The sequence below is a fragment of the Chlorocebus sabaeus genome, chromosome 14 (assembly GCF_047675955.1).
Source record: "Chlorocebus sabaeus isolate Y175 chromosome 14, mChlSab1.0.hap1, whole genome shotgun sequence".
Taxonomy (NCBI): domain Eukaryota; kingdom Metazoa; phylum Chordata; class Mammalia; order Primates; family Cercopithecidae; genus Chlorocebus; species Chlorocebus sabaeus.
In genome coordinates, this window is record NC_132917.1 from 68,271,485 (window position 1) to 68,415,663 (window position 144,179).

The window sequence follows — 144,179 nt, forward strand, 5'->3', positions numbered from 1 at the left end:
AGCTTGTGCAGGGCAGCTCCCGTTTTTAAAACCATCAGCTCTCCTAAGACCCATTCACTATCATGACAACAGCATGGGAAAGACCTGCCCCCATAAATCAGTCATCTGTCACTGGATCCCTCCGACAACATGTGGGAATTATGGGAGCTACAAGATGAGATTTGGATGGGGACACAGAGCCAAACCAGATCAGCACATGACCTCTCAAGTATCCCTTTAAAGCCAACAGCAAGCCTGCTGGTCAACAGCGAGCAGAACTCACATCTGCTCTGTCAACAGCAATTCCAAGGGAGGGAATTCCTCCAAAGGTTGTTGGCAGGATAGTTTCTGTATAGTAAGCACTCAACTATTATTGTTATCTATGGACATTAATCCTGAGTGTTGACTTTTGAATAAAAAATACATTGTACTTTGGGCAGGGTCAGGAAAGTAGAATCCAAAAGTAAGTCATATTGAGATAAAACAATACACCATACTTGGGCACATTTTACTTTCCATTTTGAGGTGTGGATACTGTGTGTGTTTGTGTACTAAACACATAATCCAGGAGATGAATTTCAAAATTTCCATGTGATAGGTTTATTTTTAAATGAAATGGAATTTTGCATGTGAATTTTGGTGACTTTGCTCAACTCCCCAAGGCCTCTGGCTCATTCTTTCTGCCTATGTGAGTTTTCAGAGGGAAAGAATAAAAATATAATCTTAGAAATGTTCTCATCCCCAGGTGAACTCGTTTTATAGTCTTTTCACACAAGAGACTAGAATTTATTCACAATGTTAGTAAAAGGGTGAGAAATTTCTTGACACCTAACCCAGCCTCAGAGCTCATATCTGCTATGTCAACAGAATGTATTCACACCTACAGCTTGGTTTCACAGAGCTACAGAGTCAGCGGAAAGGCCAGACTGAAGCTTTGGAGAATAAATCCGTACGAAAGAATATCCCTGTGGCAAAACATCGACACAGAATAATGACTTGGACCTTTGTGGATAAAATATGCAAAAGCTGAATTTAAATGTTCTTAATTGGGTCTTTGGAGGTTGAGAGAGAAACCTAGGGGGTGACTTGTAGGCTCGGGTCTGAAGGGTGGAGTGGGAAGAGAAGTCTCTTCATCGGAGTATTATGTTCCCTGATGTCTTATATTTCTAGCAGAAGAGGCTTTTTGCCATTTTGGGGCTATACTCTATGTTCTCTTTGGGGAAACACACTATTCCACTTTCGGTCCAACCCTCCCACCTGGTTTGGGCAGGACTAGTTTCAGTTCTGTCATTTGCAACTAAAAGGGTACAGACAAATTTCTGACTTTTGAGGTTCTGCAATCAGCAAACAGGGCTGCAAGGGGAAACTAGCTGCTCCCACTCAAGCGCTTTGACTGGGCTTTAATAGAAATGTTGCGCCCTCTGCTGGCAGAGGATTAGCATTGACCAGATCTCAAGGACGATGTGACAGAAAGCATTTTAGAGCCAGTCCTGGAGTCAAGGTCTTTCTCTTCCATATGCAAGCTGTTTTGCTTTGTTCGAGTAATGTTACTTCTATAAGTCTGCATTTTTGTATCTTAAAAATATTAATGTTAGAAACTACCTTTCAAGACTCTTTGATGAGTACGTAAATGGCCATGTGAAAGGTACTTAATCATTGAAAAATACTATTATAAGACCGTTTTGGTGAAGAAAGCCAGCCTGTTGTATCAAGTTTTCTCATGGTTATAAAATACGATATTCAATGCTATTGGTTCTCTGGAGCTGAGAAAACATCTATACATTGTATCAGCTTAAGAAACTATTGTTGAAGAATGTAGACTACTGATACTAGTAAAATTCTTAGAAATTTTCAGATGAGAAATGTATAATAAATCACACATGCCAAAAAGTCCCTTTATAAAATTTAATGTACATTTCCAGTAGAAGTATTAGATAAAGTAGACGTTAATGGATTTTCCTTTAACATGATTTTATATATGCATGAGAGACAGAGAGACGGGGCGGGGAAGGGAGAGAGAGAGAGAGAATATTATAATGGAGTAATACTAGAACACTAGAAACATTCCCACTAAGGTAAGAAACAAGGTAAAAATGTCCACCATCTCCATTACTGTTTAACATCATATTGAAGACAGTAGTCAGTATACTAATTTAAAAATTGCAGCTTAAGACTTGGAAAAGAAGTAAAATTCTCTACATTTGTAGTTGATATGACAGTGTATCTGGAAAACCCAATAGAATAATTGATGACACTAAATGAACAAAAGAACTCAGTAAGTTAGCAGGCTACAAAATGAGCGTACAAAAATCACGTGTGTGTGTGAGGGTAAACTTGTGTGTACAGAAATGATAACTAGTTAGAAGATAAAAGAAAAAATTCCATTTGCAATAACAACAAAAATATAAAATACTTGGAAATAAACTTAAGAGGTAATGTGTAAAATCCATATGAGGAAAAATTTAAAACATTCCTAAAAGACAAATGGAAATATTTCTTGGTCTTGGATAAGATAACTTGACATCATAATGATATAAATTATTCCTAATTTCACACCACCCTAATAAAATTGCGATATGTAGTTTTCCTGGGACTACAGAAATTGATTCCAAAGTTCACGTGGATAAACAAACATATATGCATAAATAGGAAAACCAGAAAAAAAAATCAATGAAGAGAGGGAACCCTATTAAATATCAATGCATGATAAATCTTTTGTATAATTAAAATAGTGTGGTATGAAAGGATAGACAGATCTGGAACATAATGGAAAGTTCAGAAATAGAACCAACTAAAAATAAAATTTTCATATAAATAAGGTGGCATCTCAAATTACAGACAGACTTATTGATAAATGGTGTTAGGAAAACTGAACAGTCATTTGAAAACAGATAGCTTTGAATCCTTAACAGGCATTATACAGCAGGAAAAACTCATATGGAAAGAATGAGCCATATAAGTACTTGAAGAAAACATAAGTGGATTTGTTTATAATCTTGTGGTGGGAAAAATTTTAAACCGTGTTCATCATCCAGATATCATGGCAGAAAAAAAGCAATAATTTTAACATCAATAAAAAGGACTGGTCGGGCATGGTTCCAGCACATTGGGACACTGAGACAGGGAGATCTCTTGAGCCCAGAAGTTTGAGACCAGTCTGGGCAACATGGGGAGGCTGTCTCCACATACACACACACACACACACAAACACACACACACACACACATAAACACACACACACCCACACAATTATTTGGGTATGGTGGTGCATGTCTGTAGTCCCAGCAACCTGGAAAGCTGAGGTGGGAGGATCACTTGAGCCTAGGAGGTCAAAGCTGCAGGGAGTCATGATTGCACCACTGCACTTCAGTCTGGGCAACAGAGCAAGATATAAATAAAATAAAATGTGAAGAACCTTTGTAAAAAAAAAAAAAAAAAAAAAAAGCAAGCACCACAAGCAAAGTCAAAAGACAAGTGACAAACTGGGAGAAATATAATTGCAACACATATCATAGATAAAGAACTAAACTCTCCAATTTACAAAACACTCAGAAATTGAGAAACACAAAAATTCATATACACCAAAACCCACAAGTGCCCTTAAACATATAAACTTCATGTTTATGACAGAGAAATTCGAATTAAATCTACAATGAGGAAGTTCTTTCACCTTTAGTGTGTGTTTGGAAAAGTTCATAATAAATTACTGAGAAAAAATTAATTTATTTCTCATTTTCAGGTTGGCACACATTCAGAAGCTTGAAAACACATTTTTGTGTAATCAACTAAGGGAAATTTCAATCTGAGCTGGGTATTAGATGATGTCATTATTGGATGAAAATTAAATTTCTTGGGTGTGATTATGGTTATGCAGGCATGTGTGCATGTCCTTAACAAATACATGCTGTGGCTGGGTGCGGTGGCTCATGCCTCTCATCACAGTATTCTGGGAGGCTGAGGCGGGCGGATCACGAAGCCAGGATATTGAGACCATCCTGACCAATATGGTGAAATCCTGTCTCCACTAAAAATACAAAAGTTAGCTGGGTGTGGTGGCGCATGCCTTAATCCCAGCTACTCAGGAAGAGTAGAGAATCACTTGAACTATGGAGTAGGAGGATTGTACCACTGCACTCCAGCCTGGTGACAGAGCGAGACTCCATCTCAAAAAAAAAAAAAAAAAAAAAAAGGAAAAGAAAGAAAAAGAAATACATGCTATGATATTTTGGGGCAAAATGTCATGAAGTACGCAAACTTACTTTCAAATACATCAGCTCAACAAAAGTATGTGTGTGTTTTTTTATTTATTTCTTTTATTTCTTTTTTTATTGTGTCAATAAAAGTTCATTCACAGACATTGAAATCTGAATTTCATTATTTTCATGTCATGAAATATATTTTTAATTTGTTTTCAACAATTTTTAAAATGTAAAAACCATTCACAGGCCATATGTCAGGCAGTGGGCAGGATTCGGTCCACAGGCCAGTTTGCCAGCCCTATCTTAAGTGAAGATACCAACAAGACCAACCTTAACTTCTCCTAAAACCAAGATTTTCAAAGCAGACTATTAACAAGAGCATGCCCTGCGCCAGATGCCCCAGAATTGTGAAGGAGGTCAGGCTGCTGGTACAGGAGGACAATGGTCTGGCACTAACCCTCTGTTCTGAAACCCCTGGTCCCCAGCACAGGGGAGTGGGCCTCAGCTTTGCAGTCAGCACTGTTTCCAGATCACTGTTAAAAGGAAAACAAGGCCCTTATGAAAAACGTGAAGCATTCCAACTTTTGATACACAAAAGGATTCTATGTTCTAAGTTTCAACAGCCTCTTATGGCGAGCAGCCATTGCGGGGCAGTGCATCACCTGGACCGTGAGACAGTGGGAACAACAGGAAAGCATCCACAGCATCGGCGATAGATCCTCCTAGAGGAAGCAGGCCAGGCTCCAGAATAGCAGAAAACCCACACCTGCCACCGCTGCAGGTTCACACGCTGCCTCCAATGTGAAGCTTCAAGCGCTTCCACTCCACCCGTCTGTCTGGCTTCCCTTGAACCAGAAAGGGTGCACAGGCACCAGGCAAGAGCCTTGTGCCCAGCGACACAGAATGTTCTAGAGCCCAGGAGACAGTCCCGTTCTCTGGGCTGAACTGGTCGCACCTGATGTCACCTTTTCCTTTTTGAAGGGAGATGCCAGGATGCAGGGGGAACAAGTGAAAACCACTTTTCCTGACAGCCAAGATCCAAAACCCCAGGCTGACTTCCCTGGCCTATCTTCTTGGCCTGCCCATTGGCCCAGGTGGGGGACTCCACCGCCACTGCTCCTTCTTTAGCTGCTGCTGCAGTCTTTCCTCTTTCTTCTTCAGGTAGAAGGTTATGTTGTCAAAGGTGGCCTTGTAGAGACTGCTGAAGCTGGCGTTCGCGCAGGCAGAGCCTTCCAGCATGGCCCCGTTCCCACGAAGAACAACGGAAACTTTCTTTAACGTGGCACTTTCAGGAACAGACTGCCACTGGCCACCCACAGGCCTGCAGAGCACCGGGGGAGGGGAGTTTCCCGGCAGTCCTGGAGCACCCACAGTCCCTGGGTTTCCTCAAACCCACATCCCACACTCGGTGCTGGAATGACGGCTGCTGTGGGTACACCAACTGCTGTCTACAGGCGTGAAGCTGGAAGATGTAGACCACAGCAATGCAGTTGCACAGAAGCGCCACCTGGTTCTCCTGACACCAGAACGCGATCCTGGACGCGGCAAACCTCTAGGGGACCTGGAGGTCCGCGGGCTCTCGGAGACTGTGCAGGTGACAGCAATGCAGTTGGCGGCCGTTTCTGTACTCCCGGAGCCTCAGGGTGCAGTCCCCGGAAGAGGATGGAAGCGGTTCAGACTGAGTGGGCACCATAGAGATATAGCTCACAAACTCTGTGTGCCCGAGGCAGAAGGACTCAGTGCTGCGGGGCGTGGCGGCCCAGCTGACCTGGATCTTCTCGTCCCGGTCCGCAGTGAGGACAAAGTGGTCATCAGGATGCACAACCACTTCTAACAGCATGGACAGACAGGTGCCCCAGCTCCAGTCGGCCGCATCCCTGTGGCTCAGCACCGAAAAGGAATAGACGTCTCCAGACTTGTCAGCCACCAAGACCTTCTCCTCAGAGGCTGTGAAGGTCAGGTCCGTACACCTCCTTGTCATGGTCCTGACACTCAGACACTGCCATGGTTTTGTACAGAAAAGAATCAGACACTTACTGTCATCGGTTATAGCAAAACAGCTGCCAGACTTGGAGAAGGTGGACGGAGAATTGCACCGCTCCGCTGGACCAAGGGCGGCTCGTCCTCCCCTTTATTTTCTTGTGACTTGTTTTCTGCAGCACTGCAGTCATAGATGAAGAGGCTGTCATCGTCACTGCTTGCAGTGGAGGTGGTCAGGAACCGGCTGCCCTGCACCACCAGCTTCTGCCCGCACAACGCCAGCCCTGCAGAGCCTGCCATGGGCCTGCCGCCTCGCCACCATGCACTTTTCCCCACCCAGCCCGTTTTTAATTTATTTCAATAGTTTTGGGGGAACAGGTGGGTTTTGGTTACATGGATAAGTTCTTTAGTGGTAATTACTGAGATTTTGGAGCACCCAATCATCTGAGCAGTGTATGGTGAACCCAATGTGTAGCCTTTTATCCCTTGCCCCCACTTTCCCATTCCCCTGGAGTCCCCAGAGTCCATTATATTATTCTTTGTGTCCTCATAGCTTAGCTGCCACTCATAAGTGAGAACATACAATGTTTGATTTTCCATTCTTGAGTTATTTCACCCAGAATAATGGTCTCCAACTCCATCCAGGATCCCGGTTGCTCTGAATGCCATTATTTTGTTCCTCTGTATGGCTGAGTAGTATTCTATGGTGTTTGTGTGTGTGTGTGTGTGTGTGTGTGTGTATATATATATATAAAAAATGTAATATATATACTATGTAATACATATACCCCAGTTATATATATATATTCTTTATATATATATAATATATATAATATTTATATATATATTCCTTATCCACTCATCCTTGGTTGATGGATATTTAGGCTGGTTTTTTAAAAATGTAGTATAAACCCGTAGTTCCTAACAAGAGGGATTTTCCCCCAGGAGACATTTGGCAATGTCTGGAGACATTTTTGGTTGCTAGCACTTGGGAAGTGGTGCTACTGGCATCTAATGAATAGAGGCCAGGGATGCTGCTAAACATTCTACAATGTATAGGACAGCACCCCTGCCCCTCCCCCAAACAAAGAATTATCCAGCCCAGAAAGTTAATAGTGACAAGGTTTAGGGACCTGGTATAGACAGAGATAAAGCAAACGTGGTTACAGTTAACGATTGCTTAATCTGGGTGATAGTGCCATATTCTATTCTTTGAAAATTTCTGTAAGGGTGAAAACTTTCAAAATAAAACATTTAGGGAGAAAGCACATTTAAAAATATATAAAAGAGTCTGAGAGAGGAAAAAAAAAAGTTGAACTGGTGAAACAATGGGCCAAACATGGGAAACAATGGTAAAAGCAGTCCTTTTTATTTTCTTCACTAACCAGTGAGAATAAAGACAGAAAATTGTACTCAAGCTACTTGTTAGACAACAAAAGACACAACCACAGTAATAAGTGGAGAGATTTTCACGAGTGATTTTGAGAAAGCTTCTTTTATGGTTTTACGTATTTTCTATCAGGCTTTCTTTGTGTGACGACTGGACTGTATCATTTTGTCACATTAAAAGTAAATCAAAATGAGCAAACTGGGAAACCAGCAGCTGGGGCTTTTTTCCCCTACAAGGCACAGAAGACCCATAGCAGGAAAGCAGATCTCAGAAAATGATTATTAAAAATTTCTTTTGTGCCAGAACAGTGGTTCATGCTTGTAATCCCAGCACTTTGGGAGGTTGAGGTGAGAGGATTGCCTGAGCTCAGGAGTTCAAGGCCAGCCTGGGCAACACAGTGAGACCCAGTCTCTAAAAATAAATAACTAAATTAATTAATTAATTAAGAAATTTTTTTTTCTTGACCCGTTAATGTTTAGGATAATACAGTATAATTGGTGTGGTTTGTAAAACTGCAGTTTCATCTTGTTTTATTGCCATCCGGCCCTGACTGGGTAAGGACAAGGAGGTATTGGAAAATGCAAAAGGGGTTCATGAAAAGAGTCACTTTTACTTGTGGTAGAACCGAATATAAGGATGTCAAGCTTTTGTTAGAAACCCAATCCGCATGCCTTGTTTGTTTTATTACCTTCTTCTGTCTCTGCTGTTCATTATAGTTTTTACTCTTTCTTCCTTTTCCAGCATTATTTTATTGTGTACAGTAATACTAGAATGGGTTTTTTTTTGTAATACTTTCCACTGTATTTTCCATCCCCAGTAATTCTTATTTCTCTGCAGCTCTCTATCTGGAAAGACAGGCATCTAGGGCTTCGTAGGTCTGCTAGGTACAGCTGAGAATAAAGAAGTCAGAGCTCAGCTTTGAATTTCAAAAGACTGTTTTCAAGCATAGAAGACTCAGAAGTCTTCACAGCTAGGCTTTCAACTGAAAAATGAAAATAAAATCCAAAGGTCCCCCCTGAAACTGACTAAAAGGAACCCCCTCTTGGCTAAGGAGACCCCAGAGAAACCTTAAAAACTGAGTTCCTGGCCATGACAGACTGGGAGGTCAGACATAACCTGTTACACTCCCTCCCTTGCTACTTGCCATTAGATTTCCATTCCTAAGCGTTAAACAGAAACAGGCCCATTCTGAAGATTTGCTGGACTCCTCTTCCTTTTTGCAGTTTGACACAACAACTGACCATCATTCCTTCCTGATAAGAGGCCACTAACCATGGACTGGTTCTGGCTGGTTTACAGAGGCTGCACACAGGATGCTTCTGTGTCCTCTGTTTCACCTTTTGACATATAGAGCCTAATTTTAATACATTTAAATGTTAAGATTGCACCCTAAAGTGAACATGGGACATAGGTAACATACATGTTAGCTTACCATGCGTGAGTGCACCCCCCTTTTGTGAATATTCATAGCTTCTCCTATAGCCTGTTAAATGTATATACTTAGTTGACCCCTTCAGCCTAAATTCCTGTCTACCCTTCCCTCCCTAGAAGTACCTGCTTCTGGTTTCTGCCAGAAGCTACCCTTCCCAGGCTGTGGGATGGCCAGCCTGCAGGCTGCAACCATTTATAAGAAACAAAGCTCTCCTTTCCACATTTATGAACCTGGTGATTCTTCAGTTGGCACAAGGCAATGATAGAGGTACTTGAGGAAGAAAAAGGTTTTTTTAATTCCAAATTATTCCCTTTAGAGAATCTAGAACGGTGTTTATTAAATGAACTACCAGACACAGGAAGGAAGAAAAAGATAGGATATGAATGAAGTGCAGTACAGCATTCCCACCCCAAAAGGGATTGAGAAGTTTGCCGGTTGGCAGGAAGAAGACAATCCAAGAAGAGTAAAGGAGGGTTACATGAGGCATCTCCAAGAGGTCTTACCTCCACCTTCCTCCAGTGTTGAAAGCCACAAATATGTTTGATGATTTCATGACAGAACGTACTTCTGCTGTATGTTCCACCTGGAAACAGTGGGACAAATAGCACATGCTACTTGTTTTAGGTATGTGTCAATCACAGTGGAGTGGAAATGGGGTGTGCTGTAGGGTGTTTAGGCAGAGTGGGCCTGAGAGGAGATTGAGTTACCCTACAATATCACCATTTGGTCAACTCCTATTTTCTGTTCCATGAGCAGTGTGGAGTTGGGAGGGGAATGAGACATCCTGTAAAATTTAATCTTGCCCATTAAAAGTACAGTCATCCCTTGGTATCTGCCGAAATTTGCAGATGCTCAAGTCCCTTATATAAAATTGTGCAATATTTGCACACAACATGTGCACATCTTTCCATATACTTTAAACCATTTCTAAATTACTTATAATACTAATGCAATGTAAATGCTATGAAAATAGTTATTATACTGTATTACTTTTTATATTATTTTTTATTGGTGTATTTCCATTTGTTTTTATTTTTCCTAATATTTTTGACTGTGGTTGCATCTGTGGATGCAGAACACATGGGTTCAGAGGGGTAACGGTACTCTAGTCATTTCCACATTAACTCAGGCTCAGCACATTACTCAGTCTTTCAGGGTTAGAGCTGCCAGAGAAAATACAAGATGCTCAGTTAAATTTAAATTCCAGATAAAAATGAATATTGCTTTAGCATAAGTGTGTTCTTTGCAACATTGGGGACATATACCAAAAAATGATTTGCTATTTAACTGAAACTCATGTATTTTATTTGCTAAATCTGGCACCTCTACTTGGAGTTCCTCCCTCTTTTTTCCCTTCTTCCTTTTTCCTGACATCCATGCAGAGAGGCGGCTGAAGTAGCAGCAGGGCATCAGGGCAAGGTCCCAGGCCTGCGTGCTTCCTTCCATTCCTAACAACCTTCCACTTTCCACTAATCCTCTCCTCTCACTGCACTCTTGGTTACTGTAATTTGCAGTCAGTTTTCTTAGTACAATCAGGGATTGAGGTATAGGAGTCTTCCTTCAGCTGCCTCTGGCCCATCTCAATTTGCACTGTGACTACTGTTACTCTAAAGACTCTGCAGCAAATGTCTATTTGGCTCCTCATTTAGGTTGTCAATCCCACGGCTTCTGCTTTGTGGCTCCTTTGCTGTGTTCTCAGCTACTTCTACAGTTATCTCATGGGGTGGGGGGAACTCACTCCGATATCCCTAAGCTGAGGGAAATTTGAGAGCTACCTTTCTCTCTCCATCCCTTTTGGACATCCAATATGAACATGTTGAACCTTTGTATTCTGTTTCAATCTCTAAATCCTTTTTTGTTTTTTTCTTTATGTGCTTCAACGTTGGCATTGTTCTATTGTCATATTTCCCAGTACATAAATACTCTTTTTCCGTGTTATAATCTGCTATTAAGCCTATGCATAAATTTCTATTATTGTATTTTTCAGTTCTAGAATTTCCATTTAGTTCTCTACTTTTCTGGTAAACGTCTTCATATTAATCTATTTTCTTCATCTTTTCATCCATCTGCCTGGATTTTGAAATCATAGCTATTTAAAAATTCTTGCCTGCAAACTCCAGTAACTAAATCCCTGTGACTTTGCTTCTATGTTCTTCCACCCCACCCAACCCATGACTTCCAATCATTTAGTTCTGTCTTTTAGGATGCTTGATAATGTTTTGAGTGCAGACACTGTATATGAAAAACTGTAGAGGCTCCAGATGATGTCATCTTCCTCTAGAGTGAATTCACCTTATCCTCTGTTAGGCAGTGGGGTTTGCTCACCTTAATCAAATCGGAGATTTATCTGAATTGAGGCTGCAGTCCTTTGTACAGAGCCCACCGAAGATTTCAACTGAGAACCTGAGTTGTTTACCTTCCCTCTACTGGGTCCTCAACTGTAATCATTGTGTCCTCAGTAGTGTGAGACTGGGCAAAAACTCCTTTGCTTCTAAGAGGCTCTCTGCTTAGCTTCATAGCCTTCAATCCCTCAGAGCTTCAGAATTTGGTAAATGTCTTGATGACAAAACTAGCCATATGTCAGATATCCATACAACACTTAGCATAGAATTGGCCTTAGGGGAGTACTCTAGAAACGGGTTGTTGAAGAAAACAAACATTGGCTATATGGAAAAATGTGTTTTTCAGTGAAGAGACTTCGTGATTACCACCTCAACCAAATGATCAGACTTAACCATCTTGTACAGTAGAACAATCAGACATTACGTGCTTCTTATGTGATGCAATGAGAAGTATATTTCATCACTTACAGTATAATTGCTATGTAGTATAATTGCTAAATATGCTTTACTGAATCTTTTTTTTTTTTTTTGAGATAGGGCCTCACTCTGCCTTGCAGGCTAGAGTGCAGCGTTGTAATCACAGCTCACGGCAACCTTGGCCTCCTGGGCTCAAGCAATCCTCCCACCTCAGCCTCTCAGGTAGCTGGTACTACAGGCGCCCACCACCATGCCCAGTCAATTTATTTTTAAAATTTTTTGTAGAAATGGCATCTTACTACATTGCCTGGGCTGGTCTTAAACTCCTGGGCTCAAGTGATCCTCCCACCTTGGCCTCCCAAAGTATTGGGATTACAGGTGTGAGTCACCACTCCTGCCCTCTGAATCAAATTATGAAGAGAGAATCAGATAAATCAACTACAGAATATTCTATAAGATAACCAGTCTCAAGCCTGTAATCCCAGAACTTTGGGAGGCCGAAGTGGGTGGATCGTGAGGTCAGGAGTTTGAGACCAGCCTGGCCAACATGGTGAAACCCCGTCTCTACCAAAAACACAAAAATTAGTCGGGCGTGGTGGTGCATGCCTGTAGTCCCAGCTACTCGGAAGGCTAAGACAGGAAAATTGCTTGAACCCAGGAGGTGGAGGTTGCAGTAAGTCGAGATTGTGCTACTGCACTCCAGCCTGGGTGACAGAATGAGACTCTGCCTCAAAAGAAAAAAAAAAAAGTCAATATCCTGCAAAATAAAACCAAAGCCACGGGACACTTCTCGTTAAAAGAGATTAAAGAGACAAAAAACTCAGATGCATGTATAAATATTTTTTTGCAGCCTGAACTGAAAAAAAGAATCTATAAAAGATATTTTGGGGGCCACTGAGGAATTTACATATGGATTGTAAATTACATATTATTGAATTAATATAAGATTTTTTAGATGTGATAATGATATTGCATGTAGGAGTGTATTCTTAGGAGATACATGCTGAAGTATTTAGGGGTGAAGTATCATCATGTCTGCCACTTCTTTTCAATGTTTCAGCAAAGATGAATAATAAATAAATAAAACAAACATAGAAACATGTTAACAACTTGTATTTCTAGGTGGATGGTGTACAAAATAGTGGTTTGTCATATAGTTTTACTTTACTGTTGGTTTGAAATTTTTCAAATGAAAAACTTGGAGGAACATTCTTGGCTCTTTCATCTAAGTTATTCATTCTAAGTTTCTGAATTCATTTGACATTTATTGAGTACCTACTATGTATGACATATTCTTGTAAGTGCTGGGAAGTGGTGATGAAATAGATGGAAAAGATCATTCTCTTTTGGTTTCCTCATCCATAAAATGGATATAGAGTAAGCATACACCATATAAGCACAATGCTTGGTACAAGAATGCATTTAATGACTGTCGGCTGTTATAATTAATCAGCTTCATCCATTGTTGATTTGATTTCATCAATTTGATGTTTTCGGTCTTAAACTACAAATAAAAAATGTGTGATCTTCCATCTTATGTATTCTTCCCAATCCATTTCCTGAAGTTACTACTCATCTTACTTTTTGTTAATATTATTAGGGCATTTGAAGTCTTGGAGAGAAGACATGATATAAAGTCAAAGCAAAGATGAAGTTAAAGTGGTCAGGGGTATGTTACATTTTTCTTTTCTTTTGACATAGGGTCTCACTCTGTCACCCAGGCTGGAGTGCAGTGGTGCGATCATGACTCACTGCAGTCTCAGTCTCCCAAGTTCAAGCAATCCTCACGCCTTAGCCTCCCGAGTAGCTTGGATTACAGGCATGCGCCACCACACCTGGCTGATTTTTAAAATTTTTAGTACAGACAAGGTCTCACTATGTTGCCCAGGCTGGTCTTGAACTCCTGAGCTAAAGCAATCCGTCTGCCTCAGCCTCCCAAAGTGTTAAGATTACAGGTGTGAGCCATCGCACCCAGCCATAGTTTTACAATTAGGTTTGTACATATGCAAGTGTCCTCAGGTTGAAAGTTTATATTCATAGAGATTTTAATGATGATTATGTTCTGGTCTAAGATTGGGTTATAAACCAGAAGAAACTAAAAAAAGGTTTCTAAATTTATTTTTCTAAATACTAGATCTTAAAATGATTAAAAACACTCAAAGTTCCTTAATACTCTTCCCCAAGAATCTTGCTTCTTGTACACAGGGTGCACACTTAACATGTTATTTTATCTATGAGTGAGAACATTCCTTCCTTCCATGCTGCTCCACCTACTCATGTTTTCAGATGCCAATGGCTTGGCCTGATAAATGCATGGTTCATTCTAAGCCCATACCATAAATTTATCACCAAGTTCCAAAGGTTTCCTTTCAGTGTAGACCGTGATCATAGCACATAATTTGTTAGAGTTATTTTAGTGCAGTAGTACTAAAAAAATAGAAGCTAATGTTCATTCACATAATTTGCAAAGCTAATACTTAAAACTGATGGGAGTGATTCAATAATTCAAAATAATAAGTGATATTTCTGAGGTTAAGTTTATTTTCAAGAGTTCAAAAAAATAAAACAAAACATTTTTATTTTTCTATTTCCCTCTTACAGGTTTCGAGAAGACTGGAACAATTATTCATATATTTGCATTACTATCAAGCATCCCACATACCTTAAAGATTGTACATTGCATTTTGATACAATCTTCTTCACTAACAATATAGTAAATTATTTTTATACATTCTGGGTGGGATTAAAATAAATAACCATAGAAATAATTTAACAAATCTTTATAGAGCACCTAGTGTGTGCCAGGTTTTGAAGACACAAAAATAAATAAAAAATGGTCCCTGCCATTAAGAAGCTCACAGTGTAAAGGGGCAAACACACAAATAAAATAGACAACTTAATGTTATATGACAGCTTTGAGAGAGGTCTATACAAAGAACTACAGGAACATTTAAAAAGTCACTTAATCCAGAACAGTAGTAGTCATGGATTGTTTCCAGGCCAAGATGATAAGTTTTACAATAGATATTGCCAAGAAAAGAATCAATGGTGGGGATTAGTCCAGGCATATTAAACAGCCTGCGCAAAGGCAGAGAAGTGAGAAAATTTTTATGAAATAGTTTTGTAAGACTGAACTAGAAGATACAGGGTGGGACAGTGGTGAGAGAAGAGGCTGGAGAGGTAGGCCAGACCACATCATTAAAGGCCCTATGGACTCTAGTGGGGAATTTTGATTTCTATCTAAATGCAGTCAGGAATTTAAGTTAGGGGTGATGTGCTAAATTTGGGGTTTAAAAAAGATTATACTGCTAACAGTAAAAGGAAGGAACTGGAGGCAGGAACATCAGTAAGAGGATATTTTAGAAAGCCTAACTTCAAATAAGGACAAGAATTAAGCAATGAGGCAGAGATAAAGATGGAGAAGAGGTGAATTACTTAGATATTTGGATGATAAAATCAGTAAGAATTGACTTGACTGGACATGGAGAATGATGGAGACAAGTAAAATATGGTGATTTTCTAACAGGACATGTCATTCACTGAGATATGAACTGAAGAAGAAATTTCATGAGATGGTAAGTTTTGATTCAGGTGTTTATATATAAACTATCTTTGGATATATTATATAAAATCCAAAAAAAATTTATGTATATATATAAAGATCCAAAAGATAGTAGCATATGTATTTCTGAAGCATCTCAGGGAGATCTGGTGTTGGGACACAGACACGGATGCCATCAGCACCAAACATGGTAGCGGACACAGGAGTAGTAGATGGGATCACCAAGGATGTTAGAGTATAAAGATGACAGGACAACAGGCGGAACCTCGGGGAACACTAACATGTAATGAGTAGATGAAGGAAAGTGAGTCTTTGGAGGAAACTGAGAAGACGGGTTAGAGTAGGAAAAGAAAAGTCCAAGAGGCTATAGTTCCAACCCATGGAGGAGAGAGTTTTAAGAAGTATTTATGTGTGTCAGTGTGAATGTTTATGTGTGTCAAATATATTAACAAGTAGAATGCATCCAGTGGATTTAGACATTAAGTCACTTGTAATTTGGATACCAACAGTTTCAACTATATAGAGTGATGGCCATATTATAGCAGATTAAGACTGACTGGTGAGGAAGTCAGAGTGAAATCTAAGATGCTAATGTAAGCCACAAATAATACATATTTGAAAAATGGGCAAAGAAACCACATCAGGTGGGGGTCCCAGTATGATGGTAAAACTGAATTTGAATTAACTTAGGGAAGCAGATGAGGAATGGCTGGGACCAGAGTCTGGAATATAATCAGGCCTTATAGCTTTCCCGTACTTGGAAAATTTCCAAGTGCTTTCTTATCTTTTATGAAATAAAATTAATAGTATACCTTTCTTTCTTTCTTTTTTTTTTTGAGACGAAGTTTCACTCTTGTTGCTCAGGCTGGAGCACAATGGCTCACTGCAACCTCTGCCTCCCAGGTTCAAGCGATTCTCCTGCCTCAGCCTCCCAAGTAGCTGGGATTACAGGCGCCCACCACCACGCCAGGCTAATTTTTGTATATTTAGTAGAGACGGGGTTTCACTGTGTTGACCAGGCTGGTCTTGAACTTCTGACCTCGGGTGATCCACCCACCTTGGCCTCCCAAAGTGATTGGACATCAGGCGTGAGCCATGGCGCACAGCCCCTTTCTTTTGTTAAGAGTAAATGGGCAGAACAGAATGTTGTTGGGTCTAGAAATTATACTCTATAATCATCAGTGGAATTGGAGAGAAGACGTAGGAAGAGACAGGCTAGCAGTCTTCAAATATCAGGCAATCATAGAGAGGAAGGACTGAATCAGCCTGGTTCTAGAGGGTGGAAGTGGGACTAGAAGGCAAACATTACAGAGAGGTGGTCTTCAGTTCAAGCCTAGACTACAACTGGTTCTGTGACATAACATATACGCTATTAGTAGAAGTACAGGATTTGAGCTTGGGCTGGCTGACTGACAGTGTTCCTATTGAGAAAATTACTGAATAGTCCTGGAGACTTGACTGCCTGATTTTCAAGGAATCTTCCAACTCTAAGAAGATAGTAGGAGACAATTAATTATCTACTGCTCTATTCAACATAGGGAATTTGCATATAATGGGGCATCTTTCTAATATTTGCCTATTTGTTAAATATTGGTTTCCTGGATTCTTATATTTAATGCTATAGAGAACAGTTTTTAAGAAGAAAACCCCACACTAACTAAAACATTTTGTAGACACTTTTTACTACGGTGGTAACCACAGACTCAGAATAAACAATTTGTTATAGTGAGTAGTATATCATCTGTTTTATGAAAAAACAGAAACAAAAGTTTTAAAAAATTAAAATAAAGGTTCCTAAAAAGTTACAAACTTTAACAAAGACAAGTGTTAAGGATTCTTTAGAATAATAGTTTTTAATATGGAGAAAACAAAAAGGAGCTGTAAGCCCTTTGTCTTGGTATCTAAGAATAGCACACTAGATGGTGCTATAAGGCTGTCAGAAAGAGTTTTACCAGGCTAGTGTGGCATTCTGATGGTAGTTAAGTGTTCTGGAAACTTTCCACATACTTTCAGCTCCTGAGAGCCATTCCAGGTTTATATAAAAGTAATGGGAATCTCAATTGGACAGGCTTTAGCCCTAAGATGACATTAACTTAAAACTAAACCACAGGCTTAACACATTTAACATAGTTTCACTATTTGATATTTCAATCTGATTCCACTGAAATAGAAATGTTAAAGTCATTAAAATGCCAATGTATTAATTTAAATGTATTGCTATTAATTTCACTTAGCTAGTCTTCCCATGAGCCTAGTTATATCCACCACTTAATGAATCTTTAAGTCAGTTTCAAGTGGCTTCCTGAAATTTTGAATTATCATTAAGCTGAACATACAAATCACTCTTTCATTTAGTATTGTGAATATATTAACACAAATACTTGAAACATTGTATTTGGAAATCACTCTATCAGTATATTATTTCTTATAAAAATAACATTTCATGATTTTTCCACATTACAATAAAAGCAGAAAAATTTTACTAAAGTGCAAAACAAAAATAAAGCTTTACTTTTATAATATTTCCATTTCACTTTCTTTTAAAAAGGTCAACAACAACAAAATGAATGGATAAAGATATAGCTTTTGCAACCTAAGACTCATTTGAGTTTTAAATTTTCAAAGACCTGAGATTTATTTGTGATTTTTTTTCCTCCTTATCTTTCCAGTTCTGCTTCTAGAATTTCCCCCCATGTATCTGCATCCATTGGGTACATGGTTTTTTCTGGTAGGCTAATGGGAGAACAAATGTTGCTGTATCTGCCACTTAGCCATTCGTGTTTCACTTTACTCTTCTGGTAATTCCTCAGCAGTATTACCTGAAAGAGGTAAATCACCATTAAAAAAGACTGTAGTAGGTGGTTGATTAGTGAATGTGTTTAAAGCAAGAGAAACAGATTGACAGGGCTGGAAAAAAGAGTAAGTATTTACATTGATACACACATATTTTAATAAATTTATGTGTCTGTGTACGTGTGTGCATGTATATGTGTATTTATACAGAGTGCGCCATACAGTTTACTGGGGGTTTGGGATAAGGTGAAGTGAAAAGAAGGAGCTAATTCCCTTCTGGTTAATATGGGAAAATTCTCTAATTTAGAATTTAAAAAATGCAAAAGGATAAATGAAAGATAGTGTGGAAAGAGTGTGGTTAGCAGGAAAAGGCTCAACTCATTTTCAAAAGTCAACACACTATGTTATTCTGCATATGCAATTCTGTCTCCTCCAAGCATAAGTTAGAACTGACTCAAACCTGCTATCATAACACCGTCAACAACACTGCAGATCGCAAAGATTAAACTTACCCTCCAGGAATAACCACTTTCTAGATCATCATCTATTTCTCTTCGGCACACAGCTCTTACAGTCATGCAGTGAGGTTTCCATAAAGAGTCACAGTTTCTTATGGTGTAATTCCAGCTCCTGCATGTCAATGAAGCCCTGCATAAACTCCGAATGTCCAGCTGACTGAAAATTTTAAAAGTGAGTTCTTGAGGCAGCAGTTCAACAAAGTTGTTTTCACTCTCGTTTTTTTCCTTCTCAGCATCCACAGAGTTCACTTCTGTGTGAGAAACTCTTGAATTACTGTTTCTCTTGGAGTTTTTATGCATAGCTTAATGTTTTAGTAAATTATCCTCATATGTAACCTAAAAGGCAAGATTTAAACATGCTCAGTCTCCAAAAAGGAGTAGAAATCCTACTTTGAGTCAGATGCTTTTTGGGTATAATTTAAGAACTCTTTCTTGACTTTTGCTTCTCAGTCTGTAAAATGGACCAATGCTGCCCCTTTCCTGAAAGTTCTTGCAAGGATTAACAGCGATAGTGTTTAAAACACCTAGTCTTCCTACATCTGAAATGCACCTGGGAGGCACCTCAACATATTAGCTTCACTCTTACCCAGGCTGGAGTGCAGCTGTGTCATCATAGCTCACTGCAGCCTCAAACTCCAGCCTCAAGAGATTCTCTTGACTCAGCATCCCCTCATTTTTTTTTAAACAAACAAACAAACACAAAACCAAAAACTTTTTTCTGGAGAAATGGTTTTTGCTATGTTGCCCAGGCTGGTCTCGAACTCTTGTCCTCAACCAATCCTTCTGCCTCAGCCTCCCAGAGTGCTAGGATGATGGGTAGGAGCCACCACACCCGGTACTTTCGTACCTTTGAAAATATGTATGAGTCAATCCTATTAAACTCCTGAATACTTGTTGTATATAGGAACTGATGCCTCATCATTAATTTGCAATTTGTGACTTAATCACAAACTAGATGGACTTCTAGTTGCATAAGAATTTTATTACTTGTATCTAATGGGTAGGTAGGTGCTTACATTTGGCACAAATACTATCTGAAATGGACAAGAAGATGAGATCTGGATTATGAAACAAAGTCTTAAATATTCAACTCAGTCATAAGAGTGGTGTTTTAAGAAATGGCCCCTTGAAGCTATCCTATATGCATAGTTAATTACGAGCTAAAGGTAACAGTCACTGAAGACATCAAGCAACAGTGAGTGACAACTATAAACAATGTTGAGAACTCAGCTAGGTATAGTATGTGACTATTTGAAGCCCAGATATAAAGCTCAGTTTCAGCTAATTTACCTAAGGTGAATTTACCTAAGGCTTCCCAAATTAGTTGAAAGCATGACTGGGTACATCACCACCCTTGAGTTACTTTTGTATATAAAGACAGCTGGTATTCACTTAAAATCAGTTTATTCCATTTTGCACTTCCTTTTATAATGGGGGTTGGATGTGCAAGAGGAGGGGTTTGAGATACAGCTAAATACTTCTTTTAACTCAGCTGAACACAAATCTCTTTTCTAGACGAGCTACTCAGCTATGTTTCTGGACTTCACAAGACCACGGTGGTTCCCATTCATGATCCAGATTAGCTGTGGTGGCTGGAACTGTAGTCTGTGTTCAACAGAGGTCTTCCTCTTGAGGGTTTGGGGAAGTAAGAAAGCAAACTGGTAAAAACGAGTGAGTCAAGAGCAAGTTTTTGCCATGCACCTTGGCCCCTCCCACCACCAATACAAACCAAAGCCAAACCACAAGGTTCTTGAAAAGAATCTCACATTAGGAAAACGTTACAGTGTATTTAAACGTTACGGTTTGTTTATCCACTTCTCCCAGGATCTTACAGGGAGAATAAAATGCCTCTCCTTGTGGAATTCCTGCAACGGGAATGAAGGTTTTTGAATTTTACAGCAGGGGATGCCTTGGCGAGGTTCTAAAATCCCACTAGGAATCTTTCTTCTACGTCCAGGTTCGCCTGGATGCCTGGAAACGACCCCTCTTCTGCCCTTTCTCCTTTATGAATCGAGCTTTGCTGAATTCTCTCTCAAGTGAGGTAAAAGCTCGTCTCCCTTTCAACTATCACTCGGAGGGATAGATCGGCGGCAGCGCAGAAGGAGGGGCGGGGAGCCCCACTCCACCCACATCCCGCGGGTCAGGGCTAATCACCCCACGTCCCATCTGAGCCACCCTCCTTGTGTCCTGCGCGGGTTGCAGCTGCTGGAAGCCAAGAACACGGAGCACTGACAAGTGACAACAACAACCGTCAGCGCTGTCACTGCGGCTCCAGGCCGCGGAGGGAAGGCTGAGCTTGCGTCAGGGCCGCGTCCCCGGGAGCGTAGACATCTAAGCCAACGGGAATGGAAGATCCTCCTACCTACTGGGCCGCGATGGCTTCTCCTCCCGCGATTTAAATCCTCCGGAATTCGAATCTTTCCCCATAGCTCTTCTCTTCCCGCCCACCTAAGCCCCACCCTGCTGACTCGGAACTCGCGCAGGCGCCGAGAGGGGCGCGCAGTGCCTTTGGGGATTGGTAGTTTTTTCCAGGGCGTCTTAGCTCGGGAAAGGAAGTGAAGAAAGTCGCTAGGACTACAAGGCCCGGCGTCCTCTAAGAAGGGAGGGAGGTGAAAAGGGTGGTGAGGAATAAGCCGGGGTTTTTAAACAATAATTTTGAGGCGGCGTGACTGGGGAATCCCCGATTGCGTCATCAGTAGGCGTGGAGGGACGGGACTCGGGAAACTGCGCTGGGGCTGGGCTCTGACAGGACCGGCGCAGGCGCGGGGAGCCTTTGCGGACCTCCCCCGCTGTTTTTCCCAAGTCCTGGGCTTTCCCCGCGGAAACAGCGGAGGGGCCAGTCTCCTGGCGAAGGGGCCTAATCCTTGCCCGCCATGCCCGCGGGCTTCGAGCTGCAGCCGCGGGACGGCGGTCCCCGGGTGGCCCTGGCGCCCGGGGAGACTGTGATCGGCCGCGGGCCGCTGCTGGGAGTAAGTGTGGGCGGGGGCTCGGCAGACCCCGAGAGCCGTGGAGGTCCACTCCGGCTCCTGAAGACCGGCCCTAGTCCTAGCCCTATTCCCCACCGCGCTGGTCCGCCGGTCTGGATTTTATAAGTTTGGGGCCCCAAGTTTTTCAGTTACCTTTAAGCAATTCACAAACATTTCTTTATGTTGCTTTAAAAACACTGTGTTACCATTATTATTTTTTCCAGGGGTTGGCAAACTAGAGTCTGGGGACCAAATCCAGCCTATGTTTGTATGGCCCCGTGAACTAAGAATGATTCTTAAATTCTAAAATGTAAAATGTAAACAAAAAACCTACCAATTTTTCCAGGAGAATATTGCTGCAAGGGTTGAGGGTATTGTGGCTTGTCCTTTAAGGCCTAAAATATTTACGGTAGTCTCTGGCCCTTTACAGAAAAGTTTGCCAAACCGTGATATTATTTCTTCTAGGCTAATTTCTTTTAAGCTTTGGTCTCCTTTGCAGAGCTGTGTGGACCTTATTTATTTATTTGTATTATTTATTATTTCCAGTACAATGAATAGCCTATCCTTAATAAGGAATGTGTATAGCGTTCGAGTCATTGGTCTAAGGAGAGATTACCTATACCAACATCTTTAACTGTCAGGTATTTTTATTATCCTCATTGTTCAGATGAGAAAATTGAGCCATACATACGTTATTTAAAGTCCATGCATAAGCTTTTGGACACATAATGCCACAAAACTAAATATTCTCTACCTTCTTTGGGAGGTTTAGGAATGAGAACATTTGCATGTTGCATTCCAGAATTCTATAGAGCTCTTCTTAAGTACATCTAGTTTTAAATTTTTTTCTTTAATATTCAACATTTCTTGTTTAGTGCTCACTGTGTAGAACATTTTGCAGATTCTAGCACTGTGATGAATGGAACATGGGGCCCTGCCCTCTAGGAGTTTTCTCTTGGGACTGGGGAGACACCTGTGTCAGTGAGCTAACACCAAGGAGTAAGGAGTGTTTACTGTTATCCTGGTTAACTTCCAGAGTCTAAATGGAACCTTTGGTACTTGCCTTAGGTCCCTTCTGGGAGCAGGGAAAGGAGTGGTAGTTTAAGATTGTGTTATGGAAATTGGTCCTAAAGGGGTGTGTGTGTGTGTGTGTGTGTGTTGTGTGTTGTGTCCATACACATGTGCATGTAGTACGGTTATTGAGAAAGTAGATATTCAATTGCTGTTCTTTTTTTTTTAACTGGACAAGTGATTATTTAAATGTTTAACATCATTTCAATTTTTTTTTCATCGTTTGTTAGCCGTACAAACACTGGAAGGAACTGTCTGGAGGCTTTATTTTTCTGTTTTTCTTTTAAATTCGTAGGTTAGAAACTTAGAGTATGTGTTTCATCTAGTAATCATATGTCTGGTGACTAATGAGTTTTGACTTGCTTAAGAAATTGTCACCAGTAGAGTACCTGGGTCTGGTTAAAAGATGGATGAATTTGGAGGCTGGAGGCTTTATTTTTCTGTTTTTCTTTTAAATTCGTAGGTTAGAAACTTAGAGTATGTGTTTCATCTAGTAATCATATGTCTGGTGACTAATGAGTTTTGACTTGCTTAAGAAATTGTCACCAGTAGAGTACCTGGGTCTGGTTAAAAGATGGATGAATTTTAGGGCTGTGTTTTAGCAACTTGGCAACAGATTGCATACCCTTTCATTATTTGTAGCTTGTTCTTTGTGTTGTCGACTTGCTAATGTGAGATGAGCCTATTTGGCATCTGTTTTTTAAAATGATAGGGAGTGAAAGCTGGGCAATTATCTGGTCAAGATCTTGCTTTTCCTTTTAAAATAACATTCAGGGATGAGATTCTGTTGCCAAGGTTGGCAGGTATTGGAAGTGGTTATGAATGACATCCTAAGTGTGTTAAAGGAAAAATTTGGAGAACAAACAAATCACCTTGTAGTTTTTTCGATTTTGGAGCTGGCAGATGCACTCGATTCTTCCCCGCAGTGGTTAAAACACAACATAAGGGCTCCTGTTTCCAACAACAGGAATTCCAGTGAGACTTATTTTTGTATTGTGAGAGAGCGAAGACTGAGTTCTAAGTGGAAAACTCGGTAAGTTCATTGTAAATTGGTATACATCGGAAACGATTAATATAAATAAGGATGATTTTGAACTTTCTTAATTGGGCACGTTTTTCTGAGACAAGCTTCACAAACCTTGATGGCCACACAAACATAAAAGTTTATAATCCCTGTGTAAAATAGTCTTGGTAGTAAAACAGTTTGACAATGAGAATATTTTTATATTTTAACGGTGGTAGGAAAACACAGAGAAATCTGTCACAAACAAAGGATAATGAAATTTAATCTTTCTTGTGCCCTTTGCTTTCACGTGAGTCATCAGAGAACCCCAGCTCTTTGTTTACTAGATTTTGATTCTGCTCCATGATTGGCATCAGTTAGATGGTTTTACAGCAGGATTTATCTTCAGAGAACTTAAGTTAAAACAGCCAATCCAAAAGATTACATATTGTGTGATTCTATTTATATAACATTATTGAAATTGCAGATTGCAAAATTTCAAAAATGGAGAACAGATTAGTGGTTGCGAAAGGCTAAAAAATTAGGCAGGAGGGCAGAAGGGAATGGATATGGCTATAAAATAGCAACATGAGGGATATTTGTGGTGACAGAAATGTGCTTTGTCTGGACTGTGTCAGTATCAATATCTTAGGTTGATGTATTGTACTGTAGTTTTGTAAGATGTTACCATTGGGGGAAACTGGGTAAATGGTACAAGAGATATTTCTATATTATATCTTTCAACTACATGTGAATCTACCATTATCTTAAGAAATTTTATTTTAAAGGGTTTTATAGAACAACATGTCAAGCACTGTTAGGCCAAAGTATTTGCTTTATGATTTTTAATTCAAGCTGTTACACTCTTAAATGAAATCTACTATTTTTGATTTCAGATTTTTCTTCTTTTGTTTTGACAGCAGGGATTATATGACACATTTCCTTATGATCGATTTCCCTTCTAGGGATATCTAGTGAGACTTTCTCAATGTAGATGTAATTAAGTTGACTGCTTTGATTAAAAAGAGAAGAGTCCCCAGTTGGGGGAACAGGGAAGGTCATAGGCTTCAGTATAGACTCTTCAGGTGGCATCAGTTCACCACTTCTAAGAATGTTGTAAATGTTCTACAAAGTTTACACAAAGTAACCATCCCCTGACCTGGCAGCTCTGTACTTGAACTGCGTGTTGCAGAATCCTCCTGGCTGTCTTGGAATGCTGTTCCTACCCGCTCCAACGTAGGTTTCTTCCCTAACACTTCCTTTATTTCTAGATTTGCCCTTCCCTCATTTTATTATTTAGCCTACAACCAGTACCTAGCACATAGTAGGCCTTCAACACATGATTTCTTCTTCCTTCCGTTTCTGCATCTCAGCCTCTCATTCACTCTACCCTCAAAAAGAGCCTATTTGTGACTTAGATATGAAAAAGGGTTATCATTGAGTTTTGAAGTGAATTTAAATATAGTAAAGATGCAGTCCTACCAACTGCTAGATCTTAAGGAGTAACATTCACAATGAATTAAGTTTTAACATTTTTCCTATTTTGTTGATGGATAATTCGCTAAATTCAGGAAATAGTTGATAAATAAGTACTATGGTTGGATGGGAGGGAGTATAGGAGAAATAAAGATGAATGAGAAACAAGTCCTTGCTCTCAAGAAACTTACAGTTTTGTAGGTTTGAGAGACAAATAAACAAGTATTAATAACTAAACAAGGTTACAGCCTCACACGGGGACTGGAGCCAGGCTGACACTTGGAGTGAGCAAAGTGGGAGGGAAGAAGAAACAACATAGGGACAGTGATAAATGACAACAGTTCTGCCTCAGTGTTGGGAAGGCCACAAGGAGAGGGTCTCTGTGCAATCCCTGCTACTTTCCCCTATTCCTACTTGATAACAGTGTCATATTTTTTTTTAAGAATAGTAAGAAATTTGAATTTTTAGATATAATCCTTGATTTTTAAAAGGTCACATTTTATTAAAAGTTTTGTTTAAATACTATGAGTCTGTTGATGAAGAGTTAAATTCTATAAAATATTTCCAGAGATTTATTCTGAGCCAAATATGAGTGACCATGGCCCATGACACAGCCCTCAGGAGGTCCTGAGAACATGTTCCCAAGGTGGTCAGGGTACAGCTTGGTTTTTATATATTTTAGGGAGGCATGAGCCATTAATCAAATACATTTAAGAAATACATTGGTTTGGTTCAGAAAGGTGGGCCAACCCAAAGCAGGGGCTTCCAGGCTATAGGTAAATTTAAACATTTTCTGGTTGACAATTGGTTGAGTTTATCTGAAGACCTGAGATCAAAGGAAATGTGCAGGTTAAGGTAAAGGCTTATGGAGACCAAGTTTTATTGTGCAGAGCTCTCAGATCGCAGACTTTAGAGATAGCAGGTTGCAAAATGTTTCTTATCAGACAGGAAAGGGTTCCTGGCTCTTAATTGATTATCTCCTGGATCTGGAAAGGAAGGAAGGGAAACAAGGGGGAAAAGGGATTCCCTGTAGAATGTGGATTTTTCCCACAAGAGACTTTGCAGGGCAATTCCAAGGTATGGCAAAGGAATATATTTTAGGGTAAAACATTTTGATTTTCTTCCTTGTTATGCCTGAGTCAGACTGGAAAGTAAGTCACGTTATACAGGGTTAAATAAAACTCATCTGATGATAATCTATAGTTTGTAGGGCATGACTTCCCAGACCCCTTAGAAAGGAATTTAGGCAAGATTAAAAAAAAAAAAATCAGAGCTTAGTCCTCAAGCTAGACAGAATGATGTCACAGGGTACAGAGAAGTATAAGAAGGAACCTGAAGTTAAGAGGTGGGATCAGGGAAAGAAAGCTTCATGAACTTGGTTGCATGTTGAGTTTGACTGTGGTGTGTTGGGACAGTTAGAATTTTGGTAGGTGAAGAGTGGGTGGGGTAAGGAAGGGCTTGTGTGGTTTCAGGCTCTAAGATGTGGCGTGTTGGATAATTGGGTAAGTGTTGACAAGGCTTGTGGGATGATCACATTACGCCAATGATCCCGTTTAACTTTTACAAACATTGTTTTTTAATATATTAGTTTTTAAAGTAGACTTTATTTTATGGAGCAGTTTTAGGTTCACAACAAAACTGAGTGGAAAGTACAAAGAGTTCCCATATACTCTCTGCCCTCTTACATTTACAGCTTCCCCCACCATCAACATTCTGCACAGTGTGGTATGTTTGTTGCAATTGATGAATCCACATTGACATGTCATTATCACCCAAAGTTCATAGTTTACACTAGAGTTAACTCTTGGTATTGCACATCCTGTGGGTTTTGACGAATGTGTAATGCCATGTATCTACCATTGCAGTATAACACAGAATTGTTCCACTGCCCTAAAATTTTCTGTGCTCTGCCTATTCATCCCCCAGAGGCTCCCTGGGACTCCTGGCAACTACTGGACTCTTACTTTCTCCATAGTTTTGCCTTTTTCAGAATGTCATAGAGTTCTAGTCATATAGTACATAACCTTTTCAGGTTTCACTTAGTAATATGTATTTAAGGTTCCTCCAAGTCTTTTCATGGCTTCATAGCTCATTTCTTTTTAGTGATGAATAATATTCCATTGTCGGTTTATCCATTCACCTACTAAAGGTCATCTTGGTTGCTTTCAAGTTTTAGTGGTCGTGGATAATACAACTACAAACATTTGGGTGCAGATTTTTGTGTGGACAGAGGTTTTCAGCTCATTTAGGTAAATACTAAGGAGCACAGTTGCTGGATTGGATAGTAAAGTTGTATAGTAATAGTATGTTTAGTGTTGTAAGAAGCTGCCGAACTGTCTTCCAGAGCAGCTGTACTATTTGCATTCCCACCAACAATGAATGACAGTTCTTGTCGCTGGACATCCTTATCAACATTTGGTGTTATCAGTGTTTTAAATTTTGATCATTCTAATAGATGTGAGATAAATAACTTTTCATATATATATTCTGAGTGGACAAAAATACAACAGTCAACACAGATGACTCCTGTGTCATTGAATATGTGGTGATTTCCCCCTACCAATGAGCAAGCAGTCACTTTTGCAGCAGACATAAACTGGGTGTCCTCTAATTCAATTTAATTCTGACACCATCTATCTGGAGATAGCATCAGCTCCTACAGGTTGAGGGCTCAGTTCCCAAGATTTCCCCCCACTTCTGATGCCAATTACAAGCCCCAAGTTGTTTTACCTGTGCTTCTGAACCACTGGCTGTAAACTGGGGATCCCATGGCCCTTTCCTTGGACTCTATTAATTTGCTAGAGCAACTCCTAGAACTGGTTTGTTATAAAGGATATGACAAAGGATACAGATGAGGAGATGCATAGGGCAAGCTATGGAAAGGGGTACTGAGCTTCCATGCCCTCAACAAGTGTGTCACCCTCCAGAAACCTCTACATGTTCACCTGTTTGGAAGCTTTCCTAACCCTGTCCCCTTTGGGTTTTTATGGAGTCATCATTATTTAGTCTTGATTGATTAAACCATTGGCCATTAGTGATCAGCTAACCCTTCAGCACCTCTCATCTCCCTAGAGGAGGCTGGGGCTTGGGGCTGAAAGTCCCAATTCTCTAATCATACCTTGGTCTTTCCAGTGACTGGCCCCCACTCTGAAGCTATCTAGGGGCTGCTGGCTGTCACTTAACTCATTAGTATACAAAAAGACATCACTGGGGAGATTCTGAGGATTTTAGTGGTTATGCCAGGCAACAGGGACAAAGACTATATTTTACAATTATATATATCTTCCCCTGAATTAATGGCTTCAAATTTTCATCCCCCATTTACTACTTATCATGAATAAGCTATCTTCTCACATGTCTTCATACTTTTGTATGAGTTCCTTTCTTTGGTAATTTGATTCTGTAGGTAGTGTCTGGGTATATGTGTTTTTTTGAGATGGAGTTTTTTTCTCGTTGCCCAGGCTGGAGTTCAATGGTGTGATCTTTGCTCACCACAACCTCTGCCTTCTGGGTTCAAGAGATTCTCCTACCTCAGCCTCCCAAGTAGCTGAGATTACAGGCATGTGCCACCGTGTCTGGCTGATTTTGTATTTTTAGTAGAGACAGGGTTTCTCCATGTTGATCAGGCTGGTCTTGAACTCCTGACCTTAGGTGATCTCCCCACTTCAGCCTCCCAAAGTGCTGAGATTACACACGTGAGCCTCTGCTCCCGGGTGGGTATCTGTATTTTTAAAAGCTCTGAAGATGATTCTACTGCAAAGCCAGAGTTAAAAACCACTTCTAGACACACTAAGTAGAGTACTTGGCACACAATGGGTCTTTAAGAAATGTCTGCTGAACCGAACTTAATAAGCAAAATAACTACTTAGACACATTAATTTTCCAAAGTCCCAAGTGGTGCTTTAAACCCACTTTTGTCTTCTTAAACTCTCTTTATGTCTTTACTTACTGCGTTGCCTCTGTCATCATCTATTAATGATGATGTTTTCACACTTGTGCAGCATTCACTGTGTAAGCAGCATTGCAAGCCAAACAGGTAGGATGAGTTGAAATTTCAGTGACATCTTGATAGTCAGCACAATTTCATCATATTGGCTAACAATTCAGCAGCCTTGAATTCGAGCTCAAAAACCATTGGATTTACTTTTTAAAATCTGAATGATCCATATTAATCAGTATTGTGAATTAGACAGGTGTCTGTGAGGTTGCCTGATAACCTACCATTTATACCATTATTCTTATGGGAAAGCATATTCACAACTTCCAAAGAACATTTCACATCAAATATATTAACCTTTTGAAGAGAACTTGATTTCTGAATTGAAGTGTATATGGAGAGTCTCTGGGCAAAATCAAGTCTATTTCTTCATACTTGCACCTTCTTAACATCAGAAGTTGTACTTTGGTACATTCCAGATACAATAATGTTAAACATCTTATATCAACTACTTTTGCTCTATTGAGGAATAAGACTGACCTCTCATCAAATATTATGGCAGAGTCTCAGCATAGATGACTGAGCTGTGGAATGCATGCTGGACTTGGCACTGGGAAGATCTCTAGATAAGAAAATTTTATGATTTGTAGACTTCTTTATAGTAACCAGTCTAGATTCAGTTTGAGTCTTTCTATATATATATATATATAATTTTTTTTTAACTTACCCTCTGCTCCACAAAAGTGGGAGGAAATAATCTAATGAAATTATGTATAAAATAGATCCCATGCTTTTTTTTTTTTTTTTTTTTTTTTTTTTTTTTTTTTTAGGTTTGTGCATTTCACCATAATACTGGCTCAAACCCTATACTAGATGACTTTCTGTTTTTCTCTACCATGAAAATTTGAATTTGTCTTTTTTTGTCTGTTGTTGATACAGCAAACTAGATAGTCTTTTGGGAAAGTACTGTAAATTGTGAAGTATTGTGTAAAGTAATTTTTTTGTATGTATTATGCTCTTTCCCAATTTTGCAAGATTATATAGTCAGTGTAGAAAATGTAGGACTTTCGCCTGTAATCCCAGCACTTTGGGAGGCCGAGGCGGGCGGATCACCTGAGGTCAGGAGTTTGAGACCAGCCCGATCAACATGATGAAAGCCCATCTCTACTAAAAATACGGAAATTAGCTGGGTGTGGTGGTGCACACCTGTAATCCCAGCTACTTGGGAGGCAGAGGCAGGAAAATCGTTTGAACCCGGGAGGCAGAGGTTGCAGTGAGCTGAGATTGTGCCATTGCACTGCAGCCTGGGCAACAGAGTGAAATCGTTTGAACCCGGGAGGCAGAGGTTGCAGTGAGCTGAGATTGTGCCATTGCACTCCAGCCTGGGCAACAGAGTGAGACTCAAAAAAAGAAAAAAAAAAAAAGTAGGAATTTCACCAAAATCAAGTAAGCAGGAAGACAAAATAAGCACTTCGAAGTCAATTACCAAGACATAAGCACTGTAAACATTCAATGTAGTTCTTTCATGTATTGAATCTGTGTACATAGGTATATATATTTTACTCAGTATATGTATTGTGCAATAGTTACCACTGATTTTTCATTAATATTATAACATAAATTTTGTTATTAATATTCTAAATAGTATTTTCAGTGCAACCTTCCAGTGGCTTACTGTCACACTTAAAACCCAAAGTCCTAATGGGTATGAGGTTTCCTTTTGGAGTGATGAATACATCCTGGAAATAGAAGTGATGGTTGCACAATTTTGTGAATACAGTTAATCCTGAACAATGTGGGTTTTGAACTGTATAGGTCCACTTCTATGCAGATTCAACAAATATATTGGAAAAGTTTTTGGAGATTTGTGACAATTTGAAAAAACTCACAAACTCTATATTTAAAAAACATTGAAAAATTAAGAAGATATGTAATGAATAAATGAAATATATGTAGGTAGTAGTCTAGCTTATCATTTACTACCATAAAATATATTCAAATTTATTGTAAAAAGGTAAAATTTATCAAAACATACACACACAAACAGAGTGTACATAGTGCCATTTGCAGTTGAGAGAAATGTAGACAAATGTAAAGCATAAAATTCACTGTAGTACGTACTGTACTTCTGTAATAATTTCTAGCCACTTCTTGTTGCTGTTTTGGTGAGCTCTACTGTTGCAGGTATCTGCTTACAACAACATGTGATGTGAATCATCTCAGCATAAGCAGTTCAACTCTCCAGTAAATTGTGTATCATAATAAAAACGGATCTCAGCTGGGTGTAGTGGTTCATGCCTGTAATCCTAGCACTTTGGGAGGCTGAAGGACTCCCAAAGGACTGCTTGAGCCTGGAGTTCAAGATCAGCCTGGACAACATAATGGGGCTCCATCTCTACAAAAAGTAAATTAAAAAAAACAAAAAATTAGCTGAGCATGGTGGTGCATGCCTGTAATCCCAGCTACTTGGAGACTGAGATGGGAACCTCACTTGAGCCTGTGAGATTGAGGCAGCAGTGAGCCATGATTGCACCATTATACTCCAGCCTGAGTGACAGAGTGAGACCCTGTCTGTATTAGTCTGTTCTCACACTGCTAATAAAGACATACCCAAAACTGGGTAATTTGTAAAGGAAAGAAGCTTAATTGACTCACAGTTCTATATGGCTGGGGAGGCCTCATAATCTTGGCGGAAGGTGAATGGGGAGCAAAGTCAGACATCTTACATGGCATCAGGCAAGAGAGCTTGTGCAGGGGTGAGACTTATTTACTACTCTGAGAACCGTATGGGAGAAACCACCCCCTGATTCAGTTATCTCCACCTGGTCCTACCCTTGACATGTGGGATTATTACAGTACAAGGTGTGATTTGGGTGGGGACACAGCCAAACCATACTATATCAATGTCTTTAGAAAAAAAAAGGAGGGGGATCTCTCGTGAGTCTTCTATTTTTCTATTGTGTTTAGTGCAATATCGTAAACCTTGATTAACACACCATGGGACCGTGGGACCTATATGAAATAATACCACTAGTGATGCTGGAAGTTCTCCCAAAAAGCGGAGAAAAATAATGGCAGAAAAAAAAAAAAAGCAGAGAAAAATTACAAGAAGTTGAATTCCTTGATACATATAATAGATTAAGGTCTGCAGCTGTGTTGCCTGCCATTCCAAAATAAATGAATACAGCGTATGGATGACTGTAAAAAAAAGAAAAGGAAATTCATGAAGCTTTCACTGCAGCTATGCCAGCAGGTGGGAAAACCTTGCACTTTTTGTAAAACACCTTTTTATCTTGTACTGAAAATGCAATTTTTATGTGGATACAGGCTTGCTATAAGAAAAACATACCTATAGACTCTAATATGATTCAAGAAAAAGCAAAGTCATTATATGACAACTTAAAGCAAAAGGAAGGTAAAAGATCTAAAGCCAGAGAATTTAATGCCAGCAAAGAATGGTTTAATAATTTTAAAAAGATGTTTGGCTTTTAAAATGTCAAGGTAACAGAAAATGCAGTTTCTGCTGCCTAGGCAGCAGCAGTTATATTCCCAGATGTCATTAAGATAATCATTGAGGAGAAAGGATGTCTGTCTGAACAGGTTTTTTAATGTGGATCAAAGTGCCCTACTCTGGAAAAAAAAAAAAAAAAAAAAGCCACAAAGGACAGTTATTAGTAAGGAAGAGAAGTGAGCACTGAGATTTAAGGCAGGAAAGGATAGGCAGTTCTACTGTTTTGTGCAAATGCAGCTGGGTTTATGATTAGTACTGCCCTTATCTGCAAAGGTGCTAACCCCTGAGCCTTGGAGGGAAAAGATAACCACCAGCTGCCATTCTTTTGGTTGTACAAAGAGAAAGTCTAGGCATGAAAATCCTTTTTCTGAATTGGTTCTTTCAATGCTTTGTCCTTGAAGTCAGGAAGTACCTTGCCAGTAAGAGACCGCCTTTTATAATTCTTTTGAACAATGCTTCTGGCCACCCAGAGCCCCATGAGTTCAGTAACGAAGGTGCTGAGGTGGTCTACTTTCCCCCAAACACAGTATCTCTAATTCAGCCACTAGATGAAGGAGTCATAAGGACTTTTAAGGCTCATTATACACAGTACTCTATGGAAAAGATTGTCAGGGTTATGGAAGAGAACCTCCCTAGAGAGAACATCACAAGTCCAGAAGGATTGCACCATTGAAGATACCATTGTTGTTACAGAAAAAGTCATGAAAGCCATCAAGCCTGAAGCAGTGAATTCTTGCTGAAGAAAACCGTCCAGATGATGTGCATGACTTCACAGGGTTTACGACAAAGCCAATCAAATAAATTATGAAAGAGATTGTGGATATAGCCAAAAAGTCGGGGGTGAAGGATTTCAAGGTATAGATATTGGAGAAATTCAAGAGCTAATAAACACTAATTAACAGAAGACAACTTGATGGAGACAAATGCTTCTGAGCCAGTGCCAGAAATGAGGAAGATGATGTAGAAGCAGCAGTGCCAGTAAACAAACCGACACTAAACACTCTGGCAGAAGGGTTATGTTTATTCAACACTGCTTTTCTTTTACAACATGGACCTTTCTATGATACAGACCCTGAAACTAAACAAATGGTAGAATAGGATTGGAAATGTATAAAAACTTTTTTTTTAAAGAAATGGAAAGCAAAAAAGTTAGGCAAGTTATCATGTATTTTCATAATGTTACACCAAGTATGTCTGCCTTTCTTGCCTTTCCTTCTACCTCCTTTACCTTTTACACCTTTGCCACCCTGAGACAGCATGAGCAGCTCCTCCTATTCCTCCTCCTCCTCCTCCTCAGCCTACTCAAGGTGAAGAAAATGATGAAGACCTGTATGATGATCCACTTCCACTTAATGAATAGTACATATATTTTCTCTCCCTTATATTTTCTTAAAACATTCTCTTTTCTCTAGCTTACTTTATTATAAGAATACACTGTAAAATACATATAACATGCAAAATATGTGTTAAGCAATTATTTATAATTGATTAAGGCTTCCAGTCAACAGTAGGCTATTGGTAGTTAAGTTTTGGGGGAGTCAAGGTTGGTTCCCCTAAGCCCCATATTGTTTTAAGTTAAAGTATCCTGTAAGTTTATTGAATTTGTTTATCGGTTTTAAGAGTTCTTTTGGTGGAGTCTTTAGGTTTTTCTAGATGTGAGATCACGTTATCTACAAGCAGGGACGATTCTGCTTCCTCCTTTCCATTTAGATGCTCTTGTTCTGTTTTGTTTTGTTTTGTTTTGTTTTCTTTTTTTTTTTTTTGAGACAGAGTGCTGGAGTGCAGTGGCATGATCTCGGCTCACTGCAACCTCCATCTCCCGGATTCAAGCAATTCTCTGCCTCAGCCTCCCCAGTAGCTGGGATTACAGGCACCCACCACCATGCCCAGCTAATTTTTGTATTTTTAGTAGAGATGGGGTTTCACCATCTTGGCCAGGCTGGTCTTGAACTCCTGACCTTGTGATTCACCCGCCTTGGCCTCCCAAAGTGCTGGAATTACAGGTGTGAGCCACCATGCCTGGCTGATTTTTTTTTTTCTTACCTACTTGCTCTGGCTAGAACTAATAGTACTATATTTAATAAGAGTGGTAGTAGTGGGGCATCCTTAGCTTGTTCCAGTTCTTAGAAGAAAAGGTTTCATCTTTTCCCTTTTCCATATGATGTTAGCTGTGGGTTTGTCGTATATACCCTTTATTGTGTTGAGGTATATTTCTTCTATACCTGATTTGTTGAGTGTTTATCATGAAGGGATGTTGAATTATATCGAATACTTTTTCTGAATCTCTTGAGATCATATGGTTTTTGTCCTTACTTCTGTTGATGTGATATATCACATTTATTGATTTGTGTATGTTTGAACCATCATTGTATCCCTGGGATAAATTTCACTTGATCATGCTGTATAATCTTTTTAATGTGTTCTTGGATTCAGTGTGCTAGTATTTTTTTGAGGATTTTTGAATCTATATGTTCATCAGGGATGTTGGCTTGTAATTTTCTTTTTTTGTGTGTTTGTGTGTCCTTGTCTGGTTTTGGTTTCAGGGTCATACTGGCGTTATGTAATGAACTTGTAATAGTTCCTTTCCCTTTAATTTTTTGGAATAGGTTGAGAAGAATTGGTGTTAGTCTTTTGTAAAAATTTGGTAGAATTCAGCATGAAGCCATGTAATAATTCCTTTAAATATTTCTTGTAGGGCTTGTTGAGTGGTGATGGAATTCCCTTAATTTTTGCTTGCTTGGGAAAACTTCATTTCTAAAGGATAGCTTTACTGGGTATCCTACATCCTGGCTGGCAGGTTTTTTTTTGTTTGTTTGTTTTTTTCCTTTCAGCACTAAATATATCATCCCATTTTCTCAGCCTGTTAAAGTTTCTGCTGAGAAATCTGCTGTTAGTCTAATGGCCATTCCCTTTTATGTGACTTGATGATTTTTTCTTGTTGTTTGTAGAATTTTCTTGTTGTCTTTGACTTGAAAATTTGACTATAAGTGCCTTGGAGAGGACCTTTTTGGGCTGAATTTCTTTGAGAACTTCTGTGCTTCCTGCATCTGGATGTCCTTCTGTCTCTCAAGACTTGGGGGGTTTTCAGCTATTATTTCATTAAGTAGGTTTTCTATGCCTTTTCCATATTTTCTTTTCTTGGAATTCTCATAATGTGAATATTTGTTCGCTTAATGGTGTCCCATAAATTCAATCGGTTTTCTTCATTCTTTTAAATACTTTTTTCTTTGCTTTGGGTTATTTCAGAAGACTTAGTCTTTAAGTTCAGAAGTTCTTCTGCTTGATATAGTCTGGGGAAGGCTTGATTTTATTTTTTCTTATTCTCTGAATTCCTCAACTGTAAGATTTCTGTTTGGTTTTTTTTAATGATGTTTCTCTCTGTTGACTTTCTCATTTAGATAATGAATTATTGGGTTATCTGCATTGTCTTCTATCTTGTTGACTTTCTTAAGGTTATTTTGAATTCTTTTTCTGGCATTTTATAAATTTCTTTTTTTTGTGTGTGGAGTCTGCTATTGGAGAATTAATGTGTTCCTTTGAGGGTGTCGTGTTTTTTTTTTCCATGTTTTTTGTGTCCCTATATTGATATCTGCTCATCTGGTGGAATAGTTGCCTCTTCTAATTTGATGAAGTAGCTTTCACAGGGAAAGACCTATTCCTTTAGATGGGTCTTATGGTGTCTGATGGGTAGAGTGCATTGGCTTTGGTTCTGAGTGAGCACAGTAGTGTGGTCTCTGTACAGTTTCCTCAGCTGTAACCCATATTAGTAATGTTTGCAAGTTCCTCAATGGCCTAGGCTGTGGAAGTGTGCGGTGGTGGTGGTGGTATGACTTTGCCAGAGATGGGCTCGCCAGGCTGGTTGTTGGGCCGGGGTATGCATGTACACATAGTCAGCTGGCTTGGAGATTGGGTCACTGAGAGCAGGTCTGCTAGGCTACTTCTCAGGCTGTGGGTGCTGGTGTGCAGCTGGTTGGTCAGCTCAGGGACTGGCTCTCTGGGCTGTTTATCAGACTTAGGGTGCAGACATGTTGTGGTTTGGCTGCTCAGGGTCTGGCTCACTGAGGAAAGAGCCACCAGGCTGTTTATCCAGCTAGGGCTGCAGGGGTGGGGCAGTTTGGCTGGTTTGTGGAGTATGTCCGCCTAGGGTGGTTCTACCAGACTGTGTCCTCAGTTGGGGGTATGGACACACAATGATTAGGCCAGTTTGGTGGCATGCCCCCTGGGGGTGGTCTGCTGTTTCTCTGGCTGGGATGTGAGCTCACAATGGTTTGGCTAGCTTGGGGAAGGGCGTACCGGGGGTGGCTGCTATGCTGTTTCTGCAGCTGGGGGCACAGGCATGTGGTGGTTTGGCCAGCCTGGGCTTGGCTTCCCCATTATGCAGTACCAGAGTCATGACTGTCCCTGGGCCCAGGCTCTCAGTAACTGGAGACATTGTATTGCAGTCCTTCATGTGGTCTTTATGGAATGATGGTAGAACCTCAAAGCTAGAGAGACACAGTGGCTACTGGCCCCCAGAGCAGGACACCCTCCAGCAGTGTCTCTGGTTTCAAGAAGGTGCTATGCTGTAGCAGCTTAGGTTATGCAAGGGTGGGGAGTGCATAACACGAGCTCCTACTGTGGAGTAATGTAGCTTTGTAAATTCCAGGTAGCTCTCCAAACAGCTCAAGGCTTGTAAGGACTGTGGGATTCTCCTGCAGTAAGGACTGCAAGTTTCTGTGGTTGGGGCCCTATGCTTACCATTACCCTGTAAGAAGTCCCTCCTGGCTCCCAGCCAGTCTCATTGGGGAGATGGGACAGCAGAGGCAGGGTGCCTTGCACCTCTTTTCATCCTGCTTTTGTGCTCCACAGGGATCTTGCCACTCCCTTGCAGCACTTCAGTGCTCTCCTTCAGACACTCCAGTTGAATTGTAGTTGTTAATTCTGTGTTTGGGTCCCTTTTTAGGGGGCAAGGGCACGCATCGGGCACCTCTAGTCAGCCATCTTTCTGATTTTATTCATACAAGATAATTTTTATAAAATTAAAGTATAAAGTATCATATAATTATCTTAACCTTTCCTGTGTAATATAGTTTATACTGAAAACCAATTTGTACTATAATATACATCCTGTGTACTATATTTGTACTATAATAATATCCTGTGTAATATAGTTTATACTAAAAAACAATTTGTAATATAGTTTATACTGAAAAACGAACTATTTTCTGTTCTTATATTTACAGGAACCAAGTTACATGAGAACATTGAATTAATGTGATATATTATAACTCTCTATGGTGTTCAGAAACTTCTCTAGAAAAGCACTTTACAAAAAATTAACTTGGGTTGTCTATATTGTATATAGACAAAAAATGAAATGAAAGGTACCACCCTATTCTATTTCAAGATCCAGTAGCTTTTCTGCTTTTACTTTATTCAGGGTTGTTTCTTTAGTTTTTAGAATTTTGAGAATTGCAGTTAAACAAAGAGATCACAGACTTTGATTCAAAATAGCTAAATATTTCTGCTCGTCACATCATAAGATAATTTCCGTTTTATTTGACTTCAATAAATACCAAAAATACGTATTTGGTAACAAACAGATCATAAACAGTTCTTTTATGTTTTCATGTGTTTATCTTTTCTTCTGGTATAATCTTCGTATCTTAAAACTAGAGAAGGGACCTGTATGTATATTATAGTGGATGAAGTAGTCTATTAATATTTAAAACCAGAAAGTCAAATATAAAGGATCCTCATGGTATCACTACAAAAGTGATATAAGAATAGACAGACCTGTTCACATTCAAGAAACAATATTAAGAATTCAGTTTAGGGCTGGGCACGGTGGCTCACACCTGTAATCCCAGCACTTTGGGAGGCCGAGGTGGGTGGATCATTCAAGGTCAGGAGTTCGAGACCAGCCTGACCAACACGTTGAAACCCTGTTTCTACTAAATGTAAAAAAAAAAAATTTACCGGGCATGGTGGCACATGCATGTAATCCCAGCTACCTGGGAGACGGAGGCAGGAGAATCGCTTGAACCCGGGAGGCAGAGTTTACAGTGAGCTTAGATTGTGCCATTGCACTCCAACCTGGGCAACAGAGCGAAGCTTAGTCTGAAAAAAAAAAAAGGCAGTTTAAGACCAGGCACAGTGACTCATGCCTGTAATCCTAGCACCTTGAGAGGCCCAGGTGGGCAGATCACTTGGAGCCAGGAGTTTGAGACCAGCCTGGCCAAAATGGGAAAATCCCATCTCTAAAAAAAAATAAATATAACAATGGTTAGAGGAATGTGTATTAATCACAGTTACTTTTGACTACAAGTAACAGAAATTTGACAAACAGCAATTTAATCAAATAAGGCATTGATTTTTCTTCTTCTGTAATATGCCTGTGTGTGTGTGTGTGTGTGTGTATGTGCGCGCATGCATTTTTTCTTTCTCCTGAACACAGTTGAAAGTACATACATGCATTATGGCAGTTCATCACTAAATATGTCAACATGTGTCACCTAAGAACGAGGACATTTCTATATAGCTATATTCTGTTATTATATTCTAGAAATGTGTAACTGTGCCATAAATTTTAATGTTCCATACTCAGTTTTGTACGTTTTCAGTAATGTGCTTTTTGCATTTTTTTTAAAAAAATCATGATCCAGTTAAATTTTTTTTCATTTAATCTAGAATGATTTTCTTGCCTTTTGTCTTTAATGACATCGGTGCTTCTGTGGGTCCAGGCCAATTATTCCTAGAGTGTCCCACAATTTTTGTTTGATTGTTTGCACAGAATTTGATTCACATTAAACATTTTTGGTGAAAATATTAAGTAGGTGATGTTTATTCAGAGTACCGCATTAGGAAGCACATCTATCAGTTTGTCCTGTTGTGGTGATGTGGTAAGTGTAATCACCTTGATAAGGTGGTATCTGCCGGATTTCACAGTTCATCTGCCATTTCCTTTGTCAGTAATCTATGGAGTGATACTGAGACTTCATAAGTATTTTTTCCCAACAAACCTTTTTATTGTTAGGAAATAAACATCCTTTTATCCTTTCCTAACTTAATTTTTACATTGATAGTTAAAAAATAGTGATTTTTTTGGTTCTACCATTTTTTCTACTTTAGCTGGCATTCTTTTATAAAGAAAAGCATCTCTCCCAGCCTTACCCTCTGATAACACTCGAATACAGCACATTGAATCAAAAAATAATCCATGATTCATATGGAATCTTTTTTATTATCTTTTTTTTTCTTTTTTTGAGACAGGGTCTCACCCTGTCCCCCAGGCTGGAGTGCAGTGGCGTGATCATGGCTCACGGCAACCTTGACCTCCTGGGCTCAAGCAGTCTTCCTACCTCAGCCTCCTAAGTATTAATATTTGAGACTATAGGCACATGCCACCCTGTCCAACTAATTTTTTACTTTATGTGGATTGGTACGGAATCATGGATTATTTTGCGATTCAATTTCCTGTATTCCAGTATTATCACTATTTTGGTGCTCAAATCATTCTAAATTTGGTCAGTGAGAGTTTTTTCGCACTGGTTTCTCTGTCCTTCTGACATGCACCCATCAATTTTTGAGCATTTCTTTGTCCTCTGGCACAAGAAGATATCCTAGGTCCATGTTATACTTTTTGTGCCTCAGACCTGGAATATGACATTTCTCAAAAGAGCTCTGGTTTCTTTTAGTGGGGAATGGTATTTTGAAGCCAAAATCTATACTACTGGATTTATTTTTTTCTTCCAAGTATCCTCCTTCTTTCTGAGAAGTGGTGCCTTTACTGCGCTTGCTATACCTGGTTCCACATATTTTTATGCCTCTCTTTTGGATTCTCTATTAGCTTAGCCTCTGTAATGTTGGATCTGAAATATGTTTTTAGTATTTCCCACTAAAAGTGTGACTTAATTTTTCTGGGAGTGATACTTGTGCTTCAGCACCCCTAGATTCCCACTCCCTCTCTCCTCTTTTTCTGTCATTTGCCACCTGATTTTCTCTGCTCCAGCATAAGTTCTGGGGCTTGATCTTCTGAAATTGGCATTTCTCATCTCTCTTACATGTAAGTTAAAGTTTTTAGTAATCTCTATCTCCTAGTTTTGCATTAGATATGGGATGAGATATGGGTAGTTTTGTTTGCTCTATTTGTTGATTTCTTTGAAGAATGTGTGTTGTGATTAGAATTTAGGTGACTATAACTATTCTATAAAAATTGGAATTCCTCAATTTAACTATTTTTATGGCTTTCTAAGATGTGAAATGTCTGACTTTCAGTTGAAGTTTTAATTTAAACTTGGTGACTCTAGTAATAAGTAAGTAAACTTGGGCAAGCCTTCAGTATATTTTGAAGTAATTTATGCCATTTGTCCTACCCTAAATGGCCTCTAACCAGTGTATTCTTTTTGAGTCCTTGGGTTTCTTTGCTTTTTAGTAGCCTTTCTCTTTCCACTTGTAGACTAACATCAGTCATTTTCTCCTATTGTCAGTATGCTGTCTACTAAATCCTATCCACTTTACGAATAGAGAATTAAGAATTTGGATGACATATCTTGTTAGACTTAGGTATGCCATTAGATAAGCAGGACCAAATGAAAGTCTGAGGGCCTCTTGGAGCTTTATTTAGGATCTGAATCTCTTCTGAATGTCTATTTGATTATTAAATAGCCATTTCTGCCTTATTTTCAGTTCTTTACTATGTTCTAGTTTGACAGTTAAACTGGGTAAATCATCTTAAAAACTGAGGTTTTGCTTTAGGTTTCATGTAATGATATTGAGGGATGAGATACAACATTTAGAGCATGAATGGTTCTGGAATCTGATTCCTTAGGTTCAGATCCTGGCCCCACTACTTATTGGTTGTGTAACTGAGTAGTTACTTAAACTCTCTGTACTTCCATTTTCTCACCTATGAAGTGAAGTATAATAATAGCATCTTCTTCACAGGTTTTGTGAAGACTGAAAAAGATGATACATGACAAGTCTAGAATGGTGCTTTGCTGTTGATAATTGATTGTTATTACAGTTGATATATTAATTAATTAATAATAAAAATGTGTTGGATATTCACTCTGTATAAGGAGCAGTGATAGGCTGTTAAAGCAGATAATCAGATCTTTAGGATAATCTGTTTGTCACTTGCTCCCCACCCCTCTCTGTATATCAATCCTGAAATTAAAATGTTTTAATGATAATTTATTAAACCTTTACGCTTCCCATTGAGAAAATGCAAATGGTTATTTTATCACGTGTTCACTGTTTAGGGGTTTACTTTAAAAGGAACACTATAAATGTCTGAGTGATGTTAATTTCAAAGACCGTTTATAGCATTCTTTTTGTATTCTATAAAAGACACATAGCTTGTAATGAAATTACACTGTTGTGGAGTTATATGTCCACTAGAGGTCACATTATACTTTTATATTACTTAAAATGTCTTTTATCTTCGTAGTGTCAGTGAAGCCTACTTCAAAGAAAGACAGAGATAGGAAAAGTTCATTTATTGCTTCCTGAAAAAATACAGTTTAAAAGAGGAAAGAAGAAAGAGGAAAGAAAGATGGTGGACTGTTAAAGGAACCATCTTTATATGCCATAGTTTTATATTTGATAGCTTATTACTCTGTTGGTTAGAAAATTGGTTTGTATTGAAGTAATGAGATTTTGGTATCCAAGTCAGAAATAGGAATTGCTTACTCTCAGTCACAGAATAATGTGCATATTTTGAAATTACTTTTGAATGATTGCATGTAGGTATAGTCATGTATAAATGTGTTCTCACATTTATTACCTTTTTTTGTTTTTTTTTTTTTTTGAGACAGGGTCTCATCCTTTCACCTAGGCTGGAGTGCAGTGGTACCGATCATGGCTTTACAACCTTGACCTCCTGGGTTCAAGCAGTCTTCCTACCTCAGCCTCCCAAGTATTAATATTTGGGACTGTAGGTACATGCCACCCTGTCCAACTAATTTTTTACTTTATGTGGAGATGGGGATCTCACTGTGTTGCCCAGGCTAGTCTTAAATTCCTGAGCTCAAGCGGTCCTTCCACTTCAGCCTACCAAAGTGCTGGGATTGCAGCCACCGCACCCTCCCTGTTACCTATTTTTATTAAAAAGAGTGTGGCTTTGGAGTACTGCCTACTTGGAGAGTGACCTACCCAAGTTACCTAAATTCTCTGGACTTTGAATTTCTATGTAAAGTGTGAATAATAGCTATGGCAATGTTATGTTGAATCACAACATTTAAGCGAAAGTTCTGTGCAAAATGATGCAATAAGTCATCAGATAACTGCTGTTGTTTTTAGCCGGCTAAGGTACGTTCTGGGAAGAAAAAAGGAATCTTCAAATTTTTAGCCTCTTTTTTTCTGAAAGAATAGATATTAGTTTGTACTTCTTGGATGGCCATTGTGGCTAACAATAGATTATAAAAAATTCATTCATGTGATACTCATTGTGATGTTTGATATTACTGTCTGTATGTCACAGCCTTAAGTGTGGAACTGATCTCTGGTTAAAAAAATGAGTACTGACTCCTGGCAGTTTCACATTTTGTGTGGAACTAATAGGTTTAATTGAGTTTATGTATTGGCATGGTCTATTTTTTACTGATAATTTTGGTCCTCATTCGGATAATGCCAGCATTCAAGTGCTACATACCAAGGTTACCAAGAGATGGGGTCGGTAGTTACGGCGTTAGTGAAATTGGTGCTTAACATGTTTTCATTATCTATCAATCAACCACAAATAAAAAAGGCAATCTTAACTATTGCGTTTACAGTGAAAAGGGAAAGCTTTGATTGGCACTGTCAGCATTTAAAATGCAAACAATTTCTGAACTTTGGTATGCAGGAATTATTGTGAGCATAAGCAGAACACTGTTGGCTCAAAACAGGAAGCAAATAGATATTTTTTAAAAATGCTAATTTATTTCTTACTGCCAATGTTTGGTTTTCACCATTCCGCTTCTTGCCTTCCTGAACTCGTAAGTGCTGCTGGTGCCCCCCGAGTTTGCATGCAGTTCTGCCTGATCTGGGTCTTTTTGACCCCAAAGCCTACAGTCAGACCCTTTTACACTTACCAGATCCTTGAGCATGGGATCTCTCCCTTTGAAAACCTTTATCATTGTTACATACTATATGTTTCTTGTATTTGAAATGTTTTCTGGTAAGTACATATTATATAGGTACTTTTCCTATTTTTGAATTTTCTTGGTAATAATCTCCAGTAGATGTCTGTCATGAATGGAAACTATCATACAAGGTTTTGGGATCCATTGGATTCTAGGCTTGAGGCTCTGTTGTTGACTCTTCCATGACTTTGGGCAGGTTTTTTAATCTCTGAGTTTCATTATTTGTTAAATGAGGACAATCATTTCAACATATAGATGTTGAATGAATGATGTATTTCATAGCTAGTCTACTGATTTCAGAAACATTGCCAGGGGTTTTGTTTGCCTTTTTGTTTTGTTGCTTTTTAAGAAGGTGGCTGTTCTTAATCTTTTAATTTTTTTACTGTATAGATAACAGACAAGAGAGTATCCAGAAGACATGCCATTCTTGAGGTGGCAGGTGGTCAGCTGCGAATCAAACCGGTAAATATGTTATTAATGATTCATTTTAACTTTTATCTCTTACCCTTTCAGTTCCCAAGCAGAGGTGCCTATTTTCTAAGGTTATGGGAATAGGGAATTAATGTCAGAACATATCCTTCTCATTGCCAGAAAATAATTAGGAGATAAAGATCTAAACTATGAGTAAAACTGTATATTTTCTCATAGGACAATGCCACATTTACATAATTAGAATTTGAATGAAAGGTGACTGCCAGTTCATGTGTACATTACGATTTGGTTTAAAATTGAATATGCCAAATAATATCCAATAAGAAAGCCCATAACTATGTAATGGTTGTTTTTTTGAGCTGGGGTAGTGACCAAAGTAACTTAAATGTTATAGGGATATTTTAACACATTCTGTATCACTGTGTGTAGAGTTGAATAGTTCTAAAATTTAGACCTTGTTCAACTTTGAGGTTTGAAAAATGATTTTAATTTGAAAGTTTTTGTTGAGGGCTAGAATTTTAATTGTTTGCTTTATAGTTTCCTGCTGCAAAATCACTGATGATATGCGGGGACAGCCAGTTTCTAAGAATATACAATGTGATTATTCCTTTTCTTTTGCAGAGTCTATTGTGTAAGAGAATGAAATATGTGCATGAGGGTCCATTTATTTTAGACTAGATCATATGGTGGTAAAATTTCGTGGAATTAAATGCATTAATTTATAACCTTTTTAAACCAATTTGTATTTTCATATTTTATATACAACCGCCTGTTATAGCGTTAGTTCCTTCTTTTACACAGATAGTACTTGCTTTTTTATCCTATGTTTAACTGTTTCCAAATTTGGAAAGCATCTTTTAAATTTTAGTACTTGGAAATTTTTTGAATAAAAAATTATTCAATGTATTCACCTTATCTCAACCTTGAATAAATAATCTTTAAAAGGGTTTATGTCTCATCATCATTCTGCATTATCTTAGTGTCTTGAAAAAGTGTTAGTATCTGGAGTCAATACTCCTGTAGGAGCCACTGTATTTACCATTAGTTATTCATCTCTGTATCCTCTCCAGATAACTTATTCTTCTGAGATGACATACTGGATCATAAGGTCCTTGAATATAGGAACTCTGACTAATCTCTGTATCCCTAGTGTTTATCATAGTGCCTAAAACATAGTAGGTATTTAACTAATATTTGCTGAATGCATGAGTAAACGCTGTGGTGAGAACTATCTATGGCACATATAGGAGTGGAAACATGATAGATTTTTACAAAAGTATGTTATTCTCTAGTGCCCAATTTCTAATACCCTGCCAATGGACTACCATGGCTTAAAATAAGTTTTTTTGTTGTTGTTGTTACTAAAGCATATTAAAGGAAAGAATAGAGAGATCTTGAAATTCTTATCCTACCTTTTCTAATAGAACATGTTTATTAGATTTACTTTTTTCAAAATAGCCATTCTGGCTTAGTATTACCCTTGCCTCCTCAAGTGAAGGAACCATTACTTACCACTGATTTTCTACATGATTTAGATTTACTGCTCTATAATTCATGTTAACAAAAAGAGGAACTTTATAGTGAGTACTTAATTTTTTGTAAGTAGATCATTTAAATAGTCCTTAATAAGTGGATTTCTAGTTATTTTTTATACCAAACCAGAAAGTATCAGCTCCTGCAGTAGATGAATAGACTTTTCTGGTTTGTGTTGTTAATATTCAAATCCTGCTGATAACTATGCAGATGTTATAGAAAAACAAATCAATAAACTAGTAGTACTTTTCACTCTGTTATGAAGGCAAGCTCTTGGTTAATACCTGTTAACTCCTGTTATAGCTTTTTTTTTTACCTCTGCTTTTGCTCCAGTGATATCTGAAAAATTTATAGTAGCACAATATTTGTAAATAGTGAGTGATTCATTTTAGGAACTTAACATATATAGAAATGATTATTTTTTATTTATATAGATTTAGGGAGTACAATGCAGTTTTGTTACATGGTTATATTGTGAAATGGTGAAGTCTGGGCTTTTAGTGTAACCATTACCTGAATAGTGTACATTGTACCCATTAGGTAATTTCTCAACCCTGTCCCACCTCTCACACTACCACCCTTCTGAGTCTCCAGTGTCTGCTGTGCCACTGTGTCCATTTATTTTGTGAGCAAATTAACCAGTGGAATTGTCGACAAAAATCAGGTTTTCTCTTTACACTCTTTATTTACTCAGTGATAAGAAGAAACCCTTCTTATAACAAAATTGACATGGCATTAAAGTTTTTTATATCAAAAATAGGTCATTAGAAAACTGTCATATTTACTAATGCATGAATATTTTAAACATTTACATTTTTTCTCAGTGTTAATCAAGGACATTTATATTTTAAAATGTTTTATAAATTGGCTTTAATAAAGGTGCTTAATTGGAGTTGTGTCTACACTTGGTTGAAAATTATTCAGTTATATTTTGTACTTCTGTGGCTATTCAAAAGAATACTAATTATGTAAAATAAGTATGCCCACATTAAAGGTGATTTTATTAGTCGAAAGTCTTATCTTGAGTTAAATTTTATCCAGTATGTAGTGAGCCAAATTTCCATGTGGGATTTTAGCAGTGTTCAGTTATAAAAAGGCTCCTTTTTGAAAATACTCTTCACTTTTACTGAGTCTTTAATTAGATGGTACTCAGATCATAAAACCACTATGTATTACATTAACAGGTGTCTTTTGAGTACAAAACTGTAGTAGAAATAATGCTAGAAGCTAGAGCAAAAATTCCTCATGAGACTAGATATAAAACTAAAATTTGGAATGATTTATTTACGTTTTACCTCTGTTTATGATCATTTAAATATTATTTAGTGTAATTTTCTAAACTTTCCCATAAGTGTGATGTTTAGACATGGGAGAAGGTAGATCTTTTTTATCCTTTTTTGAGTACCTTTTTTTTGACAACTTAGAATGTCACAGCCTTCTGGAGAATGTCTGATCTTAAATACTCAGCAAATTCTAGAATGGGAATGAGAGCCCAGGTTCTTTGAACTCTGTGTAGTATTTTCTTGTTGTTATATTTCTGAAGTCAGGATTCTCTTGGTATTGGGTGTCTCTTCTTCAAAAATATTTCTTTAAGTTACAACTGATTGATGTTCTGTCTTGACAAGAAGTTTTAGTGCCTTCAGTTGAATAAAATTTTGGAACTGAAAGCAACCTTAGATTTGGACTTATGTGTGTGGAAATTTGATTGGGCCAGGGCTAGCATTGTGTGTCAGTGGGGAAGAGGAATTTTTATCAGTAAATGGTATTGGGACAGTTATCTGTTTGGAAAAAAAAAAAAAACAGACCCCTACTGCAGACCCAACAATCTACTCCAGGTAGATTAAATGTGAGAGTCCAACTGTAAAACTCTTAAAATATAATATAGGGAAACACCCTTATGACTTTAGAGTAGGGAAGGGTTTTTAAACAAGATATAAAAAGCATGAACCATAAAAACAGTTGGAAAAAGCCAATGAAATTAAAATAAGAAACTTCATTTATCAAAAGACACTATAATGAAAATGATAACTACAACAGGGAGAAGATGTTTAAAATACATGTAATTGGCACATGTAATTAGGCCATTCATGCATTGACATAAAGAAATACCTGAGACTGGGTAATTTATAAAGAAGAGAGATTTAGGCTGGGTGCAGTGGCTCACACTTGCAATCCCAACAATTTGGGAGGTGAAGGTGGGCAGATCACTTAAGGTCAGAAGTTCAAGACTAGCCTGGCCAACATGGTGAAACCCTGTCTCTACTTAAAATACAAAAATTAGCCAGGCTTGGCCAGGCACAGTGGGGTCACGCCTGTAATCCCAGCACTTTGGGAGGCCGAGACGGGCGGATCACGAGGTCAGGAAATCGAGACCACCCTGGCTGACACGGTGAAACCCCGTCTCTACTAAAAATATAAAAAATTAGCTGGGCATGGTGGCAGGCGCCTATAGTCCTAGCTACTCGGGATGCTGAGACAGGAGAATGGCGTGAACCCGGGAGGTGGAGCTTGCAGTGAGCCGAGACCATGCCACTGCACTCCAGCCTGGGTAACAGAGTGAGACTGTGTCTCAAAAAAAAAAAAAAAAAAAATTAGCCTGGCGTGGTGGTAGGTGCCTGTAATCTCAGGTGCTGGGGAGGCCAAGGCAGGAGAATTGCTTGAACTCCAGGAGGACAGAGATTGCAGTGAGCTGAGATTGCACCACTGTACTCCAGCCTAGGAGACGGAGTGAGACCCTGTCTCAAAAAAAAAAAAAAAAAAAAGAAAAAAGGTTTAATTGGCTCATGGGTAGGCTTTACAGGAAGCATGGTGCCATCATCTGCTAGGTTTTTGGTGAAGCCTCAGGGAGCTTTCAATCATGGCAGAAGGCAAAGGGGAAATAGGCACGTCACATGTCGAAAGCAGGAGCGAGGGAGAGAGAGGGAGGGAAAGGTGCTACTCACTTTTTTTTTTCTTCGACTTTTACGTTCAGGGATACATGTGCGGGGTGTGCAGGTTTATTACATAAGTAAACGTGTGCCATGGTGGTTTACTGCACAGATCATTCCATTATCCAGCTATTAAGCCCAGCATCCATTAGCTATTCTTCCTGATGTTCTTCCTCCTCCCACCCTCCACTCTTCAGTAGACCCCACTGTGTATTATTTCCCACCCTGTGTCCATGTGTTCTCATCATTCAGCTCTCACTTGTAAGTGAGAACATGCAATATTTGGTTTTCTGTTCCTGCATTAGTTTGCTGAGGATAATGGCTTCCAACTCCATCCATGTCCCTTCAAAGGACATGATCTTACTCCTTTTTATGGCCGTATAGTATTCCATGGTGTGTGTGTGTGTATATACATACACACACACATAGATATCACATTTTCTTTTTCCAGTCCATCATTGATGGACATTTAGGTTAACTCCATGTCTTTGCTATTGTGAACAAGCCACACACTTTTAAATTACAAGATCTCACGAGAACTCATGCACTGTTCAGAAGATAGCATGAGGTATTCCCACCCCCGTGATTCAAATACTTCCCACCAGGCCCTACCTTCAGCATTTATGGATTACAATTCAGCATGAGTTTCAGGTGGGGACAAATACCCAAACTATATCATTCTTCCCCTGACCTCTCCCAAATCTCATATCCTTCTCACATTGCAAGATACAATCATACCTTCCCAATAATTCTCCAAAGTCTTAACTCATTCCAGCATTACCTCCGAGGTCCAAAGTCTCACCTGAGACAAGGCAAATCTCTTATATTTATGAGCCTGTAAAATCAAAAGTTATTTACTTCTAAGAAACAATGGGAGTATAGGCATTGAGTAAACATCCCTGTTTCAAAACAAAGGGTCTGTAGGCCCAACACAAGTTCAGAACCCTTCAGGGCAGTCAGTAAATCTCAAAGCTCCAAAGTAATCTTTAACTCTGTGTCCATATCCTGGGCACACTGATGCAAAGGGTGGGCTCCCAAGACCTTTGGCAGCTCCACCCCTCTGACTTTACAGGGTACATCCCCTGAGGCTGCTCTCACAGGCTGGAGTTGGTAGATATACTATGTTTGGGTCTGGAGGATGGTGGCTCTCTTCTCACAGCTCTACTAGGCAGCGTCCCAAGTGAGGACTCTGTGTGGGACCTGCCACCCCACATTTATTCTCTGCACTGCCCTAGTAGAAGTTCTCTTGTAAGGGATTTGCCCCTGCAGCAGGCTTCTGCCTGGATACCCAGGCTTTTCCATACATCCTCTGAAATCTAGGTGGAGGCTGCCAAGAATCCACCACTCTTGTACTCTGTGCACCCACAGGCTTAACACCATGTGAGAGCTGTCAAGGCTTATGGCTTGCATCCTCCAAAGTGGCAGCTCAAGCTGCATGTGGGTCCTTTGAGCCATGGCCAGAGCCAAAGCAGTGGGAATGTGGATAGAACTGTCCCAAGGACATGCAGGGCAGCCGGGCCCTGGTACTGTCCCATGAGATCATTCTTCTCTTGTAGGCCTCTGGGCCTGTCATAAGAGGGGCTGCCATGAAGGTCTCTGAAATGCATTTGAGGCCTTTTCTCCATTTTCTTGCATATTATAACTTGTTTGTTTGTTTTTTGAGATGGAGTCTTGCTCTGTCGCCCAAGCTGGAGTGTAGTTGCATGATCTCAGCTCACTGCAACCTCCGCCTCCTGGGTTCAAGCAGTTCTCCTGCCTCAGCCTCCCAAGTAGCTAGGATTACAGTCACATGCCACCATGCCCAGCTAATTTTTTTGTAGTTTTAGTGGAGATGGGGTTTCGCCATGTTAACCAGCCTGGTCTTGAACTCCTGACCTCAGGTAATCCACCCGCCTCGGCCTCCCAAAGTACTGGGATTACAGGTGTGAGCCACCGTGCCTAGCCTGACTTTTTTTTTAGTTGTGCACATATCTCTAGCAAGTGGTTGCTTCACAGCCTCCTTGAATCCTTCTCCTGAAAAAGCTTTTTATTTCTCTGCCACATGGCTAGGCTACAAATTTATCAAGCTTTTGCACTCTGCTTCCTATTTAAATATGTGTTGCAACTTTAAGTCATTTCTTTGCTTATGCATTTGAGTGCAGATTGTTAGAAGCAACCAGGCAACTTCTTGAACACTTTGCTGCTTAGAGGTTTCCTCTACTAGATTCCCTAAATCATCTTTCTGTAGGTAAGACTTCCACAGATCCCTAGGACATGAACCAAATGCAGCCAAGGTCTCTGTTAAGGCATAACGTACTTGACCTTTGTTCTAGTTCCCAATAAGTTCCTCATTTCCATCTGAGACCTCCTTAGCCTGGACTTCATTGTCCATATCACTATCAGCATTTTGGTCACAAATTTGCTGATCATTTGGTCATTTAACCAATCTCTAAGAAATTCCAAACTTTCTCTCATCTTCCTGTCTTCTTCTCAGCCTTCCAAACTCTTCTAACTGCTGCCTGTTAGGCAGTTCTGAAGTCACTTCCACACTTTTAGGTATCTTTGTAGCAATGCCCCAATTTCAGTCCCAATTTTCTGTATTAGGCCATTCTTGTGTTGCTATAAACTGAGACTGGGTAATTTTTTTTTTTTTTTTTTTGAGGCAGAGTCTCGCTCTGTCGCCCAGGCTGGAGTGCAGTGGCCAGATCTCAGCTCACTGCAAGCTCCACCTTCCGGGTTCACGCCATTCTCCTGCCTCAGCCTCCCCAGTAGTTGGGACTACAGGCGCCCGCCATCACGCCTGGCTAGTTTTTTGTATTTTTTAGTGGAGACGGGGTTTCACCGTGTTAACCAGGATGGTCTCGATCTCTTGACCTCGTGATCCGCCCGTCTCGGCCTCCCAAAGTGCTGGGATTACAGGCTTGAGCCACCGCGCCCGGCCGAGACTGGGTAATTTATAAAAAGAGGTTTAACTGGCTCACAGTTTTGCAGGCTTTACATGAAATGAAGCATGGTGCCAGCATCTGTTCGGATTCTAGGGAGGCCTCAGGAAGGTTACAATCACGGAAAAAGGCAAAGGGGGAACCAGCACATCACATGTGAAAGCAGGAGCAAGCAAGAGAGAGTGGGAGGGTGATATGGTTTGGATTTGTGTTCCTGCCCAAATCTTGCGTCGAATTGTAATCTCCAGTGTTGGAGGAGTGGCCTGGTGGGAGGTGATTAGATCATGGTGGCATTGGATTTCCCCCTTGCTGTTCTCATGATAGTGAGTGAGTTCTCACAAGATCTGGTTGTTTAAAAGTTTGTAGCACCTCTCCCTTCTCTCTCTTTCTCCTGCTCCAGCAATATAGTATTTGCCTGCTTCCCCTTTGCCTTCCACCTTGATTGAAAGTTTCCTGAGGCCTCCCCAGCCATGCTGTCTGTACAGGCTATAGAACTGTGGGTCAATTAAACCTCTTGTTATTGTTGTTTTTAGTAAATTACAATAACAAGTCTTAGGTGAAAACAGACTAATATAGAGTGGGAGTTGCCCGCTCTGTATTAGTTAAATGACCAGATCTCATGAGAACTCATTATCTTTAAGACAGCACCAAGCCATGAGGCATCTGCCCCTATAATCCAAGCACCTCCTGCCAGGCTCCACTTCCAGCATTGTGGATTGCAGTTCACCATGAGATTTGGCCAGTGACACATATCCGAGCTATATCAGGAGTGCTATCCAAAACATATGACAGATGCCTTTAATCAATGAGAAAAAAATAAAGAATCCAGTAGAAAAATGGGCTAAAGACTTGAGTTGCACATTAGAAACCTGACTAGCTAATAACCTTGTTTATATTAATATAGTTTCAATAAAATGCCCATTATCTTGAAATAGATTGATGTATTTATTTAGCAGCTTATTGTAGCTGCACTGTCTACAAGGTGCAATTTAAAGACATTTAGAGAATTTCTAACACTGATTTTAATTGTTAGTGGAAGTTTAAAGATCTTGAAAATCAGAATGAGATGGACAAGTGACTTCTGGTTCATTCATTTTATCTTAATGTTTATTAAATATCACTTATTCTCTGTTCCCTCATCAGTCACAAATTCTTTGATCTACTAAAGCAAGGTATTTATACAAGTGTAATGAAATGTCAAGAGGGAAATTTTAGTTAAAAATATTTGTAAAATTACATAAATGAATATAGCAAATGTTTTGTTATGATGATCCCATCTGTATACTGCATACCTCAAATTATATTTAAGCGATTAAATGTTTTTCTGCTTTTCTTTAACTTGGAAATCTAAACTTACTACCAAATAAAAAAATAGCTTTGACAAGGAGAGTTGAATGCAATTAGGGCAATTACTAATTTGTACTTTTACATTGGATGACTTTCTGCCTTTTTCCCTCTGATATGTCTCCTACAAAAAATGCTATAGCTCTCCAGCAGTTCTTGGAAATGGTGCATGAGGAGATGATGCTAGCTCATGAGGAGAGGATGTTAGCTTTTTTATATGTCATTTAAATTTAATCTACAGCCTAGTATCAGCAGAGAGAAAAGACATTACAAAGGCAAACTGATGATGATGTTCTTTGTAAATGACTGTATCACCAGTGATTGGTTATGCCCTCAGGGTAAATTCATAGCTGTCAGTGCTTTTATTTCATTTTAATAAAATCTTACTTGGGGTCTTGGATGATTGAGGCAGTAGCTCTATAACTACATATAAGTTGTAGTTTTTCTTTTTTGCCTTTTGTTATTGACCCTCAAAATATACGTCTTTGGGTGCTTGTGGTTTTTTTTATTGCACAAAGTTCTTGAATTGAGATTGTTTTTCTTCTCTTGAAATTAAAAGTGTACTTGTGAAATATCTGGAAAATCCTATAATAATAGCCTTCCTCAACTTATTTTGTTAAAAAAAAGCTATCCAAATTAAAAATTAAAAAAAAAACACTGAAAAAATTAAGGTGCTTTTGGGGGGTATACATCTATCATTCTTTAATATTTAATGATAACTCTAAGAGAAAGCTGTAGGAAATTGATTTGTATTTTAGTTCCATTTTTTGCAGGGATAATGCATCCTTTGCACCACTTCTAAAGTTATAGCATAACCTATTGAAGCTTGAATTTATAATCTCATGAATTTGTTAAAAGGCACACACCAACATTACGTCTCTCGTGTAGGTAGTTGTATCTTTTAATCACAGTGAGGTTGGGTTTGCCAATATTTTTCTGCCCTTGTTTGCTTTTAGAATCAAAGTTAAACTTGTCTCATGAAGCAGTTGGGGATCCTTAACACTTTTGTGGTATGAAGAAAAGTTTGAATATTCAGAAAAAGGGGTTTTGGCAGGGATTGAAAAGATTTTTAATTATTGATTGTACTTTTGAAATATTACAAGTCCAATTCAATCTCCTTTCTGTAATAATTAAATACTCTCAAGCCAGGTGCAGTGGCTCATGCTTGTATTCCCAGCACTTTGGGAGGCCAAGGCAGGTAGATCACTTGAGGCAGGAGTTTGAGACCAGCCTGGCCAAGGTGGTGAAACCCCATCTCTACTAAAAATACAAAAATTAGCCAGTTGTGGTGGCGGGCGCCTGTAGTCCCAGCTGCTCAGGGGGCTGTGGCACGAGAATTGCTTGAACCTGGAATCAGAGGTTGCAGTGAGTAGAGATCACGCCACTGCGCTCCAGCCTGGGTAACAGAGTAAGACTCTGTCTCAAAAAAAGAAAAAAAAATTAAATACTTTCAAACAGGCTGCACATACATACACATAAACATACTTTAAAAAAATCTATTTGGTGTTATTAGATAATTGTCTATTTTGGCCATATTTACAAATGTATTGCTATAAAGTATTTACAGTATTCTGTTATTTTTCAAAACTTTTATTTTTTATGTAATTATGTCATTGTTTTCATTCCTAATTTTTTGGTGTGTAATCTTCCTTTTTGTTTATTAATATTGTTAGATTTTTGTATACTTTGTAACTTTTTAAAAACTACCTTTTGGACTTCATGTATGTGTAGCATTTTAGTTGGAGCGTATCGTAGTTTGACATTGATTTTTTTAACTTATTCAGTGAGTAATGTGAATTTAGGTTTACGTTAGAGGATCAAACATTAGACTTTAATGTCATTTTTATTCTTCATTTTGGAATCTCCTGTATGAACAGTTTTAGGAAAAGGAAAAGATGATCATGGACCATACTCATGGGTTCACTTTCTTTGTGGCTGGATTTGCTGACTATCAATGTTTAACCAACTATAATTTAAATATTAAGTTCTTTCCACTGAGGAAAATATACTCAAACAGAATATTGCGTTATCTTTAGGTTTGTGATACCTTTGTAAAGAAATGTAGTTTCCTTAAGCATTTTACCTTTTCCACTCTTACAATTTTATGCCATTGTATTTAACATCCTAGCCTTTGTAAGTTTGGGACTATGTCAGTATTTAACGTTTAGAGACTCATCTGAATTTTTTTAATGCTCATGAATAAAAACATGGCCTTAGCCTATAATCAGAAGCAAGCCTCACTTAAAGAATATTCAGAGTTCAGACCAAAGCTATGTGGATTCCTGTTCTGACTCTTGCTTCTCTTGTTAGTTCAACATTCCTGACTCTGATGACCATGACATACTCAAGGAAAGGGAGCCTTTGCCCAAAAGGATGAGGAATACAGGGCATGATTCCCAAGTTCAGCAGTGGACACAAGCTCAGAGCCTGTGGATTTGTCATGTGCTTGTTGCACTCAAAAGCTTAACCTGCCAAGAGCCAGAGGACAGCTTTGAGAGAGAGAAATTAGGAGTGGCTGTTAGCATGGTGAAAGATTTGTAAACATTGTTAAAATTATAACTTGAATTTAAAAATCAAACATTCACTACTCTTTTTAGGAATATAATATTGCATAAATCACACTGCATCTCCATTCTTATGCAATCTTGTGTATAGTTTGACTAATAAAATAATGGCCGACCAAATTTGTGTTGTCTCTGTTTTAAATTTCTACCTCTGCTCTTTATCTCCAAGTTTTATTTTACTGCTTTCTTGTAACACAGATTTAAAGGATAGAAATATGATGTATGTATGGCCAGATTCTCATGAAATTGAATGGTCAGAACCAGGTGGATTATATTCATTCTAGCTTCAAAGATGTGTCTTTTTTGTTGTTGTTATTGCTCAGCATATGTCCATTCCCAGGGTGGTAATTACTTTGCTGTGATATCTCCAGAAAAAGTCTCATTTAAACTGATGAAATAGATAGAAGGAAGGGTAATAGAGATAGGTGCTCTATATAAGATTGTGCTTTAAAACACACACACACACACACACACACACACAAAGATCTGCACTATGTAGATTACCTTGTCATATCCTAAAGCTTATTTATTTAAAAACCCAGTGATATTGATGACAAAAAGACTATTTGACTTATGGAAATGGCCAATTTTAGCTTGAATCTGGTTAGAATTTTTAAGGCACCTCATAATAGGTATTTTTTGTTTTTTGAAGCAACTCGTTATCTTTGCTAACATGGAAATAGTGGCAAACATAATTTAAAATAGTGGATATTGCAATAGTTCTAACTTTGAGATCTGTTTACTACTTTGATTTGAATGTGGATGATCTTCATAGTGGGAGTTTCGTTTAAACAAATAAGACGATTCCTCTTTCAGGAGGTAGAAAGAAAGCCATGTTGTTTGTTTGAGAGATTTGATTAGAATCTTCCTTCCCATATGTCTTAGTTCATTTTGTGCTACAATAACAGAATACCCGAGGCTGGGTAATTTATAATGAACAGACATTTATTTGGCTCACCGTTCTGGAACCTGCGAAGTCTAAAATGCCGGGGCCGCATCTGGTGAGAGCCTTTTTGCTGCATCATAACGTGGTGGAAGGCATTACATGGAGAGAGAGCATGCATGAGAGTAAGCAAGAGAGGGCCAAACTTGCATTTATGACAGACACGCTCTTGAGATAGCAAACTTGCTCCCGAGATCATGAATCCACTCTTGTGATAATGTCATTAATCCATCCATTCATGAGGACATTTCCCTTATGACCTGTATGTTAAAGGTCCTACTTGTCAGCACTGTTGCCTTAGGGTTGGAGTTTCCAACAAATGGACTTTGGGGGACACATTCAAACCATAGCATTGTAGTTTCTTATTTTTTAATTGTAGTAAGAAATTAGTAGGAGAAAATAAATGGTAAGGAAACTAGCCATTGTCAGGAAATTAGTGCGTTTTGGATATGGAAGTTGGGGGACTCAGTTTTTCCATACTAAGAATTATTTTTCATGTTTCTTCTTGTGATGTCCAGTTGTCTCTATTAAGCAAAATAGAAGACTCTTTTAACCAGTTAGTTGATAACTTTGCTTTTTTTCTTTGATTCCTGGAGAAATGGGAGGTATACCATAGCTTCTTTTCTCTTTTATATATAAATAATAATTATGGTACTCATAAGAGTTAGATTTATTAAACTTTTAAGTCTAAGTTTATGCTTAAATTGTTTTGATACCAAAGTTGTGAATTCATATTTAATTGTATTTTTGTCATAATTTTGAGTTACAACATTATTGTATTATCTTCTTTTTAACATTTAATTATATTCTTTTTTAATTTGTTAGATACACACAAATCCGTGTTTTTATCAGTCTTCAGAGAAGAGTCAGCTCTTACCATTGAAGACAAATCTATGGTGCTATTTGAATCCTGGAGATAGTTTTTCTTTGTTAGTTGACAAATACATTTTCCGCGTTCTTTCTATACCCTCTGAAGTGGAAATGGAATGTACCTTAAGGTAAGTCTTGATGAAATGAGAGTGAGAATGTTATTTTTAATCTGATTCCTCAGCCATCACAAATCCTTCGGTAGGAACCAGTAGAAACCATTAAACTGGAGATAGAGTAGGTATGTAATGTGTGTGTACGTGTGTGTGTGCAGGCATGTGCATGTATGTGTGTTTTGTGCACACGCACATATGTATCTATTTCTAGAAAACTTTTGACTTTGGAAACTTACTATGCCTTGATAGCAGTTGCTCCCATAGGTGGTGTCATCATATTCAGAATGTATTTTCCATCTAACAGTATTCAATATAGTTAATTTGAAATTGACTACCTTTTCCTCATTTTTTTACCTTTTTGGATTTTATTAAGGTATTAACTTCCAACTTACACTTGTCTAACTCCTCTTTCTTATAAAAATAGCAGAAACTATATAACAGAGAAACTGAGGAAATGAGGTATTAGAATAAATATACTGATGTCTGACTTACAGTTAAAATTCATACAGTGGGTTTTTTAGTTTCATTAGAAGATCGCTTGGCTTCATTTCAGCTTTTAAATTATAGAATGCATAAACTAGACTTATAGAAGTAGATGGACAGAATTATGCGGAGTATGTTCTCTGATAGCAATGGTATTAATTCAGAAATCATTAAAAATAGCTACACAAATATACAAATATTTTGAAATTAAATAACACATTTCTAAATTACCCTTGGGTCAAAGAGAAGTCATAGGGAAATTGAAAACATTTTGAACAGAGTGATATTGAAAACAGCATAAAAATTTGTGAGATGCAGCTAAATTGGCCCTTAGGGGGAAGTTTATAGTCGAATGCCTGTATTAGAAGAGAAGAAATCTATAAAACCAGTGATCTGTGCTTCTACTTTGGGAGGATAGACAAAAAGCAAATTAATCCCAAAGAAAATAGAAAAAAAGTAAGAACTAGAAGTCAGTGAAATAGAAAATGAACAAAAAGAAAATCAGTAAAGCTATGGGCTGGTTTGGTGAAAAGATTAATAAAATTGATGAAACTGTAGTAAGGCTTACCGAGAAAAAAGTGAGAAAACACAAATTATCAATATCAACAGTAGAAGAGAGGATATCATTACTGATACTACAGACCTTAGAAGAGTAATGAGGAAATATTATGTAAAACTTTATGCCAATGAATTTGGCAGTTGAAATGAATGGGTACATTTCTTAAAAAACAAAACGGATTCAGGAAAAATAGAAATCTGATGAATTTTCTATATTTATTTAAAAAATTGAATTCATAATTTAAGTATTTCCCATAAGGATCTTCACTAATGAATTCTGTTAAACTTACAAGGAAGAAATATTGCCAATATTATTCTTTTTTCTCAAAAAATAGAAGAGGATATACTTCCCAGCTCATTTTAGGAAGCTTCTATAATTTAGACACTAAAATCAGATAAGATTTTACAAAAAAACCCTCAAAACTACGGATCAATATTCCTCATAATAAAGTATTTACAAATCAAATCCAGCAATATGTAAAAAGGATAATACTCTATTACCAGGTGGGGCTTGTCCAAGGGATACAAGGTTAGTTTATCATATAAAAATCAAAGCAATTCACCATAACAGACTAAAGAACTGTCATTTTAATAGATGCTCAAAAATAATTTTGATAAAATTCAACACCTGTTCATGATTTTTAAAATTTTTGAGAAAACAAGGAAAAGAAGGAAACTTTTTTCCTACAAAAAACCTATTAGTGAAATGTTGAAAGTTCTCCCCCTAAGATTGGGAATACAACAAAGATAAAATATATCAGATTTCAAAGGAAGAAGTAAAACTGTGTTTATTTGCAGATGACATGATTGTGTATTTAGAAAATCCTGAGGAATCTACCAAAAAGAAAAGCAAGTCACAAAACAGTGTCTATTATATGATTACATTTATATTAAATTCTGTAATAAGTAAACTAATCTGTTAAAGAGAAATTTAATCAATCGTTGTTTCCAAGGGGATTGACTAGTAAGAAGCTACAAAGGAACTTTTTGTTTGACTTTGTTTCAGCTTTTAAACAAATATGGACATATTCTGTGTCTTGTTAAGGGTACAGATTATGTGGGTGTATGCATTTGTCAAAACTAATCAAATTTCACACTTCAGATATGTGCATTTCATATATAAATTATATCTAAAAATGCTTAAATGTAAGTGGAAAAAAATGTCAAGAAGTTGCTTTTTAGTTAAATGAAATTCATTAACCATTGCTTACTACATTAAAATACATGTCTTTTTCTCTTATCATACATGTATGAAGCATGCTATTTTAAACTAGCTGTTGAAATGAGACATGTAAAGAACTGATTTTTTTTGTTACAATAAACTTTCATAATAGAATTACATAATTTTTTCAAAAATTAGGAAAATGTGCATCCTTATGAAACACAGTATGGTCATTGCCTGATAACTTATTTAAACTATTATATGTCTATTTAAATTTCATTTATATTGATTCAAATTAGCTTATTCCCTTAGTATGAAAGACCAGTGTCTTTAAGGCCAGTGTCACACTTTAAATATATCAGGTTATGGGATTAGTGAATTTTGTATTTTTTCGTATTGATGAAACTGAAAATAAACCCACTTTCACAGCACTGTACTTTTCTCAGGCTATTTAAGCCTTGGGTTCTGTCATTTGCTAGAAGGGCTCACGGAACTCAGGAACAGTTTACTTACTAGATTACTGATTTATTACAAGTGCTATATTACAGGATCCAAATTAACAGCCAGATGAAGAGATACATAGGATGAGGTCTGGAAGGGTCCCCAGCACAAGAGCTTCTGTTCCAGTGGAGTGTTGGGGTACACCACTGTCCCAGCACATGGACACGTTCTTGTTCACCAACCTGGAAGTCCTCTGAACTTTGTCTTTTTGGGTTTTTATGGAGGCTTCATTACAATGAAGTAAATTGTATGATTGAGTAAATCATTGGCCAATGTGATTAAGTCAATCTCCAGCCCCTCTTCCCTCCCTGGTGGTGAGGCTGGGAGTTCCTACCCTCTAATCATGATTGGTTTTCCTAACAACTAGCCCTTCATCTTTAGAGGCTTTCCAAAAGTCACCTCATTAACATACATTCAGGTGTGGTTTAAAGGGGTATATTGTGACTAACAAAAGATGCTCCTTTCATTTGTTTCGGAGCTCTAGCCAGGAACCAGAAATGAAGACCAAAATATGCATTTCTTACTATATCACACCATCACAGGCACATTCTTGTGGTTTCTGCCAGTAGCTAGGTCCTGTAGCTTCTTAATGAGTATTTAGTTTCCTATTGAAGCAAGGACAGTACTTCTGTATTCAGGTAATGATGAGGTAACCCTGGTTATTAGACTAGAAGCCATGAGGGAAGGTGGGGGCAGATCTTGAATTTGAGTATCATCATGAGAGATGTCTACCCAGGGGAGGCAGCTGCCTGATTTCCAGAGAGGGAGAGTCCACTGTCTGCTAGCAAGGGGAAGTGGTATTAGATATGTATTAGATAGGAAGCATTGAAATACACTTTTAGACGTTTCTTGATATCGTTGGGATTTTCCCGTTTTTTGAACTAGCTCTGTTTTGCAGGGTCAACCACATAAAAACACTGCGTACTGTTGTACAAGCTTTACATGTATGAACTTTTTATTCTCCATAATAATGTCTATGAGGACTAGATATTGTTAATATCCCTATATGACAGATGGAGAAATTGGGACGCAGAAGGATTAAGACTTGCCCAAGGTCACAGCTTAATACATGACAGAGGTGGGATCCAAACTCAAGCCAGCTGTTTCCAGAGTTGATGCTCTTACCAGCTACCCCCTGCTGTATGAGAATGTTTACTATAGCACTCATTTGAATTGTGAAAACACCTGCAGAAAGGCTAAATAAATTTGGTATAGTCCTATAATTATATGAAAGAGAATGAACTAAGAGAGAGCTCAGGTTAAAACATGGATAAATCTCCCCACCATGTTGAGGTAAAAAAACCAAAAAGGTTATGAACATATAAAACATATGTAATTTCTATAAAGTAATGGATGCATACGTACAAATAATGAAAGTATAAAGACATGCATGGGAATAATAAACATCAAATTCAGGTTAATATTTACTTTTGGAGAAGGAATGGGAGGGAAAGGAGCAAGATTGAGGCTGGCATGGAGAGGGCTTGAATTGTATTTGTAATTAATCTGGAGCAAATATGAGAAAATGTTTCTATTGGGGTGGTGGATACACAAGTATTTATATTCATAGATATGTAGATAGACTACATATATTCTCTGTATTTTTGCGTGTTGAAATATTTAAGACATTAATAAAGAATAGAAAAAAAGTTTATATGCTTTGTAGAAATTGTTAGGACTCCCTTGCCATAATTCTTTTCTTCCAACCAGTGTGAATTTAAGAGAGGGATCTGAACCACAAACCAACCATAGAAAAGCTTGTCATTTCTTTAGTTTTTCCATTTACTCACATTAAAATATTTTTTATATAGTATTTAGATTCTGTATAATTAGTCCTACTCATTACCTATTTTGAAGGAACATTTAAGTCTATACATGTCAGTTCTAGTTTGTTCATTTTTCACTCTTTTCTCTACATATGTATCTGTGAAATTATTCTGCCAGGAGTACCAAAACCCATGCTTTTTTGAGAAGTCAAAGAGAAAACCAAATAAGAAAAAGAATAGTTGGTTTTATATTTTAGTAAATTAAATTATAGCACATTTCACTTAGAAGCACTAATATTAATTCTTCCTCGCCAATAGTGGGTGCTTAGTAAGTGTTGGTTTTTTGAATGCATTAATGAAATATCTGAGGATATTAAACTGAGTGATAATGTGGTAAGTATAGCATTGTGTTTTCATAGCTGAGTTTCATTGCTGATGAGGAAGTATAACATTTTCACTCTAGGGAGATTATTTATTTTAAGACACTTATGAGGAAAGTAAAGTAAATCCTTTGCTATACTTAATTACTTTTTTTTCAAATTGTTGAAAATCTAAGTACATAGATTCCACATAAATACTAATTTTAATCACTGATATTGAAGAAACAATAAAATGTTAATGAAAATGTCATGATAGTATGATAATATGCAAGTTTTGAATTCATTTATGATTATTTAAAATGTATTTTTAGATCCAGCTCATTCATAATAGTAGCATATTTTATATTAAAGATATGAAAATGCATAACATATTTAAACAAAATTTGGAATATATTTGAAAGACTTAAGAATAACTTAATTGCCAAAACAATCTTAGAAAAGAAGAAAAGAGTTGGAGGGTTCACATTTCTTGATTTCAAAACCTACTATGAATCTACAGTAATCAGGACAGTCCTGGTGTAAAGAAAGACGTATAGATCCAGGAAATAGAATTGAGGGTCCAGAATTAAACCCCCACATTTAGGGCCAGTTGATTTTTGACAAAGGTGTCAAGACAATTAAATGGGGGAAATAATAGTCTTTTCAACAAATGATGCTGGGACAATTGGATATCCACATGCAAAAGAATGAAGTTAGACTCTCGCCGCACACTGTATAAAAATTAACTTAAAATGGATCAGAGGCCTAAATATAAGTACTAAAACTATACAACTCTTAGAAAAAAACAGGTATAAATCTTTGTGACCTTGCATTAGGCAATGGTTATAACACCAGAAACACAAGCAAACAAAGAAAAAGTAGATAAATTGGACTTCATTACACTTAAAAGTTCTGTGCTTCTAAGGACACAAAGTGAAAAGACAACCACAGAATGAGAGAAAATATTTGTAAATCACATATAACAGACTTACATTCAGAATATCTAAAGAATTCTCAACAATGCAAAGGCAAACAACCCAATTTTAAAATGCATAACTGATTTGAATAGACATTTTTCCGAAGAAGGTATACAAATGGTCAATAGAACATGAAAAAATGTTCAATACCATTCGTCACAGGGAAATGCAAATTAAAACTGCAATGAGATACCACTTCACATCTACTAGGAAAGCTATAATCAAAAATACAATAACAAGTGTTGGTGAAGTTGTGAAGAAACTGAACTATTATACATTGTGGTGGGATTATAAAATGGTATAGCCTTTTTGGAACATATTCTGGCAGTTCCTCAAAAGTTTAAACATGGAATTACTATGTGGCTCAGCATTTCCACTCCTATGTATATACCCAAAAGAATTGAAAACCTATGCCCACATAAAAACTTGTACATCGATGTTCACAGCAGCATTATTCATAATAGCCAAAAAGTGGAAATAACTCAGCTGTCCAACAACTGTTGAGATAAACAAGTATAGTGTAGTCATACAGTAGAATATTATTTGACCATAAAGAGGAATGAAATATTTACATATGCTACAACACAGATGAATCTTGAAATGTTATGCTAAGTGAAAAAGCTAGACATGAAAGACTACATACTGTATTTCATTTATATGAAATATCTAGAAAATGCAAATCTATAGAGACAGAAGGTAGATTAATGGTTGCCAGGAGCAGGAGGAAGAGGCAATGGGAAGAAACTGCTAATGCATATGGAATTTCTTTTTGAGGTGATGAATATGTTCTAAAATTAGATACTGGTGATGGTTGCACAACTCTGTTAACATACTAATAACCACTGGATCGTACACTTTAACAGGATGAATCTTATGGCTATATGGATTATTTTTCAATAAAGTGATTGTAAAAAAGGATAACTCTATTACCTTTATTAGACTACATTTAACTTTCCAGGTTTTAATTTTTTATTTAAAATATTCTGTAATGATGCTTTATAAATCCTGTGATGGTTGATTACTCATACAAGTATTTGAAGATAAAATAAAAATATATATCACAGTGACAGTGTTCCATATTTAAATAAATGTGTAATAGAATAATTTGTGCTTGTACTTTTTTGAATGAAATGTTAAATAGAATTTTGTTTTGAGATTTTTTTGTTATTACATTTATTGTGGGTAACTATTAATACAAATTACATATGGACTATAGAGTGTGTATGAATTCATCTCAGACTTATGCCAGAATAGAAAATAAACTAGAAATGGAATTGATGATGTTACTTAATTCCTAATACTATAAATTGTGAAAAATCATCACTACTCTTGAATGTTTATTGATGTTTTTCATGTTAAATATTAAGAAAACTTGAAAAAAATTATAAGTTGGAAGTACATCTGTAACCTATGAGTAAAATGGGTCTGGGTATTGTAGTGGAGTGAACTTTCATAGATAGGACAATCAGACATTTCCAAGATATGTTTCCAGCACCTGGCACAGTGTCTGACACACAGTAGAAGTTTTAAAAATATTGACTGAATGAACAAAAAATGTGATGCTGCATAGTAATTCACTCTAAGTAAATTTGCTCTTTTGGCTGATTCTTGCCATTGAAATTGAAGGCTGCCTTTGAAGGATATTATTCCCGTATAAGAAATACTAAAATGAACAAATAAACAAGTGGTTAATTAGACTCTCCTCAGCTAGACACACTTCTAAAATCTTATGTCTTTAGTTTTTAAAAATTCACATTTAATGAGGACAATTTACACACAGTAGAATTCATCCCTTTTAAATGTGCAATTCAGTGCACTAAAAATGACAATATAGTCATTTAAAATACTGCTAGAGTGAGATATAGAACATTTTCATTTCCCCAGATGTTCTCTCATGGCTCTTGGTAGTCTGTCCCTTCACTCCACCGCTAATCCCTGGCAACCATTAATATGATTTCTGTCCCTGTAGCTTTACCTTTCATGATGTCATATAAATGGAGTAATACAATATACCTTTTGTGTCTGACTTCTTTCACTTAGCAAAATGCCTTTGGGATTCATCTATATTCTTGCACACATCAGTAGTTCACGCCTTGTTATTTCTGAGTAGTATTTCATCTGTAGTTTCAAATTTTCAAAAAGACAAATTTGTTGGATCATGTCTATGCATACGTAAGTAATAATAACCCAACAACTTTGGATAATCTTACTGCATATTGCAGGAGTATGAGGTAATTGGTTCTGCTGGCATGTCCCACGTGTGAACATGGATGTTCCTGTTCCAGAACATTTAGTTTGCAGCTATACTACAAGTTTGGGGATATTTCATAAGTAGCTCTTTAATACTTCCCTGAACTTCGGTAGCAGTTATGTGTCACTTAAACTCAGAATTTTATTTATTTTTTCTCCAAGCGTCTAACTAGCTTAGCTGATGCCCTTGCAGTTTACATTTTCTCTCTAGAGGCTGGGTGGTGATCTTAATTTTTGTGGACCATCTGGACAAGTATTAAATAAAGAGCTCTTATGCCTTAAGAAAGATGGCTGACACATATCTCAAAAATAATTGTGGTTTCTAGGCCCATGATTTGGAAAGATTGATGTATTTTATGGCAGTACAGCAGGTAGGAAATAAAGAACATATTCTAGTCTATATATTTTATTCTAATATACTATAATTTGCTTTTTTGTTTTTGCTAAGTCTGAGAAAAGGGACATAACTTAGATGTAGTTCTAAGGCAGCAGAAGAGTGTTAAAATTAAAGACAAGTTTCTATTTTATCTTATAGAAACAGTCAAATGCTTGATGAAGATAATATATTGAATGAAACACCAAAATCCCCCGTGATTAATTTACCTCATGAGACTACTGGTGCCTCACAACTGGAAGGAAGCACAGAAATAGCCAAGACCCAGATGACTCCCACAAATAGTGTGGTGAGAAATTTGAGATCTCATCCATTTATAACATGTTCTTCAAATTATGATGAAGGCAGAAAAGACAACTGAAATTAGGCCTGTTATGATAATATTGCTAGCATTTATCTACTTTTGCTGATTTTAAGTTAAGCTCTAGAGAATATGGCAGTAATCCAACACTTCAATAGAAATAATTTCTTTGTTCAAGAAATTTGATGAACTCAGTCTACAGTTGCATATGGGTATTTTAATGGTAGTATTCTGCAAAGCAAATATTTTGCAAATTTGTTAAAGACGTGATTATTTTTAGTAATTTATAGGTGCCTTTTTAGTCTTTGCTAGGTGAAAATAGAGACTTCAGTAAGCAGCAGCGAATCCTTGACGAGAGGAAAAGAATCCTTCCAGCTTGGATGTTAGCAGAACATTTAAGTGATGAAAACCTTTCAGTACCAGCAATCAGTGGAGGTAGGTTTTTATTTCTACTAATGCTGACTTTCAAGAAAACAGTAAACAGAATTTGAAAGTTTTTCTGAAGAAAAACTATAAACTATTTTTATGGAGATAGAGGTCGTATAAATGTATAGCTTAGCCTAGTTGTTTTTAGTTGTGAACATGAAGTCTAATTTAAAACAGAGGCTATTACTTTATGCCATTTATCAAATACCACCCTAATTTTTTTTCATTTAACAAGTGCTATTATGTGATATATATATATCACATATATATGTATATATCACACATATATATATCAGTTTCTTTATCCACTCATTGATTGATGGGCATTTGGGCTGGTTCCATGTTTTTGCAATTGCGAATTGTGCTGCTATAAAAGTGTATGTGCAGATGTCTTTTTCATATAATCACTTCTTTTCTTCTGGGTAGACACCCGGTAGTGGATTGCTAGATCAAATGGTAGATCTACTTTTAGTTGTTTAAGGAATTTCCACACTGTTTTCCATAGTGGTTGCACTAGTTTACATTCCCACCAGCAGTGTAAAAGTGTTCCCTTTTTACCACATCCACACCAACATCTATTATGTTTTTGATTTTTAAATTATGGCCATTCTTGCAGGAGTAAGGTGATATTGCACTCAGGTTTTGCTTTACATTTTCCTGATAATTAGTGATGTTGAGCATTTTTTCTTATGTTGTCCATTTGTGTATCTTCTTTTGAGAATTATTTATTTATATCCTTAGCCCACATTTTGATGGGATTATTTGTTTTTTTCTTGCTAATTTGTTTTTTCTTGTAGATTCTGGTTATTAGTCCTTTGTCAGATGCATAGTTTGCAAAGATTTTTTCCCACTCTGTGAGTTGTCTGTTTACTCTGCTGATTATTTCTTTTGCTGTGCAGAAGCTTTTTAGTTTAATTAAGTCCCATCTATTTATCTTTGTTTTTATTGCATTCACTTTTGGGTTCTTGGTCATGAAGTCTTTTCCTAAGCCAATGTCTAGAAGGGTTTTTCTGATGTTATCTTCTAGAATTTTTATAGTTTCAAGTCTTAAATTTAAGTCTTTAATCCATATTGAGTTGATTTTTGTATAAGGTGAGAGATGAGGATCCAGTTTCATTCTTTTACATGTGACTTGCAAATTATCCCAGCACTATTTGAATAGGGTGTCCTTTCCCTACTTTATATTTCTGTTTGCTGTGTCAAAGATCAGTTGAGTGTAATTATTTGGCTTTATTTCTGAGTTCTCTATTCTGTTCCATTGGTCTATGTGCCTGTTTTTATACCAGTACCATACTATTTTGCTGGCTGTAGCCTTGTAGTACAGTTTGAAGTCGGGTAATGTGATGCCTCCAGATTTGTTCTTTTTGCTTAGTATTGCTTTGGCTAGACTTGCTTTGGGCTGTCTTTTGGTTTCACATGAATTTTGGGATTGTTTTTTCTAGTCCTGTGAAGAATGATGGTGGTATTTTGGTGAGAATTTCATTGAATTTGTAGATTGCTTTTGGCAGTATGGTTGTTTTCACAATATTGATTCTACCAATCCATAAGCATGTGATATATTTCCATTTGTTTGTGTCGTCTATGATTTCTTTCAGCAGTGTTTTGTAGTTTTCCTTGTAGAGGTCCTTTAAATCCTTGGTTAGGTATATTCCTAAGTTTTGTTTTTGTTTTTGTTTTGTTTGTTTGTTTTTTGCAGCTATTATAAAAGGGGTTGAATTCTTGATTTGATTCTCAGCTTGGTCACTGTTAGTGTATAGCAGTACTACAGATTTGTGTACACTGGTTTTATATCCTGAAACTTTGCTGAATTCATTTGTCAGTTCTAGGAGCTGTTTGAATGCATCTCTAGGGTTTTCTACGTATATGATCATATCATTGGCAAACAGTGACAGTTTGACTCAGTGACAGTTTGACTTATTGACTCTTTACTGATTTGGATGCCCTTTACTTCTTCTCTTGTCTGATTGCTCTGGCTAGGACTTCCAGTGCTATGTTGAATAGAAGTGTTGAAAGTGGACAGCCAATATAGTTCTAATTTATTTTATTTTTTATGTCTCAGGTACTAGCTCTTGGATGTTGTCATGAGTTTCTTAGGCCTGGGCTGAATTTTTTTAAATGTCCATTAGTGATGGAGAAGTAAATATATTTAGGCAAAGGTTTTCAGAGTCTCCTCTTTCTTGATCTCCAGTTATCTCTGTTCCTTCAGCCTTCCAGGCCACAAGACTAATCTTAACTCTTAGGTTAGGATACTCCTGGTAGATTGAAAAAGGAACTTTTATATTTTCACTGGTATCATGCTATTCTATAGAGCTCCTCTTCCTGCATCTTCTAAGCTACCAACATGAAGCTGTAAAAAGTGGCACATGCTGATGAAGATTGAACTAGTCCCCCAACTGTTTGGTTTGCATTTAATTTTGTGCTGTGAATATTTTCACCATGGCAATTTGATGCATATTATAAATATTGAGCATTTATACATTATTTTAATTGGACTACAGTTCAAACTGTACTTACATTTACGTAAAGTGCTAGTTATTCTGTTTACTTTGTTTCCAGCAACTTGGCCAAGTTATTTAATTTTAGTAGTTTTTGAACCTTATATTTTCTAGCTGTAGAATCATATTATCTATAGAATTAGGGTAATTTTGGCTCTTCTGATCTATCTACTGCTTTCTTTTCTTATCTTATTAGCTGAACCCTATAAACTTTAAATAAAAATGGTTAAAATTGGTCTGTTCTTGTTCATGATTTTAATAGAAATTCTCTTAATATTTTAGCATTTTATATGGTTGGTATTAGATTCTGATAAACAGTTATATCATGTTTGGTATGGTTCACTTTATTTTTACATTTTATTTTCAGGAATAACTGTTGAATTATTTAAAAATGTATTGGTATAGAAATAGTTCTGCATTTTTGTGTGTTAATGTAAGTAATGATATTGGTAGATATCCTAATATACTATGCTTGTGTTCCTGGAATAAGTTCAGTCTTTTGATAACTTTTTATTTTTATACTCTGTTAGATTAAATTTGCTAATATTTGGTTTAGGACATCTCTTATCTATATTATGGTTAGTCCGTATTTTTCTTTATGTGTGCCTTCTGTCTCAGATTTTAATGTTAGAGCACCGAATTATTTGCATATATGGTCAGGGACAATTTGAATAATTGAAAAATTATGTTTCTTCATGGAACTCTCCTGATCTGGGCCTGATGCCTGCTTTCAGTAGTTGATAATTCCGGCAGAGGAATAGGTAATTTAGACCAGAAAAAAAGAAAAAAAAAGAATGAAACATGCAGAAACAGATAAAAAAAATGCATTTAATTTATAAACACATACCAGTTCAAACTGATGGAGAAAGGGTATATTATTCAATAAATGACGTTGAGAAAATTGGCTCTCCATTTTGAAGAAAATAATGTTAAAGTACTACTTTATACCATATTCAGAAACAAATTTCTATTGAATTAATAGTCTTAATATAAATATTAAAACAAGGCATTTGAAGAAAGTATGGGAAAAATATTTTGATTACTCCTGTACACTTTCTTAAGATGATAAGGAACCTGAAATCCTAAGGGAAAAATTGATAGATTTACCTAAATAAAAAGGAAAAATACTTCTATGCAAAAGACACTATAAATAAAGTCAGAGGCAAATAGTAGCCTGCCAAACAATATACTGAGATACATTATCTACCACACTTATAAAAGGTTTTTAGAAAATTGTCTACTTAGTAACAAAAAAGATAAAACTCAGTAGAAATTTTGGGCATTATGTGTGACATACTACAGAATAATAAATACACATAGTAAATGTTATGACTTTACTATCAAGTAGGAAAATGTAAATTGAAAACAACTAGTTACCATTTTTTTAACTTATCAACATTTAACTTATCATTAACTTATCATTAAGCATTAACTTATCAACATTTAAGCAATTGATAATATCCACTGTTGGCAGAAAGGAGTATTATCGAACATTACTTGTGGAGGTATAAATTAGTACAGCCTTTCAAAATCACTTGTATCTCTTAAATTTTTAAATATACAATACACTTTGATCCAGAAATTGCAATCCTAGGTATTTAAACCACGGAAATAATAACATTTGTACTTTTAGCCCTGTATATGTTTATGCATATGTATTTGTAGATATGTTTGCTTAAACACAGGAAAAAATTGAGAAGTATACACATGCAATAGTTAATATAGCTGTTTGGGAGTAGTTCCTCTAGAGGGTAAGATTGGATGAATGTATTTTTAATGATACATATATATATATATATAAAATTGAGCTCTCATTCATGTAGTAGTAGTGTAACAGCTCAAATAAGTGCCATTGGTAATAGTTAAAATCAAGCTGTTTTGTATTAATAGTTAATTTCTTTTATATTTCTATCATTTGACTGTACCTATTTTGGATTTCAGAAGAATATTTGCCATACCAGATATAAAGACTGTTGTTAGCCATTTTAAGCTATTCGTTTTTTATACACTCTTCGTGAAGAGCATTTTAATAATACCAAAATGGCTTCTCATGCAGGAAAAAAAAAAATTAGCTCTAGTCCCTAGAGGCGGTTTGTAGTAAAGAATTTGGAGTTTTGAAGAACTGAGTATTTTAAATATATATATTTTTTAATTTAGAATTTTGGGTACATGTGTGACACTTGGAATATATAAACTACCATTTGTGTAGAAGCTGTGTCTTGTTTAATTTACTATAGTTCTTAGCTTAATCAGCAATACCACTAGTTCAGTATGTCACTTGGTTTAATTCATAACTGTTACAGCATTTGGTCATTTGTTGTATCAAGCTACACAGTCCTATTAAGTCCTGTTTATGACAGTTTCCAAAAATGATATGAACTATTTTCTAATTTAGATTCTTGATGAATGTTTAAATAATTTAGTTAAAATTTAGTTATTATAATAGTTTATTCCTCAGTTTCATTTGATAAATGTATTATTTTTATATTGGTTCAATTGATATTCCTGTTTGATAATATGGACAGTATTCTATTGGCATTTCTTTCCTAAACTGAATGAGGGAATGTTATTTCAGGCTACTTGAATGTCCTTTAGAACTGGACTAAGCAAACTACAGTCCATGGGCCAAATTTGGCCCACAGCCTGTTTTTGTAAATAAAGTTTATTGAAACATGACCATGGTCAACCATATGTGCATTGTCTGTGACTGCTTTCATGTTACAAAGACAGAGTTGGGTAGTACTGACAGACACTGTATGGCCTACAGAGCTTAATCTGTTTACTTTCTGGCTTTTTACAGAAAAAGTTTGCTAATCCCTGCTTTAGAACATTAGAATAATGACTACAGATTGCTTTACATACCTATATCCTGGCTCTTAAGGGAATCTTTGGACAAATTGTTTATGTTCAAAATTCATTTAGTCAGAAATATTTATTGAGCATCAGTTTTGTGCTAGGCACAGTTGAAGGTGCTGGAGACAAGGGAGGTACAGTGAACAAGGCATGTAAAGTTTCTGCCTTCGTGAAGACATCATTCGCAAGTAGAGGAGAGGGGCAGTTTGCCATGGACAATTATGAATTTGTTAACAAAATGTGATAGTGACTTAGGTTTGCCAACTGCATTAAACTTTGGGTAAGTATTTTATGGGATACAATGTCCATTGTTACTGAGATTTATTTACTTCATCAGCAAAGTCTGTAGAAGTCACTTCCCTGTTTGGGTTATTTTGGGTTTGCCTGTAATCCCAGCACTTTGGGAGGCTGAGACAGGCGGATCACCTGAGGTGAGGAGTTCAAGACCAGCCTTGCCAACATGATGAAACCCCGTCTCTACTAAAAATACAAAATTTAGCCAGGTGTAGGGTAGTGCGCACCTGTAATCCCAGCTACTCGGGAGGCTGAGGCAGGAGAATTGCTTGAACCAGGGAGGCGTAGGTTGCAGTGAGCTGAGATCGTGCCACTGCACTCCAGCCTGGGTGATAGAGCAAGACTCTATTTCATTAAAAAAAAAAAAAAAAGAGCTTAAGTTTAATTCCTCACTGTGGATGTTAGGGTTTAATAAGTAGTATATGTACAATAGTAAAGACTTGGAATCAACCCAGATGTCCATCAGTGACAGACTGGATTAAGAAAATGTGGCACATATATACCATGGAATACTATGCAGCCATAAAAAAGGATGAGTTCGTGTCCTTTGTAGGGACATAGATGCAGCTGGAAACCATCATTCTCAGCAAACTATTGCAAGAACAGAAAACCAAATTCTGCATGTTCTCACTCATAGGTGGGAATTGAACAATGAGATCACTTGGACACAGGAAGGGGATCATCACACATCGGGTCCTATTTTGGGGGGGGGGCGGGGGGGATAGCATTAGGAGATATACCTAATGTAAATGACGAGTTAATGGGTGCAGCATACCAACATGGCACATGTATACATATGTAACAAACCTGCACGTTGTACACATGTACCCTAGAACTTTTAAGTATAATAAAAAAAAATAAGTAGTATATGTAAAGTTCATTGGATAGCTAGCTATAAGTCAGATTTTCTGTGAGATAAATTCAATTCTACAATTAAAAAAAATAACATGTATCAGGTACTCTGCTAGATAGTTTACATATCTTACTTCATTTACTTCTCCTAATAATTCCATGAATTATAATTCCCATTATCCAGATGATGAAACCAAAGTTCAGAAAGGTGAGATGAAATAGTTAAGGGATGGAGTCCCCATTGGCATCTCAGCCTGGTAGAATGCAGGCCTGGTGCTCTTAGCCATTTTGCTGCTTAATACTTTCTGAGATTTGCACATAAGTGTTTCCAAGTTAGCATTTTTTTTTTTTTTCTTTTAAGATGGAGGCTCACTCTGTCACCCAGACTGGAGTGCAGGGGTGTGATCTCGGCTCACTGCAACCTCCACCTCCTGAGTTCAACTGATTCTCATGCCTCTGCTTCCTAAGTAGCTGGGACTACAGGTGCACACCACATACCTGGCTATCTTTTGTATTTTCAGTAGAGACCGGGTTTCACCATGTTGGCCAGGCTGGTCTTGAATCCTTTTTCTTTTTTCTTTTTTTGGTATAGATTATTGACATTTGAAGGTACAGAAGATAATTTTCTTCTTTTTCTTTATGTGTGTTTAAGGTAATGTAATCCAGGGAAGTGGAAAAGAAGAAATCTGCAAAGGTAAAACCCAACTAAACACAACACAGCAAGGAAGAAGGCAATTAATTTCATCAGGAAGTTCAGAAAATACATCAGCAGAACAAGATACAGGAGAAAAGTACAAAAATACTGATCAGGAAGAGTCTACCATTTCATCCAAGGTGATTTTTAAAAATTCATTATTTGATTGTTTCTTCATTAGGTGTTTTAGATAGAAATTAATCATATGCTATATAAGGAGAAATCAAAGCTGCCTTTCATTGCTGAGTTTATGAAGACAAAAACTAGCCCAATTTTTTCAGACTTACTGAAACTAATCTTTAATATAGTATTGTTTAATACAGTATTTGTTGAAAATTTAGAAATTTTCAGACTGGAAAAAAAAAAGGGGAGACCACTTCACTCTGGTCATAATTTGGCACCTCTGTTCTGAAAACCTGGCTTCTCTTATTCCATTGGTGGTTGTTCTCAGATTGCATTTAACCACCATTTTCTTGCTAAGTGTGATGAGAAAAACAAATTGATGGGATAGTTCTTAAGAGCCTGTTTCAGGATCACTTCTGGGCTAACTGACAATATTTGTAGACCTTCTTTCCTCTTTCAGTTTTTGCTAACTCACTAGAATGGTTTGGCTGAAATACGCATTCTGTAACACTGGGTTCTTAAAGAAAATGAGGACTATTTATTGGAAGTACTTAAAAAGAGAGAGAAAGATAGAGATGGCCCCAGGACAGAAAGTTCAGGCATGCTTCCTTTCTAGGGAGAGGTAGCTTATGATGACAGTTTTCATGATCCTTTTAGTCCCATGGCTGAGCTCTGTGGATCCCTGTCTCAGTCTCAGGGAAAACCAGAGGAACAGGATTGTTCATGGAAGACTGTGCACCAAAATGACTGAAATGCCAACATCTACCTTAGAGGTCAGTCTTCGAATATATTCTCCTCACTCCTATCCTCTCTCCCAGAGAGAGGAACCACTTCTCACTGGGGCCTGTGTTCCAGCTAGAGAAGTGGGACCTGGTCACTATACACTCAATTCCTTTGCTTTACTTACGGAGGCAAGCTTAATAAATGAAAACAAAATGTTTTCTGGCTCAGATATATTTGCCATAAAACTTATTAAAACAAAATTTGTTTTGTATAAACTTTGGGCCCTCATATACTGTATTCTCTGAACTCTGAACATGTCACTTGACGTTGCCTTTTTTCAAGAGAAATTACTGTGTTCAGAAGAAAATCTGTAGTATACATGTTTTCCTCTGTTTATCCCAACCCATAAGGTTTGATAATCACAAGAAAAACTTTGAGAAACATCTTAATTGATGGATTATAGAGAGGAGCAGATCCAAGATATTCAAGCTATTTGTGAGGTTTTGATGACATCAAGGGAGTATTACAACCAGGTCTGAGGAATGCCCAAGTTCTGTTTGGCCAATTGCTTTTCCTTCCCTTCCTTGTGAGGAAGATTTACCTCTTCTAGCACAGGAAAAATAAGGCTTAAATTTTCATGATCCTTTATGCACAGCTCTCTGGTAAAACTGAGCTAGAAAATGTGACTTAGTCTGAAAATCCCAGCAGAGCCTTTCCAAACCCCACCCTCCATCCCTGCCCAGTTTGAGTCTGAACACTGAACCTTTAGAACAGCTAGTCCTAAAGGGATGGCTATAGTGCAGAGCAGGTGAGAGAGAAAACAAGAGGCGAGGCTCATCTATCTGGTCTAATGGCAGGAGGTTGCCAGCTACAAAAAACCAATAACAGTTTGGCCAGGCCTACATTTGGATCAGTGTACTTGGAAAAAATTACATTCTCTTTGGGAAAAGTAGGAGAAGCAATGGAGAGAAGGGACAAAAATCACTTTTGCCCAACTAGACCCTGTTTCTGAGATTCTGATTCATTTGGTGTGTGGAGCCTGTGCATCAGTGGTATCTTAAATAAACTCTCCCAATTTTAGTGTCCTTTCAAAATTGAGAGCTACTGTTGTACCACCATTGAACATCTCAGAGGAAACTGAGGCCCAAGATCACATTTGTTAGGAACCTTGGCTTCAAATGTAGGTGTATTTTCATTTTGGGTATAATGAATTTTTCTACCATACATAATAGACTATGTAAAGAGTTTTGTGACTCTAGTAACTTCTCTTCATAAGACAGTTGTCAGAAATAGTCTATATTTTTCGTCAGTTCTTGTATGTCTTTCTACAATTCCTTCCCAGTTATGTAACTTTCTAATTTAGATGTGAAAATGAGGGTACTTGAATTGATTAACTTTAGCGAAAAGGATAGTTGGCATGGTTTGAGTGTTTTTAACTCCTCTAAAGATTTATGTTGAAACTTAATCCTCAGTGCAACAGTATTGGGAGGTGGGCCTAGTGGGAGGCTATTTAGGTTATGAGGGCTCCGTGCTCATGAATGGATAATGCTGCTATAAAAAGGGCTTGTGAAGCTGGATGCGGTGACATGCACCTGTAGTCCCAGCTACTTGGGAGGCTGAAGCAGGAGGATTGCTTAAGCCCAGGAGTTTAAGGCCAGCCTGTGTGACATATGGAGACTTCATCTCTAAAAAAAGGGTGGGAGGCTTGGCTTGTAGAAATGGGTTTACACTCTTTCACTCTTCTGCCATATAAGGGCACAGCATTCATCCTCTCATGCCCTTCCACCTTCCCTCATGTAAGAATGCAGTAAGGAGGCTCACACCAGATGCTGGTGCCTTGATCTTGAACTTCCCAGACCCCACAACTGTGAGATAAGAAATTTCTGTTCTTTATAAATTTCCCAATTTGTGATATTCTGTTATCGCAGCTACAAAACAGACTAAGACAATGTATTTCCTTTATGATCTATATTATATTATAATCTAATGAGAACTCTTATAAATGACAGAAGGAAGCCTAACCGAAACGACATAAGTGAAAATAGTATGGTAAAGTGTTTTAGCTGTCTATTGCTGTGAAACAAGCTACCCCAACACTTAGTGACTTAACACATGATTATGTCAGTGATTATGATTATATTCTGTCTTATAATTGTGTGGGTTGGCTGGGCTCAGCTGGGCAATTCTTTTATGACATGTTTTTGGTGTCAGCTAGGCTTCATTCAGCTGAGAACTCAGCTGAAGATGAAGCATCTATGATAGCTTTACTCATGTGAATGGTGCCTCAGCAAAGGTTGGTGGAATGGCTGGGCCCACCTCCGTCACCGTACCGTGAAGTAGCCTAGACTGAGCATCTTCACCTGACAGCTGGGCCCCAAGAGAGTGATGTCAAAGCTATAGATCTTTTAAGGCCTAGAACTAGAATTGTCTTTTAGCTGAATTCTTTTGGTCAGAGCAAGTTACCCGGTCTCAGATAGATGGCACTATGAGATGAGGGTGAAGACAGCATTGTGACCAGTTAATAGAGAGGGGTCCTTGAAATGTTTTCAATCGCAGAGGTAATCCCAGCAGCTCACTAGAGGACAGATTGCAAAAGAACAAGATAAAAGACTTGGAGGTAAGGAAAGAAATTGTGGCATTAACACAGTGAAGAAATAGAGAATCTAAGCTAGGGCAGTGACTTTAAGGATAGTAAGAAGTATTGGATTATAAAAGCATTCAGGAATAAAATTGTAGGACTTCTTGCTTGGATCTGGGGAGAGAGGGCAAGAAAAGAGTAAAAGACTTCTAAATTTCTGGCTAGCATGAATAGATGAAATATGTTGGCAGAAACTTATGGCAGAGAACACAGAGGCAGAATGTCAGTTTTGACATTTAGAGTTTGAGGAGCATAGAACATTGAGAAAGAAATGTCTAGCTAGTGGTTGAAAATATGAGTGTGAAGCTCAGGAGTGAAGTTGGGGCTATAGGTTAGGAGTTTTTAGTACATCAGTGTTAATGTGGTTGAGGCAGGACTTTTAAGGTAATTTATCACCACAGACATTCTTGCCAGGAGCAGTTTGGAAACAGCAATACATTACTTGATTGAAATTGCTCTAGGTGGAAGTTCTTTATCTTGTCCCTTCTAGTATATTAACACTCAGATGGTTGAGGGACAGGGGAAGGGCTTACTTGAGAAATTAACCGGCTATTTCAATAGCCTTAATAATATATTCCTGCCATCTCCAAACACCCAGGTCACCCTCTACCAGCTCATGCTCTTCTGTTCCTCAGGTTACTAACGTGTATATTTACATTGCAGGGGATTTGGCCACTCTATCATGAGTCGCCAGCTTTCCACATTTAATGCTGCCCATTTTCATCTAATCTAAGAAATAAGCAATGTGGGATGCTTAGGAAATATAGAGCTCTCTGACTTTCTCCTACTTCTTCCAAGTACAGAGCCCTTCCATCTTTCCTGTTCGCTCACTCGCCAGTTCAGTGGCTTACTCTAGCTCCTGAGCTTTGTAATTGGCACAGTGCAAATTTATGTCTCAGCAAACTTACAAATTACTGCATGTAATGGATTTTGGGGTCATTTATAAATAATTTAAACCATGAATGTTAAATTCTTGAATGCCAAGGGTGTACTATAAATCAATATTTCATGGAGTTCCATAAACAGCATTATGATTTCCAGCTTTTGTGCCTCTTAAAATATATTTGATTACCCTGATCCATAGTATTGATATTTGGGACTTTAACATTTCTTTCTCTTTTAGAATAAATTAACATGTTAAACCTACTCCTTGTGAGGATTTAAAAATAAAGCAAACTCTTCTCTAATTCACAGAAGTAGACAGAGTTGAAATATGATACTATGGATTTTATTTCTTATATTTCATTTTCATTGGTTTATTTTTTATTTTTAAATGGCAACATAATAGATGCTTATTGTCAAAAATGGAAGTATCAGGAGCATTTGAAGTAAAGAATGAAAACCTCCATTTGCCTCGTCCTTCAGTCTCATTGCCTTACTAATTTTTTGGTTTGTCTCCTAACTCTTTTCATTTGGATTTACACAAGTGAATGCACACATAGATATATAAGGAACTTCTTAAAAGCTAAATGGCACCACAGTATAGATATTGTTCTTGTTTAGTTAAAAAACATCTTTAGATGTGTCATTATTATTTTAATGTCTGCATAGTGTTTCATAGTAAGAATATAATATAATTTATTTAACTACTTCCCTAGTTGTGCTCTTTTTTTTTTTTTTTTTAATGTGATAAGATATTGAGTGGGATTGTTTCCTTGTCCCAGAACTGCTGCTAAGGCTCAAAGCTGGGAATAGAAGTACTAATAAAGTATCCCATGTTAAGGAGCCCTCAGCAGTAAGAACTAGCCCTTTCCCTTTATGGTTTATTGAAAGGTATGAAAGCGATTGCCATCCCAACCCCCTAGGCTTGATACAAAGGGAATTGAGAGGCCGAAAGGTTTTAAGGTTAAGGGAAGTGCAGTGTTTATGGTGGAAATTGTTTCTTCCTTTTCTGAAATCAAGAGAAGAGGGGCATTCTAAGATAATTACTTGTGGAACTTGGAAATGCCAGCAGAAACAAGAGATATGTTTTATTGAACACCTGTTAGCCAGTGGATTTGCTGACCTACCCCACTGCTACCTGAACAAGGAAAAAGAAAACTGGGGAAAACTGACCCAGCGGGGACTGCCAAGTAGGGAGGTGGGTTAGGATTGCCCAATTCTCACTCGAGAGTTCCAGTTGCTGGCACAGACCAGTTGGTCCTGTAGTTGGGGGGTTGAGATTGGGGTGTACCTGTGCAGCCTGGGAGCAAAAAGCGTATGTTTTAGATAGACATGACATGAATGTTGCCAGTGAGGGTCAGCCTGTTAAGAACATGACACATTGTTGAACAGTGACTTTTAAGAGATTTTAAAGATTACGTTCAAATGAAAGCGAGTATCTTATATTTTATTTGTATTTTCTGGTTATTTTTCACTGAATGTTTGACATGATTGTAAAGGTTTGATACAACTGTAAATTTATTTTCTTTCTTTTTTTTTTTTTTTTTTTTTTTTTTTTGAGATGGAGTCTTGTTCTTGTTGCCCAGGCTGGAGTGCAATGGCACAATCTCGGCTCACTGCAACCTCCACCTCTCAGGTTCAACCGATTCTTCTGCCTCAGCCTCCCAAATAGCTGGAATAACACACCCACCACCACGCTCAACTAATTTTTTATATTTTTTAGTGAAGACAGGGTTTAACCATGTTGGCCAGGCTGGTCTCAAACTCCTGATCTCAGGTGATCCACCTGCCTCAGCCTCCCAAAGTGTTGGGATTACAGGCATGAGCCACCGCGCCTGGCCAAATTCCTTTTCTAATAACTAAAAATGTTTTAAGTTATTAAACTAAGCACATAGAAAATAGTGGCATTTGATAACTTTAAAATGTGAATCTTGAAGTTTTAAGTTTACATTTTGCATGGGTCTTGTAGTTTTGTGCTATTATGCTCATATCTTTTAAAAAAGAAGTTTTCATTTATTTCTGATGTTTTTCATATTTGTTTTACAGGAAATGCCACAATCATTTTCTGCAATCACATTAAGTAACACAGAGATAAATAATATTAAGACTAGTGCACAGAGAAACAAACTTCCAATAGAGGAACTTGGTAAAGTTTCTAAACATAAAATTGCCACTAAAAGAACACCACATAAAGAAGAGGAGGCAATGAGCTGTTCTGAAAATTGCTCGAGTGCCCAGGGCGAGTCATTCCAGGATGAGTCTCAAGGGTCTCATTCTGAGTCCAGCTCTAATCCCTCCAGTCCTGAAACTTTGCATGCAAAGGCGACTGATTCAGTTCTACAAGGTTCTGAAGGAAACAAGGTCAAGAGGACATCCTGCATGTATGGGGCAAACTGCTATAGGTAAAATAAAATTACAGTAGCATTTAGTTCCATTATTTTGATAGCATGTAGCTATGTAGATACATGCTACAGTGTGTTAAAAACCTAATAAAACCCACTGGCCTAAAGGTTAGGGACTTTATCGTGTTTCTGCTGTTCGTACTTCATCAGTGTATCTTCTAGAAAATCCTTTTAAGGCTTTTAAGATACAGTGGGAGAATTAAATGTTTTATGTATAGACATGCTGACTAATGTGAGGATCTGAATACTGGGAATCCAGACATGAAAACTGAATCCCTCAGATCGAAATACCTGTTATTTAGTGTTTTCTTAAATATTAGAGAGATCGCTTCCTAAACAGTTGTTGTATACAGTATAACTATAATTTTAGGTTGTGTTTAGTTGTCTTATTTATACTTGTGCGTTTTTCTTTATATTTTTCTAATGGTGTGTTGAATCATCATGGTACCCTCTAAAACAACTGAATATAATAATCCTGGATTGATGGGTTGCTCCTATACTTGCTTCATTTATTTACACTGCCCTATATACGCTAATGTCTATTTTGAGAATTCGAATTATAATCTCTTAGTTTTAGACTATACTTTCATCCATAGTGTTTATAGTAACATGTTTATAATTACACAGCCCTATTTCAGAAAGATTTGTTTGCCATTCCAACTTGCCAAACCAAATATCCTAGCAATCCTTTCCAGTAGTTTGTCTTTTGTGTCAATAAGACACTAGTCAGTGTGTGTACATATAAAACATTCAGTTCCCCCATGTATCTTAAAAGCCTATGGCAGGATTTTCTAGAAGTTAGATATCTTTATTGCAATAGTATATTTTAACATATTCTGTTAATTTCACATTCATATTCTCTTTAAAATGTTTTGCCATTTTAGCACTTGAATAACTCATATTTTTAAATTTGAATAGTTCTGATTTATGCTTTTTGAAACAATTTCGTACATATGCAATGGCTTTAGTTTCACATCTGGATCATAATGTAAAAACTTGCAGAATAGAAGTATATAAACCTTCTGTTACCTTGGATTGTATTAATTTGCCAGGGCTGCCATAACAAAATACCAGATTGGGTGCTTAAACAACAGAAATGTATTTTGCCACAGTTCTGGAGGCTGGAGTCCTAGATTGTAGTGTCAGCAAGTTTGTTTTCTCCTGAGACCTCTTTTCTTGGCTTGCAGACTGCCACTTTCTCACTGTGTCCTCACATAGCCTGTTCTCTGTACATATACCTTCCTGGTTTCATTTCCACATCTTGTAAGGACACCAGTTATATTAGGTTAGGGCCCCACCCTTGTGACCTTTTTTGACCTTAATCATCTTTTTAAAGGCCCTATCTCCAAATTAGTCACACTGGAAATTAGGGCTTCAACATATGAATTTTGGGAGGTGGGGAACAATTCAGTTCATAACACAATTTAAAAGAGAAAATTCATAATGGTCATCTCAATAGAGAAAAGTCATTCGATAAAATTCAACATCCCGTTTATGAAAAAAATTCTTAATTATATAAGAATAGAAAAGACTTCTTCAGTTTAATCAAGAATATCTATAGAAACCAACAGCTAATTTCATACTTAATGGTGAAAGATTAGAGTTTCTCCCATGATGTTGAGAACTAACCAGTATGTCTGCTATCACCACTCTTATTCAACATTGTAGTAGAGATCATAGCCAGTACACTAAGGCAAGAAAAAGAAATAACTAATGTAAAGTGGAAAGGAAAAAATAAAACTGTAATTATTTACAGGTGACATGATTGTATAATTTTGAAAATTCATAATCTTTTTTTTATTATACTCTTGAGTTCTGGGATATATGTGCAGAACATGCAGGTTTGTTATATAGGTATACATGCATGTGCCATGGTGGTTTTCTGCACCCATCAACCCACCATCTAGATTTTAAGCCCCACATGCATTAGGTATTTCTCCTAATGCTATCCCTCCCCTTTCCCCCCACCCCCTTACAGGCACCAGTATGTGATGTTCCCCTCCCTGTGTCCATGTGTTCTCATTGTTCAGCTCCCACTTATGAGTGAAAACATGCAGTGTTTGGTTTCCTGTTTCTGTGTTAGTTTGCTGAGAATGATGGTTTCCAGCTTCATCCATGTCCCTACAAAGGACATTAACTCATTGTTTTTTATGGCTGCATAGTAGTCCATGGTATATATGTGCCACATTTTCTTTATCCAGTGTATCATTGATGGGCATTTGGGTTGGTTCCAAGTCTTTGCTATTGTGAATAGTGCTGCCATAAACATACATTAGCATGTGTCTTTATAGTAGAATGATATATAATCCTTTGGGTATATACCCAGTAATGGAATTGCTGGGTCAAATGATATTTCTGATTCTAGATCCTTGTGGAATTGCCATGCTATCTTGCACAATCGTTGAACTAATTTACATTCCCACCAACAGTGTGAAAGCATTCCTATTTCTCCACATCTTCTGCAGCATCTGCTGTTTCCTGACTTTTTAATGTTTGCCATTCTAAGTGGCATGAGATGGTATCTCATTGTGATTTTGATTTGCATTTCTCTAATGACCAGTGATGATGAGCTTTTTTTCATATGTTTCTTGGCCGCATAAATGTCTTCTTTTGAAAAGTATCTGTTCACATCCTTTGCCCACTTTTTGATGGGGTTGTATTTTTTTTTTTTTTTCCTGGTAAATTTGTTTAAGTTCCTTGTAGATTCTGGATATAAGCCCTTTGTCAGATCCATAGATTGCAAAAATTTCCTCCCATTCTGTAGGTTGCCTGTTCACTCTGATGATAGTTTCTTTTGCTGTGCAGAAGCTCTTTAGTTTATTTAGATCCCATTTGTCAATTTTGGCTTTTGTTGCCATTGCTTTTGGAATTTAGTCATGAAGTCTTTGCCCATGCCTGTGTCCTGAATGGTATTGCCTAGATTTTCTTCTATGGTTTTTATGGTTTTAGGTCTTACATTTAAGTCTTTAATCAATCTTGAGTTAATTTTTCTATATGATATAAAGAAGGGATCCAGTTTCAGTTTTCTGCATATGGCTAGCCAGTTTTCCTGACACCATTTATTAAGTAGGGAATCCTTTCCCCATTTCTTGTTTTTGTCAGGTTTGTCAAAGATCAGATGATTGTAGCTGTGTGGCATTATTACTGAGGCCTCTGTTATGTTTCATTGGTTTATGTATCTGTTTTGGTACCAGTACCATGCTGTTTTGGTTACTGTAGCCTTGTAGTATAGTTTGAAGTCAGGTAGCATGATGCCTCCAGTGTCATTCCTTTTGCTTAGATTCTTGGCTATGCAGGCTGTTTTTTGGTTCCATATGAAATTTAAAGTAGTTTTTTCTAATTCTGTGAAGAAAGTCAATAGTAGCTTGATGGGAATAATTGAATCTATAAATTACTTTGGGCAGTATGGCCATTTTCACGATATTGATTCTTCCTATCCATGAGCATGGAGTAAGAGAAGATTCAGAATAATCTTAAGATAATCTGAATTAATAAATGAAGTTAGCATAGTCATTCGATTCAAATGAACATTCAAAAATAAATATATTTCTATATCCTAAAAATAAATATTAGAAAAATTAAAATGGGAACATTTACAATAGTACCAAAACCTTAAACACCTAGAACTAAATCTAACAAAAGATCTGAAAGACATGTTTGGTAACATTATGGTGAAATTAAATGAGGCTTTAATTAATGGGGAGGAAGGGTATATGAATTGCAATAATCAATATTGTAAAGATATACATTTCCTCAAAATCGCTTTGTAAGTTTAAAGCAGTCTTTATCAAAATCCCGGTAGGGTGTGTGTATGTGCATGTGTGTGTATGTGTGTGTATGTGTATAAGTTGACAAGCTGACTTTATAGAGGAATTGCAAAGGACCTAGAATTCTGACTACAATCTTCAAGTGCAATCTTGAAAGACATGACCAGATAGAAAGCCTTATTATAAAGGTACCATATATAATGCAGTTTAATATTGGTTCAAGGATAAACAGTAATCAGTGCAAAAGATGAAAGAGGTCAAAACCAAACCTATATGTCTGTGTGTATGACAAAGTTACCACTGAAGATCTGTGGGTTAAGCATGAACTTCCAGTGAGGTGTTTGGCAATTGGATATTCATATGAAAAGATAATGAATCTTAACTCCTGCCTTATACCTATCACTAAATAAATCTCAGATAGATTTTTGTAAAACATATAAAGTAAAGGTAGCAGAGGATAACATAGAATATATTCATGACATTGGGCAAAGATTTCTTAAGCATGTTATAAAATGAAGTAATCATAATCATGTTATCCAGTTGATCAGTTGGACAAAATTAAAATTAAAATTACCCTTTATGTTATATTTAAATATAACATTAGAAGGGTGAAAAGGCAAGGCACAAAGTAGATGAGGATATTTGTTATACATATGTCAAATAATTTGTATCCAAAGTAAATAACTAGCAACCAATAAGAAAATGACGGCCGGGCGCGGTGGCTCAAGCCTGTAATCCCAGCACTTTGGGAGGCCGAGACGGGCGGATCACGAGGTCAGGAGATCGAGACCATCCTGGCTAACACGGTGAAACCCCGTCTCTACTAAAAAACACAAAAGACTAGCCGGGCGAGGTGGCGGGTGCCTGTAGTCCCAGCTACTCGGGAGGCTGAGGCAGGAGAATGGCGGGAACCCGGGAGGTGCAGCTTGCAGTGAGCTGAGATCCGGCCACTGCACTCCAGCCTGGGCGACAGAGCAAAACTCCGTCTCAAAAAAAAAAAAAAAAAAAAAAAAAAAGAAAATGACGACTCAGTTAAGAAAAAAAAATGAGCAAAAGGCACTGCACAAAAGAGGATAGTGAAATGGCCAAAAAGCATACAAGAAAGGTTTAATGCTTGTTAGTCATTTAGGGAAACACATTTTTAAAAATAATACTACGGATCAGTGGTTGTCAAACTTTTAAAAGTGCCAGACAGTAAATATTTTTGGCTTCTTGGGCCATACAGTCTTTGTTGCCACTGCTTAATTATGCTGTCATAGTGTGCAAGCAGCCATAGACAGCACAGGCAGTGAAGATGTTAATACTACTACTCAAGGTAATATTTAATGCAATCTCTATCAAAATCCTAATGGTATTTTTTTTTCAGAAATAGAAAAAAATTATTCTAAAATAATGTAGAATCTCAAGGAATCTCAAGTAGCCAAAACAATCTTGAAGATGGTCAAAGTTGGAGGCCTCACACTTCCTGATTTTAAAATGTATTACAAAGCTACAGTAATCCAAACAGTGTGGTACTGGCATAAAGATAGACATATAGACAAATGGAATAGACTAGAGAGCCTATAAATAAATCCTCACATATATGGTTAAATAATTTTTCAACAATGGTCTCAAGACAAATCAAAGAGGAAGGGACAGATTTTTTTTCAACAAAGAGTGCTCAGAAAACTGCATATTCACATGCAAAAGAATGAAGTTGTCTGCTTGCCTTACACCTGTTTTCAAAATATAACTTAAAATGGATCAAACAATCTAAAATATAAAACTGTAAATATCTAAAACTATAAGACTTTTAGAAGAAATTAGGGGAGAAGCTTCATGACATTGGATTTGACAAAGATTTCTTGGATATGACACCAAAGCACAGACAACAAAAGCAAAAATAGACAAATTGGACTTTTTAAAGTTAAAAACTTCTGTACATGAAAGGACAAAATCAACACAGAGTGAAATGACAACTATGGAATGGGATAAAATATTTGCAAATTATTTATCTGATAAGGATTAATGTCTAGAATACATAAAGAGCTATAACTAAACAACCAAAAAAAATTACCCAATTTGAAATTGGGGGAAAGAACTTAAATAGATATTTCTCTAAAGATAATATACAAATGACCAACAAGCATATTAAAAAATGCTCAGCATCACTAAACATTAGGGAAATGCAGACCATAACCACATTGAGATATCACCTCACACCTATTAGGGTGGCTACTTTCAAAAACAAAATGAAACACAAGTAACAATTGTTGGTGTAGATGTGGAAAAATTGGAACCTTTGTGCATTGTTGGTGGGAATGTAAATTGGTGTAGCCCCTGTGGGAAACAGTATGGTAGTTCCTCAAAAAATTAAAAATAGAATTAATATATGATGTAGCAATTCCACTTCTGGGTCTATATCCATAAGAATTGAAAGCAGAATCTCAAAGAGTTCATAGCAGCACTATGTTCACAATACCCAGGAGGTAGAAGGAACTCACAGGTCCATCAATTATTGAAGGAATAAAGAAAATTTGGTATGTACATACAATGGAATATTATTCAGCCTTAAAAGGAAGGGAAATTCTGACACATGCTCCTATGTGTATGAACCTTGAGGACATGATGCTAAGTGAAGTAAACCAGTCACAAAAAGATAAATACTTCATAATTCTACTTGTAGCAGGTATCTAGAGTAGTTAGATTCATAAAAACAGAAATTAGAATGGCAGTTACCAGTGGCTGTGGGGAGAAACAGAAATCAGAATGGTGGATTCCAGGGGAGGAGAGGAGGAGCTGGGAAGTTGTTGTTTAATGGGTATAGAGTTTTCAGTTTTGCAAGATGAAAACATTCTAGGGATTGGTTGCACAACAGTGTGAATATACTTAACATTACTGAACTGTGCTCATAGAAATTGTTAAGATGGTAAATTTTATGTTACATATATATTCTTAGTACAGTTTAAAAAAAACTGGGCCAGATTTGGCCTGCTATTCATAGTTTGCCGACCTCTGCTGTAAATACTGCCACAAGAAAAAAAACAAAAAACAAAAAACAAAAAACGTAACAGTGCTAAATGTTGGTGAGGTTGTTGAAAAACTGGAACTCTAATAACCTTCTACTGGGAATTAATACAGTCATTTTGGCAATTTGGCAGTATTTATCAAACCTGAGCATATACGTACCCTGTGACCATTCTTAACTATATCCCCAGGAAAATGCATATAGATGTGCATCAAAAGGCTTATACTAGAATGCTCTTTGCAGTATTATTTATAGAAGTCAATACCTGAAATGAACCCAAAAGTTTATCGGTAGTAAAATGGATAAATTATAATACCATCATCAAATGGGTGATGCTATTACTGCATGGTATTGAAAACGTACTTACTGCTACATGTAACAACATGAATTAATCATATAAACATAAAAGGGCTGGTTCAAAGAAGTATATACTAGTATATATTTTCATTTAAGTTCAAAGACAGACAATACTGATCTGTTGTTTTATAATATCACTTCTTAAAGTATGATCCAGAGATCCCTGGATGTCCCCAGAACACGTTTAAGAAATCTGTTAGGTCAATTGTATTTTATTTATTTATTTATTTATTTATTTTTGAGATGGAGTCTTGCTCTGTCACCCAGGCTGGAGTGCAGTGGCACAATCCTGGCTCGCTGCAACCTCTGCCTCCTGGGTTCAAGCAGTTCTCCTACCTAAGCCTCCTGAGTAGCTGGGACTACAGACGTGCGCCACCAAGCATGGCTAGTTGTATTTTTAGTAGAGATGGGTTTCACCATGCTGGGCAGGCTGGTCTTGAACTACTGACTTCAAGTGATCTGCCCGCCTCAGCCTCCCAAAGTGCTAGGATTACAGGTGTGAGCCACCACACCCAACCCAAAAGTATTTTCATAATAATATTGTGACTTTTTGTGAATGCCTTTTTTTACTGTCATTCTCTCTCTCACATGTGTACAGTGGAGTTTCCCAGAGGCCACACGTTATGTGTTGTTGTTAATGATTGAATGCAGAAGCAGGCACGAGAAGCCAAATGCCTTCTCTAAAGTAGAGATTAAAGAAATTTCCATAGTATAAAACAAGAATTTTTTCTTGGAAGTTAATAATTATTTATGTTAAGACATGTTATGATAGTATGTAAAGGGTTTATTATGTTCTATTTAAGTCAATAAATGCACTTTTTCAATTTCTCATTTATAATTTCTAATAGGGTAAATATCCTATATAAACAAAAGCTCTACGGAGTTTTAATCTTTTTTTTTTTTTTTTTATAAAGGAGTCTTGAGACTGAAAAGTTTGAAACACACTTTTAGAAGTTAGGATAGTTACCTTTGGGTACTAAAATGGATTTAGTGATTGGAAGAGGGCACATGGGACCTTTCTAGGATGTTGGAAATGTTCTGTTTTTTTTTTGTTTTTTTTCTTTTGAGATGGAGTCTTATTCTGTCACCCAGGCTGGGGTGCAGTGGCCGGATCTCAGCTCACTGCAAGCTCCACCTCCCGGGTTTACGCCATTCTCCTGCCTCAGCCTCCCGTGTAGCTGGGACTACAGGCGCCCACCACCACGCCCGGCTAGTTTTTTGTATTTTTTTTTTTTAGTAGAGACAGGATTTCACCGTGTTAACCAGGGTGGTCTCGATCTCCTGACCTCATGATCCGCCCATCTTGGCCTCCCAAAGTGCTGGGATTACAGGCTTGAGCCACCGCCCCCGGCCAATGTTCTGTTTTTTATCTTAGCAGAGGGAACAATATATGTGTTCATTTTATTAAAAGTTTTGAAAAGCTATATATGTTTATGATATTTATGTTATATGCTTACATACATATGTGTCATATATATAGTACTGTTTGCAAGTTGTCTATTGATATTCATGGCTTATCACATGACACCAGAAATGTATTATGTTACTGTGAGAGTCCTGTACTGAGTTGATGTCATCAACTTTATGTCATCAATTTAGCATGTTGATGTAATCTGTGCTTATGTCATCAATGTAGCATGTTGATTTATGTTCAGGAATAGTCAGATGTGGATTGCTATATCCACTAAAAATCTAGAATATCCTATTTATTTTTTCTGACAGTATATTTGTCTCCCTCCTAGGAAGAATCCTGTTCATTTTCAACATTTTAGCCATCCTGGTGATAGTGATTATGGAGGTGTACAAATCGTGGACCAAGATGAGACTGATGACCGGCCTGAATGTCCCTATGGACCATCCTGTTATAGGTATAGAAACTGAAATGTTTGACTGTACTCCTTTTCTCTCTTATCTCTGTTACTTATCTAGGAGAAACTGACTTGTTATCTCAAGTTACTTATCTCTTATCTCTGTTACTTATCTAGGAGAAGCAGCTTGTTATCTCAAGCCTTTTAATTTTCATTTTTAAACTTCCGTAGATTACAGGTTTTCATGTTGGTAATAGGTAGGATTATATTTCTTTTAGCTAATTCTAAATTACTGAAGTTACACATCTATGAGTGCCTGAAATTTTTCCTTATTTCCAACTTTCTAAAATGCAAATTAGATCACTTAAAAGCTGTTGATGCTACCCCAACATACACTTAATTCACTCTATATGTCCTAGGTATGACATAGACATGCATTTGGGATGTTATCTCTGCATCCCTCTGCTTCCTCAACTTTTACTGCTCAACTATTCTTGCCAACACAGAAAGTCCAATCCTAAAAGAAGAGTAAGAATACTTCTCCTCTCAGTTTTCATGGCATCTTGTCCTTGTCTGTATCATGCACAGAGTAGTGTTTATCTCATGAGATTATGTTTGCTTCTTTATTAGAACATCTCTTCCTACAGGCAGCAAGTATCTTGACAGCAAGGACTCTCATCTTTGTATCTTGCAACTTTGCTTAATAAATGAATGAACTTGAAATGAAACAAACTACCAAAGAAAGAAGTAGTGATTTCAGCTTTAGAGTGCTTTAATTCCAGACAGCCATCTTTCTTAGATAATTTTAAATACCGATTGCTGAACCTACTGGGCTATTTGAAGTTGTTTCTATTTCTATGATTGTGGTTTTCAATGAGAAGGCAAAGTAAGTTTCTGGGACAAGACAAAATGGCTTATACATTTTTTGAAAGGTAAGTGTTCATTATGATCAACTTTACCAATAAAATTGACAGTTTTTGGAGAAATTAACAAATTCCTAGAAAGATACAACTTTAAGAAACATATACAAAAAAAAAATCAAAAATTGAGTTAATATAAGAGAAATTGAATACACAATTTAAAGCTTTCCACCAAAGAAATGATAGATCTATTTGGTTTTAGTGGCAAGTTCTAACAAACATTTAAAGAAGAAACACTTCATTTTTACACAAACTACTCCAGAGAAAGTAAAAGAGGGTGTATTTCCCAATTCGTGATGTGAGACCAGCACAAGCTTGATACCAAAACCCAGCAAGAATAATACAAGAGTGAAAAAGTATAGGATAAGCTTACTTTTGAACATAGTTTTAAATATCCTGAGGGGGGGAAATGTTATGAGAATCAAGTGATAAATAAAAAGGAAAATATAATATGACCAAATGGGGTCTATCTAAGGAATGCATGTTTTAATATTAAAAAATAAATTCATTTACCATATCATCAGAATAAGTAGAAAAGCCATCTCCATAGATGACTAGAAAGAAAAAACCTGACAAACCAAAATCAGCATTCATTTATGAAAAAAACTGGTTATAAAGTAAGAATGGAAGGGAACTTCTTTAATTTCAAAAAGAATATCTACAAAAAGTGTATAGCAAATATTATACTTAAAGTAAAATATTTAAAATTTCCTTTTTGAAATCAGAAATGAGACAAGAATGCCTGTTATTACCACTTTGGTTCATCATTATGTGGAGATTCAAGACAGTATACTAAGATAAGAAAAGGAAAATGGATAAGGATTGCAAAGGAAGAAATAAAACTTTGTATTAACAGATGGTATTATTGTATATGCAGTAAATACAAGGTGGCCCACTGATGAGTTATAAATTTAAAAAGTGCTTAGGATGGTTATTGGATACAAAAATCAATATACAAAACCAACTGTATTTCTATATTCCAACATTAACCAGTGAGAAAATAAAATTTTTTAAAGATTATAACATCAAAAATAAAGAGTCCTTAGGAATAAATATAAAGGCGTAGAAACCTCTATGAAGAAAACTGTAAAACTTTAAATGTAAAATGAGAAAATATTTTTCAGAAAGACCTAAATAATTATGAAGATCAAATTGTTAGTGATTGAATTATTCGATAGTGTCAAAATACCAGTTTTCCTCAAATGGATTTATATACAAACTGATTCAAAATCATATTAGCTTTTATAAAGAAATTTATAATGTGATTCTAAAATGTATATGGATTACAAAGGGTAACAATAGTCATGACAGTCGTACATAATGAAGAATAGGTGGCAGGGTGTGTTATACTTTATAGTTACTAAAGCAGTGTGGTATGGGCACAAAGATAAAGTAACATGACCAGAACAGAATGGTACTTCAAAATAGACTTAGACATGTAAGGTGACATATTTATGAAAGGGGACATTGCAGGTATTAAGAAAAATGAATTTTTTCAATTAATTATAAGGGGATAAGTAGATATTCATCTGAAGAAAAAATAAAATTTGACCCTTATGTAACACCGTAGTCAAAAACTGAATTTCAAGTGACTCATAGTCCTAAATATAAAAAACAAAGTAATATAGCTTTAAAAATAAATATAAGGGCATTGTTTCATGATCTAAGAGCAGAGATTATTTTCTAAAACACGAAACAAAAAATAATTCAAATGGAAAACATTTAATTGACTACATTAAAAGTAAGGTGTCTTTAATCCATCGGTACACAACATTAAGAGAATAGAAAAGTGCAGAGTAAGAAAAAATAGATTTGCAACCCACATAATTGACAGTAGCATCTATCTAGCACACGTGAAAAAATATTTTAAGTTGCTATTGCTTTTTGCTTAGTTACATACATAGCCTTTTTGCCCAAAAGGAAATCCAAATATTAAAAACATATGAAAAAGTACTCAGTGTCATTAGTAATCAGGGAAATTACACACACGTGCACACACACGTAAACATACAACCTTGAAGTAACTGTTTTCTCCTATTTATTCATTCAACAAATTCTTTTCCAAAGAATCATCAAATGCCAAGTGTTGATGAAACAGTGTTGAGATGTACTTGTAGAACAAACATACTTGTATATATTTATTTATATTTTTGGAACAAAGCCACCTTTCATGACTCATGTCGTATATAATAATTCATGGCACTGTGGTGATAAGCCTTTTCATTTGTTAAAAAAAACTTTCGTAGCCGGGCACGGTGGCTCAAGCCTGTAATCCCAGCACTTTGGGAGGCCGATGCGGGCGGATCACGAGGTCAGGAGATCGAGACCATCCTGGCTAACACGGTGAAACCCCGCCTCTACTAAAAATACAAAAAGAAATTAGCCGGGCGTGGTGGCCGGCGCCTGTAGTCCCAGCTATTCTGGAGGCTGAGGCAGGAGAATGGCGTGAACCCGGGAGGCGGAGCTTGCAGTGAGCAGAGATCGCGCCACTGTACTCCAGCCTGGGCGACAGAGCGAGACTCCGTCTCAAAAAAAAAAAAAAAAAAAACTTTCGTAATGGAGAATTTTATCCATAAACACCAGTGGAGAGAATGCAGAATGAGTTCTAGTGAAATCCACCACCTAGTTTGTGCAGTTATTGACTCATGACCAATATTGTTTCATCAACCACCAAACCACTTGCTACCCCATCCCTGTATTATTTTTGAAGCAAATACCTAACCTCATATCTTTTCATCCCATTTTATCTATGAGTATCTTAGGGTGTATCTCTTAAAATACATTATAAAAACCTACCACAACACTGTTATTAAATAAATCTTTAATATTCAGTATCCTGTCAAGTATCTACAGTTCCCTATAGTATCTTTTTTTTTTCTTTCTTTCTTTCTTTCTTTTTTTTTTTTACAGTTTATCTGAATCAGGATCTGCTTAAGTTCTATATGGCAAAAGATGGCCATGTCTCTTAATTTATTTAATCAATAGTTTTCGTGTTTTTCCTTGCTATATATTTGTTGAAAAAAGATAATCATTTGTTCTGAAGAGGATTCCATCATTTGCATTTTGTTGATTGTATTTTCAGGATGTCATTAATCACATTCTCCTGTATTTCCTAATAATTTATAGTTTGAACTAGAGGGTTCATCAGATATCAGTTCTAAAAATTGTGAAAGTTGCCTGGTCCTTTGAATATTATTTCCCTCTTAGTCTCTAAAATGTTTTTACCTGAAAGTCTACTTTGATATTTATTAATGTTTGAGAATTGCTGTAATATCTATTATAATTATCATTATTGATTTATAATTTAATTCCATGTGGTTATATGGCAAACACTTTGGAAATTAAATTTTTGGAAATTTTATTGAGATTTGTTTTGGCCCAGCATATGGGTGACTTTTATTGAACATATGGTGTGCACTTACATGTGTATTCTCTAGTTGCTGGAATGGAAGTAAGGTTTTATAAATGTCAGTTTGGTAAAATGGTTATAGTGTTTTCAGATTTTTTAATATATTTGCTAGTTGATTTTTTTTCCTGTGGTTGTTCTGCTAGTTACTGAGAAAGGAATATTAAAACCTTCACTATGATTGTAGGTTTGTCTATTTCTCTGCTTAATTCTGTCTGTTTTTCTTAGTACTCCAGCTGTAAATTTGTCCTCAGTGAAAAAGCCATAAAAGTGGGAAGTTTACTCAGAGCTGTATCTTTCTTCCACATGTTGACTCTCCAGTTTCTGCTTGCTTTTGGTAGCTATCCACTGCCTTCCGATTATTGTTTTTAATATTTTTTCCAGAGTGTAATTGTTACCTGTCGGAGTGTTGGTCCAATACAATCTACTCTGTCATTATTGAAAGTGGAATTCTTGTTTTGTCTAGTATAATATAACTACCCAAAGTTATGTGGTTAGTGTTTGTATAATGTCTTTTTTAATCCCTTTAGTTTCAACTTGTGTTCTTATATTTAAAACACGTCTTTTATAAAGAGCATATAGTTGGTTCATTGGTGTTTATTTTTAATCGAGTCTAATAGTCTCTGCCTTTTAGGTGGAGTATAGAGTCCATTTACATTTTCTTTTTTTTTGAGATGGAGTTTTACTCTGTTGTCTTGGCTGGAGTGCATTGGCACAGTCTTGGCTCTCTGCAATCTCTGCCTTCCAGGTTCAGGCAATTCTCCTGCCTTAGCCTCCCGAGTAACTGGGATTATAGGCGCTCACCACCACGCCCGGCTAATTTTTGTATATTTAGTAGACATAGGGTTTCACTGTGTTGGCCAGGCTGGTCTCGAACTTCTGATCTCAAGTGATCTGCCCACCTCAGCCTCCCAAAGTGCTGGGATTACATGCGTGAGCCACCACACCAACCCCATTTGCATTTAATACTATTAGTGATATATTTTAATTTTTACTTTTTTGTATTTGTTTTCTATTTATCCTACATATTCTTTGTTTTTTATTCTCCTCTTTTTGACTTATTTTGGATTAAGTGTTTTTCATTCTATTTTTTTCTCCTCTGTTAACTTTTCAGTAACCACACTTTATTTCCATAGGCATCTGTGACTTATTACAATCTACCTTACTGTTGGTGCTTTTACCATTTCCCAAACCGTGCAGGAACCTTACATCACTTTAATTTCATTTACTTCCTCTTTTGTCTTTTTAAACCATTGTTATCATATAGTTATACCTTTGTGTATTAACTCACAAGACTTTGTAATTATTGTTTTAAAATTGTTTTAAGCATCAACATTCCCCTTATTTACATATTTATTATTTTGAGTGCCCTTTATTTCTTCCTAAACATTTATCCTTTCATCTGGGATCATTTTCTTTTAATTTTAAAAACTTCTTTGGTTTTTTTTTTTTTTTTTTAATTTTTGAGACGGAGTCTTGCTCTGTGCCCAGGCTGGAGTGCAGTAGCGTGATCTCTGCTCTCTGCAAGCTCCGCCTCCCAGGTTCATGCCATTCTCCTACCTCAGCCTCCTGAGTAGCTGGGACTACAGGCGCCTGCCACCACGCCTGGCTAATTTTTTGTATTTTTAATAGAGACGGGGTTTCACTGTGTTAGTCAGGATGGTCTCGATCTCCTGACCTCGTGATCCACCCACCTCAGCCTCCCAAAGTGGGTTTTTCTTATAGCGAAGATCTACTAAAAAGAAATTCTTTACATTTTTGTGTGTCTGAAAGTGTTCTTATTTTAAATTTTTAAAGGCTCTTTTCACTAGGTATGTAATTCTAGCTTAGCATACTTTTTCTTTTATCATTTGTGTCATGCCATGGACTCTTGCATCCATAGTTTCTCTTGAAACTCAGTTGTCTATCTTATTATTGCCATTATATTTTTAAATCAATGTGCCTCTTCTTTCACCACTCTTTAAGATTTTTATCTTTGCCTTTAGGTTTTAACAGTTTAACTAACATGTGCCTAGGTATATTTTTCTTTGTATTCATCCTATTTGGGGGTTCACTGAGCTTTTTTGCAAGTTAATGCCTTTTATTATTTGAGGAGACTGCTTGGCTATTATCTCATCAGATATTGTGTCTATTTTATCTTTTCTCTCTTTCTTGTACTCCAGTTAAACATATATTAAACCTTTTGGCCATGTCCCACATATTTCTTCTAGTCTGCTGTTAAGCCCATTCATGGTGTTCCTAGTTTCAGATACTGTATGTTCCAGTTCTAGGATATTTATTTAATAATTCTTCTTCTTCTTCTTCTTCTTCTTCTTCTTCTTCTTCTTCTTCTTCTTCTTCTTCTTCTTCTTCTTCCTCTTCCTCTTCCTCTTCCTCTTCTTCTTCTTTCTTCTTTCTTCTTCCTTCCTCCTCCTCCTTCTTCTTCTCCTTCTCCTTCTTCTCCTTCTCCTTCTTCCTCTTTCTCTTCCTCCTCTTCTTCTTCTTCTTTCTTCTTCCTTCTTCTTTTTTCTCCTCCTCCTCCTCCCTCCTCCTCCTTCTCCTCCTCCTCCTCCTCCTTCTTCTTCTTCTTCTCCTCCTCCTCCTCCTCCTTTTCCTTCTCCTTCTTCCTTCTTCTCCTTCTCCTTCTCCTCCTCCCCCTCCTCCTCCTCCTTCTTTTCCTTCTTCTTCTTCCTTCTTCTCCTTCTCCTCCTCCCCCTCCTCCCCCTCCTCCTCCTCCTCCTCCTCCTTCTTCTTCTTCCTTCTTCTTCTTCTTCACCAGTTCTAATTTTGGTGAAACTATCCATCTTTTAATTCATTTTCCCCGATTTTCTACTCTTTTTTAAAAAAACATATTAATCTTAGTTGTTTTAAAGTTCTTATTTGTGAACCAACATTTCTGGTTCTGCTTTTTTTTTTCTTGATTGTTGGGTCATATTTTTCTGCCTCTTTGTGTCTAGCAACCCTTTATTGCAATTCTAACATTTTTTAATAAAAAGAACTATAGGTACCCTAGATGTTATCTTCCATTAGTAAGGATACCACCTCTACTTGGCAGGTAGGGGCTAGTCATCTCTGTCCAGTCGGAAATTTAGACAGATAGTAGCTAGTTTGGAGTTTTTTTAAAACTCAGTACACTTTTGTTTTACTTCTGCTTGTTTCGCAGGGCTTTCCCAACTTTCATGTGACAAGCAAGTCTCTGTATCCTTAGCTATAAAACTTTACCTGATTTCAAACTATACTCTAAGGCCGTAGTCACCAAAACAGCATGGTAGTGGCATAAAGATAGGCACATAGACCAATGGAACAGAATAAAGAACCCAGAAATAAACCCCTATTACTTACAGCCAACTGATCTTCGATAAAGCAAACAAAAACATGAAGTGTGGAAAGGATACCCTATTCAACAAATGGTGCAGGAATAATTGGCAAGCCACATGTAGGAAAATGAAACTGGATCCTCATCTCTCACCTTATACAAAAATCAACTCAAGGTGGATCAAGGACTTAAATCTAAGACCTGAAACTATAAAAATTATAGAAGATAACATTGGAAAACCCCTTCTAGACATTGGCTTAGGCAAGGATTTCATGACCAAGAACCTAAAAGCAAGCACAATTAAAACAAAGATAAATAGCTGGGACTTAATTAAACTAAAGAGCTTTTACACAGCAAAAGCAACAGTCCGCAGAGTAAATAGACAACCCACAGAGTGGGAGAAAATCTTCACAATTCGTACATGTGACAAAGGACTAATATCCAGAATCTACAATGAACTCAAACAGATTAGCAAGAAAAAACAAACAATCCTATCAAAAAGTAGGCTAAGGACATGAATAGACAGTTATCAAAAGAGGATATATAAATGGCCAACAAACATATGAAAAAAATGCTCAATATCACTAATGATTAGGGAAATGCTAATCAAAATGCTAGTGATCAGGGAAATGCTAATCAAAACCACAATGCAATACCACCTTACTCCTGCAAGAATAGCCATAATGAAAAAATGAAAAAAATAATAGATGTTGGTGTGGATGTGGTGAAGAGAGAACACTTCTACGCTGCTGGTAGGAATGTAAACTAGTACAACCACTATGGAAAACAGTGTGGAGATTCCTTAAACAACTAAAATTAGAACTATCATTTGATCTAGCAATCCCACTACTGGGTATCTACCCAGAGGAAATGAAGTCATCATATGAAAAATATACTTGCACATGCATGTTTATAGCAGCACAGTTTGCAATGGCAAAAATGTGGAACCAACCCAAATGCCCATCAATAAATGAGTGGAAAAAGAAACTGTGAGATATATCTGTGTATATATGTGTGTGTGTGTGTGTGTGTATATGATGGAATATGACTCCACCATAAAAAGGAATGAATTAATGGCACTTGCAGTGACCTGGATGAGATTGGAGACTATTATTCTAAGTGAAGTATCTCAGGAACTGAAAACCAAACATGTTATGTCTCACTCGTATGTGGGAGCTAGGCTATGAGGATGCAAAGGCATAAGAAAGAAAGACACAATGGGCTTTGGGAACTCGGGGAGAAAGTGGGAAGGGTGTGAGGGATAAAAGACCACAAATTAGGTGCAGTGTATACTGCTCGGGTGATGGGTGCACCAAAATTTCACAGATCACCAGTAAAGAACCTACTCATGTAGCCAAATGCCACCTGTTCCCCAATAACCTATGGAAATAAAAAAATTTAATAAAAAAGAAGATCTTGCCTGTCAACTAATTTATTCTTTTTGTGCTATCGACTGCTGTTTATCAAAGACTCACTCAATTTAATGGATGTCATTAGTTTAAGGCACTTGTCTGAATTAGAACATTGGATACTTAATGTCCAGTGATTGCTGTTCCTACCTCTGACTCATTCAGTTCCTCTGATGAATAATAGGATTTTATGCAGTGCGTATTCCTGTTCTTACTTGTTGAAGAAAGCACTTATCTTAGAATATAAACAGATATGAATGGAGTCTATTTTCAGCCAACTTGGTGTAAGAATGTAAAGTCACACTCATGTACATTGCCTTGGATTACAAAACCTTAGGCTGCCATGTGTCATGCAGATGAAAATGTCGGTGTCTTGATGTCTTTCAGAAGCTAGTGTCATTTTTTAAATTTTAATGTTTTCTGAGAGGGAAGGCCTTAGGAGGTGTGTCGGTTATCAACTGTAAGTGCTCTCAGTGTAATATTGAATCTGCAACACGGCCTGTGTATGTGAAAGAACACAATGTTTTACCGCAAGCACAATATCATTTTCTCAAGACATATAGGTGATAGTGAGTAAATTAATAATTTTTTATTTGCTGATCCTGGTGTGATCTAAAATTTTTTTACTAGTTCCTCTTCTATTTTTGAAAAGTGTTCCAAGTCGTCATAATGTTATCTTCGTTGACAGAAAGTACAATCTGTCCTTGGTGTCTGCAGGGGATTGGTTCCAGGACCCCAGGGCATACCAAAATCTGGGGATGCTCAAATCCCTTATGTACAATAGTATAGTATTTGCGTATATCCTACACACATCCTTCCATGCACTTTAAATCATCTCTAGATTCCTTAAAATACCTAATAAAATGTAAATACTATGTAAATCGTTATTGTACTATACTGTTTAGGGAATGATGACAAGAAACAAAAGTCTATACATGTCGAGTAAGGATGCAATCATTGTAGGCCTAACTACATTTTCAATCTGCAGTTGGTTGAATCTGCAGATGCTGAACCCCGCTATGAGGGCTGACTATATCTGCAGATGTACACTTCAAGCTGCAAGATAATGATTTTTAGAGACCACTTAACAAAAAATAAGAATGTGTGTTGTTTATTATAAATCCAGATTCTATTTCATGAAGCAAAAATAAATCTTCATAAGGAGACCTCTAGTTGTCAGGTAGTTAAGATTTTCAGAATCAGTCGTGGGATGCTATCAATCTATTTGTAGTTAAGAATAGTCAAAGTTGGAAGCTGAGACGGGCGAATCACCTGAGGTCAGGAGTTCAAGACCAGCCTGTCCAACATGGTGAAACCCCGTCTCTACTAAAAATTAATTGATGTGGTGATGTACACCTGTAGTCCCAGCTATTCGGGAGGCTGAGGCAGGAGAATCACTTGAACCCAGGAGGTGGAGGTTACAGGGAGCTGAGATCACACCACTGCACTGCAACCTGGGTGACAGAATGAGACTCCATCTGAAAAAAAGAATAGTCAAAGTTGACAGCACCTTAATCCATTTTTATAGGTTCTGCATATATAGAAAGTAACTTATCATCATTTGCCATGCTTACAGTTCTTTAATTGTGTATAAGAATATGATCTTGGAAAAAAAGTATCTTAAATATTAATCACTTGCTACACAGTTTTATATATGACTTGGCTATAATTTTTTTTAAACTTCATTTAGAAATAACAGTAACATCAATTATATTCATGTAGGCTTGACAAAATTTACTGGAATGTCTTCTGTGGTTTTGTTTTTCTTTTTCATTTATTTTAATGTGCATTCATTTTCATAATAATAAATTTGTTCTTTGTTAGTGGAGAAGAATACTGTTAATTACACATAGATAAAAATTTTCAGAGTTCTTTTGGCATACATAGTAAATTGTAGTGATTATCAGGTAACAAAGTGAGTACTTTTTACTATTTTATGCTGGTTTACTTGATTTTTATTTAATAAAGACCGTATTTAAACATTTTCCTTTTTCTTCTGAATTTTGAGACCTAGATATGTGATAATAATGGGATTTATGGTTTTGCTTTGGGTTTTAAAATACATACTGAATTTCAAAAATGCAAGATAAACTAGTTTGTTTTGATGGGACAAAAATATAGTATGTTCATGTCTTCAATGGGTAAATATTGAGCATCTAAAGTGTTCTAGTCACTGATCTAGGAGCTGATGTAAAACAGTTCTTTTTTTTTTTCTCTTCAGCTTTTATTTTGAGTTCTGGGGTACATGTGCAGGATGCACAGCTTTGTTACATAGGTAAACATTTACCACAATGGGTTGCTGCACAGATCAACCCGTCACCTAGGTATTAAGCACAGCATCCATTAGCTATTCTTCCTGATGCTCTCCCTCCGCCTATGCCCCCACCACCGACCACGACGGGACCCAGTGTGTGTTGTTCCACCCAATGTGTCCATGCATTCTCATTGTTCAGCTCCCACTTGTGAGAGAGAAAATATGGTGTTTGGTTTTCAAACAGTTCTTTAGGTTCATTTACAATCATGGTGTTAAGTTAGCAAATCTTTGGAAGTAAATAAAACCAAAAACTATTATTCTGTTGTTGCTACCACTGTCTAGTTAATCTTTAGGCACTCCTTTATGACAAAGTGATAAAGTGTTTTTAAATTAGCAGACTTAGGTTCTAGTTATGGTTATGCTAATTCTGTAGCATGACTTTGCATCAGCTAGTTGATTTTCCTGGGTTTCAGTTTCTTGTGAAAACATGAAAAATACAAAGGTAGATTGCTTGTGCTCTGGGGGGGTCTTCAATTCACTATGGAGAAATCTAGAGCAGAGAGCAGTAGCTTCATATTCATAAAGTCAGCTCAGTTATGTGCGTGGCTACCCTTCCTTAGCCTTCTTTTCTCTCTCCTCTTTTTCTTCCGTACCTGTAAATATTACAGAGCCACAGAGCTCAGTTCTCAGATTTCTTCCTTTCTGTTCTTATTTCTTAGGTGAGCTAATTCAATTTAATGGTTCAGATTCATATGTTTAAATGCCTCCACTTTGTATAATAGGTAGATCAAACTTACCACCTCTAAGTCAGAACTCTTGATTTTTATCATGAAAACAACTCTTTCGCAAGTGTTCTTTACCTCTGTAAATGACTCCACCATTCACATAGTACTCAGGTGCTTCAGCAAGAAGCACCTTTGACTCTTCTCTTTCCTTCACATCACTCATTCAATCTATCAGCAGTCCTTGCCATTTTAACCTTTGAAATATGGTAGGAGCCTGCTCATTTCTTAGGTCTCTACCTTTGCCCTCTACCACCCCAGTCATAACCACCATCCTCTCTTGCCTGGAATACTGCAGTAGTTTCCCGACATCCCTGTTTTCTCTTTTGTCCTCATATAGTTCATTCTCCTCATAGCAACCGGAGCAGTTCTTTAAAGGTAAGTCGTTTTATGTTATCTTCTTACTCATAACTTTCCAGTGGCTTCCTATAATGAACTTTATCATGGCTTATAAGTTCTCTGACTTCATTTCCTACTATTTTCCTTTTTACTCATTCCCCTTGAAGTGTGTCAGTCTTCATTATGTTTTTGTGTTTTACCCAATATCCTAGCTTGTTTTCACATCAGGGCCTTAACAAATGTAAGGACATTTGCTATTTCCTCTCCTGAAGCGTTCTTCCTTCAGATATGTATGTGATACTTCCTCAGAAATGCCGTCTCTGACCTCTCTACCTATATGTTCAGTCACTCTCTATGTCCCTCTCTTTATTTTTCTTCATAGCAATCACTTCCTGAAATTATAAATACATATTTGTTTCCTGTCTTATCCACCAGCATATAAACCCCGTGAAAGCAGAGACTCTCTGCTTGTTTACTACTAACTGAGTCTCTGGAACCTAGAACAGTGCTTGGCATATAGTAGGTATTCAGTGAATTTTTATTGATAGAATGAAATGGATGGCAATAGGACTGTTTTATTTATTTCTATTTAAACATTGTTTGTAGGAGCATCATCAGGAAATATTAGAAAGGGTCAAATTTTCCATTGGTTCATTGTAATTACAAAGATTTATAACTTTGTCATAATGTAAAAATTTATAAACCACTATGTCTTTACAGTATTTAAATATGCTGTTATCTAAATTTTTGTTACTTAGGCACCTACATCATTAAAATCAGAATAATGTTTTTGAAAATACATATTTTAAAATATAACAGCTCACAAAAATCTGATGTGGTTATGGTTGTATAGCTTTATGTTTAGATCTCAAACTGTTAATAATTAACAACAATGAAAAAAACAAAAAGGACTTTGAGACAGACTGAATTACAGAAAATGCCATTTGAGAAAAAGGTTGATGTAAATCTTTTATGAATGAGCTCTGATTAAGTAATCCCCTTCGTTGTTAGGAAAAAGATCTTGTGGAATTTGGCATTGCCCTTGAAAGTTCAAATGCTCATATTCCTCTGAAGAGCTGTACAGAGTTGCCATTTAGCTTTGACTTAGGGTTACATGCAAAAGGTATTTTGCCTTGTTATGAAATAACTGACTTTTGAAAATGGAATATGCATAGACGGATGTTAGAAAATATTATATAAATGTGTGAGATATGACAGGGAAAATATTCAACAGGAATTTTATATATTATTGAAGGAAAAATTCAGCTATTTAATATTAATTGACAGTGACTTTTACTAGCACATAGGATTTCTAGCCATTGTTGGATATCTTAAAGTAAAATTGATTTTTATGTCTATCTGAATAACTGATATCTCTAAAATGCTTAATAGCATACAGATTTTTATACACACTACTTTAACCCTTGGAATAATCTTATTTGAGGCAGACAGTGTTATCCCTCCTTTTCAGATGAGGAAAGAGAGTTGGTTCAAAGGAGTTGCTCTAACTTACACAACAATAAATAGTGGAATTTGAATTAGGCTCAGCTCTTCTGATCCTAAAATCTGAGCCCCTTCCACAACAAAATGCTGGTGATCCAAAGTTTAAGTTGCCAGATGAGAACAGGCCCAAGACACTGTGGCATCTATGCCTTCAGCATTTGTGAAGGACTCTTGGTGTTTCTGGTTGACCTGAGTGATTGATTGACTAGAGCTAAGTGTCTTACAATGCTGAGCAGTCTGTATCTCAGGAATCTGATTGCAATAGAGTCTGATAAATATGAGTGTCATATTTTCATTGTTTCCTGAGGAAGTAATATGCAGTGTTAATGGCAGGAAGTTCTGACATATTTTAGTCTTGGGTTTGTGTAAGAGGATTCAATGAGTACTTTGATTATTAACTTTATAGGTGTGAGTGCAGAGCACTTTCAGCACATTGACAGTATATTTAACCTAATGAGAATAGCCATTCTCTGGAATATGTCCCACAGAAAAACTGTTTTTCAAAGGGTAGATTTCTGAAAATCATTAAAATCTATAGATTAGGGTTTACTAAAAATAAAAAATTATAAGTGTTAGCATTAACTCGAGAAAGTTTTAGTCCAGAAATTATTAGAAACTGTTTTTTGTACTCCAGCCAATGAACATTTTAAACTTCTGGTTTGTGTTGCAAATGATGGAATCCATGTAAGTGTCCATCAGTGGATGAAGGGGTAAAAAAAAATGTGGTATATATACACGATGGAATATAATTCAGCCTTTAAAAAGATGGAAATGATATCGTTTGTGATAAGGTAGATGAACCTAGAGAACATTATGTTAAGTGAAATATGCCAGGCACAGAAAGGCAAATACCACATGGTATAACTTATATGTAGAATCTAAGAACTTCCCACTCATAGAAGAGGAATGGTGGTTACTATAGGCTGGGAGGAGGGGTGGGTTGGAGAGGTATTGGTCAAAGGATACAAAACTCATTTTGAAAACTCATGTGTAAGCTTAATTTAAAACATGTTTTTGAAGGAAAAAGGTTGATTATATTCTAGTAGATGGATTGATCTGTGAAAACTATAATTGAAAACCAGCTGGAGAGAGGTACATTTGTAGGTGCTATGAAAGACATTAAAAAGTTTAAGAAAAATCTCATGCCCTCCAGCTGCTCATTTGACAGATGATAGAGATAATGCATACATGTACAAGTGTGTGTTTGTGTGTGTGCTGAAAATTTAGATGACAGGACAAGAAATGGCATGGTAGGTACGAAGTGGTAAACATAGACAATACATTCTGGAGTTATTTCCCAGTGATTATCAAAGTTACTTTCATGAAAGAGACACGATTTGAACTTAGGTAGTAGTACAGAGTCAGAATATACTTGGCAAAAAGAGCTATGAACAAGTTCCTAAAAATGGGGAAAAAATCACAAAGTACTCCGCTAGAGTAGAAACAAAAGATTGAGCTGCTAATAAAGGTTGGCACTGAGATTATGAAGGACCTTGAAGGAAAAGATAATTTAAGAAATTTAACTTTCAGAAGACTCAATTTATCATTTCAATTTTTATGTAAACTAAACATATCTAAAATTTGTTTTTGAGTGTGTGATAAACTGTCTTTTCTGTTTGGGGTCATTTTCTTATTAAAGTCCATCTATTCTGTGAGTTGTATTTATCATCAAAGAGAATAAATACCCCAACAGCAAATTTTTGAGCCTGTCATAGATATTCTTTTCCTTCAGTTTCGGTGAAATAGCTGGCAACGTTTTATTGATATTATTTCTTTTGCTTTAGGTTGGAAGTTCATTGTCCAGTTGAAAAACACCAACTCAGCTAGTTTCTTTGGTCTGCATTACAGTCTTTTACCTGTCTTTTTATGAAAAGAGCAAGTTCTAGGAAAAGATGGAAGATTCTCAAAGAAGCAATTTTCCCCTTCTAAGGCAGATGAAAACCTGTACATGTACCTGAAAATTTTTTCCCATTTTTAAAATATAAAATTTCACATTACATTTTCTGCTCTTCCTTTTTGGAATGATTAAATGTAACACTTCTTTCATAGTTTTTTGTTCACTTATTCTGAAATGGCTTGCCTTTTCCTAAGTAGTGTGTGAGGTTGGCGGATGTAGATGGTGCATACGAGTGCAACTGTGAATGTTTTCCAAGGTAATAGAGAATGAGGAACTACCTTCTGAAACTTTAAGTTGAACCCCAGTCCCCCACTTTGTGATACTCTGTCTTCAGTTTCTCTTTTTAAAAAGTTACTCTCCTTTTTAATCTTTCTAGCCTGACAACTGATATCAGCAGTTGTTTAATTGGTATTTGGTGCTTAAACCATAGTTGAGTCTCTAGCTCCTTAGGTTTCATTACTGTACTTTATTTAAAAAGCCTGACATTTAGTTACTTGAGCATTTCTAAAGCAGCTTTTGAAGTAGCAAACAATTAAGACTATATTTAACTTTTCAGTTATCCTACTTAACTGTTAAGGGCAAAGCAGGAAAAGACAACTGCTTGGTACCTGAAGCAAACATATTAAAAGAAGGAGGAAAAGCCTTACTCTGAAATGATTGTAGATAGATAATAACAGTAAGGCAGCCATATATAATGTTAACACTTGAAAAATCTTGATGAAGTTTTGATGAATTTCAGTGTACTAGTCTTGGTTGCTTTTTAAAGTAGGTATGACATTTTTTCAAAATAACATGTTACTGGAAATAATCTCAAATGACTAGTAACCATTTTTTCTAAAGTAAAGATGAAAAATATCTTTGGTATTAATGTTTCCCATTTTTATCTTTCTCCATTCCTGATGCTCAGCATTAATTATACTTTAATAAAGACTGAATTTAATTAAGTCAGTGGCCTGCACCAGCATGGTCAGTGTAGGAAAGATCTTCCTACAAATCATCACCATAGCTTTGTTCATTTGCAGCTGTCTTCACAACTAAGTTGTCCAGCTTATTTTTTTCAAGTTTAAATTTCCTTTTCATCAAAAGGTCAAATTTGGGTTAATTATGCTAAACACACAATCTTGTATAGAATCTTTTTTCCACTTTTCAAAACTGTTGAATTAGGACCTTAATTAACTGTGGAGTTACACTTTTGCACTGTGTTTAATGCTCGCATTGTAGGAAAAGTTACCAGAAAGAAGAGAGATTAGGGATGAGTGTCACACTGACACAAGGCCTGGAATGTAATAAGTATTCTGTAACTGTTTCTTGAACTAATAATGAAGGAATCAAAGGCTGACATTATTTATTTACCACCTACCAAGCCCTTAGATTAAAGACTATTGTGCATTATCTCATGAATCCTCACAACAGCTTCATGTGAGTATGGGTTCTGTTGTTATCCCCCTTTTACAAATGGGAAAACTGAAGCTCAGACAGCATGCATGAAGGTGGCTGAGTTAGGATTCTAATGGGGTCTTTCTGACTATAGTCACTAACCTCACACTTTCAGTCATAGCATTTCTACCTATAGAATGTTTTACTTCGTTTGAGAGTCACTTCATAAGAAAGAGGGTGTTTAGTTGTTGGTTTGGGGAGGATTAATTGTAATTAATCTTGGCTGAGGAGAGAGGATCTCCCTTTTCTTGGTTTTTGAATTGAAACTGTTGTCCAATATGATAGCCACTAGCCACATGTGGCTGTTTACATTTAAATATGAATTAACTAAATACAATTTAAAATTCATTTTCTCAGCTTTATTACCCATATTTCAAGTGTTCAGCAGTCACATACAGTTAGTGGCTTTATTGGACAACACGGAGCAAATTTCCCTCATCACAAAAAGTTCTGTTGGATAGCATTACAGAGGCTCCAGGGTTATCAGTTGAAACTCTTGAAAGTCCAGCTCTCAAAAGCAGTAACACTCTATTTTTCTTGGGTTGTATCAATTAATTTAAATTTGTATATTTGTAATTATTTCCTATTACCCAACAAATTATGATGGAGGGGCAGGAAATTAGGATGGGGTGAGTGACCCATACCTGCAGTCCTAGCTATACTCAAGAAGTTGAGGTGGGAGAATAACCTGAGCTCAGGAGTTTGAGGCTGCAGTGAGCTATGATTATGCCCTGCAGTCTAGCCTGAGTAACAGAATGAGACCTGTCTCTAAGATGGATGGATGGATGGATGGATGGATGGATGGATGGATGGATGGCTGGATGGATGGATGGATGGATGGATGGATGGATAGATAGATAGATAGATAGATAGATAGATAGATAGACAGACAAAGGAAGTTAATATTTGGAGCAAATATAATAGGCAATGCTGGAAACAAGAAGACAAATATTTTTCAAGCAGATGGTTCTGTGTTGTTAGAAATTATTTTACTTTGTTTACTAATATCACAATAGTGTCGAAGGCACAGAGGAAATACAATATTTTTAAAGTATAATTTTTATTATGAAATATTTTAAACACATACTTTTTTAAATGGTGAAAAAGAGCAGTTGGATACATTTTTTTACAATAGACTCATAAAGGAATTTATAAGTGGAACATTTAATCACCTGATTATTTCAGAAATATTTTAAGAATGTAGTCCACAATTTTGCCTGGACGTCTGTCTTAATATGGTCATCACCCAAGTGGGAAAGCACAAACCCTGGGCATGAACTTCATCTCCTTAGGCTCACATTGCTCATCTGTCACCTGGAGGAGGCAGAGTATCTGCTCTGAGATCATTCCTAGGACGTATTTACATCCTATGACTCAGACTAGGTTCAGGGCTAGAGATCCACTTCCTGAGACTGGCCATTTCTCCATTGCAGTAGATGTGGAATTACAGGGTTGAATGGAAGGATTTATAGAAAAATTTAAAGTCATATTTTACCTGTTACATAATTTTTAAAAAAATTTCCTTACTTGTCCTATGAAAAAATTTAAAAAATGAAGAACAAATGTTATTTCGCCTGAGAAAGGGAAGATTTAAGGCTTAACTTAGTTCCTATGCCCTAAAAGATATATTATAAGGAGTATTTCCTATCTTCACAGAAGATGTTCTTATTTTTCAGTGAAGAAAATGCTTGTTTAATGTCTACCTTGCTCCTGCCCCCAGACTCTGTCTCCTTAGGGGCAAGAATGTGTATCTGGTTAAATATTTTATCCTCAGTGCCTGCTTAGAGCCAGAATATAGTGAAACATTCAGCCAGTATTTGCTGATTGAACAAATGAACATTTGTCATGTAAAAATAATAACTCCTGACACAGGTATATTTGAAAGTTGTCACCTCAGCACATATCTGTTGTTAGTGTACCCCAGCTCTGCTTCGTCAGTTCCCTAAGAAAGGGGTACCAGACAGTTTGGTCATGATGAACCTGTTGCCTTGGATTTTACTGCTGGAACATTTGGAGAATGTCTTGTACATGTAGGGTACCCAAACATTTGTTTAACAAAATAATAGAAGGGATCATAAGTATGTGTAATCAAAAATAGATCTTCAAACACTAGTTTTTGTTTGACTTCAGAATATGTTATCTGAATTTATCAACAAAATTAACTTTTGTGTTTTTTTCATAACAAGTGATTGGTGTTCTTTTGAAAGAACGCTGCTTTCTTTAGATTCAAGAAGAACCTTAGAATTTTTTAATACTGTATGCACATACATACTTATATACATATTTGATATTTGTGTCATGAGTTTTGGATTCTGTTTTATATTTTAATATATGTGATACATGACAGTTTAGAAATATATTTTGGAAATACATATTTTGTCTTTTCCATCTTTCTAGAGTATAAGTTCTTGAGGTAAGAACTTTGTCTTCTTCATCACTCTATCTTTGCATCTAGAAATGTGCCTGGCGTGGAGTAGGCACACAGGAAATATTGTAATTACACAACAAATGCTTTTTCATAAGAGGTCTATTGGATCCTAAGTTTGTTTGTAAGTTAGTCAGTGTTCTAGTTTAGTGTAAATAGTCATCAATTTTTAGTAATTGGAAGACTAGCTCTTATTTTTGCATTCTTCTTTCAGGAAGAATCCTCAGCACAAGATAGAATATAGACATAGTACGCTTCCAGGTAAGTAATTTTACTTCAGGAAATTCAAAATGAAACCTTTAAGTGATTCTCCTATTAAACCTCGATAGTTTCCAGTTATTATGAAAATATTTTAAAATCTCTGCTTCTGTGAATTTATCGAATTGCTGATTTTAATGATTTTTCTTAAAAAAAAAAAAAAAACTGCAACCCTTTGATATAGCAAATGCTTTCCCCATTGTCCACAATATATATTTGCCTTGTATCTCTTAGGATTCTTTTATTTGCAAGTACCTGAAAACAAAATCTTAAACTGGCCTAAATGATAATTGACTTCTATAACTGAAACATCCAGAGCTAGGGCTGGATTTATATAAGCTATATTGCTTTGGCTCATTAATAGTGTCAATAATGTCCCCCAGGATCCAAATGTTTTCCTTCATTCTGTCTTTAGAGGGGTCATAATCATCCTAAGGCTGGCTCCTCTTCCGGTGAGGGACTTTATGTATCCTTATTCAGCTGGGACGATAATCACCCGTAAAGAGCATAAACAACTTTGACCCTCATGATTCCTGGGAAAAATCAGAAAATTCACTTTTTATTACTGGATTAGATCACATTCTTAACCTTGATCCAATCACCATGGCCACTGATTAGTTTGTACCACTCCTGAAACCAGAGTGGAGTCACTTTCATCAGAACCACAGCCATCTCCAATAAAAGCTAGAGCTTTGAGGAAGGGAGGAGGGGGGAGAGACACCAGAGAAGCAACCATCAAATGTCCATCTCTCCTACTTACCTCAATCTGTTTTACCTTCTGTTTCTTATGCTTCTAAACTGTAACATTTTTCTTCTTTAATAAAATCTGGCTTTTTCATATCATTCATATAATACAGAGGCTGATTCAGCACATAATATTTCTGCTCACAGAGTGAGAAAATAAAATGCATACTATCAAGGCTGTGCTCACTTGATTTATATGTGCATACAAACAGCCGACTTGTAATCAAGTAAGTGATGAAAGTAAATGATTTCACTATACGGGAATTCCATTTGATATTTCTTATTGAAACACACTTTAGTGCTTTAGTACTCCAGACATAAAAATATTCCCTTTATCTGAGCTAACATAGTATGGAGGTTACATGTTATATATTATACTTTCTTTACTGTGCTCATATCTCATGATGTGGCAGTTATGGTAGTTTAAGTGTCTTCCTTTCTAGCAATAATGTAATTGTATTTGATTAAAAGTATATATTGTTCACAAATTGTAGCATTGTCCCATGCAAGAGCATTTGACACATTTATATAACTTTATAGAAATAGGAAATATTTACCTAAAAACTATGAATACACATCATATAGCATAGTTAAAAATATCTGAATTTTTGTTGAAAATTTCTTGAAATTATTGAAGTATTTTTTGAATGAAGAACATATTTTAAGACAATTAACTTTTTAAAGAAAAACTTTATTGAAAAGATCATTTTTAATAGAAGTATATATATTTTAAAGGAGTAAGTTTAAGGCTATAGGTTTAGTCTTATATTTTTAATGTACTTTCAGAAGTTGCTATGTGGCAATATAGTCGGAATATCTCTTACCCTACAAAATCTAAAAATTGGGGATTTTGAGTATTTCAAATATTAAATGTTGAAGTATCATTGTATTTTTCTGATTTAGAGATACCTAATAAAGAATTCTAACATACTTGTTTTTCTTGTATCCCAAATCATTAAGATTTAACAGTACCCCCAAATCTTAATTTCAGCTACGTATTGATTCATTTACTCACACATTCACATATTCATTTGTTGAATGTCTTCCATGTGAGAAAAGCTACAGAGAGATGAGAACCAGCTCATAATTGTGGTTATGGGAACCAGCTCTGGCTCTCCCCACTTGTGGTGAGATGCTCTGAAGTCTCCGGGGAAAGAGAGGGAGTACTTTCTGCTGGGGATTATCAGGTAGACTTGATATGAGAATTTTAAGTAAAAGTTGGCCTTTAAGAGGGTAGGATTTCAATCACTTTTGTTTCTTTGCTGTGTAGGAGGTTGGTATAGGACATCACAGGCAAAGTGAATAATAGATCAATCAAGGACATCAAGGTAGAAGTGTTGGAGTTAGCAAGTGGATCATTTTAACTGATGTGGGAAGTTAAAATCTCTATAGTTGCTTTGGATGTTGCTAAAAGGGTGTATTGAAGCTAGATTATGGAAACTCTCTACGGCAGACCAAAGACATGGGCACTTTGGCACATAATGATGAGCCAGTATTTTACCAAAATCAAGCTGGTGATAAACAGTTTGAATTAGAGAAGGGGAAGCCTGGAGATTAGTTAGGTAGAATAAAGGGCTAGAACTAGGGCAGCTATCATGAACATGGAAAGGTTGGACTGGATACAAGAGGGATTTTTGAAGGATGAATCAAGAGGATTTACCAACTAATCAGTTGACTATGATATGGGGATGAGGTAAATGAAGTCAGGATGACTCAGGATTATAGTACACATTATCAGGAGACTGGACAAGGCACACGATAGAGAATAGGGTGAACTAGGGAGTTTTGTTGTTTTTGCTTTCATTTAAACGTTGAATTTGAGAGGGGGGTATCATAAGAACATATATAACAAGATAATGCAATTATTAATATAGGGCCAACATTAAAATAACTACATTAAACTGTTACTGTTTACTTTCTGATTTGTAATACCCCTAAAACACTTTCATCTATAGGGTGCTTCTATACATGTAACAGTTTATATAGTGCATTCTGTTTCTTGTAGGTTTGACTCCTGTCATTTGTTACGTTTCTTGTATATATAATTGGTTTAAAATCTTATTTAACTTTCCACACTTTTTCAGAGTGCTACAATGTTTGCACAAGTTATTGAATGCTAAAGTAACCAGTGCCAGGAAGATTTTGTTTTATTGTTTTTTAGCTGCCTTACCTGTTGACAACGTTTAAAGGAAATTATCATCAATATTTTATGTAATTATTGGGGTCCTTCTTTCTGGCCTCTATTATTATGTGATATGTATTATTCTAGGTGATTGATACCATTCATGACTGAAAATTTAGAATGGTCCACTGATAGCTACTTTAATGTTTCTCTATTTCTACAATTGTTTACATGTACGTGCTTATATATACTCTTATTCAGAAGGTAAAACTAAAAGATCTAGAAAGAAAGCTATTAAGGAGGCTTAGTGGGATTTACATGAAATTCTATAAACTGCTACTTAATGTGTAGAAAACTAATGTATGGAATATGAGAAAGCCTGATGCAATGGAATTATAAAAAGAAATGAACTTTATATATAATAAAGTAGATCAGAAATATACAAAAGCTAAAATATAAACACCAACTAGTTGCTTAGTGCATTTTTAAAAAATAGTCTTTAATAGTAAAATGCAGCATTATTAAAAATGTTCTTGTAAATATAGTAAATTTTCAGCTTTAGGAATATTGAGCCGAAATATTTATTTACTTAATAAAAATTAACATCCTAATTAGTCCTAAGATTTAATAGAAAATTAAAGAAAATAAAACATGAAGAATTATTGGTATTAAACTATTAATCTGCTGTGGGGAGCGCCTGTCATCTTAGATCTAACACCAAAAAACTATTGGTAAAAATCTGCAGTTTGGCTGGGTGTGGTGGCTCATGCCTGTAATCCCAGCACTTTGTGAGGCCAAGGCAGGAGGATCACTTGAACCCAGGAGTTCACTACCAGCCTGGGCAACAGAGTGAGACTACATCTCTACAAAAAATAAAAAAAATTAACCAGTTGTGGTTATGGGCACACCTGTGGTCCCAGCTACTTGGGAGACTGAGGTGGGAATATCGCTTGAGCCCAGGATGTCAAAAATGCAGTGAGCCATGATTGTGGCACTGCACTCTATCCTGGGCAACACAGCAACACCCTGTCTCAACAAAACAAAACAAAACACTGCAATTTGAAAGGATTTTTCTCCATGCAGAATCAACATTTCTTCCAGCATGTATGTCACACAGTATGCTCTTCAATAGTTTGAAGACTTAGTTCTTGAGATAAGAATTAATGGTGAAATTTTAAATTGTAAAAGAAATATTAGACAAAAATTTGGAATTGTCATTCTCATATTATAAATTCCTCTGCATATAAAAAATCAGAAATTACCATATTCTAATCCCATGTAGTAAATAATGTGTTATTTTAAATATGTTAAAGATTTTATTATTTTTTCTAAAAGTTATCTTTCATAATGGTAGTTCAGCGTTACCCATCAGTGTTTACAAACTAGTGACAGCGTATTTCACCAGTTCTGGCTTTAAGTAGTCAAACTGTCAATTCCTGTCCACATTTCATTTTACTTCACTGATTTGTAGAGAAAATGAAGGTTCCTGTTGGGGCCTTAAAATTAGAACTCTGGAGTTAGAAATATCTCTGTGATCATTTAATCGAATGATTTGTAGTTTAAAAAGTAATTTCTGGCCAGGCTTAGTGGCTCACACCTGTAATCCTAGCACTTTGGGGGGCTGAGGCGGGTAGATCACCTGAGGTCAGGAGTTCGAGACCAGCCTGACCACAATGGTGAAACCCCGTCTCTACTAAAAATACAAAAATTAGCTGGGCATGGTGGTGGGCCCCTGTAATCCCAGCTACTCAGGAGGCTGAGGCAGGAGAATTGCTTGAACCCGGGAGACAGAGGTTGCAGTGAGCCGAGATTGTGCCATTGCACTCCAGCCTGGGCAACAAAGTGAGACCTTGTCTCAAAAAAAAAAAAAAAAGTAATTTCCATTAGGTTAAGTCACTTGTTCATTGTCATGAGCTTGTTTGTAACACAGATAGTTGGACTTCTAACACCTGGTCTAGTCCTCTTTCTCTTAAACTATGTTATTTTAAAGAGTCTTTTTGTTGGGTAAGATGTGAATGCACATGATCACATAACATGTGCTAATGATCTCTCAATAAACAGTTTCCTTTCAGATTCAGAAATCACTTAACAGCTTTAAAAGAAAAACAGATAAAAAGCCAGAACAACTTCCGGTTCTTATAGACAATCAAATGAGATCAGAGGTAACTAGCAGGAAGAAATTTGTAAGCATTCTAGGCAAAAAGAGAGAAAAGACTTACTTCTTTCAAGTTTGCCTTGACTTAGAAGTGTTAACCCAAATTTAAAAAAAAAAAAAAGAAGCTTTCTAAGATAAATTTACTTGGGAATATTGTAATGAGAATACATGTATCATTGTAAAAATCAGTATTCAGAGTATTTTCCAGGTGAGTAAAGTTTAATTTTTTTTTTTGGCCCAGTTACACTGAAAGGCAGAATTGGATATTTCTCTAAAAACACCTTCAGATTCTACTAGCAATTTTTTAAAATGGAAAGTCATCTAGGTAGCATTTGTTTTATATAATATTTAAAGTTATTAATTGAATTTTCCACAATATAATCTATTAAATAATTGGTCCCACAAAGATAATCACATATCAGCATTTACAACCCTGTTATGAAGGATCTGTGTGACACCACTAACAAAGGACACAGAGCTGAATTATAGAGCTGACTTTGTGTTCATGTCATGACTTGGCTCTTCAGGTGGCTTCACTTAAAGTATAAAGTACCTGTTCATATGAGTTAAGGTGGATTAAATTTGACCACTAGCTACGTTGAATTCTCTTACAGATGGTTTTGTTAGATTCTGGACTTCTTGTTAGAAGAACATTAATGTGTAAAGGTAAACATAAAATGTAAGTGATGATAGATATGAGCTTTTTTTTGAGTAAAAAAACAAAATTATTCCGATTAATGTGGCCTTACTGCCTCAACAAATAAGGCTTCTTAATAAGTTGCTAAATATTTCCAGGGTTCACTGAGGCTTCATTTAGCAGAATTAAGGTCTTTTACATAATTCATTATATTGACTGGCAGGCTAGTGATCAAAAGTGTAGGCTAAAATAAGAAGGGTTTCTGTAAAACTAAAGATGTTCAGTAGTTGATTTGCAAATGGTTCACTTATTTATATTGATGTATTCAACAAATATATTTATTAAGTGCTCCCACATGTTAAGCACTGTTGTCTGAGCTAAGGACACAATAGAAACAAAGCCCTGCTCTTGCAGAATTGTACACAGATGGGCAGTGCACACATAAGCAATTATTTGATGTCATATGTTGATAATTAGAAGAAAAATAAGCTGTGTAGGAGGACAGAATAGCAAGGGTGTGTACATGATATGGGGAGTGCCATGTCAGAAAGGATGGTAAAAGAAGCACTCTGATAATTTGACATTAGAGCCAAAGCTTGGAGGAGGGAGCAAGCCAGGTGATTATCTAAGGAAGAATATGCCAGGCATTAGGAATCATGAGTTTAAAATCCCTGGTGATGACCATGTTTGTACTGTAGGAATAGCAAAGAGCAAATACAATTGGAACAGTACAAGTAAACAGAATGGCATAGGATGAGATCAGAAAACTACTAGTGGGCTAGTTGAGTACAGTCTTCAAAGCTGAGACCTGTAAATAAAGACTTTAGATTTTATTTAGAGTGAGACAGCTATTGGAAGGTTTTCTGACTTTTTTTGTGAAGAATAGACTAGAATGGAAGCAAGGGAGACAGTTAGGAGGATATTGTATCCAGGAATAAAGTGGTAGTACTGGGGCCAGGGCATTAGAGTGGATGTGATGAGAAGTGGTGGATTTACTTTGCAGGTAAAGCTAACAGGATCTCCTGAGGTATTAGATGTTGGGTTCTCGGTAAGGGATATTCAAGGATGACTACAAGATTTCTTGCTAAAACAACTAGATGGTTGGATGATTAGAGAAGTCATATATTCAAGACTGATAAATAGAATGACCAGATCTGGGTGAAGCAACTAAAGAGTTATGTTCTGGAAATGTTATATTCCAGGTGCCTGTAAGTCATCCAAGTACAGATAATGCTTAGGTATCCAGATAAATGAGTCTGGAATTCAGGGCAGTAGGTCAGGGCTTAAGATGTGAATTTGGGAATTTAGGACATAAGACTGGATGAAATCATCTAAGGAGTGAGTTAGAGAAGAAGTTCCAGCTCTAAAAAGTTAGAGATTAGGATGATGAGGAAAATCCAGCAAAGAAAACTGAGGAGCAGCAGCCAATGAAGTGAGCAGAGAACCTGGAGTTGTTTCAGCTTTGTATCTGTTTTTCTTGTAAAGCTGCTAAGTTGTTCTGAATCTGAAAGGAAACTGTTTATTGAGATATCATTAGGACATGTTATGTGATAATGTGCATTCACATCTTAGAAAAGAAAGTTATGTGTATAAGGTACTTCCAAGAGGAAAATTGACAAAAATAGAGATATTGATGTTCTTTCCTTCTCACTCCCTTTCCCAACTGTAAACTGCCTTCCAATTTTTAAAAAATGCATGTTATTATTTTTAAAAATATGGGTAACTGAGATTAGACATAAAACATGCCCTCAAGATGTTTACAGGAGCTGTATATACAGATAAATGTAATGCAAGATTTTCCTTAAGGAACTGGTGAGCTTCCTACTATAATGAGAATTGTGCAAGTTATTATATTGCCTTTTTAGCCGTGGCTACCAAGAATCTTGGGGATAAATTTGATGCTCTATTTTTAACAATTGTGTTAAAAATTGAGATTATCATATGTGTATTCTGCTTTTTATGTTTTTGATTTCTACCTTTATTAGCATTTTATTATTATAAACTATCTCAAATCCTTTCTGGAATGAGTACTGATATTAAGAAAAATATAAATGTGGCCAGGCGTGGTGGCCCAAGCCTGTAATCCCAGCACTTTGGGAGGCTGAGATGGGCGGATCACGAGGTCAGGAGATTGAGACCATCCTGGCTAACACAGTGAAACCCCGTCTCTACTGAAAATACAAAAACTAGCCGGGCGAGGTGGCGGGCGCCTGTAGTCCCAGCTACTCGGGAGGCTGAGGCAGGAGAATGGCGTAAACCCAGGAGGCAGAGCTTGCAGTGAGCTGAGATCCGGCCACTGCACTCCAGCCTGGGCTACAGAGCGAGACTCCATCTCAAAAAAAAAAAAAAAAAAAAAAAAAAAAAGAAAAATATAAATGTATTGGGCTATAAAGGTTAAAAGGACAGATATGTTACTTCCTTTGTCATTTTTCTCATTTTTCCCAATTCATTGACTTTATTTTTAAAATTATAACTATATGTTGCATGTGAACATTTTAGAAAGATATTAACCAAAGTATATACTAAAGTACATACATTAATGTTTTTAACCTATACATTTGCTGTTCATCAGGGACTGTCCTCTGCCATTCAGATTTCTAGATACAGTCTTCTTAATTGTTTCTTGAATGTTCCACACTGTCCTAGAGTCTTTCACTGCTTTATTTTAAAGCAACTCTGTAGCTCACTGTGGAAGGAGTAGGATGAGGGAAGAAATGAATTTGGAGACAGAATAATTCTAGTATTGTAATATTACTTAGAAATCGTAAATTATAATGTCTGTTATGATGGCAATCCTAGTCTTATTGAAACATGAACTGTAAGAATATCTTAGACCTATAAAACTAAACTTTCCAAAGTATCTGAGCTAACGCCCTGATGTATCAATAAGCTTTTGCTAGGTTTGCTGTAATAACAAACATTTCTAAATTTCAGTGCCTTATAACAATAAATACACTTATTTCAGTGTATTTCTCCTTATTGCAGCTGTGAGTTGGCTGTGGCCGTGTGCCATGTGTATTCTCATCCTGGAATCCAGACTGAGGGATCGGCCTCTATCTGGGACATGCTATTCTTGTGGCAGAGGGGAAATGGCAATAGCAGAACCAGAGAAGGAGTCTTAAAACATCCTGTTGGAAGTAACACACACTATTTCCACTCACATTTCTTTGGGCAATCACTGAGAAGTGAGGAAGTATAATCATATCACAGGAAGGGGCAGTGAATAACTGGGACAAAAATACATTCTACTACATGGGAAGATGGGATGTTGTGAATATGATTATGAGATTAAGGAACCATTATTACTAATATCATGGGCCATTTTAGTTTCAGGAACCTCATGGTAGGAAAAGTTAGAATAATAAATAACAAAGCATCATTTTAGTGCCCTTTCCAGAAATCTGTAGTGGTAAGCTATGCATTAATAAAATTAATTCTCTGGATGCAGAAAGACATTTTATAGGTAGATGTCTGTCATCCCAGGTTGAGTGGCGATTGATGTGTTGTGTACCAATCTTCTGTTTTTCAGTGAGAAATGTTTTAGATGAAGATAATGATAATGTTGGGCAACCCAGTGAGTATGACCTGAACGACAGCTTTCTAGATGATGAGGAAGAAGACTATGAGCCAACAGATGAAGATTCTGACTGGGAACCAGGAAAGGAAGATGAAGAGAAGGAAGACGTGGAAGAGCTTTTGAAAGAAGCAAAACAGTTTATGAAAAGAAAATAGTAACTAACTTCTGTAGTCATATGTGCCTTACATTTACTTTTTCTTTGTGGGAAAACATTTATGAACTAAGGAGGTACTTAAGTGACAGTTATTTCCTTCTTTTGATAGTTAATGACTTCTACTACTGACTCTTTACAAGTGAGACATTGAAACGTCAGCCTTCAGTATAATAGATGGAATTTTTTGTTGCCTTGCCTTTTCTTTCCTACTTAAAGCATCTGGAAATAGGAAGACAGAGAAGGTAGAGTAAAAATGGATATTTTTTATGTACTTTGTATATTGGTAATAAAAAGTAAAAGCCATAGGTTGCGCAAAACTTTGGTCTTTGTAAATTTTTTTCCAAAGATTATCTTTGTGGAGTACTCTGCAAGTATAACCAGGCAAATTACATGAAAACATGCCTCTTTTCATTGTTACTGAAGTAATTCTGTAAGCAGAACAGGATTTTTAAAATGCAGCCATTACTTAATGGCTGTTTTTTTTCTAGTACCTTAGATGTGAGCTTTGCAATTTCACTTACTACTTTTGTCCTTCAAAACTTGGGAAGATTGGTTCCAAATGGATACTGAAAATAGATTCAACTAGGCTGTAGAATAGAAATGTTCACCATGCAGGGAATGTTATTTTGTGTTCCACATCTGCAATTTACTGTATGTTTGAATTTAAAAGTAAAAAAACTCAAAGAATTTGACCTTTTTTTTCAAACTAAAGTCCTACCTGATTATTTTAACTCTCAATGTGCTGTCTTTATATTAAGAATAGAGAAATGACATAGCTTTCTCAAATGGCGTGAATTTTGCCTTAGTTTTTTTGACCTCTGATGAAAGTAGCAAGTTGTTTACCAGTTGAAAGTTCAAGATTCTGGCCTCCCATATCAAGAAGAAACCACTTATTCTTCAGTTTCATGACGTATCTTTCTGTGTTTCTGTTCTAAAACTACTTTAAGCCCTATAATGCTCTTCATTTTAAGTGACTTTGAATTGTTAAAATGTAGTTTAGAATCTTTAATAACAGTTGGGTTGCGTACACAGAGCAGGAGATATTTATTGAAATCATAAATCACTAAGCCAAAAGAGTCTTTGTTAAATACTAATATTTTCTACTCTAAAGGAACCTAAAAATTTATATTTTAAAAGAGCAAAACATATTTATAATATTATTTCTCAGTGCTTTTAAATGTATCTCCCAGTAATTGTATAATATTTAATATTTACTTAAACTGGAACAAGAATAAGATAAACATTTCTCTAGACTATTACCTATTATTCTGATTTTATCTCTTATTGTTATTTGGGAACTATTTTTCCCCTTATAATGTCCCTTTAACCTTGGTAGTATAACAAGTCTATGAATGTAATATTTAACTTATTTTCATCCCTGTCACTAACTTAATCCTTGAAGTGTTACTTAATCTACTCCTAGTTATATACCCACAGGAATTGAAAACATTTTCATATAAAAACTGCACACAATGTCGATAGGAGCATTATTCTGAAAAACCTATTAAAATATTCCTTCCTTTTCAACCACATATCTGTGTAAGGCCTGGTTTTCTCCATGTACTTCAAGCGAAACAACATATGAGAGCAGACATAGGAATCTACCTGTCTTCTAGAGAAGACAGACATTAAAGAGATTTGCAAAAATTTAAAACAATGCCATTCATCTCACTAAATTCTTTAAAATACATAATTTTTAAATAAAATATATGTGTTAGTGTTTAATGGGTTTACTCTTCTTTTTAAGTGAATTACTAAATATTTTTAAAATTTCTCAATTATAATCTCCAGTATGGTAACTATCTACAAGTACGACCCTCATAAACAAAAGCTTTTTGGGTTTCTCAGTAATTTTTAAGAGTGAAAAGAGTCCTGAGGCTGAAAATTTTGAGAACCACTCCAGTAGGTCACTGTACCATTCAGCTGGACGAGTTACGCTAGGATAACCCCAAAATCTCAGTGCCTTAACACAAGGAACGTTTCCTTATGCTAAGATTTTCTGTGTTGGGTGACCCTCTAGGGCACTGTCTTCCATGTAGCAACTTAGCATTCCAGCATTTTAGAGTCTCTGCCTTCTTGTAGTTGTGTCATCTGGATCATGAGACCTTCTTAATCATGACTGCAAGGGGAATACAGAAAGTAGAGGGTTATAGTGTAATTAAAGGCTTCAGGCTGAAGAGACATCACTCCTGTTTGCAGCTCATTGGCCAGAAGTAGTTACATGGCTTTATCCACTAGAAGGGGCATGGGAAGTACAGTCTTATGGGTGTCCAGAAAAGATGAGAAACAGAGTGAACACTAGTAATGTCTACCACAGTCGCCAAAGGAGTAAGTGGTAAAAGAGAGTTGAGTGTGTTGAGTGTGTCATCATTTAAGGGATAGGAAGATAAATAAAAAGATTCTTCAGAGGAATTAGAAGAAGAGGAATGTTAGGAACTTTCTGTGTCACAGAGCTGAAAGTAGAATGAATATTAAGAAGGAAGAAGTAGTCAATATTGTCAGTTGCTATAGAATGGTTACACGCCTAAGAACTGAGATTAGATTTAGCTTCCTAATTCACCGAGATAATTGAAGCTATTCGATGATAACTTTTACAAACTCTCACCTGCATCCACCCACCTACCAGCTATTCTCAAATTATTTATCTTCTCCCCCGGTATTATAGATAAATTATTATTTTATTTAAAACCATTTCCCTAGATCCAGGCATCTCTTACGTGCTTAAGGACTTTACACTGGTAATTCCACCCCCTCTCCCATCTCATCAGTTTTTTCCCATGTACTGATTCATTCCCATCACCATGTAAACTTAATGGTATTTCTTCCATCTTAAAGAAAAAACAAAAAACTTCCTTAATTCACTCCCCCCAACAGCTTTACTAAGCTATTTATCTTCTCCCCTTAACAGCAAAATTCCTCAAAAGTGTTGTCTATACTCGCTGTCACCAGTGCCTATCCTTTAAGTCCTTCAAATTGTAACAGAAAAACATCAAAAGAACTAACATAACTAATTCCATTTTCGTTTAAGGGACCTTTACCCATTGCTACACATAGGCTGGGATTTCAGAGCACTGACATTAAATGTAAAAACAGGAATCATGTAGTTTTTGAAACTCTGGGATTATATATGTAAACAACTATATTTTATTAAAGATGTATAGGTGTGTGGTGACCTGACCAAGCACAAAGAAGTTCCCAACCCCCTTGGACCCTTACTGGTGCCCAGATATTTGTACTCATTGGTCATCTCTTGGTCCCAACCCCCTCCTCTTCCTTTTGCCCTTAACATAAAAACAGCCTGAAATTTGTTCTGATTTAAGATGGTACTTTAGGACGTTAGTCTGCCATATTCTCAGTTTACTGCCTTTCCAAAATTAAGTTGCTTTCCTTGCTCCAACTCCTTGTCTGCCTACTTATTGGCTGTTGTGCGGTGAGCAGGATGAGTTTGAACTTGGTTACAGAATCAAGCCTTTCCTACCACCTTTCCATTGAAACTGCTTTTGTCAGGTGCATCAGTGATTTCCACTCTCCTGAATCCTATGGTCATTTCTTAGCCCTCATCCTTCTCAACCTTTCCTCAACATTTGAAACAAGCAAGATGTCAGGGTGTTCAGGAAGAAATAGTGGAGAAGAAATAAATATATTGATTGTAATCACTCCAGGGAAGTTTAGAGATGATAAAATCAGTAGAGGTTTGTTTTGTGTGGCATTGTTTTTACGGTGGGAGCACAGAGCATGTTTTACAGGCAGAAAGAAGGAATCTGCAGAGAGAGATTACAATGTTGTGAAAGTTAAGGAATGGGTACTTGTACTTCTGTTAGCATTTTTGTATTAGTTAAATTTATTAATACAGTGATCCTTAAACTAGCTGTGCATCAGAATCCCCTGTGAAGTTCTTTTTAAAAAAAATAGGTACTGGGTTTCCTGAGAGACCGACTGAGTCAATCTCTCAGATGGGGCACTGATATTAGTACTAAAATATGCACACATACACACACGCACGCGCGCACACACACACACACACTCTGTTTCATGGATTAGGTGCTGTTGAAGGACAGCTTTGGAAAGCAGGCAGTACAAGCCCACTTCTATATATCTCTAGTGAGCAGTTCAGTCCAGCCCCAACAATGAAAAGCAAGCAGAGTTTGTGACACCTCAAAAGAAAATTAATCATTCTGAAGTTTGGGATTAATCTGTGAGATTTTCATTTTTCATAAAGCATAAAAGATGGAAAGTCAAGAATAGAATTAACCAATACTCTTCGAAACCATAAAATTATACACACAGTAATTCCATCAGTGACACACATTATTCTTGAGATTTTAACCTTCATTAGCTGTGAGTTTAGCAGCTCACATTGGTACTAACTACACTGTCAGGAAACTTCCTTGTATGTGCCATGGGTGTCATTTTGTCTGTGGAGCCCACAGTGGAAACTTCCTATGGTGTAATGAAATTAGAAACAAACAACCAAAGGACAGGAAATATAAATCTAATGGATGTGACATTTTAATCCATCCTTCTGAATAGATTAAAATCACACCTCTGGAAAAAAAAGGCATCAGGTTGAACTTGTAAACTGTTTAAAAATAAGCAATAATCAGAGTATTATGTTACTATTATGTAGCAAGTAATATATTTGAAGAAAAATAATATTGTCTTACGTATATATATTAGAAAAAAGACTAATAATAAATCAACTGAGTATTTTAGAGCTAGACAAAAGCAGAACATCACAATTAGCCAGGGATAGGACAGAATTAGTAAAGTAAAATCTTGAGATAAAAGACTGAAAAAAGAAAACCCAACAGACTTGATCAATAAGACAAAAAATAAAGAGAACTCTTAGCAAAAAAAAAAAAAAAAAAAAAAAAAAAAAAAGACATTAAAAATAAAAGGGTTAGAACTACAAAAAGGGATGTTTTAAAATTTTGTAAGAGAGTATGTACAACTTCATGTTAATTTGTAAATTTAGATGAATGTATGACTTTCTAAAAAAATAACTTTCCAAAGTATACTTTATAAAACATTAAAAAGGGTGAACAGATTAACAGCCACAGAGGAAATGGAAAGTATTCACATTTCTACTCCTAGGATAGTACTAAACATTGGGAATTACAAATGAATTATATAAAACTTATATTCAGCAAACAATTTCCCTGTTACAAGAATTACTATAGAATATGGAAAAACATGGAAACTCCAATTCTTTAAATTAGCCAAAGAAAACTTACAAAGTAACCTCAATATGAACATGGATATTAAAATCCTAAATAACTACTCAATTGACTTTAACAATGCACTAAGATATCCTGACCTAGAAGGGTTTCTGTTGAGAGTGTAAAGGTAGTTCAGTGTCAATAAATCTATTGTTGCAATTCATCACATCAGCAAATTAAAGGAATGACTTATGATCTCATGAAAGGCCAAAAAAGGTATTGATAATTCTGTATTGTTCCCCTTCAAAACACAAACTAATAAAAACTCGTGGTAAGATAAGAGTAGAGTGAAATTGTTTTGACTTGATGAGTACCTTTCAGAAATCCACAGTAAGCTTCTAAGCTCACAGGGAAAGATTAGAAGTGTTCCCAGTGATGTCTGACACAAGACAAAGATGTCCACTATCATCTCTACTCTTTTGTTTTCTTCTGAAATCCTTAAGAGATTATGTATTGAATAGGAAAAAAAAACAAAAACAAAAAAAGACCCTGGTACTATGCATAACATATTTAACTAAGAAACACAAGAATATCAACTGAAAAATTATTAAAATAAGATTAAAAAAAATTGGCTAAATACAAGGTCACCCCAAATTAAGTTTCCCTATATATCAGCAATAAACAGTCAGAAAAATGTAAAGAATAAAGATCTTATATAGACGATCCACAACCCAAAATGCCTAGTAATAACCCTAACAGAATTGTGTCACCGGTGGAGGGTGTCCAGGTTCTTGGCATTTTGAACAAAGAACTGGACAAAACGCACAAACAAAGCAAGGAAAGAATGAAGCAACAAAAGCAGAGGTTATTTGGAAATGAAAGTACACTCCACAGGGTGGGAGCTGGCTGAGCAGCAGGCTCAAAGACCCTAGATACAGAATCTTCTCCTGTCCAAATACCTCCTAGAGGTTTCCCATTGGTCACTTGGTGTTCACCTCATGTAAATGAAATGGTGGCCTGCAATCAGTCTGATTGGTTGTGAAAAGCAACCAATCAGAGGCTGAAGTAAAGTTACAGATGTCACACTCCTATGCGAATTGCTATGCAAACACTGGTTGCTTCCTGTAACCAATCAGAGGCTAAAGTGAAGTTAAAAAGTTGCATGTCTATGCAAACAAAGACTTGGCCAGCAATCAGTCTGACTGGTTGTGAACAGCAGACCTCAGTCTGATTGCTTGCAGACAGCAACTAATCAGAAGCTGAAGTGAAGTTACAAAGTTACACTTCTATGCAAACCAATCAGAGATACTTTCTGCAACGAATCAGAGATACTTTCAATTTTCCATCTGCTGCCAGAAAAGGTGGGGTTTTGCAAAGGGAGTAGCCTCTGGTCCTTTTGTTACTTAGGCATGGAAAGTTGGGGTTTTCCTTTTGATTTAGTTCTAGTAAGTCAGTGTGAATTGGCCTTAGGTTCCCTGCCTCCAGACCCTATTCCTCTGCCTCAATTGTACAAGACCTACACAATTAAAACATTAAAACTTTAAGGGACATGAGGGCCTGACACAAATGGAGATGCACACACCACATTTCTAGATAGAAAAATGCAATGTTGAAAGATACAAATTCTCCCCAAATTATAAATTTCGTGCAGTGTCACTCAAAATTCCAAATGGATTATTTATATATAAAGTTTTATGATCTAATTCTAAAGTTCATTTTAAAGAAAAATGGACTAGGCAAATCAATAATCTTTGAACAAGAACATTGGGGAGACTTTCCTACCTTGTTAAAATGTCTGTATCAAAACAATAGAGCTATATGTGCTTTTTTTTAAAAAAGGGATATTGGTGCAGAAAAAGACAAATAAATAAAACAGAAGAGAGACTCCAGAAACAGACCCAGTTCTATATAGGATAAAAATGCAATTTTAAACCAATACGGACAATTCAAAAAATAATGAAATTATACTCTTGCCTCATGTTCTGAAAAATAAAATTTAGGTGAATTAAAAAGCAAACATGAGGAAAAATTAAAATATGAGAAGGAAGTGCTCCCTAACCTAATGTTGAGGAAAGTGCTTTTAGGTAAAGTATACACCTCAAAATCTATAAAGAAAAAAAATTGGCCAGGTGTGGTGACTCACCTCTGTAATCCTAGTACTTTGAGAGGCCCAGGGCGGTGGATCCCCTGGGCCCAGGAGTTTGAGACCAGCCTGGGCAACATAGTGAGACCTCATCTCTGTAGAAGAAAAATTAAAAGTAAAAACATTATCCAGGCCTGGTGGTGCACACCTGTAGTTTCAACTACTTGGGTAGCTGAGGCTGGAGGATCGCTTAAGCCTGGGAGAATGAGGCTGCAGTGAATCATTGCGCCACTGCACTCCAGCCTGGGTGACAGAGCGAGACCCTGTCTCAAAAAACAAGAAGAAGAAGAAGAAAAATGGATGCATTTCATTTATAGAAATTAAGGAACTTTTGTTTTAATGAAGCAACAGACTGGGAGAATATTTGCAGTACATATAATATATACATATAAAAAGCTCCTAAAAATGTAAAAGAAAAATGGATGAGAGGTAATTTTTCTCTTTTCGTAGAACAATTCATAGAAGATAAACAGTTTGCCAATGTATATGTAAAAACATGTTCAGCCCCTCTTGTAACCATAGGTACAAATTAAAATGAAGAAATATTTCTTGACCATCAAGTTTAGAAATCTAAAATATTTATAATTTTCAGTGATAACAAGGAAGTGTTCATTGGTCAAACCTTCCTGGAAGGTAACTGAGGCATAGCTATCAATATTTAAGGCGCATGCCCTTTGACCTGGTTGTTTCTATTTTAGGAAACTGTCCTATAGAAACATTTGTGAATCAGTGTAAAGAATATACTGGGAAGTCCAGCTGTATCTGTAATAAAAGGAGAAAGAAAAATTAAAAAAAAAAAAAAAAAGAACCCAGATTTCCATCATGGGGAAGTAGTTAAACATGTTGCATCCATAGTGTGGAATATTATGCCATCCTGAAGAAAAATGAGGTTGACTTATATGCTGATGTGAAAAGATTGGCAATAAACACATTTTTTAAAAAAGGAAATAATTGAATAATGATCTTAGTATAATTCTGTTTACACAAGAAAGAAGTATCAACGTGTATTTATTTACCTGTGAGTAGAAAAATCACTGGGAGGGTACAGAGATAACTGTTATAGAACTTACATGTGAGAATGTGAATAAATGTGAGGAAGGAAAGGGGAGGAAGGGTGGACTGTCAAATTCAATCTACACTGTAATGTATGGCCTGAATCTTTTAACGAGAATGTATTCAGGTACCGCCTGTGCCAAAACAAACATTGCTAGAGATACAATTGAGGCTCGCAGTGAAAGAGACCGGATGTAGTCTCGAGATGAATCTCACAGAGGCCTGGTAGACAATCCTTGTGTTATTTCTGATACTATCAGTAACATTTCTGTCAATGAAAACTATTTTGGTGACCAGCACTAATCCTATTAGCTAAGGCCATGTCCCATGGCATTTTTCCAAAACATAAATTAGAACTAAAACCATTTAGCAGGTAGAATCTTAGATTTTATGGATTTGAGGCATATCCCATGCCATGGGTGTTAAGCAATGAATGCCCTAGTCCAAATCTGATGGTTGAACTTTCCCAGTATCCTCCAAATTCCAGGCATTTACCAACTTAACCCTGCAAGGCAATGTTGGGTAGGGAGTTTATGGATGACGCAGGTGCAGGATGATTATAAGGTAAATAGGATGAACCAGCTCGGTGCCACATCTTCACTCTTCACCTTCTCACCCTCTTCTGGACAACTGCTGACATTCTGTGATATTCAGCATTCACCATAAACATTGCATGATCCGGTTCTCCTGGATATCTTAGTGCTTGGACTCTTCACTGTGTTGGCATCATTAGGTCAGCAGGTGAACTCTCAGGATTGTTTCTGTTCTGTTAGTAGAGCACCAAAAGGTAAGAAGCCAGGAGGCTTTCTCCTCATGGTTCTCATCACTGGATAAGAAATGTGGGTTGAAGAACTTGAGCTAATTAGGATTCCAAACAACCTCTGCCCCCCTCACCTCAGTGCTTAAGTGGGAGGTCCAGAATCTTCCTAATTGTGTTAGTGCTAGCTTAAGGAAAGTATATAATTGGAATTCATCTCTTTTATTTTGAAAGAGAAATTTGTTGTTCCAAAACTGAGATTAAGCAAACTGTATGCCCAGCACCCTTAATTCCATACTGATAAAAGTCACTTTCCTTTGACAATGTTGATTACTAAGAGCTAACTGACAGAAGATCAAATCATGTTGCTTGGTAGGTCTAATTAATAGCCACAGATCAATCTGCCTGTTATTTTATTCTTAGATATAGCACTTGTTATTTTTAATTAGTGGTTGACATCTCAAAATGGCATTAGTCATCCATACCTAAATATTAACACACGCCGCCTGCTAAGGAGATGTCCATTTTTTGACTTAGCAGGCTTACTGGCCTGTGAAATAAACATTTGTGTGGAATTCGCAGCCTGAATGTTTATGTAGATATTCCCTAAGGAAGGATACAGGTTTGTTTTCCCCAAACTTTTTTTTCAAACTGGCACACTGACTATTGTCCTCCTAAACCAATACAAATCATTGGCACTTCACCTTAGAAATGTTAACAACATAGAGAGATCAAGCCTTTTGGAGTGACAGTGTTAAATTAATGATATTCCCTGCATCTCCTCTCAACACGACATTACACCAACAGAAGCCACCATTGGTTCATTTTATTCTTTTTAATTTAATTTAATTTTTTTAAGACAGGGTTTGGCTCTGTCACCTAGGCCAGAGTGCAGTGGTACAATCACAATTCACGGGAGTCTCAAATTCCTGGGCTCAAGCAGTCCTGCCTCAGCGTCCCAAGCAGCTGGGACTACAGGCATGCACCACCATGGCCAGCTAATTAAAAACAATTTTTTTTTTTTTGTAGACATGGTGTTTCGCTGTGTTGCCTAGGCTGGTCTCAAACTCCTGGGATCAAGAGATCCTGCCACCTTGGCCTCCCAAAGTACTGGGATTACAGGCGTGAGCCATTGCACCCCACCTAGTTGGTTCATTTTAAAGAAGAACATTTGCGCTTCCCTTGGTGGAGACCCTGGGGAGCTGCCTCACTGGCTGATTCGCTCTCTGGAGACAGTGCCAGAGCACAGAAGAGGGCCCCCAGGGGCCATGGCCCAGGCCCACGACCTTACCCGTCTGGCCTCAGCAACTGGTTTGGGGTGACCCCTTACAGTAGCAGGACCAGTCGGGTGCTTTTTCTAGGGTCTTTTGTTTGTTTGTTTGTTTGTTTGTTTGTTGTTTTTATTGGATACGGACAGGGACAAGGAGTCGTATCAGAGGCGCTCTCTACCACAGCACTCCGGAGAACAGGTCCCCAAGCCTCCATTGCTGAGGACTTGGAGCTGTCTGGTTCTCTGGCTGGTCAACTCTTCCTTTCATCAAACGACCCCAGCAGCTTTTCATATTTCCCTTAAGCTAGTCAGACCTGTCTGTTACATACAGCATAAGGAGAAACAAACCAACTTTTCGTTATTACACTAGAGTTTAGATTAAGATTAAGCTATATAATGAACACTGCAGTTGTCATTTCATTAAGGAAATTTTGGTCATTGCTTATTATGATCTTTCTTTTCCTGTTCTTTCTCCAAAAGTTAGTAATTAAGGAGTCAGGCCGACATAGAAATGTTGCAAAGTTAATGTTTGTCTTGTAAAAGTCTGACAAGGCTGTAACATGAAATTCTGGCATTGTGCCAAGAAATGAGTCTATTCTGTTATACAGGTGCTATATAAATGCTTCCTGAGCTCAAATATATATAGGGACTAAAAAAAAATGTTCTTCAGATCTTTGGACCACAGAGTGCAATGTGTCGCACCAACGTATATTAGCTTATTATTGGACAGTTAAGTATAGCTTTAAACTGCAGCAGCTGGGAATGGAGTTTTAGGTTGAACACACATTATAGGTAAAGAAATAACACCACCAAAGCTGGGAAGCAGAGCAAGGGCCACACAGTTCACACCCACTGGCAGGCTGAGGAGCTCCTTAACCTTTTCTTAAGGTGGTCCTTGGCAGTTCATACAGCATGAGAGGGACAGATGAGGCAGAGCAGCCTGGGACCTTCCTAGGGCCTGGGGGCAGGACGTGCTCCCTGCCCACCACTTCCCACACTGGCTCCATGAGGAGAAACAGGGCCGAAGACAAGGTTGGAGGTAACTTTGCAGAGGAGAAGCCGCAAGCAGAACTCTCAGAACGTGGGGTACAGCAGCTTACACCTGTAATCCCAGCATTTTGGGAGACCAAAGTGGGTGGATCTCTTGACATCAGGAGTTCAAGACCAGCCTGTTCACCAACATGGTGAAATCCCGTCTGTACTAAAAATACAAAAGTTAGTCAAGTGTGGTGGTGCCCGCTTTAATTCCAGCTATTTGGGAAGCTGAGATAGGAGGATCACTTGAACCCAAAAGATGGAAGTTGCCGTGAGCAGAGAAGATGGTGCTGCTTCACTCCATCTGAGCGACAGAGCAAGACCCCAATTCAAAAAAAAACAGGGAGTAGAAACAGAGAGGGGCATTTCAACCTTCGTCCTGGTCAGTGGGGTGGGGGTGTCAGCTGAACACTCAGAAGCCTCATATCTTTGTGCGACCTCTCACATTCTAACATCGTCTTCTAAGTCACTGAATGCCTCCCAATGCTGCAAAGGAAGGAAAGCAATTGGTATTTGGGAACTCTGGACAATAGGGGACAGCTCAGCTTGAGCCTGTTTGAATTTGTTAACTCATTTTCAGCACAGGACATGGTCTGTGCCTTTGTGATCTGTAACCATTAAACGCCAATGCTATGAAGTTGTACTGGCCTATGTAACTCCTAGCATCCACTCATTTGTTCAACAAATAAATATTTATTGAGCTCCCGCTTAGTGCTAAGCTCTGCTCCAGGTACTGGGATGACAGAAATCCAGGCCATCCAGGAACTTCCTTCTAGTGTATGAATTTGTTCCTTCTAGTGTATGAATTTGTTCCTTCTAGTGTATGATTTGTTCAAACCAAGATCTAAAGTCATGTTTGTGGGAGGATGGTTGGTTGTCTTTTCTCCCACAACTTTTGTTTTTCAACCCTGCCATGTACACAAATGCATTAGCTAGTCTCTTGGGCTAGGATCTAAGACTCAGAATAGCAAAGTTGGGCTTTTAGAGGGTAAACAGCCCAAAGACAGGCAGAAATGAAGTTCTCAAGCAGATGAGACAAATGAGCATGGAAGACAAGGCTAGTGTTCTCTGTACGCAGGGGCCAGCTCTTCTCATATCTTCTTTCTTGACCTGTCGACAGCTGGTAATACCTGGAGCTGAACTTGGGAGTCAGCTCAGAGCTATGTAGGCTACAAAAGACTCCGTTAGCTCCTCCTTACTTAAGATGTATTTCTCTTAAGTAGCTAATTGCAAAGTTTCTGATACTAATTTTATTTCTTCCTTTCCCTGGTCCTCAATTTTAAAACAGTTCAGGGAGGGATCGCAATTCTTAAAGCATTCCACCTTCCTTCTCAGGACGAGCAAATTGAGGACTGGAAATCAGATGGATTTGGGCAGCACTAGGCTAATGCCGAGAGTTCTAGCCAGAATACAAGCTCACAACTTTGGCCTCCAATAGATAAGGTGGTTTACATTATTTCTCCCATTTGCTTTAATTTCTAAAATCCAAAGTGTTTCTTTCTTCTACAACAGTTTTAGTACTGTGAAAGGCAATGCAATTTACCATTAAATGCCAATGGAAATGGCATGTCATTACCCAGTATGGTGCAGTGCTTCATGACCTTCAGCTCTGAGGATTAAACTTTGCAAGACAGACAAATAAGTATGTCAACACACGCCTGCGTCTTCCTATGCCTACAAACACTCTGTTGCTCTGTGGATTTACATTCCTGCCTCATTCCATTAAGGAACCAAGGCAGCTTACAGAAATACACAAGATGAAAAAGAAATAGATGAAGAATGGAACACAAATGGAGTTTATAGTACAACAGAATAACAGGAAATACACCAACAAAATAGAGACTATGATATGTGTAATAGGTGCTATAGAAATACAGCAGGGAAAAAGCATAGAGAATGGTGGGGTGGGAGCTTGTGATGGGTGTGAGGGGTGGTGGCTGTTTTAAATCCTTGGTCAGGAAAGGCCTCCCTGAGGAGTGATATGTGAGTACAGACCTGAGTGAACAAGGCAGTGGCCAGGAGAAGGTGTAGGAAGAGAGTATACCATTCGGAGCTGACAAGTACAAAGGCCATGGGCAAGAAGGAGCTTGTGGAGTTCCAGAAACAGCAGGAAAACTACAGTGCTTATAGTAGAAGGATCAAGGTGGAGAGGAGGGGTGGGAGAGGGCTCCCTCTAGCAGAAGTAGGCAGGAGCCAGATTGTATAGGTCCAGATCATGGGAATGTTCAGAGAAGAGGTGAGCATTTAAGGGATTTTGCAAATGACAGGCTGTGAGTTACAAAGGCCAAGAGTTTAGGGTTGTGAAGGAGTGAGAAACTGAGTCATATTTGTATAACTGTTGAACACACAAGTATAAGATACTAGATGAGGAATAAGTGAACTGGCATCTTGGATTCTGGTGGTGACTGAAGCAAACAGGGGTGACAGCATGTTGGGATAAGTTGTGATACAGGGTACTACTGAGCTCTCATTGCAGCTTCCAACCTGGATTTTTCCGTGGGCAGCCAAGGCTTGTGGCATCCGGAAGGTGGGGAAGAGGAAGTATTATTAAGGACATCTAGAGTTCTTTGGGGCTTCCTTACTTCTAGCTGACAGCCCTATCTCAATAGGGACGAAGTGGTCATGTTAGAAGTGTCACCGATGCTCTACTTTTCTTGAGGGAATGGGCTGTGTTCTCTTTTTCTCACATAATACTTAGCCCAGTGCTGTATACAAGTCTGATTATCTGTAAATATTTGTCCTACTAAACTAAATGTATATTTTGTGACTTTGAGAAAATGAATATTCTAGAATGTTCTAGAAGGGAAAGTGAGGTAAACTATAGCCAACAAAATCCAAGCCCATGTCAGCTGAATAATAAATCCATACATGGGAAGCATAAACATTTCTATCATAACCATTAATAGCACTCAAATTATTCAAAAGTTTAAAAAGAACTCCAAGTGGAAATGATGAAGATTGTGCATGCATGTTAATGAAATGTGTCATTACATATGCTGAGGAGAGATAGAAACTTAAAAATAAGACTTTCTTTGGTATTAGGTATACATCTGCATCTTTGTTTTCCGTTTTTAGTTATATCATTTTAATTTAATTCAATATAATTTTAAAAATCATTTTTTTCTTTATGACCATCATTGTCCTGAAAAAAAATTAAAGACTCTTCAAAATGTAATTAATCATGACCTTTAAGTAGTCTCTTGAATTGATGAACTTTTCTATATTGTTCATTAACCCCATGTCAGACATTAAGCCCTGATGGTATTTTTGTGCCATCATGGTCACTGGAAAATATATATGGAAGAAAGTAGTAAAGGTATCATAATCATTTAATTTTCCTGCTGGAAGAAGCTTTAGAATTCATTGAGAAGCAATGTAGACTGTAGGTGAATGTTGACTACAATTTGAGTCAATGATGAATTCCTTCCCCTATTATAAACCCATGTGTAAACATAGATTTTTCATCAAAACATTCATCAGTAGCTAGTCCATAACTCAGTCTTAAGGAAACTTTGATGTATAAAAATCAAAGAATATTTAAATTTTATAACATGCTTTAAATTCTATTTTGGAAAAACCAGAGAAAACAGAAAAGCAGAAAGAACAATATAAAAATCACTTGTAACCACTCATAACCACCACCACCTTCAAACCATTACTAGTAGCTTCCTTTTTGAGTGTCCTATTCCTGTTTTGCAACTGGTAAATTAAAGATTCAAGAGTTTATGTGAATTCACCAAAGTTACAGAGGAAAAATTATTTGCAGTGGTTGTTCTAGAGGCAATGGCAGGTGTTTGAGGCCTCTTCCTCATTCACTCTCTATCAATCCAAGTACTCCCTTCCCATCTACCAATGTTGTTTTCTCCCCACACACCCCTTTAATTTTGGAAGCCACTGCTAGTTGGCAGTGGTGTTCTTCTGTCTGGACCAGTCACTCTCATGCCTAAACTTATAAACAAAATGAATTGCCATTGGTATCTCATGTTTTGATCTTGCTTCAGGGCACTACTTTAGAATGTGGACAGTTAATGACAAATTAATACAATTATTAGCCGTACTGAAATCTATCAAATCTTAGTAAACTAGCGTCTTGTTTGCTAGATTTGCTATTAAAAACAACAACAACAACAACAAAAACAAGATACATAAGGGCATAAAATAGATGCCAACTTGGCATTATTCTTTCAGTGATAAATAAAATATTCTGACAGAGGAGTTTCTGATTAAATATGCAAGGACCCTGTCATGCTAACTGCAGCTGATTTCCTGCCTTGAAATGTCTTCCTGCTTGTGTCACTGCCAGTGACTGACAGCTGGCTTAATAATTAAATTCAAGCAGTGTTTGCTTTTCTTGACCTTTACCGAGAAACAAATTTTCGAGCTCTGGACATGAGTAGAGTGTTTTAATTTGGGGAGAATAATGTGTTTGCATCATTTCCAGCAACCTGTGTCTGTGATTACCTGTGTTATTTCACATTCCACTTCACAGCGGACTTCTAGAGGATGGCTGGTAGTTGAAGTCACTCGGTAATTAATACCCAGCTTTGGTTCCCTGCACATGTGTCACCCAAAAGAGGGCATATTTGTTTCTGGTAGACTTAATAAGGTCTCTAGCAGCCCTCTGTTCTCAAGTGTATCCAAAGCCAATTTATTTTGAACATCTAGGGTTTTCATAGTCTGTTAAGGTCTTTAGTCATTCTTGCTTATAAGAACAAATCATTTTCTCCAGTTGTAACCTTGATTTACTTGCCTTTCTTTATTTAAGTGCTTTTCATTTTGTTTACTTATTTGCTTTCCACCGCCCTCTACTGGGGCAGACAGGGTGGTGTAGCAGCAAAGAGCTCCCAGACGTGGGTGAGCTTCAGATTTTTATCTGGAAAATGGGGATAACGCACCCATCTTGTAGAAGTGTTGAAAGGATGAGGAGAAAAGATGTATATAACGTGCCCATCAAGTGCTTAGCAGATGGTGTGGTGGCACTAAATGCATGTAACTGCAGCTGTTATGCTCTTTTTCTCTTTTTTTCAAGTTCATCAGTATTTATTTGTTTTTATTTATCAACATTTATTTTAAGTTCCAGGGTACATGTGTGGGATATGCAGGTTTGTTACATAGGTAAACGTGTGCCATGGTGGTTTGCTGCACAGACCAACCCATCACCTAGGTATTAAGCCCAGCACCCATTAGCTGTTCTTCCTGATGCTCTTCCTCTCGACAGGCCCCAGTGTGTGTCATTCCCCACCGACCCCATGTGTCCATGTGTTCTCATCATTCAGCTCCTACTTGTGAGAACATGTGGTGTTTGGTTTTCTCTTTCTGAATTAGTTTGCTGAGGATAACAGCTTCCAGCTCTATCCATGTCCCTGCAAAGGACATGATCTCATTCTTTTTTATGGCTGTATAGAATTCCATGGTGTATATATACCACATTTTCTTTATCCGGTCTATCATTGATGGGCATTTGGGTTTATTCCATGCCTTTGCTATTGTGAATAGTGCAGCTGTTATTTTCTTATGTATCCAAAGCCGTCTTTGTGACCTTTCTTTCCCCTACTTTATGGGCTCTGCAGGTTGACCTCTTCTTTGAAATCCCAGCGTCCTTTTCTCAGATCTTTCAAAGAGAACCAATTGCTTGGGAGGAAATTTCCGTTCCTTATCAGGATCAGTTTGGCTATTGCAGAACATGCTGGGGTTCTTTTATTGTCTGGTTGGTACCTACCTTGGATTTTCTCCAGTCCTCCCATGTTAGTGGAGGGTGCAGCCTTCAATAATACAGCTGCCTATAGGAGGCAGCCTCATCTTTAAATAAAATTTCTGAGTCTAAGGACAAGGTAAGGATGAGCCTATGTTTAGCCTATGTTTAGGGATGTGCAGATATGTTACGTATAGTGAGGGTGACCATGTAATTCAACACCACACTGGAACACTTCTGAAAATTAAAGAGAACACTACAATCTTTTAAAATGCTTTTAAAATATTTATTTATTAAACAACAAATTGTTTTTGTTGTATTAGCAGACCTGCAAAATAGTTTTATTCAAATCATTTTTCAAAAATGAAATGTTTTTAAAAATATAAATACATCTGTGTCTAAAATTAACCAAAATTTAAAATTTCATTATGTTTTTAATTTTAAAAAAAATATAAGCAGAATATTTATTCTTCATATATATTCTTGTACTTGGATCAGTTTCTTAACCATATTTGTCTCTAATTCTGTGACAGTAGTATTTTACTAAATAATGTATTTTTAAAAATATTATCTAATTTTTAATTTTTTCATAAAATTATTTAGTCTTGTTCACAGTTGTCATTTATGGTTGATCAATTTGAAATTGTTTATGCCTTTATTTGTTTCTTCTCTGCAGAACATAATATCGTTGATGGAGAAAATACCGTCAGTATAGATATTGAAGTACCCAGTAAGCTTAAAGAAAATTCTTCTAAATGGAGGCTATTCCCAAATCTATTTGGTTTTATGTTGAAATGAAACAATATGTCAACCGCAGCATTTTTAGAGGTACTGTCTTTTACCTGTATTCAGAATATCTTTTCTTTTTTTTTTTTTTTAAAGAAATGTTTTTACATGACAGACACATCAAATATTAGTTGTCTGTATACGCTTTTGGAGTCTTTTAGCAGAGTTTCAGATGTTATAAAAATCATAGGCCTATTCAATTTCATTTCATTCCAGCACAGGGTATACAATTATCTAATTATAAGTAGGAACTCCATCAGAAAATTCTTTTCTGAGGAACCAAAAAGCTATAAGACATACAGAAAACAATGAACAAAATAGCAATAGTAAATTCTTCCCTATCCATAATTATATTAAATGTAAGTCGTTAAACTCTCCAATCAAAATACATAGATTGGCTGAATGAATAACAAACCATGATTCTACTATATGCTGTCTCACTTTAGAGACAAAAAAGACTCACTTTAGATTTAAGGACATGCATAGGTTGAAATTAAACACATGGAAAAATATATTCCTTGCAAATTGTAACCAAGAGTGATGGAATAGCATACTACTAATATCACACAGAGTAGACTTTAAGTCAAAGACTGTTACAAGAGAGAAAAAGAACATTGTTAATGATAAAAAGATATCCAAGAGGATATAACAATTATAAATATATATGCACCAACATCAGAGCTCCTAAATATACAAAACAAACACTGAAAGAATTGAAAGGAGAAATAGACAGATCTACAATAATAGTAGGAAACTTCAATATCTCAATTTCGATAATGGAGAGAACAGCTTATAAAAGATCAATAAGCAAACTAAAGGACATGAACAACACTATAGAACTATGGGTACTAACAGACATATACAGACCATCAACCCACAAGAATAAGATACACATTTTTCTCAGGTGCGCATTCTCCACAACAGACCATATATTAGTCCACAAAATAAGTCGTAACAAATTTAAGAAAATTTAAATCATACAAAGTATCTTTTCCAATTACAATGGAATGAAATTAGAAATTAATAGTGAAGGACAAAACTTCGCTTAACTAAGAAAAAACGAGAGAAGACCCAACTAAAATAAAAAATAAAACAGGGGCCATTACAGCCAATTTTACAACAATAAGGATTATAAGATAATACTATAAACACTTGTACATTAACAAATTTTGTAACCAGAATAAATGAATAAGTTCCTAGAAGCACACAGCCTACCAAGACTGAATCATGAAGAAACAGAAATTGTGAACCGACTCATAACTAGTAAAGGAGATTGAGTCAGTAATAAAAAACCTACCAACAAAGAAAATCCCAGGACCAGATGCCTTCACTGGCGAATTCTACCAAACATTTAAAGAAGAATTGACACCAATCCTCCTCAACCTCTTCCAATACGTTGAAGAGGAGGGGCCACTTCCAAACTCATTTTGATACCAAAGCCAGACAAAGACAGTACAAGAAAAGAAAACTACAGGCTAGGATCCCTGATGAAGACGGATGCAGAAAAAGCATTTGACAAAATTCAACACCCTTTAATGAACAAAACACTCAACAAAATAGGAACAGAAGAAAACTACTTCAACATATAATGGTCATAAGTGAAAACCACACAGCTAACATCATACTCAGTGGTGAAAGACCAAAAACTTTTCCTCTAAGAACAGGAACAAAATAAAAACACTTGTTTTTAGTACTTCTGTAACATAGTACTGGAAGTCCTAACTGGAGTAATCAGGCAAGTTTTTTAAAAAGCGTCAAAATTGGAAAGGAAGAAGAAGTAAAATTATCTATGTGTACAGTCAATATGATCTTACATGTAGAAAACCCTAAAGATGCCACAAAAACTATTAGAACTAATGAGTAAGTTCGGCAAAGTTGTAGGATATAAAATCAACACACAAAAATCAGTTATATTTCTATACAGTAACAATACACAATCTGAAAACAAAATTAAGAAAACAATTCCATTTACAACAGCATAAAAAAGAATAAAATATTTAAGAATAAACTTAAAGAAGTAAACACTGAGAAAAATTAAAGAGAAAAAATAAATGCTGAGAAAAATTAAAGAGGACAAAAATAAATGGGAAAATATTCTGTGTTCATGGATTGAAAGACTTAATATCATCAAGATGCCAACATTCCCAAAGGGATCTACAAATTTAATGCAATCCTTGTCAAAATATCAATTATATTTTTTGCAGAAATAGAAAAATCCATCCTAAAATTCATATATTTCAATTCTCAAAGCATCTCAGATGGCCAAAACAATCTTGAAAAAGATCAAGGCTGGAAGTTTCACACTTTCTGATTTCAAAACTTATTACGAAGCTACAGTAATCCAAATAGTGTGGAAATGGCATAACACAGACGTACAGACCAATGTAATAGACTAGAGAGCTCAGAAATAAATTATTGTATATATGGTCATATAATTTTCAACAACAGTGTCAAGACAATTCAATGGAGAAAGAATAGTTTTTTCAACAAATAGTGCTGGAAAAATGCAAAGTAATGAAGTTGGATGCCTACTTCATACCATATTCAAAAATTCACTTAAAATGATTTAAAGAACCTAAACACAAAACCTGCAACTGTAAAACTCTTAGGAGAAAACATAAGGACAAAATTTCATGCCATTAGATTTGGGAATAATTTCTTGAATATGACATGAAAGCACAAGCCACAAAAGTAAAAACAGACAAATTGTACTGCATCAAAATAAAAAATCTGTGCACAAAAGGATGTAATCAACAGAACACAAAAGCAACCTACAGAATGGTAGAAAATATTTGCAAATCTTATATCTAATAAGGGTTTAATATTCAGAATATATAAAGAATGCCTACAACTCAACAACAAAAATACAAATAACCATTCAAAAGCGGGCAACCGACTTGAATAAACATTTTACTAAAGAAGATATACAAATGATCAACAAGCATATGAAAAGATGCTCAGAATCACTACTCATTAGGGAAATGCAAATCAAAACCTCATATCTATTAGGATGGCTACTATCAAAACCAAATAAAACAGAAAATAATAAGCGTTGATGAGGATGTGGAAAAATTGGAACCCCTGTGCACTGTTGATAGGAAAGTAAAATGGTGCAACTGCTATGGAAAACACTATGTTATAAAAAAAAGCTTCTCAAAAAATTAAAAATGGAATTATTGTATGATTCAACAATACCACTTCTGGGCATATTTCCAAAAGTATTGAAAGCAGGATCTCAAAGAGGTATTTGTACACTCCTGTTTATAGTGTCACTATTCATTATAGTCAAGAAGTGGAAGCAGCTCATGTTAATTGACAGATGATTGTATAAACAACGTGTCATATACATTTGATGGAATATTATTCGGCCTCAGAACAAAAGGAATTCTTACACATGCTGCAACATAAATAACCCTTGAAGACATCATGTTATGTACAATAAGCCCGTCACAAAGCAATTGCATGATTCTACTTATATAAGGTAGCTAAGGTAGCCAAATTAAAAAAGAATAGCGGTTTCACAGGATAAGGCTAGTAGGAAAACGGGGAGTTGTTTAATGAGTATGGAATTTCAATTTTGCAGGCTGAAAAAGATCTGGAGATTAGATGCAAAACAATTTGAATATACTTAACATTACTGAGGCTGTACACTTAAACATTGTTAAGATGGTAAATTTTATTTTATGTTTTTTTTTTCCACAGTTAAAAAAATAAAAAGATTCTTCTCACATGTAGAAATATTCCAAAGCACTATCAGAGTTAAAGCTCTCATTTAATTTTTCCATTTCTCCAGCTTTGAAAGAAATAAATGTCAACATTTCTGTTTAGGAGATTTGTTTTCAATAATTCGAATTTTCTAAAGGTTTCAAAAATTTTTTTTGATAATTTACTCAATAAGTCCTTTATTGGTGGATATGTCAGATGCTTCTAGTTTTTATTAAAAATAATTCCACAAAAGTAACCTCATACATGTATTATTTCATAATTATGAAAGCATGCCTTCAGGGTAAATTTCTAGATGTGGGATTGCTAGATCAAGGGGAAAATGTAATTTCATTATATATTACCAAATTCCCCTTCTTGGGACTTGTTCCATGTTGCAAAAAGTTTCAAAATTTAAATCGTTTTCGTGTAATAGTCATTGAATAATTAGACTTCATATTATTTATGCTCAAAATGCAATCAAAATTTAGAGGAAGTATTAAAAATTCTAATACATTTCTGTGACAAACTGATTTATGAAGTAGTTTTTCAAAGGCACAAATATTTCTAAAATCTGATTAATAACAGAAAGCAAAGAGAAAAAGTACCTGATGCCAACCTAAAGAGTTTTTTTTAACTGAATGATACTATCAATGTAAAGATGTTGTACTTATGTTATTCTGTGTATACATGTAATATTTATAAATGGTGCCAACTATGGCTTCTATTCGTTTTGTAGAATATTGCAAGTTTGATTATAATTATGAATTTGTGTGTAAAAACCTAATTTTGTATGTTTCTGCTCCATAAATTTCTTAATAAGAACATTGTTTTTACCATAATACTAAGCTTCATTAAAATTTAGATGGACACACACAACAAGTACTTCTATTTTCAGTGTTTAACTTATTACTTGGATTTATAATAGCATTTACAATAATGTCAAATGTTTTCCTTTGCAAGAATAAACTTCCAAAAACTTTACTGTAATTCTGAATGTTGAAAAAAAAAGATTAAACCTTTGTTGGAATCAGCTCAACTGAATTTCAGTTGGACTCATTTGAGGACACCAATATAAAATGTTTATAAAGAATTTTTCTTTTATAAATGGAGCCAATACATTAATAGCTATTGTTTTATTTTTTGCACACATCAAAAAACTTTAAATTAAAGCAGAGTTTAATTAACTTAAAAGAATGGTTATTTGATCTAAATGAAAAGTCATACATCATGACTGTGTCCAATTTGCCACTTCCAATGGTAGAAGATGCTTTAGTCACCATAAACACCAACACTACAACACTAAATACTTCTACCCTCACCAGAAGACCTGAGGCATTTGATAAACCTCAAGTCTAGTTATCTCTTACTGCTTAACCTATTTACATTGCCTTCTAGGCAGACATGTAGGTTTGAAACTCCTGGTTCTAAAATGTTTTATGGCATCCAGACTTGTTAAGGTGAATATTTGTTTCTAGTGGGTTTCTCTAGGTGATTCCAAATACCTCTAATATGCATCCACTTACTTTCTCAAGTACCTGTAATGAAAGTAAAGTGATGCTCCCCTTCCTGCAGTGGAAGTTAAAAGTACTAAATGACAGCATAGAATGTGGACCTACATTTGTCTGATTCCAATGTGTTGGGGTGATCAGACCCAACACCAGATCATGGGGGCGATGAAGTCTCGTTCAAAGGAACGAGAAAAAGACAGTTTGAGAGAGAAAGTGGGAACCAGGGGGCCATCGCTAGTGTAGAGGCTGTGAAGGCCCCAAGTTCTGGGAGCCCACGCTATTTATTGCTGCTCAAACAAAGAAACAGGTGGTGAGGATGTGTGGGTTGAAAGGAAATGGTGTATCACGTGAATGAGAAACATGGCTGCTTGAGATAATGGGAGTGCTAGAAGCAAGGAGCCAGCAAGTCTAGCAGACATGCCAGCCCTGCCTCAGCTTCTCTCCCAACACTCAACTTTTCTCCCAACATGCCCCTTTCTCTTTTTTGTAAAATCGCCACAGCTATCATTATTACTAGCATAAGGTGGCCTCTTTTTAAAATTAATTGAGCAAAGCAATTGCAGGCTGTGTAACCCTTAATTGCTGGTTGGTGATTCAGCTTCAATTTTCTTAAGCCTTATTCAAAATGAAGTTGCTCTGGTTTGAATGCTTCCCACATATCTCCCCTTGCCCTTTTACAAAAGGACCCTTAATCCTAGGGGCTGCAGAAGGATGAAGGTCCGTCTTCTGTAACTTCTTCATGCTGAATAGGAGCGATGATACTCCTGCCTACCTGTTAGGGTCTCTTGTATTCAGGGTAAAGAGGAGTTCAGTCAGAAAGCATTGGTCCGTTAAGCACCTGTAGGTAGAACCCTGGTGCTCCAGCAGTTTCTCAGCATAGCTCGTACTGGGGGAACCCAGTCCATGGTTGGGATCCACGGGTCCTTCCAGTCTCCTGTTCCATGGTCATATACATCTTGAGGGTACCCACATGGTTTGGTTCATCTCCTGCAAAAACACAAGCATACCCTCACCCCCATGTTAGTAAATCTACTGAAACAGAAGCAAAAACTTTTGTGGCTGTAGCCGGGAGGCATGCCATTGGTGAAGCATTTGTAACTCAGCTTCTGCCTCTTTGGTTGATTACCGCAGTGTAAAACTTACCATTGATAATGAGAAGCAGGCGCCTTCTAACAGAAGGCACAGAGAAAGCAAATTCAAGCTTAAAAGCAATCCTCAAACCTTCAATTTGCAGTGTACAAGTGGGTCCACTAGATGCTGTGGTTTATGATAGATCTTCAGATGTTTGGTGGGCACCCACACAGTCACCTGATTGTCACCTGGAGAGACATAAGCAAATCCTCTTCCCCATAAAATTATCTGTCCTTTTCCCCAGCTCTTTGTATGTGCATCCCTCACCATATATCTTGTCCAGTCTTTTTATTTTCCTTTTGTCCTGTCAGGTGTTTTTCAGCTGCAGTCATGGGCTGATCTTTTTGTAAATTTAAAAAATTTAATGTTAATAAAGCTAAATGCAATTGTATATGCAGTGTCTTATATTACTAGTCCCCTCCCTTTTGCTTTTGTATTTGAGTTTTTAAAGTATGATTAGCTCTTTCCACTATTGCCTGTCCTTGCGAGTTATATGGAACACCTGTAGTATGGGTAATATTCCACTGTTGAAAAAATGTTGCCATGGCTTTACTACAGTATCCTGGGCTGTTATCAGTTTTGATTTTTTCTGGGATTCCCATAACTGAAAAGCAAATAAAAGATGTCTTTTAACATGAGCTGTAGCCTCCCCTGTTTGACATGTGGCCCAGATAAAATGTGAATAGGTATCTACTGAAACATGAACAAAGGACAATTTTCCAAAAGCAGGAATATGTGTTACCTCCATCTGCCAGATGGAATTTGGAGATAAACCTCTAGGGCTAACTCCTGTTCCTTGATGTGGCAGATGCACGACTTGTCAGGCAGAACAGTGTTGCACAATTTCTTTAGCTTGTTTCTATGACAGACCATATCTTTTTCTAAGGCCTGTGGCATTAAGATGGGTTAAAGAATGAAATGTTTGTGCATCAGCAAAGACCACAGACACCAATGCATCTGCCCTTTGATTAAGTTTAGTTAAAGGGCCAGGGAGGTTAGTATGTACTCCCATATGAGTGATATAGAAAGGTGAATGCCTTCATTGTACTGCTTGCTATAAAGAATGAGATAAAAGATTAAGTTGTTCATCAGTCACATTTCGAATTAAGGCACATTCAATATTTTGCATGACTTGCACTACATAGGCTGAATCAGAAATAATGTTTACTGACTGTTTAAAAGTTTTTAACACCATTATCACAGCCATAAGTTCAGCCCTTTGAGCA

At 36.8% G+C, this 144,179-nt stretch overlaps 2 protein-coding genes and 1 pseudogene across 5 annotated transcripts; 1 reads left to right on the plus strand and 2 right to left on the minus strand.

The window, feature by feature from the left end:
* Positions 1-5,139: 5,139 nt before the first annotated feature.
* On the minus strand, positions 5,140-6,879 carry LOC103220123 (tRNA (guanine-N(7)-)-methyltransferase non-catalytic subunit WDR4 pseudogene; annotated as a pseudogene).
* Positions 6,880-14,257: 7,378 nt separating this feature from the next.
* On the minus strand, positions 14,258-21,099 carry FBXO48 (F-box protein 48). Its single transcript, XM_007970396.3, has 3 exons — positions 20,975-21,099; positions 18,607-18,948; positions 14,258-18,120 (listed from the first exon to the last, which is right to left on the minus strand). Exons 2-3 carry the CDS (start codon positions 18,910-18,912, stop codon positions 17,959-17,961), a joined length of 468 nt encoding a protein of 155 aa, XP_007968587.1. The 5' UTR covers positions 18,913-18,948; positions 20,975-21,099; the 3' UTR covers positions 14,258-17,958.
* A 276-nt stretch (positions 21,100-21,375) lies between these two features.
* On the plus strand, positions 21,376-119,439 carry APLF (aprataxin and PNKP like factor). 4 transcript variants are annotated; one of them, XM_007970397.3, is made up of 10 exons: positions 21,376-21,581; positions 44,072-44,143; positions 57,171-57,343; positions 65,920-66,067; positions 66,382-66,514; positions 73,652-73,833; positions 80,106-80,461; positions 89,335-89,460; positions 109,282-109,328; positions 118,513-119,439. In XM_007970397.3, the coding sequence occupies exons 1-10, from the start codon at positions 21,486-21,488 to the stop codon at positions 118,713-118,715; spliced, it is 1,536 nt and encodes a 511-aa protein (XP_007968588.3). In that variant the 5' UTR covers positions 21,376-21,485; the 3' UTR covers positions 118,716-119,439. The 4 variants fall into 4 exon arrangements, with proteins under 4 accessions (XP_007968588.3, XP_007968592.3, XP_007968590.3 ...); XM_007970401.3 differs by having other exon boundaries at positions 21,395-21,581; positions 89,339-89,460; positions 118,513-119,031; XM_007970399.3 differs by lacking the exon at positions 109,282-109,328 and having other exon boundaries at positions 21,395-21,581; positions 89,339-89,460; positions 118,513-119,031.
* The last annotated feature ends 24,740 nt before the right edge of the window (positions 119,440-144,179 follow it).

Excerpts from the sequence above, each read along its gene's own strand:
- APLF (XM_007970397.3), top strand. The coding sequence starts at position 21,486 with ATGCCCGCGGGCTTCGAGCTGCAGCCGCGGGACGGCGGTCCCCGGGTG. Across the intron at positions 21,582-44,071 it reads GCCGCGGGCCGCTGCTGGGA|ATAACAGACAAGAGAGTATC; the intron begins GTAAGTGTGGGC and ends TTTACTGTATAG. Across the intron at positions 44,144-57,170 it reads GTCAGCTGCGAATCAAACCG|ATACACACAAATCCGTGTTT; the intron begins GTAAATATGTTA and ends TTAATTTGTTAG.
- FBXO48 (XM_007970396.3), bottom strand. The coding sequence starts at position 18,912 with ATGCATAAAAACTCCAAGAGAAACAGTAATTCAAGAGTTTCTCACACA. Across the intron at positions 18,121-18,606 it reads AAAGTGGTTATTCCTGGAGG|GTAATACTGCTGAGGAATTA; the intron begins GTAAGTTTAATC and ends TACCTCTTTCAG.